The sequence below is a fragment of the Xiphias gladius genome, chromosome 14, assembly GCF_016859285.1.
Source record: "Xiphias gladius isolate SHS-SW01 ecotype Sanya breed wild chromosome 14, ASM1685928v1, whole genome shotgun sequence".
Taxonomy (NCBI): Eukaryota; Metazoa; Chordata; class Actinopteri; order Istiophoriformes; family Xiphiidae; genus Xiphias; species Xiphias gladius.
The window spans coordinates 4,409,911-4,554,089 of NC_053413.1; the positions used below are offsets into that span (position 1 = coordinate 4,409,911).

Consider the following 144,179-nt stretch of genomic DNA (forward strand, 5'->3'; position numbering starts at 1 on the left):
CTGAGCTAACCTTTACTATAAGCTTTATTAAAAAGGAAGGTGTAAGCCTACTCTTAAATGTGGAGAGGGTGTTTTCCTCCCCAACCCAAATTGGAAGATGGTCCCAAAGTAGAGGAGTCTGTTAACTGAAGGCTCTGCCTCCCATTCTACTTTTGGAGATTCTAGGAACCACAAGTAAGCCTGCACTCTGGGAGCACAGTGTTCTAGTGAGGTAACAGGGTACTACGAGCTCTTTCAGATATTATGTTGCCAGACCATTAAAGGCTTTGTAGGTGAGGAAGAGGATTTTAAATTCAATTCTGAATTTTACAGGGAGCCAATGCAGAGAAGCTAACACAGGAGAAATATGATCTTGTTTCATGTCAGTATTAGCGCTGCAGCATTCTGGATAGGCTGGAGAGTCTTTAAAGGTTTGTTGGGACAGCCTGATAACAAGGAATTAAAATAATCCAGCCTAAACATTACAAAACAAAAGCATGGATTAGTTTTTCTGTATCTGTATGAGACAGGATGTGCCTGATCTTTGCAATGTTATGTGGGTGAAAAAAGGCAGTCCTTGATGTTTGTTTTATGCAGGGGTTAAAGGACAAGTCCTGATCAAAGATAACTCCGAAATTCAGTGGTGCTGGAGGCCAGGGCAAAGCCATCTAGAGTAACTATATCATTAGATAATGTGTTTCTGAGGTGTTGGGGGCCAAGTACAATAAATTCAGTTTTGTCCAAGTTTAACAGCAGAAAGTTGCTGCTCATCCAGGTCTTTGTCCTTAAGGCATGATTGCAGTTTAGGTAACTGATTGGTTTCATCGGGCTTCATTGACAAGTAAAATTGGGTATCATCTGCATAGCAATGGAAGTTTATGGAGTGTTTCCTAATAATATTGTCTAAAGGAAGCATAAATAAGGTGAATAGAACTGGCCCAAGCACAGAAACTTGTGGAACTCCGTGACTAACTTTTTAGCATATGGAGGATTTATCGTTAACGTGCACAAACTTAAACTGATCTGATATATAGGCCTTAAACCAGCTTAGAGCCTTTAATGCCAATTAAATGTTCCAGTCTCTGTATAGGATATGATGGTCAATGGTATCAAATGCAGCACTAAGAACTAACAAGACAAGTATAGAGACAAGTCCTTTGTCCGATGCAATTAGAAGGTCATTTGTAACTTTCAGCAGTGCTGTCTCTGGGCTATGATGCACTCTAAATCCTGACTGAAAATCCTCAAATAAACTATTATCATTTAAAAAGTCACACAACTGGTTGGCGACAGCTTTCTCAAGGATCTTAGCGGGAAAGAGAAGGTTAGATAGGGGTCTCTAGTTGGCTAAAACGTCTGGATCAAGAGTAAGTTTTTTAAGAAGAGGTTTAATTACAGCTGTTTTAAAAGACTGTGGTACACATCCTGTTAATACACATACTGATTATATCTAGTAAAGTATTGTTAACTAAGGGTAAAACTTCCCTAAGCAGCCTAGTTGGGATGGGGTCTAAGAGGCAGATGGTTTAGATAAAGACATTGTTGAAGTTAGTTGGCGAAGATCGTAGGGAGAAAAACTCTCTAAGTATATATCAGGATTTACAGCTGTTTCTAAGGTGCCTGTGTTTGAAGATAAATCTGAACCGGTTGAAGAATTTTGTCACTAACAATTAGAATTTTATCATTAATAAATATCATATATCATATGTCATATATCATACCATTATCTTACGATCCCTCTTATTTATATTCTGACCCTTTGGTGAATGCCAAACCCCTAGGATGGGAACTAGTTGCCTAAACTACCTAACTTTATAAAGTAGTTAAAACCAATTGACGCATTTTTTTTTTTTTTTCTTATTTTTTTTTATTATTATACATTAAGCTCATAATACTTCTTTTACATCTTTTACTTAAGTAGAATTTTTATGCAGGACTTGCACTTGTAATGGAGCATTTTTAGATTGTTGTATTGGTACTTTTACTAACAGTAAATGATCTGAATAAGTCATCCACCCCTCAGGCAAGTAATTAATTGTCAAAGTATGCACATTATTGTCTTTGTTCTGGCGTTGGTAATTTGGTAATTTGGGTAACTCTGTACAAGTAAGTGTATAGTTGAAGCTGTGTAGAAAAAAATGGCACTGTGTCACTGCTGTAAAGCCTCCAAAGTCAGGGTCAGACACTAATATCCAATCCAAGAGTCAGAAGTTTCAGACCTGCATTTCCATTGAACCTGTGTCATCATTTACACAGTCCCAAAATACACTTACCACCTAGCAAAAACAGTTAGCATAAAGCTAAAAACTTATACATCAGTCCAGGTGCCACTAAATTTCAAATGCAATCATTTTTAACAAAAAAATAGTCTGTGGGACTATTTAGCATATAGTACCACAGTACCAGAAAAAGGAGTTCCTCAGGCCATCACTATTAGTTATAACATTATACCGCTTACTTCAGATGTGAAGAGTGTATAGCTTGGGTTGACTGCTTTTTATGGTTTACCACTGGTTAAAAAGGTCAATCAATATGTAGAAAAAATAAAGACACTACATTAGTAAACATGTATAACTAATGTAGAGGAAATGACACACCTGTGACACTACCAGATCTTTTGCTCATCTTTTTATTTCATGATTAATATTCACATCACGGGTTAACAATTAATCACAATGAACATCTCTTTCATACGAAATATTGCAGAATTTCAGGGGGAGATGAGCTCTATCTAATAGGACAAATGCCTCTAAAAACCAGCAGTTTGTTTGTTGTCATCTGCATGCTCTTGCTATGGTGTTGTGCCCTACAGTATAATACAGCACACTACAGTGGATCCACTCCACAGTACTGAAAAGTAGATTTCTTTGCTTGGTTCCTCTCAATTTGTAATGGCAGATTTAGACATGTGGCTGAGATCCCAGACCAAAGAAGTAAAGAAAAATGAAATTCAACACAAAGTTCAAATTTTCCACTCCACTGACAATTAAGCAGTTGAAATGTTGGTTTTACTTGTCTATCTGGTAGTTGCAAATAGAAATAATTACTTTTCAGTGCTATGATGCTGACAAGCCTCTGTAGGTGGGAGACACATCTAGGGGCTCCAGGTGCATATCTACCAACACTGTCTTTTATCAACTCCTTTGTAGTTACATTTCAGGCGTTTAGCTGCATCTTTTAAAAAGACAGGTCAAGTTCAAACTTATGTTTGCTCAGTATTAACGGAATTATTCAACGATTTTTTAGGGTGAAAAAAGGTCAAACAAATTTCCATTCATTTTCTCCTTTTTTTATTATTTTCTGAGAAGATAATTTGGCCTAAGACTTCCCTTAATTCAGTCCTGTGTTGGTAGGTATGTCTATAAGGAGCTGTCTAATACAGAACATTACTTTCTACCACATGCCAAAAGACTAAGTCTCATTACTGTTAGTCTTACTGTGGGTGGCAGTAGGTGGAAGAAAGGGCTGACCAGTGTGTGTCAGGTGTCATATGTAGTGCATTTCAAACCAAAGAGGAAACCAACCTGATTGTTTATTTCTGTTTTAATTAAGTTTGCCAACCAGTTCTGAAAACCTGTGATTCCAGGTTTTCTTTCAGTGATGCCTCTGTAAGTCAAATATGCAACCATACCGAACATGACCCACACTGCCTCCCTTCCTGCCTTTCAATTTGAACCCGGTAAATAGCGTTTCACATAGTGTTTCCATATGTGATCTATCTTCTAAAACAGAACATAGACAAACCTCATACATAAATTCATAATCTTGCATCTTTAATACAGTTTGAAAACATTCTTGAAACTTCAGCAGCCCTTTTTTTTGGTGAAAAAAAGGCAAATTCTGAAAAAAGAAAAAGTAAACTTTTCCTTTTTTACTCTTTCAATCTTGTAATAATACCATTATTAACCTTAACAGTAACAGGTTTAAAATGTTAAAGCTCATCTGTCAACATCCACCCTGTTAGGAAGTAAGCTTTTTTTTTTTTTTGCTTGATTTTCATTCGAGTTACTTCTTGAATAATAACAACATGGTTGTAACTACAGTGCATTCAGAAAGTATTCAGACCCCTTCACTTTTTTTACATTTTGTTATGTTGCAGCCTTATACTAAAATCATTTAAATTCAGTTTTTCCCTCATCAGTCCACACTCAATACCCCATAATGACAAAGCAAAATCAGAATTTTTGAATTTTTGCAAATTTAAGCAAAACTGCGCTCCCAGAACGCAGGCTTGCTAGAGTCTCCAAAAGTAGAATGGGAGGCCGAGCCTAAATTTATCAGGCTGCTCTACTGTTGAACCATCTTCCATTTTTGGTCCGGGAGGCAGACACCCTCTCCACATTTAAGAGTAGGCTTAAAACCTTCCTTTTTGATAAAGCTTATAGTTAAGATTGGCTCAGGCTCGGTTTGAACCATCCCCTAGTTATGCTGCTATAGGCCTAGACTGCCGGGGGATTTCCGATGATGCACAGAGCTCCTCTCTCCTCCTCTTCCTCTTCCATCTGCTCGATTCATATAGAATCAATTCTCGTTACTAACTTGACTTCCTCTCTCTCCCGTAGTTTTGTGCTTTCTCATCTCTCTCCTCTCTCTTCCTGTCGCTTTCTGAAGGTATTTCTGCCCCTGGTGCTGCAGAGTCTGGATCTGTGACTGCAAACCACCTATTGCCCCCATGACCCCACACCCACTGCTACAAATATTAAGATTATCATCTATTATTATATTTAGTTTTATTAGTATTATTATTCGCCCTATTATGATAATTATTAGTCTAATGAAATCACGATTGAACTGTTTGGCCTCAATTCTAAGCCTCATGTCTGGAGGAAACCAGTCACAGCTCATCACCTGCCCAATAAAATCCCAACGGTGAAGCATGCTGGTGGCAGCTTCAAGCTGTGGGGGTGTTTTTCAGCAGCAGAGACAGAGAGACTGGTAAGGGTTCAGGAAAAGCTGAATGGAGCAAAGTACAGAGATATCCTTAATGAAAACCTGGTCCAGAGTGCTAAGGACCTCAGACTGGGCCAAAGGTTCACCTTCCACCAGGACAATGAACCCACACTGCCAGAACAATGCAGGATTGGCTTATGGACAACTCTTTGAATAAATGGCCCAGCAAGAGCCCTGACTTGAACACAATCCAACATTTCTGGAGATACCAAAAACATGGTTGTCCACTGACGGTCCCCATCCCCCCTGACAGAGCTGGAGAGGATCTGCAAAGAAGAATGGCAGAAAATCCCCAAATCCAGTTGTGTGTGGAAAGCTTGTCGCGTCATACCCAAGAAGACTCAAGGCTACAATCACTGCCAAAGGTGCTTCAACTAAGTACTGAGTAAAGGGTCTGCATACTTATGTCAATGTGATATTTCTGTTTTGCATTGTCAATAAATTTACAAAAATTTCTAAAACTGTTTACACTTTGTCTTTATTGGGTATTGAGTGTGGACTGATGAGGGAAAAAAAATAATTTAAATGATTTTAGGTTAAGGCTGCAACATAAAATGTTTAAAATGTGAAAACAGTGACCAAGGACCAGTGTGAGATACTAGTGGAAGGGTGGTATTTGGGTGCTACAACTGGGGTATCAAACAGTTGTGAACATATATCAGAATGAATCTGGTTATTTCGTCCAAGCTGCAAAGCTGCAACATTAACTTTATCCTTCACCTACCTACTGCATATTGGTACTTACTGAATCCAAAAGCACAAATCTAGTCTTAAACCCAATCATATCCTGTGAGATTATATTAAACCTTAATTTTAAGGGAAAATATGGAATTAAAGCCATCATTACTTCTATTGGATAGCTCCATCTGCTACTGCTTTGGCATACTGTGTGTAAAGTATAGCCTGACCGATACGAGATTTTTGCGGCGATACCAATATTGATTATTTAATATTTGATAAATATGTAGTGGTTGATATTCATATTTTCAACATAAACACATAAACGTAAAAAATTTTCATACTGAACCCTTAAATTTGGTTAATAAAGAGTTCTGACCAAGATATGCACTAAGCAGGGCAAATTATGTATTTTGTTTCTAAATTAACTGAAACATAGCTTTGTCATGTTAGCACAACAATTTCTCCTTACTTATTGGTCAATTAATACACTGATGTTGACAAGGCTGCTTTAAGCCTATATTGGCCAAAGTCGACTTTTCAGGCATTTATAGGTGTACATAAAGTGTGAAAATTCCACAAGTAGAAATTTTTTAACTTTAGTTTCAATTTATTTGCACATAATTTTGCCAAACATTACTGTTATCTGTTTCTTCTATGACTTGTAGATTCAGAAATGGCAATGTCCATTTCAGAAACGTGCTGTCTGGCTAACATCACTCACTTCCTGTGTAAACAAAACAGGCAATGCTCTTAATCAGTCAGAAAGTGCATCATTTTCATCAAATCTTATGTGTGTTTTATAGATCATGGAATAAACCTCAAATGTTTAGATGCATCTCATTAAAATGAAGTTGCTGCAAGTTTTTATTTTTACTTTTTTAGCGGAATGCTAATTACTTACAATTACTTAAGATACCATATGCTAAAGAACTGAAATTCAATTAAACCTCACAGAAACTTGCCCACGTAGGAGATTTGACTTTGAACCTTGGTCAGAAAGTAAGAACCAGTGAATTCTAACAACAACATGAGGGCAGACTGGAAGTTTCAGTGTTAAGCCATCATAGCCAATAATCCAAAATACCAGCATAATCCATTTAACTGCCCAAGATAAAAGGGGTACCAATGTGTCACCAAGGATATACAATTTCAATGCATCTCACCATATGGCAACATACTCTTCCACTGAGCTTCCAACACACATTAAGACTACTTATTCCTGTTTCTATACACACAAAGTGTGCCTACACCTATCAAAGTGTTTTAATCCCTTTGTTCTTGTATTCCTGATGAGAGATTCATATAATAGTTTTCACATATGATCCACACATGGTGTATGTCATGTGACATGTTTACGATATTAAATTTGAGCAACTTTTATATCACTTGAGTGCATCAATAAATGAACAAGACTGTGTTCAAAGTGCACATGACTTTTTGTGTTTTAAGGGGAACTGTACATAAGTTCATATAGTTTTGATAGCATTTAGGTTACCAGACACAATAATATAGTGTGGCCATCAAAGCTAGTTTACATTAGAACGGCATGTAACTCTACAGCAGCTTCTCTAATGGTGATGTAAGGTTTTCTCAGTCAGCCTTTGTTAAGTCTCAGAGCCAGACTATCAGTGTTCCAGAGGCTAAGCAACACTCTCTACAGGATGGATGCAGTAGTAACACTTCACACGTCTGACAAGTATGGCAACAGGCCACTAACATGTCACTAATCCTTCGTAGTTTCAGCAGAGACCATCCCGGCCTTTAATGTATAATGCATCGTATTACAGTGAGTAGACAGTGCTGTCTCCTTTATGATGGCTGCTTTTAATCATTCTACTGGAGTGACACATAACAATGTTCCTGGTCTGTAAATCAAAGTCACATCACAGTGTTCTTTTAATAGAATCTAATGAATCTATCTATGAATCTAATGATTTCGTAAAATAATACAAACAGACTAAAAAAGAGTCACCTCTTTTCTCCATAGTAGATCATTTAAGACATTTAACAATTGTGGAAACTGTGCAAAATTACATTCCCTACAACTTTAGGCTTATTTCTCATTAACCAGTGATTTTGATTTTCCTTAAAACTGAGTGTGCTATGACCATTTTAAATGATGTTATCACTTAAATATGGATCTCGATTTGCCAAGTACAGACTTGTTCAATAAAAAGACAGCTTCAAAAACCTCTGAATGGTCCAAACTGCAGTATTTGCAGGCTTTTCTTGGTTCTTCCTTGTTGAAATACTGCTGCATTCATGGCATTTTGGAGCTGCATCCAGTGTAGTAGAATCATTTTAATTTTTTTTTAACCTTTCAGAATTTTAGATAGCTTATTTTTAATGTTTTTTGTTTATCCTGTAATATCATATCCAAAAAAACCCCCAGAAAATACTAAACTAAAATGCAAAAAAACATACAAACAAAAAAACCCAGCATTGTAAAAGTTATTTACTTCCATCTATTTACACTAAAGATTTAAGGTAAAACATATGCCAGAGAAACACATAACTAGAATTGTTGTGCAGTAGTAACCTAAAGTGGCTTAAGCTCTTAGTAGGTTCGACTAGACAGTCCCTAGTAAATAAATCAGTAAATAACTTAAAAGTTGCAAAGAAAATTCCAACTTCAGACTTGCCATGAATGTAACAACATTATTTCCTTAAATTGACAGCTCTTCCTGCAAGTGAACTCCCTGCTCTCCTAACCTGTTAACCACTGTGGTCAGTCTCTGTCTGTCTGTCCCTCATGTTTATGCACGGGTAACAGGAGGCGTTCCCAACTATGATCACTGTATTGCTGTCAGAGAGTTGGAGTGGAACACTGAAAGAGGAAATTGACAAGAATGCGGCAGACGAGGTCAGCCTAAAATGCATATGTCCGACAATGACTATGAAAGGAACAACACACCTACACAGCTCATCATTGTTTTAACAATATCAGCATAGACCACCAAAACACAATAAAGAGTTGGTTTCATTCTACAACAGAGAAATGCTTTTATGAGCAGCTTACCAGTTTATTATAGGGTGCTGATTTGTATTTGTGTATTATACTGTATTTGTGTATATGTGCTGATTTCCGTTTGTGTGTGTATGTGTGCATGCACGCCAACAAGCATGTGTGTGCTTTCCTGTATAGATCTGTGCTTATTTGTATGTGTGTTTGTGTGAAGAAAGTCAGCAGGTTTCACAGAGAGGATTCTAAGACGCACCGGCTAGTGGGAGGGCTTAAAAAAGGGTGTGGCTCTGCAGCCCCACCCCTCTCCGCTGGGATGAACCAAATGACCAGGAAGTGTCACATGCGCAAGACGAGGAAGGTGCTGTCAGTCTGTCTGTCAGTCTCTAATAGCCACATTTGGACTGTAAATGCTAGGTACTGCTTAGGGTGACTGCTGGGGTCCCTCACAGCGGAGTTCAGATGTATGAGTAGGACTGAAGGATACATGGGAGATTTGGTATCACTGAAATGCTGTCAGAGAGGTTAGACATTGTGTGGGGAACCAAAGTATTATGGTGTGGGAGAACGGGGTTACTTGTGCTGTGCTCGAAATATAAATACTGAAAAGACACAAAGTTTAAGTGCCCCCAAAGTGTATGGCATATGAGAGTATGAGCTTATTTGGAGATAAAGGTTAGGGGTTTGTAAGTGTAACACTAACATAGGGGTGTTGTATAAGGTGCTTTTTTAATTTTTAATTTTTTTTTCATCAACTTAAACTGAACAGAGCTGCAGTGCTGAAATATCCACAGTAGTTTGTGGATGTGTGCTAAGACCGTCAGACCAGGACTGATCTAAATCAAAGAGTTACAGGTAAACCCTGTTTGAGCAAATATTGTTACTATGAATTAAAGCCCTGTCACACCAGAAATTGGCAAAACAAAATTTATGTGCACATCTTCCGAAAGTACATGGTTCTACAGGCTTGGAGATGTGGAGACTACTCACAGGGCTAGTTCGTAAGGTAATGTAGCTAGCAAGCTAACCACTAAGACCCTAGCAAGCAAAGAAACATGCTAGTGCTAGTCAGTCACAACAGCTCTCTGAGCTTTTTTCTATTTTCTATAATCTGCTCTAAAAGCTGGCGATTAACTGGACAAAGGACGTATTGGTGCTATTGATTCCTCTGTCGCAAGTGTCTGCAAAACCATACCTCTTTTGTAGAGCAGTTTATACTCTGTGAGGGGAGGTTTAAATAAAAATGGACAGAAATGATATAATAGCTTCCACCACAGAAATACTTATTATGGCAATTCTATTGAAAATTAACTGATTTTGCCAGAAAATGTCACCATTTTAAGTGGTCTGTGCCCTGGCCTTTAAACAGCAGCTTGTGACATGGTGGTTAACACTATCTGCAACAAGAAAAGTCCTTCATACAATATACTGTGCATTGATGCTTTTAAATTACTTGACTAAAAGGTGCAGCAGCTCGCAGTTTGACTCCATGATTTAACAATCATAAACTGTTAAATATTCCTGTTTAGAATCGATCCCACAGCTTGAATTTGTATTCAATCCTTCAAGATCAAACACTGTCATCTCACCTTAAAAAATATTTGGCTTCAGTATCAAATACTTGTGTTCAGTGCCTAATCCTTTTTGAGCCAAGGCTACCCAGATAAGCAAATGAAATTGCCTATAACTCTACGCCAACCTTTCTCGATGAGCACTAGTCAGAAACTCATCTGCTTTATTGTAGCATTTAAAGTTCCTCCTAAGTGCTGTCAATGAAGGCATCTTTTCTTGAGCCAAAACACAGGAATTATGTGATGTTCCAAAACCTTCTGCACTGATTTTGCATTTGCCTTTAGATCTATTTGCATTCTTTAGATTTATGTCCAAATCTTTCCAATTGTATCTACTCTGCATAAGCGTTAATAAATGTAATAAATGTAGAGGAGACAAACTGGTGCAATGATACCAAGAGAAGTAATTGGAGATAATATCTGAATGATCTATAATGAGACATCGTGTAATGCTGTAGATACTGTAGATTGGGAAATAATTGCTGGCTGGGTGGGAGGCTGGAATGTGTTGATTTAAAGCAGACTTGACAGTCTTTTTCTGCTGCTGGCTGGTAGCAAGCCCTCAACTGGTCAGTGTAGTCTAGGGCTAAATAGGCATGGACTGGGAATGGAGGTAAAGCAAAAAGTAGCATTAGCATTGGTCTACTAACAAGGTTGAAGGATCAAAGTGGTTTTGAATCGTGAAAGCCGGACCGGAGCCTAAATACTCAGTAGAGAGTTACAAGGGTGTTTGGGCCACAAATACAAGTGTTAAAATAGTTATTAGACTCATAGTTGGAAATATTCGATGACAAACCTGGCTACTGTCAATATAGTCAACACAACCTTGACTATGATAGTGGGTTGTTATTGTTATTGCACTGGTGTTGTCCTCTAAATCAGTGCTTAAAAGGGAATTTTATCAGTCGAGAAGCTGGTGGAATCCCACACAGAGAAACACAGACAAACAGCACGTGCTCTTCTCTGTTATAGGCAAGGCTAAAGGTCAACCCAAGGATGTCAAGAGGTCAAAAGGTCAGGGTTGGTAGCAGGAAGCTGGCAAGCAGACCCCAGAGAAACACTGAGAGGTGATTGTTCAGTTTGGTGCTGTCGTGGGCGAGATGATGGGCGGGGCCGGAGGGAAGTGACTGCGCTGTGGTACGTTGGTTGGTCCTGTTGATTGGCAGGTTGGCAAGCGCCATGCATTTCCCACCGAAATCTACAGGTCACTGGGACTCAATCTGTGGAGGGGGAAAAAACTGGATTAAGAAAAGTGAAAAAAAAAATAAGAAAGGAAAAAAAGAAAAAGAGAAATGAAGGTGATGAAAGGGAGAGAAAGTGATAAAGAGAAGGATGGAAATTTCCAGATTATCTTTAATCGACTGTCACTGTCTGGGAAAGGTTCATATTAATTAAACCAAATTATAAAACATTCCTGTTTTTTAAAGTTTATTCTATTAGAACTACAGCGCATCCATTAACTAGACTGAGTTTGGAAGCCACATTGGGTGAGAGAAGTCTGTTGTCCCTCTAAACTCAGAGAGTCTGGCGGCCAGCTGTAGTGCCAGAGATGACTTTATCCCCTACGACCGGCTAATGTTTACTTTGTAGGTCTCTTCATAATTGAATTAAGAGGCAAAGTGTCTGCTATTTTTAACCACCCCACTCCCTCAGGCATGTTGCAGAGATCGGGTAGACACACAAAAGCATGCATGCACACACATTATCTACGAGCTTATTTTCAATTGTCTCTGTAATCGACCATTTGCCAAACCCCGGAACTGCGATAGTCCTGGCAGGCCTGTCCAGTGTTGCCAACTTAGCAATTTTCTCGCCACATTATGGTGTAGTTTACCACTATAGCAATGTTGCGACAAATCTAGCGATTTTTTTTGGGCAGACTTTAACTCCATTCTCTTGAGGAGAGTTGGTAATATTTCTCGGTGAATGTGCTCTCATATGGTTGTGGCACTCTTGACTGACTTTGATCAGTGAGTGGGGGAGAGCAGCAACACATTCAGTCAGCCAATCAGCAGCCAGACGGAATCATGAATTACCTGTCAGTGTGTACCTCATGACCGATCACTTATCGCCACTGTTTGTGCGAGTCTCTTCTTAACACGAGTATTTAAGTTTTATTTTTTCTCAAACTGCACAGAGTTTATAAGAGTGAGAGAAGTGTCCTCTCTATCCATGACACTTGATGTCCACAGACTATACGGCAGCCTACATATAAAGATTTGAAATTAGAGATACATTTACATGCATATTGCCATGATGATAGCAACTTGAAATATAAACAGTAGCTAACAGTTACCATACGAGAATGGAAAACCTGACAGGCACAGCAACACTAGGTAGAGGTGACCGGGCTTAGCAAATGGTCCGCTGGCTACAATGACAACAGATGAGCCCTTCAATCCTGTTAAAACTGATAGCTGTGTATGCGTGTTTTTATACCCACTTGTCTCAGTGATGTGCTTGTCTATGCTAAGGGGCTCCCTCAGTCCATCACCCCCAAAAGGAGTGGGTGTGGGCTCCTTCACCCCATTCTCCTTAGTAACACCCCCTGGTGCTGTTGCCTTAGCAACACCTGCTGGTCCTGTTGCCGGAGCGCCACTTGGGGGTGAAGATGTCTTCTCCTCTGCTTTCTCCTCCTGTAGCCAAATATAGACATGCACGGGCAGGGACACACACAAACAAAGATGCATACACACACAAAGCACACTATGTTTTTTTTTATAGTGTACTACTCTCGTGCCACGACACCATCTAGTGGTGTCGGTCAGTAAAAGCACAATGAGTCAGCAGAGCCAGAGAAGTTAACTGTCCATTAACTGAGAATATTAATGACTCTGTTTAGGTTTGACCTTGTGTCCGTTGGTCTGTGCATTGCCTGGCCCCACGTTGTCCAGCGATCCAATCTTAGACTTAGCCTTAATGTTTAGCTTGTGGGACTCAATCTTCACATCACCACCACCTGGGGTTAAAAAAAAGAATAGAATAGAATAGAGATTGATGGGATGAAAATAGAGGAGAACAGAAGAGATTTTTAAGTCAAACCTGGCTTGTGTTTGATGTTGTCCTTAGAGCCACATTTGGACGTCACCTTGCTCACATCAACCTTCTTACTCAGGATCTGCACCTGAGGAAAAGGAGAGATCATAATGGAGCCTCTTTATACTAACTCATAAAGACGGAAATTCAGTACAATGCTTATACTGTATACTGTATACTTTGATGTCCACTCAATCCACGTTAGAAAATCACTGTCATCCATTAGCATGCAGACTGGTGCATTTACAGAGAGAACGACATTCTGCATGTTACAACAGAGTATGTGGGAGAATGGCATACAACAAAAAAACCTACCATGCCTACCATACTTGATTCCCTCGTTTGACCCGTCCTATTCTTAGTGTAGCTGCCTTTTTGATTTGTTAGGCTGGTAAATGATGTACCATTTATGCAGATAAATCAGGACAGGCTGTAACTGGAGGATGGGAGCAGGCAGTTGGTAGACCACTGTCACATCAGGAGAGTGTTTGCTCAGCATCACAGGGAGTAATCCTGATTAGTCTGACAGTGGCTGGCACTAATGGATTTTAAAACCTTCCTTCCTGACCTTCCTGACAGTGTGTGATAAGGTCAGTCAGATTTATATATTTGATGACAGACAGGAGGACTTAAAAGCCAACCATGGCCCTCAGTACTATTAAAATTTTATTAGCAAACAAACCATCATTAATTCTGATTGCCTGATTGATATAAGATACTTTAGATGGTGCTTGACAGGTTAAGAAATTAATCGCCTGATTTTATAATATAAACATAAATATTTGAATTCTTAACAGCCAATTTAAATATTATTGATGATATTTCAGACTAAGGAAACACACCAAAAGTGACATAAGAAAATAAAGAAAATTTGAATATTGGTGCAACTTTATAATCGGGTAATCTTAGTACATTCTTATGAGATTTGTGTAGTATCCTATTACTGTACTCTAGTATTAAAACCTTGTATTTGCTTACTTTATGTACAACATGCCTTACAAAACATGGTTTCTCCAAATACGGAGCAAATATATAAACTTATTTGTTTGTGTGTTAATCCACCTTAAGCCGGTTTCTTGAATACTCTTTTCTTTTATATTCTTTGGGACCAATAGTGGAATATGACTTTTTCATTGTAGCATGATCAAACATAATTGCACTATAATTTCCTATTCATTTACACAGTCAAACTTTTCACTCTTGAGGGGAATGAAAATCTTTCTCATTTTGTTTAATTAATCTGAAACATCAAAGTGGTGATTGTGAGAGCAGCCCAGAGATGGAACATGATAGTACAGCAGGTGTTTAGAGCAGATGGGAAAAACATCTGGAAGGGTAGGCAGAAGGATCTGTGGCAAGTTCACTTTAAGTGAAATCAATCTGATATGCAAACAGTGGGAGCCATTCGTGTGCTAATTAGAGTGCACTCATTCTTAGATACTTGGAAAATGATAACCTTTCATGTAAGTGTTTGATTTGTGATGAAAAAGCTTTCTGTATTGTTACAGTTAAACTCCAGTAGCCTCTAGCCCTGACAAATAACACTCAAATTAGATTTTCTAGATTTGTGTGCAGGGGTCCAATTAAGTATAGCATGAGATTTAGGGATGCAGTATTCTGATTCTAAGTCAGAGGGACCTGATTTCTACCAATAAGAATAATTTCTTCTCATGACTGTTTCACAAAAGGATGAAGAATGAAGAAGGATGGTCCCACTTTGCCTTTTATAACAGTCAAGTAAAGGTCATATCTATGTGATGAAGGCTTAAGAACTATATCTGTTTCTGTGTAAACACAGCCCAATCAGGTGTAAGTGATATAGTATGCATCGAATGAACCGAATTCATACACCAAGAACACAAATTCCTCCCTTAGTGACCAGTCTGGTCTTTTTGTGGCTGCTAAATGGGAAAAAAGAGATTCCCTTTTGATCACAATTTTGAGCAAGACAGCCCAAATGAGGCTAAATTTGCATAAAATGTGATAAGCATCAACCCTAACCAGAATCTGCTTCCAGTTCCAGCAGTACTTACATTGCCACCTCCAGGGACATGTTTGATATTGTCCTTGGAGCCACAGCGAGACGTGACATGGCTGAAGTCCAACTTTTTGTGCACTATCTGAACCTAAAGACAGGCAGGCAGACACATAGACGAGCAAAAAGAAAGAAAGAAAGGTGTGACAGGCAAACAGACATGAGCAGCAGAAAAGAGCAAATCAGCTGGCATCTCAAGTTAACAGGAAACAGAGTAGCGTTGTACTGTAAGTATGGAAGAAATTCTGTCATTCAAATCAAATCATTCTTCCCACACAAAAATAATTTATGTAGTGCAGGAAAAATAACAAAATAATTGTGGGTCAATATTAGGGTGCAACTAATAGGACAGATTCTTAAAGGAAAAGTTTGTGAATTAAAAGGTCAGTGTTAATTTACCAAAAGAGGAGGATTCTGACTGAATAGCAACAGAGCGCTTCCATAAGCAGGGATAACTAAAACTAAACAAAGCGTAGAACAAACACTGGAAGAAGAGACAGAGCGCATGCAACAGTCAGTCAGTGATTTTGTGTCAGCACATGCTGTTATAAGCACAGAAGCTACTGCAAGTGACTGATACAGGAGAATGGAAGACAGAAGATGATACTTTGAGGTAGTTCAAGTGGACCACTTTAATCAGCCTGTTGCTCTGCACTGCAGCCAGCCCCACAGTCCTAACAATAATAACTAAAGCACAAAATCGGAGTATATCTCAGTATATGTTGCATGGTTGACTTGGTCCGGATGTTTGCATCTTGTTAAAGCAAAACCCAGAGTTTTGGAGAGGCATTGGTCAAAAATTAAATGTTTGTTGGACACCATCTCTTTGGTGTCTCAACTAGATAGTAAAGATGGTCAATTAGATCTCGGAAAAAAAAGGTCTTTAAGAGGTCTTGAGTTTGATGTGTCTCACTTGAGCAGAAATTTCTGCTATACTGGATTGGACCCAGCCCACCGATTTGATTGCCTCTGTGGTTGTATTGTTAAAACCCCTCCAGCAGATGTAAGACACTTTCCTCCATTTTCTCCATCTCTGTGTTAGTCTCCTTCTCCAGGATGAAATGGCATGATGACGCAGGTAGCACCAGAAAAGGATGACTCACTTAGCAGTTAACACTAATACGCTTGACACATAAGCACGTACACACACACACACACGCATGCGCACACACACACACACACACACACACACACACACACACACACACACACACACACACACACACACACACACACACACACACACACACACACACACAGAGCAGTAGCCAGCTGGAAGTTTTCCCCTCTCTATTTTCCCTTTCTAATAGCACATTGTTAACATCCTAACTGTTTTCAATACACGCTACAATAGTAGCTGCAAGGTTATGGTTCATCATGCCTCCGTAATTTCCATAAGGATTAATTGCAGGATTTTGAAAATGTTTCCCCATCTTACAACAAGAAAAGAAAAATAACTAAGTGAAACCTAAGTGAAGGAAACCTAAGAAACGATAAGTGACTACATTACATGTAGTGCCACAGGACTGATAGTTTCCAACCAAAGACTACACACAGTATCACTGGTTAATTCTTTCCCAGGATGCCATCTGTGTCTGTCCATGCACCTTCTGTTCTGCAGCTGTGTGCCACTGTTTGCAACGACTGATGCGTCACTACTGCAGTAATGTCATCGTATCACTGTACTATTCTGGGCAAAGTGAACAAATTTACAACTAGCAAACAAGAAGTAAGCAAAACCAAGAAAAGCTACTATTGTCTTTGTCAACACTTTCTACGATGGCATTTACATAGAGTATGTGTATTCTTTGTTTCTTGTACTTGCTTGCTTGTTCTTCTTGTGTTTGAAATACGGCATTTTCATTTGTTATTGGTGTACTTTGGAAGGAGTCATGAATAATTGTAAAGGTTTGCAGTGGTGTGTGCAAGAGCACAAAGGCTGGTACAAAAGGCATTCATAGAAAATTTATACAGTAACATCACTGGAAGTATTCTTTAGTTGCACCAAAATCAATGTTCATTGATAGTCAACCCTAGGAGAAAATAAGAACACATAGCTGGCACTTCAATCAATTTTATTTTGTACAAGGTGTAAAATTAAACAAAATGGGTCATCAGTCCCTGCTCGGGTATCCTTTGGAATGTTTGGAGGGATATAGAAGTGTAGTTGATGGTATTTGTGAAATTAGAAAAAGGCTGTAGTTTGGTTGAATGTGTTGAACAGTTTATACAGCTCAGTGCATGTATGTTAAGATGTTATGGAAATGAAAAATCTGGAGTTTAGACTGACTATAATAATATCAAACCTATTTGCAACATACAAAGGCATTTGGCAAGTACAGGAGCAGAGGTAGCGCTAAGCTATAAAAATGCATTAGAGTCTAAGTGTTTGTTTTTTAATTCTGCGTACAATATTTCAGTATTTTTCTGTTTTCTTTCCTATTTTTTCCAGATTGGGTCAGTTTGCAGAACGTCTTTTCTACTCCGCATGACACTGCTGCTATAGTGTTTTTTCTGGGTTGTTTTCACATTCATTTTTGTATTAGTATTAATATCTGGAGTATCCTGAGTTGTTGTATTCCTTCCTTGGTTTGATATGTTTCAATGTTCAAGATAAACACTGACTGCAGCTTGCACAGCAGCTTTCAATGGGCGCATAGTAAAGTACATGTAGTGTATGTTATCATTTAGCTGCCATGGTCTGTTCCCAGTATTTTGATTCAAGCTGGCTTACGTACTGGCTTACATTACTTACTTCATTAAATGAATGAAAGGAGCTAACCGGTGGCTAATGTTAACTATTGTTAGCTAAGTTTTGCTAGATGTTGCTGTGAAACTGACATGAATAGCTAAGTTCAGTTATTTGAACATTTTTTTAACACAAAGAGTAATAATTTACCTTGTTTACAGTTCGAAATATCCTGTCAACAGTTTTACAGACATCTTTTTTATAAAGGCAGTCTATGGGGAAATTGATTTTTATTGCGCTAGCCTACCACAGTTGCCTACTGTGTAATATATTTTCATGAACTGTTAACAGGGAACAGCAAGGGTGTGGTGTGTCCATCGGTGGATGTAGAATGGGCTGAGTGGGTGGTGAATGCAGAGAGAAGGTGGGAGGGTATACCAGTGTGTGAGGTGTGAGGGTGTAGATGGTCGGGACTCACTCTGGCCTTGGCAGCAGGGGCACACGGGTCTGATGTCTTGTTGTTCGGGGTGGAGGAGACCTGGGGAGACAAGCACCCCCTGGTCAATACAACCTCCAACAAACCACATGCCACAACACAATGGGGTGGAAGAGCAGGTGGAGTGGTTACGATATGGGGCTGATCAAATGGAGGGATGGCAATGTGTGGAATAGCAGCTGGACCAAATTTAGATGACTGTATGGGCTATTACAACCAATCAAAAGGGAAGAATACTGTATGATGGCATGAAAAAGTAGAATGGCAATCAGTAGAGCAAATAACTCCGCCAAGGCAAAAAATACCCTATCTTGCAATGTTAAGGAAAGTGATAGGATAGGAAGTGATTTTCAAACCAAAAAACAAAGCAACAAAAAGACACGGGTGAAAACATAACCTCCTAGGCAGAGGTAATAACTGCATGTATCAAAAAGAAGCACACTGAACCAAGCTTTATAATCAAGTCCATTAGCCAAATGTGTGGGTGCATGAATAATTTTAAATAACTGATCACCAATTACATGTAAGATTTAGTTATGGGCCAATCAAATGGGAGGATAAACATATACATATACACGTCAGATATACTGCATGAGATGGATAATGGCAACCATTCAGTTGGCTGTAAACTGGAGCAGATAGGAGACTTTTAAAAAAGTGACAATTTTGTCCTGTGTTTGTGACAAAAGCCACTCAAATATCAGCACAAAAAGAGAGAGAGCATAATTACAAAACCAGAGAACAACAGATCAAATGTCACATTATAGAAATATGTACTATTTTTCAGACAAACAACTCTTGTCCAATTCCTAAATACTAAGGATGAAAATGTTGTTAGATCCAAAAGTTGCTGTTGAATTGAAAATATTAAAATACATAATAGACAAAAGCCACTATTAGTATCATTGGGGACTGAATGAGTCAGTGCCACTTATCATGATACAGGGCGGTGTGTGTGTCAAGTGGCTCCACTCTGACAGACTGATAAAAAGAATACAAGCATGTATCTGAAAGGGAACTGAGGCGACACAGCAGGAACAAACCTGCTACCGCAAAAACACAGTACATGTGCCTGAGAGACTGAAAAGTACCCAAAAATTACAGTTTGATGCTGACAACCAGAGACTCGGTTAATAGGTTATACCAATTTCATGGTACCATCTAATCTAACTTTAATTGGCCATGTGATCAAGTTCAAATGATACAGTTCGAGGAAGCGAGGAGTCACTGTGAATATGAAACAGGATGTTGCTAAAAAAGAGCATGCGTGCTGTTTTGTTGAATAAATGGGGGGAGATGGTGTCTGTGGGAATCTTAAATGGTTTGCGCACCCTGCCTACCCAGCCAGTGAGTCAGTATGTTTGCCTGCTCTACCAGTGTGACCAAGCAGAAAAAGTTTAAGAGAACATGGAGAGATGTGACAGATAGATATATAAGTAAAGGAGAAGAATATGCACTTATTTTAGAGTGCCAAAAGTGAACCTTTACATCAACACAGAAAAGCTGGGATAGATTGAAATGAAGCAGCTTCAGACTTAAAGGCAGATAGTAACGCAAAAAAGCAGAAGTTAATGTATGGTAGGCGACCATTAAAATATGCAAACACATGGAAAGATATGGCAGGAAAAGATGATGTACCCAAGAAAAACAACAAAAGGAATGCAAGACAAAGAGGAAAATAGTGAAATAATAAATTAAGGCCAATATGTTGTGCCAAGATCATATGATGATTAGTTGAATGACAGTCTTTAAAAATAATTCGACATTTAGGAAAATACACTTTTTTTCTTGCCAAGAGTTTAATGTCTGAATGCTATATATGAAGCCAGATATTAAGCTAATTCTTTAAATTAGCTCTGCCTTGACCAACTACAGCAGTAATTAGTTACTTATACATTTATGCATCAATAATAATAATCCAGTAATGTGATCTTTTATTCTATAACTCACAAGGGATGACAGATAATGCAGCAGAGATAGAAAGAGTATGAACTGGACTGACACATAATATTAAATGGCAGGGCTAAAGGAGAACAGGTGATGTTTGTGATTCAAAGCGACAGCAAAAACCTTTCCCCCAATACAGACTGTCCCAAACATGGAAGGGACACAGACAGCATTTCAGATTGAGAAATGTCAATCCATGACATACAGTGTACATTTATCACATTGGAAAAAGATAATGAGCATGCACAGAAACGATTTTTCATTGTTTTCTACTGTCATTTTGTTGGTATTACAGCAGGTGGCAAGGGACTGTGACATACTGTAAGATGTGCCCCTTTTAGGACGGTGGGAAAACAAAGTATACATGGCATGTCTAAGAGATAAAATGGTGGGTTCTGAATAAATGTCAGAATCAACAATGGCCAAACATGGAACCACCTTTCTCAAACCCGAAGAAGCTGATATTTTAACATGATAATAAAATTAACAGCAGAACTAGAAACCACTTTGCAACCTTTTGGGGTCGCACTGGATAAATCTCAGGAAAGGACCAGCAAATGGAATCACACTCATGGAACAGAAACAGAGGCTACATTTCACAAACTGGAAATCAGCTAAATTAAACAATTAAGTCTACCTATCTCTCTCACATCCTGAGAGCCCTTCTTCAGATTAAAAAATGAACAGACTCCTTGTGGATGCATTCCTGAAATGACATGAACTGATATTTTCTCCTTGGTTAAGCACATGTCTTAATTAACATGAATTCACTGTCCAACTATTCAGTGATCCAGTTAATATTACTCAGCAAATATTTTTACGAAAATTAGTTCAACTCCCATGTCCAGGCAATGTGAAATGGCCAAGTTTATTAGTTAGTGACCATGGATAGGTATGCCTTTGTAACCCTTTTGTAACCTCTAATGTATAGCAGGTGTCTGTAATGTATATTTATTAGACTACACTCTACGATGATACTTTATTATATTGCTAATCAAATTCTTTGTTGTTTAGTGCCTGTTTATCGATTAACAGTGTTGAACATCATCTTGACAGTTAACTAGTCTTTTAAACCATTCTGAATGATTCCTTGATGTGCTGCACAGTGATTACTGTCAAACCATATGCTGTTCTTCATATGGTATGTAATACGCTCTTACATAAATTTTATGTTTAGAATCACTGTTTATCAACTTTAGTGATAAGCTAAAGTGTGTGGTCTTTGTGCGTAAAACTTAATTTTTCTCCCAGGAGTAAAGAAATTTAAGGTCCCTCTTCACCACAACAGTCCAGTACAATGCCTGCATTACTTTTGTTTATATTTTTGAAGACACAACTCTAACTTTGGTTATATAAAGGTCAGATGGGTCATAGCAACAGCCCCGGTACCCCATACTCCCACAATACCCCCCCACAAGACTCCATGAGGGACATAGTTGTGAGCCTTTTCCAAGTCCACAAAACACATGTGTACTTGATGGGCAAACTCCCACGACCCCTACAGTAACCCCTTTGCAAGGGTGAAGAGTTGACCCACTGTTGGCCCACTGTTTGGAGCCTCCTTTCCAGCATCCTGGCATAAGCTTTCCCATGGAGGATAAGCAACGTGATGCTCCAATAATTAGAGCACTCTCTCCGGTCCCCTTCGTTAAAGATGAGAACCACCACCCTGGTCTGCCAGTCCACAGGAACTGTCCCTGATCTCCATGCGACATTAAGGCATTGACAAGAGGCATGTCAGCCAAGATTGCCCAACAATGTCCAGAGCCTTCAGCATCTCAGGGCGAATCTCATCCACACCTGGTGCCTTGCCACTGAGGAGCTTCCTAACTACATCAGAGACCTCTGCTATGGATATAGGTGAGGCTCCCTCAAAGTCTTCGAACTCTGCCTCCTTCACAGGGGACAAGTTGGCTGAGTTCAGGAGTTCCTCAAAATACTCCTTCCACTCCCTGACAATATCCCCAGTCAGAATCAGGAGTTCTCTGCTGAAAACAGCCTTGGCCAAGCCCTGCTTCCCCTTCCTGAGTCGTCTAAAAGTTTGTCAGAACTCCCCAGAAAGTCCTCCTCCATGGCCTCCCTGAACTCCTCTCACACCTGGGGTTTTGTGTCTGCAAAAACCATAGCCGCAGCTCCAAGGTCTCTTAAATCTGACAACAAATCTCTCTTGTATTCCCCTTCGTTGTTGTCGTTTTACAGCATTTTAGTCAGCTGAAGCTGTTTTTAAATGTGCTCAGTAAATTTTTGCAAAACTGCAGTCATTCACAAATGTAACTAAATGTACATTCAAAAGTAGCATCCCTCTGACTGGCTATCCCCCAGCAAACTGTTTTAATGTGAAAGGCTGTCTGTCATGGATGTCATCATTCCTTTCAAATTACGATAGGCCTGGCACATGGTTCCACTCCCAAACTGTGATTGGATGGTTGATTGTTCATTTTGGAATCAACAATGTGTCTTCATCTCAAAAAAGAAAAAGCCTCTTCATGAAAACTAATGACAGTGCTTTGCGTTTAATATTGTCTATGTCTATAAAGTCTATGCTGCTCTCTGCTGGACAACACTGATTTTAATGTGACATGGAAAATTTGAGTCAAAGTAAAAAACAATTTGTTCAGTTATTAAGGACAAAAGTTAAATAATTGCCCTTGAAACATGGGTTTTTCATTTAACTGTGACACAGTAAATGCATTCATTAAATGGAGCTTACAGCTGATTGAACATTGATTTGTTTTAATTTAGGGATTTCAAATCTTCCACAGTAAGCCTACTCAGACATAGTTTTGAGTTAGGCCCTCTTTATGTCAGCTCTACTATCTCTGTGATCACTTATTTATACATTTAGGTCCATAAGTATTTGGACAGTGAAACAATTTTAATAATTTTGCCTCTTTACACCCCACAGTAGGGGAGTAAATAGATACGAAGCCATCAAGATTTGTTTGAAATGTAGACTTTCAGCTTTAATTCAAGGGGGTTTAACAAAAATACTGAATAAACCATTTAGGAATTACAGACATTTTGTACATAGTCTCTTGTTTTCAAAGGTTTAAAAGAAATTGGACAAACCAAAATTTATAAATATAAGGATTATTTTTAATAATTGAATGAAAATCCTTTGCCTGAAGTCTGGAATGCATGGAGATGCTTTGCCAGGCCCTTACTGTATTTTCTGCTCGTTTGTGGGTCTTTCTGCTCTCAGTTTTGTCTTCACTAAGTGAAACGCATGCTCAATTGGGTTGAGGTCAGGTGACTGACTTGGCCATTGAAGAATATTCCATTTCCTTGCCTTGAGAAGCTTTTGGGTTGCTTTTGCAGTATGTTTTGGGTCATTATCCATCTGTACTGTGAAGCACCATCCTATCAGTTTTGCAGCATTTGGCCGAATCTGAGCAGATAGTAGAGCCCTATACACTTCAGAACTTCATCCTGCTACTTCTATCAGCAGTCACATCATTAATAAATACCAGTGACCCAGTTCCATTGGCAGCCATACATACACATGCCATAAGACTGCCTTCAGCATGTTTGACAGATGATGTGGTATGTTTTGGATCAAGGTCCTTTCGTGCTCCATACTCTTCTCTTATCTCTTTGTCTTGGTTTCAATTTTCCAAAGAATCTTGTTCCAGACCTGGGCAGGCTTTTATAGATGTTTTCTAGCAAAGTTTAATTTGGCATTTCTGTTCTTGAATTTTACCAGTGTTTTGCACCTAGTGGTGAACGCTCTGTATTTACATTCATGAAAGCTTCTCTTGATTGTAGACTTTGACAGCAATATACTTACCTCCTTGAAAGTTTTCTTGACCTGGCTAGATGTTATAAATTTTTTCATGAAGGAAAAAATTCTGCGATCATCCACTTTAATTGTCTTTTGTGCTCTTCCAGGCCTTTTTGAATTGTTGAGCTCACCAGTGCATTACTTCTTCTTAAGAATGTATCAAATTTCTGATTTGGCCACTCCTAAAGTTTCTGCTATCTATCTGAGAGTTATGTTTTGTATTTTCACCATTATGATTGCCTCCTTCATTTGCATCGACACCTCTTTGGACCGCATATTTATTCTGACAGTCTGGTTCTAGTGTAAGGAAAGTATTCTGAGTAAAACGTATTGATTAGTGTGTACAGCACATAGCAGCTATCTGAATTACAAACCACCTGGCGCCAAATCATTTGATACAAAAAATCATTCTGCAGTATTCAGGTATCCTGACGGGTACATCACTTTTTTGAGTTAATCATAAACCTCTCTTGTACTGTCTGGTTTGTCCTACCTTTCCTCCACCAGGCTGGTACTTGATGTTATCGATGGATCCGATCTTGGAGCGGACGTTCTTCAGGTCCGGTGTTGGGGCGTTGATAGGGCGGGGGGTTCGATTAACGCGGGGCACTGCCGGCTTCTTCTCCATTGGGATCTGCTTGGGCACAGGGGGTTTGGTGATGACCCGGCGACGGTGAGTGGTGCTTGCATCACCGTTAGTAGAGGCAGTTGGAGTAGCAGGAGTGGTGGTGGTGGTTGGGCGATGACGAGCTACAGAAAAAGGAGAAAAAAGTTACAGTTACAATTAAGTTTAGATCATTTTTGCGACATCTGAAATCTGAGCTGTGAATGTCAGTCACAATATCTTCTGTTTGTCTTGGAAAGTCAGTTTTAACAACAATGAGATGTAGACATAATGGTGCAAAGGGGTTAAAAGTGTGACCATGTAACTTCATCATAAACAAGACATATACAAGTAAACTACCTATGTCTAGTAAAGAGGAAAACAATCCTGAAACACGGATAGTACTGTCATTTTTTTCCATATATGTCTTTGCCTTTTCTCTTTGTTTGTTACCTGTAGTCTTGGGTTTCTTGGCCTCTCCTGTCTTGTTCTCAGCCTTGTCACTCTTGTCAACTGTGTAGTAAAGACAGCACTTAACAACACTAATTTGAAACACTGGTAGCCTTGACCTAAAACTGCATCACCTCTGCCACACCGTTGTTTAACTATGAAACAGGAAGCTCGTAGTTCTCTCATAGCTACATTGCTGGTGTGTGGACCAGCAAAGTGCCAGGGTTGACTTTAAGGCTGTAAAATTTGTGTTGGAGACTAAAATACAGTGCTGGCCTACTGTGTTGCCATGTGCTTGAATTGTAAACAAAGTGGTTGATGGGTCACTCTATTCTAACAAATCTGTGTAATACCAGATTTAGATAGAATCTACAGTATTTAGCAGTGGGCAGCATGTATTTTACTGCTCTGGCATTGCTTTTGTAAACTTTGTAAACAGAACATGTTAAAGTCCAACAGAAATCCCATTTATTCATCTCTTTTTGCAGTTAAAAACAATGTCAACGTGTTTTTATAAGTATTTTAAATCAGTTTTTATTTCTAGGACTTTGGAGAAATATCAGAAATACTCCTTTTCCTCTCAGCTGGGAATGAGAGTGAAAGTTAAAAAAAAAAAGAAAACTTAATTTCAGTTGGACTTTAAAGCTCCATTCATCAATGATTTTATTTTAACAATCAAACAACTTTTTGTGGCTTTTTAGAGTCTTTTAGCTCCTAGTTTTGGTTTTACAGCACATTTACTGTGTGGTTCATTCTCACTGCTCTCATCAGCCCTATTCCCTGAAGCAGTAGTTAAGTGTTTTTAGCACTAAGGCTCAGATAAACCCAATGTACACTATTTTCCTAACACTAATAAGCCGACTGACAAAGTTTGTAACTCCTTGGTTAAGAAACAAACACTTAGCAGCTTAAGAGCCAGATACTTTTCTTAGAGACAAAACAGAGCTAAAAGTAGAGTGAATATTGGACTAATGTTTATTGGTGGCCAGACACGACTCCAAAGGAAGGCTTATCTGTGTCTGTTGGATCCTGTAGTTCACATACTGTATTAGCTACATGTTCCTGATTGCTCAACTTTATAGGAGATTCACGGGCTTCCGGTGAGTTGAAAAATTTGTTGCTTGTTGTCTGAGCAAAAGTGAGTCATTTCACCTTTTATGGAGGTGTGACAGCATGTCCATTATGTTGATAAAGCAGTGCTGTGGGGGTGTATGTAATGCTGCCATCATGTGGCAGATGCATTATGGAATCTGACTAAACTGCCATCAGGGCAACAGTTACGAAAATAATAGAGTTCACTCATGCACTAAAATGAAATTTGCACCTTGCAGTACATAACACACATTGCGGTCAACTGGGTGAATGAATCATATTCTCTGAGGGGGCTGAGCTGAAGTGCACAAAAAGCAGAATGCCTGTTTGACTAACACAGCTCAGACTGAGTCACAGCTCCCTCACTTAGGAGGTGAGATACTGTTTGTGATAAAAATATCAGTCTGGTGTCTTCAAAAGCCAGCTCTCAAATCTGATAAAGTCTAACATATGGTAGCAGTTCAGTTAGCCTGTTGCCTGGAGTGGTGGCAGTCTACATTGTGAGTCATTTTTCCAGCAACTGTAGAGAGTTCAGGTCCTGTTGTAGAGGTCATGTTGCACTGGCAATACTATGATACAGACAAAGCAAGGTGGAGATATGGTCTGTGACAACAGTGTTCATATGACACAATCAGGTATAGAGGGAAGAGATGTTACTGCACAAGCTGTGTCAGTGTATGTGTGACACCTGCACGTGGTGTGGTTGTAGCCTTTGGACCAGGTGGGCGTTTCTCAGCCGTACCATTTTCTGGAGTCTGAAAATCAGAACAGTAGAGATAAGCTATGGGTGTGCATATTGACAGTCTATAGGCATGACTATTTGTGCGTACATCTGCATGTACAGTAGGTTTGTGTGTGCTGTTAATGCTAGCTAAAAACGATGTTATGAAAGGCCAACCATGCAATCATGACATAAGCTGAGAATGAAAACAAAGAGAGACAACAAGGTGAAGACAGAGGTATGAAAAACTGGAGGGGAGGAGGGAATGACTAAGATCTTATATTGTAGGCAAAAGATTTATGTAAAAGTACATTAATCTTATGGATCAACCGTATAAATCAGTGGTAACAAAAGGCCTTCCTCAATAAAGAGTATGCCAGGTTCCAACTTGCATTCTTGGGAGTGCAAAATTGGCAGGTTCAATGGGAGGACACAATATGCTCAATTTGCAATTGTGACTACAGCATTCTTGCTGATGTCACTGACTCAGCTAAACTCTGTTGATTACAATTCAACGTAACTGCAAATAATCTCAACTCAATGTCTGCTTACAGTAACCAGCTTTTTCAGAGCAGTCAACTATGTTGACTGCACTGTAACATACTGTATATTTATATTATTCTTTTCTAATATATTATTAATTACATGTATACATTTTTATATATCATTTTTACTGAAGTGTGATATATTTTCATGTAACAAGAAAGAAGTTCATAGAGGTAGAGATATTGTAAAACTTTAACTGTTCAGTAGTAAAATAAATGTTAAATTCTGCTTCAGATGAACTCATTTAGAATTAACAATATTAAATTAAACTCTGTGAACTATGATTCCATGATTATCTCAGCAGCCTTAAACAGGCATACATGAACTTTATATATACGGTGCATTCAGAAAGTATTCAGACCCCTTCACTTTTTTCCAATGTTGTTATGTTACAGCCTTATGCTAAAATTGTTCAAATTCATTTTCTCTCTCATCAATCTATACTCAGTACCGCATAATAACAAAGTGGAAACAGAATTTTAGAAATGTTTGCAAATTTATTAAAAAGGAAAAACTGAAATATCACATTACCATACAATTGCATGAAAAAGTATAGGAAAGGACTATATATTTTCTCTAAAAGAAGAACAAACAACTGCACTTACAGCATTTATGTGTTTGCCCTACTACCGACAGGATTTAGTAAACCCAGTGGTTCCTCCAGTGGTCGCTCTTATGGAGGAACAGATAAGGGAAGCAACCAAATTGGGAGTCACTACCTTGCACTGCCTTCCACGATGAGGCAGAAATATGCAGCGGGCATTGCCAACTTATATTTGGTTGGAGTCCTGGCTGCTGAGCAGCAAGTAGCGAGACGTGTCCACAATTTTCCAAGAAAATCTTATGGGAATTGATATGGCTGAAGTTCCCCTCACGTCTAAATGGTAAGTACTTCCTACAAAATCATGTCATGTAAATTGTCTGTTATGTTGAAATAGGAGCCATATTTATTGAATATTGGGACTACACCATGCACACTGTATTCTGTTTACATTTTTCTGTTTCTCTGCACTATGTCACACGTTTCATTGCTCTGATTGGTTGTAGGTCTATCCAATTGCGTGCAGAGGCATTTTGGTCTGCGATTGTTGATAACACTTTGAACTTGAAAAATGAGCTGAGGGGTAAGAACTTTAGAAACCTTTTGCAAATTTATTAAAACGGAAAAACTGAAATATCACATTAACATAAGTATTCAGACACTTTTCTCACTAGTAAGTTGAAGCACCCTTGACATTGATTAAGGCCTTGAGTCTTCTTGGCTATGATGTGACAAATGTTGCATACCTGGATTTGGGGATTTTCTGCCATTCTTTTTTTCAGATCCTCTCAAGCTGCGTCAGGTTGGATGGGGATCATCAGTGGACAGCCATTCTCAGTTCTCTCCAGAGATGTTGAATTGGGTTCAAGTCAGGGTCCTGCCTGGGCCACTCAAGGACATTCACAGAGTTGTCCATAAGCCACTCCCTTGTTGTCTTGACTGTGTGCCTAGGGTCATTGTCCTGTTGGAAGCTGATCTTTCAACCCAGTCTGAGGTCCTGAGCGCTCTGGACCAAGTTTTCATTAAGGATATCTCTGTACTTTGCTCTAGTCAGCTTTTCCTGAACCCTCACCAATCTCCCCATTTCTGCCGCTGAAAAATACCCCCACAGCTTGATGCTGCCACCAGCATGCTTCACCGCTGGAACAGTATTGGGCAGGTGATGAGTGGTGCCAGGTTTCCTCCAGATGTGATGCTTAGAATTGAAACAAAACAGTTTCATCTTGTTTTCATTAGACCGGAGAATCTTGTTTCTCACAGTCTGAGGGTCCTTTAGGTGCTTTCTTGCAAACTCCAAGTGGGCTTTCATGTGTCTTTCACTGAGAAGAGCCTTCCATCTGGCCATTTTGCCATAAAGCCCAGTGGATTTTTGCAGAGGGCAGTCCTTCTGGAAGTTTCTCCCATCTCCACACAGGATCTCAGGAGCTCAGTCAGAGTGACCATAGAGTTCTCTGTCACCTCTCTTACTAAGGCCCTCCTCCTCTGATTGCTCAGTCTGGCTGGGTGGCCAGCTCAACGAAGAGCCTTAGTTGTTCCACACATCTTCCATTTAAGAATTGATAAGCATTTTCATGCATTTTCAGCTGTGAGCCCTTATAGAGACAGGTGTGTGTCTTTCCAAATCATGTCCAATCAATTGAATTCCCCACAGTTGGACTGAATACTTATGTCAATGTGATTTTTCATTTTTTTCTTTTAATAAATTTGCAAAAAATTCTAAAATTCTTTTTTTGCTTTGTCATTATGGGGTATTGAGCATAGATTGATGAGGGAAAAATTAATTTAAACAATTTTAGCATAAGGCTGCAACATAACAATGTGAAAAAAGTTGAAGGGTCTGAATACTTTTTGAATGCATTGAATATATAGTATATATACATATATACTGTCTATATACATTTATAGAGAGTATGTGTATATTATACTGTGTGGATTATACTCACCTTGGCAGAGCTAGTTGCAGTTGGCGGCCGCTTGGCAGCGATGGGTGTGGTCTCCTTGGGTACAGGGCTCTTTTTATTGGCTGAGGTTGTGGTAGGGGAAGGGTGTTTGGCCGAGGTGGCCTCACCATTGGTGGAGAGGGTGGATGGACGGGGTTTGGTGGAGTTTGGTTTGGATGGACCCATGTCAGGCTGGTGATTGTGATGGAATTAAAAAGAATCACGATAACATTTAAAAAAAGAGAGAAGAGGGAAAGAAAGAAAGAAAAAGGTGGACAGATAGAGATACATGTAGAGAAAGAAAAAGCAGAGATGAAATCACTGATTGCATTGACCGCATGACATGGCAGCCCAGCCAGCAACCATATGACAATCATAAAACAGGCCATAAATTACAACATGATGACAAATGATAACATGAGCAGCAGTCTAGAAGTAGCATGTGATATGGAAATCTGGTCTCAGGTATTGGACATATTCATACACCAACACTGCAAATCAACAAAATAATACAACGCAAATCAACAGAGACTCAGTCTCAGTGAGGGACTTGTGAGATTGGTAGTGCTAGAAGCTTGGTGACGTGAGGAATGCTCACAGGACTAGTTTATGAACTACTCAAACTGGCAAAGGTACTGGCTAACATGCTAACTCTTGTCAGTCACAACAGCTATCTGAGCTTCTGTTAATTTTTGCTGTACTGCAACATTTACTCCTCCCAAGGATTATCATTTCACTGTTTCAGTAAAGTAGGGCAGGACAAACTGGCCAAAAAATAGAAACCCTTTTTACAAGCTTGGAATTAACTCATGATTTTAATAGTTTTTTTTCAAGATGCAAAAAAACTAAAACATGATTAAACATAATTTTTAAAGGATTTTATATGGAGGATAGATGAATATTAATTATATTAAAGCTGCAGAAAATACAAGTTATCCTACACACAGCATGGACTGTCAGTACCAGATGTCTCAGCTAAATGGAGAGCAGACATCCACTTTCAAACACAAACCAAGAGATCAGATCAGCATGCAGTCTTTTTCCAGTCTGTTTCTTTTGTACATGCCACCATTAAATTCACTAAAAGACAGCCAGAGCCAGCTAGCCACCTGGAGTCGAGCAAAGCATCGAACATAAACTGCGGCTGGTGTCCAGATAGTGTAACTAGTCATGCCACAGTTTACTGTTGTGACTTAAGATTGGTTCTACATTACATACATACTTTTTGTGTATGTTTAAAAAGACTTGATTTTCACAATGTATAAATTTTACACATCATGCAAAAATAAAATTCAAATTACTCAGGGAATTTTGATGTATCACCCAGCCCTAAAATTAAGGGTTACTGAAGGGGGGGTGAAAACTCTCTGAGCTGGTTCGGTTGAGAACTATCAGTTAGCAAGGTCATTCAGTCGCTAATGGGACGATATGTTCACATTTTCAGTGATGTATTTATACCATTTACCTCTGCCTCATAATTGTCCAAAAATCATGCTTCTCTTGTGAAGCATTTATACTCCAACAGAGGAGGGTTGAATTAAAGTGGCTGGTGTCAGAAAGCTTACAAGTTACACACCGGCTGTGGCCGAGTTCAACACGGTGACCTTTGGGTGATGGGACTGTTTCTGTAACGACGGGATGTTCTGCCACCACCAGAGTGTGTCGATCTGTATGCAGCAAATATTGGACAGCAATGTGTTTGAGTATTCTATGTGTGTGTGTGTGTGAGAGAGAGACCCACCTTGCCTTTGCTGTCAGGGCTTGGCAGGGTCTTGCTGCCATTGCCTGTTGAAGACTTGGCTGTGCCTTTCCCTCCCTTCTCCTCCTTCTTCTCAGCCAGCTTCTTCTCCTCTTCCTTCTTCTCATCTTTGTTGGTCTTCTCCGGCTTGTCCACCTTTTCCGCCTTTTCGTTGGCCTTGTTGTTTTTCTCCGCATTCATCTTCTCCTCCTTTTCCTCATCTTTGAGAATCTTCTCAGACTTCAGGTTCTTGTCTGGCCCATTATCGTTCTTCTGCTGCTCCTCTTTCTCTTTATCAAACACATGAGGCTTCTCTGTCTTCCCAGACACAATATCTGTCTTCTCCTGCTTGTCCTTGTTGTCAGATTTCACTGAGAGAGAAGAATGTCATTGTCACTGTGAGTCTGTTTTACCTAATCCATAAGTAAATGTGAATGTACACAAAAGATTGTAAGAAAAAAAAAAAGAAAAGTTGTCACCGTAGATCAGTAATTTGGATTTTATAAAATTAACACAGTGCTTCACTGTTCACAAGAACAACTGTAGGAGGATTTTTGGAAGGCACTGCAGGCTGCTGTAGAAATGGTCAATGCAACAGATGCTGAGATACAGTATCTTGACTTTTAGTCTCTAATACGGGTCAAAATCTAAAAACACTGTTTCCTACAATTCCCATACAGCATCTCAATGGCATCTTTCCTTAGACCCTCTGTGCCTGGTTAACTGCAACATCTTTCAAACTCCACATATCCATTTGTAGCGCAGGTTTTCTGTTACGAATTTGTACACTCTATGCCTAAAGGGCAACAAATATAGGCAGTGTACCCTTGTGTTGCATTACGCCTGTAACACACTGGAATTTGTGCAAAGGCAGTGTGGGAACAGGCAGTTAAAACTAGCTCCACCTCCACCAGCCACAGCATCAAATGCTTCTTACATCTTAATACATCTACTGCATAATAAGTACTTTTAATTTTAATACTTTAAGTATATTTTCTTGATAATTCATTATCAATGCATTTTCCTAAAATAGTGTAGTGATAAAATTTGTAGTGATAAAAAGAGTATTAGTCCTAGTCCATTTAAGATTTGTTTTAAAAGTACATTTTAATATTTGGATGCTGTCAGGGGGCTTAATGAGAGGTAACGCTAATAGCCAAGGGGGCCCTCTGAACACCCAAAACTGAATGGATCTTGGATTTCTGCATTCCTGTTCTCACTTTTATCTGTGTACAAGGATTAAGGTACTGGATGGTGAAAGCACCATCCAGAGACACCCATCCTCCGCAGAGGAAACAGTAGGTCAAACTGGGTTGGAGCACCAGTGTTGTTAACAGCTGATTCATGGGATAAGCAGAGAGAAAAAGAAAGCAATAGGAAACAGGAAAAAGTTGAGCAGAGACATAAGGGGCAGCGGAGCCAAGGGGTGGGGGCAGAAAAAGACAGGGGTTCTTTGTTGCCACCGAGACATCTCTTATGTAATAGCAAAACTGGACAGGCCTGGCTGTACTGTGCCCTAATTGCCCCTCATTTCCCTCTGTTCTTAGTTTTGCTGTGCGATAAATGTTCTATCTCCTCTGTAACAATGCAAATTTGCTGCTGTTGTGTTTTTTCCAGCAATGAAGTGGTCAACATGGACCTGGTCCCTTTAGAACTGTAACTGCCATCATACAAGGTACATTTTGTTATGTTACTTTTAACTTTGGCTGCAAACTAGCTCAGCCTGAAGCCCAAATCACAAAACAAGCTATGCTTATGAGCATGGAGACTTCTTATATGAACAGCTCATGTGTGGTCATACAGACAACAGAAAAAGCTACAGTATCTTCAGTGTTCAGAGTCACTGTCGTTTGGATTTTGGTTGTCTTCCAGCATTCCTGTTCTCACTATTCATCTAAAACAGTTGTCATTTCATGCTTTATCAAGCTGTAATGATATCAGTTTAATTTAGAAAAGATCTTACAGATCTGAATCCTGTTCTGTAAGGTCAGAGCTTGGAACAATTCCATGCAGGCTCAGTTGCCTTCCTTGGTGTCCCGGATGTTCAGATCTGAATTTCAGATCTTGAATTTTAGCATCTGAATTTGACCAAGTGTAACCAGAGCAACCAGAGTTTTTGACTTGAACATAGCTTTTGAATACTAAACAGAAGAATTTTTGAAATTGCACGGCTTGAAACTGTCACCCATTCAGGCATTTTAACAAATTGAAATCAGACCACATAAATTAAGAAAGATGGTTTTCAAAGTCAAATCCCAAAGGCGTTCTATTGGATTCAGATCAGGTGACTGGGAAAGGCTATTGAAGTACACTGAACAATGTCATGTTTATGGAACCAGATGACTTTTGCTTTGTGACATGGTGCATTATCATGTTGTGGCATTCAAACCATGAATGATTGGTATTAAGGGGCGCAAAGTGTGCCAGGAAAACACTCCCTACATCATTATACCAGCACCACCAGCCTGGAACGTTGACACAAGGCAGGTTGGGTTCGTGGATTCATGCTGTTGACGACAAATGGTCGTCAGCAGCAAATTAATCGTCCAAGGTTCAACATGTGCATTCTGAGGTGCTTTTCTGCTCACCACAGTTGTAAAGAGTGGATATCTGAGTTACCGTAGCCTTTCTGTCAGCTCCAGCCAGTCTGGCCATTCTCCTCTGACCTCTTTCATCAACAAGGTGTTTCCGTCCAACAGAACTGCCGTTCATTGGATGTTTTTTGTTTTTCCCACCATTCTGAATAAACTCTAGAGACTGTTGTGCGTGAAAATCCCAGTTTAGCAGTTCCAAGTCACTGGGATCACATTTTCATCTCACCACATTTTTTTTTTGATGTCAACATTAACTGAAGCTTCTGGCCTGTTTCTGCATTTTATGCAGAATAATTGCAGAATAATTGCATGAATAAGCAGGTATACGGTTGTTCCTAATAAAGTGCTTGGTAAATGTATGACCGGCCAGGGAAGGAGCAGACTATCCCATCTAATAGCCCAGTCCACAACATTGAAACTGTCTCCCTCCCCCATCACATTGCTCACAAATCATTTTCCCTAAATATGTGAGTCAAAAAAATCTAACTATTGCCCCCACCACTGGTAGTAGTGAAGTGTCCCACAAAGCACCTGATAAAACCCCACAAAACAAAATATTATAGGTAATCACAATCTTATCCCCATACCATCACGTGCACAGGTCACCAAAATTTTCAGCTAAAAATATAAGGTATCTCGTTATAGTTAATTGTTACAGTACATTCATGTCTGATTTACTTAAACTTTATATACCATCCTGTGCTCTCTGCTCTCAGAATATAGGGCTCCTGTCTGTTCCTAGAGTCAATTGGCCATCCTGGGACATCTCTCTCTCCTGGCTGATGGTGCCTCATTACAGATGTTTTGGAATTTGGATTGTTTTTTCCTTTAGGAGATTCAGCCTCTTATTTTATCTCTCTCTCCCCGTCCTCTACTCTGTCCTTTTTCCTTATCTCCATTGTGCAGAGGAGGTCATGTGGCTCTGGTCTTTTTGTCTGCACCTGGAAGTTCTTTGACTTCTTCCAAGATCATGTTCTTCATATACTGTTAGGTACATAAGTATTTGGACAGTGATAATATTTTTGTAATTTTGCGTCTTGTTTTGGTCTTGTCTGATTTTGGTGTCTGACAGAGTGGACATGATCAGTATTGTCTATTTAATTTACGCAGCAGTAATGGAACTACAAGGTAGTTATTTGCTTTTTTCTAAAGAAGAGTAATTTTTCCCTCTAGACAAACAAACACACACACAAAAAATCAGTGATATTGCTTTGTACTCCAATACCCCCAAAGTACAAAGCAAGTACCTGTCTTGTCCATTCACATTTGGTCATTTGTCCCCTATCAAGACATTTAAAAACAGAAATAAACCCTGAGAGTTGAGAAGAATTCTACTTTGATGGTCCTGGCCACCACGGATAATGAAAATCCAGGCATGAAAAGGATTTAAGATTGCACATCTATAGGATTGTCGGACACTTGAGGAAAAATGTTTTTAAAAAATGGATAAAAATCAATGCAACAGATTCAGAGTTATAATCCTTTTTATTCCACACATTCTTTTTCCTTGTCAAAACCTGACGCCTACATTACCCATAATGCAACTCGACTACTGACAGTTGGGTGGAGTGAATGCTTTATACAATCTTTTTTTCATATGCAGTAGTACTTCCCAAGACCTGTAAACAGACTTGCATGTGTTGAATCCGTGGACTTCTTGGTGGTCATCAGATTCACAGAACTGCATGTATATACCCAGCTCAGTGCTCTGGCTTATGTGAAAGGAGCGTGTTTAAGACAAAACTGAAGGACCTGAAAGCAACACATAGACTACATAAGTTTTCCCGGGGTCATGTAGTGTCATTTTCCTACATGAAATAAAACTTATACCATCAGAATTATTTGAAAGATGCTATAATCACACAAAAAAATGATTGCACCTACAGTAGACACCATAATGTCCTGCGATTATACCATCTTAGCCCTAGCACAAATCAATGGGTTTATTGGACATGTTAGACCAGTATGTGACTCATCCAACATGAGACTGCTGGCTGGGAATTCAGAGGATCCATCTAATACCATGCTGCAATACAGCGCTGCTGGCAACCAGCTGTGTGTGTGCTGGTATGTGTGTGTGTGTGTTTGTGACAGAGAGAAATAGAAAGAGTTGACTGCCATGTAAATTAGAGCATGACTAATATACACAGACATGGAACTGGTGCAAGGATAATTTGCTGCAGGCGGCCTTCTTAACACACACACACACACACACACACACACGCACACGCACACTCACACTCACATTCACACTCACACTCACACACAAACACACACGCACACAGTTGTGTTTGTGTTTCCATCACTTTAGAGGACATTGCACTGACGTACATTCATTTCCTGGGGACATACCCTAACCCTAACCCTAACCACTACTCATCTAACCCTGAACCTAACCCTTACCTTAACCTTAACCTAACCTTACCCTATCTTTAAACTGAGTCCTAACCCTAAATTTTAATGATTTACCTTATGGGGACTTGGTTTTTGTCCCCAAAAGGAGGACGAGTCCCCATAGCGTGAGTCCGTGTAAACAGATTTATGTCCCCAGAATGAGTAATATAAGTCCACGTACTTTCTCCCTTTCTGTCTCATGTACACACATGAACCACTATTGACCGCTACAGCTCCTGCTTGCTAGCATGATGGCTATCAAGGTACCACACTGACAGAAAGGACAATCAATAGCGATTAACAGACAGTAATAATCCACAATACTCTGCACACACATTTAGTACACACAAACGGATTTTATGCTCAGTGACATTGTTACAGTGTGAGACAAACTATGTGTAAAATTTGTAAAACCTTTTTAAGTAATACCAGTGGGTTTTATCACTGCATATAAAACTCATTATTCCTTCACTATTTACTAGTTTTGTGCTAACAATGTAAGCACGTTATAAATTATAATAAAGAGAAAGCTTTATTTGAATAGCACGTTCTTTAAAGTTATAATCCCGTTTTTTATGCTATTTATGAACTGCACTTTTTCAGCAATAGCCACTTTGTATATTTTCATTTAGTAATTAAATCTATATGGCAGTTTTATTGTGAGTAGCCAGGTCCGCCATCCAGTGCTGGATTCAAATTGCCTTCACATGTCCAAGGAAATTCACAGGAAATTATATAATATGTAATCCACCGTAGTTTTATCTCAGTGATACTGATATCTTAACACTGTTTACTCTTTACTCTCTTTACACACTACAAAATCTGTTACTTAGATAAAACTAAAAAATTGAGTCTCATCAATTGTCACAGTCAATTTTTAACATTTTCATCAACTCTTCTTTTTGGGTATATTGCATCAAATCTACATTAGATAATTAGTTAGCATTAACACAATTCACATTTTAAGAAATAATATAAAATTAAAAACAAATATTATATATTAACATTCAATCATTTATGTTTACTAACCAAATACATTAAGTAATTGTTGTTAGTATCACTAACTTCCTGTAATGCAACACAGTGAATTTAAACACGGTTTCAACTTAGACATGTAAACATTGTGAACCAAATAAGAGGTAAGTAACTTCTGAGACATTAGAAGAAAAAGACCAGAGGGTCCACCCATCCAAAAGTTTAAAATTTGACCCTATAGTGTGTTTAAAATGAGTTTCCAAAATACTTAACCTCTACAAAATTTCAGTTGAGTCTGTAGTTAGAATATATGAAGCTTAATTAACAAGAAAATAGTGTTGTACAAGCTTTGTCAGGAAAATAGCCATGTTTGATTATCTAAGCCAGGCTAATGTTGGTTAGTTTTACCTTGAATGTTTTAAAAAAGCTGTTTGTTGTGGGTTCAGAGCTATGCTGGCCCTCAAGCAGGAACCTCTGAGGACCTTAAGTTTGTTTGTCATCTACCTATTCAAAAATGTTTTTCAAAGGTAAGATATAATTTAATGTGGGCTTTGCCAAAATCATAACAGAAAATTAATTGTTTTACAGATAAACCTATCAATAACTGAAGCTGGTGGGCAGCTTAAAATGATGAGACACATTTACATTTTTGTCCCAAATTAAACACAGCAGGTGCCAAGAAGATAAACTGGGAACATGGAAGGCCATATAACACTTCACTGCATTTTAAAGATATATTTCAAAATGTTGTACTAAAGGATTGAAATTAATTGAGTTCAGTGGTGTACCAATTTCAGACAAAATGCCTATATTTAGATAATATTTGGATATTTTTAGGGATGTTTTAAATAGTAATGGCCATTTCATTCAATTTTTTGCTACTGTGTGATGGTGGACGTTGTTATCATTGGTCACAGTGACTTTTAATATGAATGAACTGTGAACTATTGAGTTTGTAGTCTTAGACTTGCTCTCAAGGAGCAAGTTAATGCTTTTTTTCCCTCAATTTCTGCAGAAGTAATCATTCCTTAAATTTTAAACATTTGAAAATTTAGTGCTTTATTGCATAGCAGCAGATCCAAGGTGGCTTTTATCATCTTTGTAATTAGTAATATTTAAAACTGCATCATTTTGTCATGTATCCTGCCCTGCAGATATTCAGTTCATTAACACTACCCAAGCAGTTGGAAGATTATACTAAAAAAGGAGCATATGGACTGCGATGGGAGTGGATGAAAGACCAGAATCACTTCATTACCAAGAGTGCTGCCGCCGCCAACTGACCCTGCAGAGGTACTATTGTCAGTGACTCCCACAGGGATGCTCAGTCTCTGGTTCTCCCCTGACTACTCGCTGCCAATCTCTACTCCAGGCAACTCCCCTACAGTTCAGTGTAGAAGCATCTGAACAACTGATTTCAGGCAAAGCTTCCCCTTCCCATGACGCAATGGATATGCCATTCTCAGGTGTGAAAAAACTGAGGTTGATTAAGCGCCCACAGTTTGCACTTGCCCTGTATAAAAAGAATCTGAACACACACATTCATAGAAAACATGAACATGCAAAAGACATTCCAGTCTATTGTATATATATCCGCCTGACTTTCAGCAATGTACAATGTATTTATAGTATATTACCACCATTGTAGAGTGTATATTCAGCACACAGTATATCTATGGGTCTATCTTTAGTCTCTATTTCTTTTTCTATTATTCATATTTTTTTATTTTTTACTTTATTTAGTAAATGTAGTTATTGTACAGGATTTATCATTTAATTGGATTGTTTGTTATTTGCCTACGTCTTTGTTTTTGTGATTCTTGTGAAGTGGCTGCTGCAACACTGCAATTTCCCTTTAGGATTAATAGAGTTCTCTATCTATCTAGCTATCTAGCTCCAGAGTCAGGGTGACATGATAATTAAAGGTGTGAGGCCATCTTGCAATCCTTCTACAAGTATACCACATATATGTACAGCCGCACAAACCTTGAAGGATCAGAATAATCTGATATATAACAGATGTGATACATAATATCATGAATAAATAAAAAGTCCAGGTGAGCAGTCTGTCCTTTACAAGGAAGGACTATTCTGTCAGAGGAGTCCCCTTTCCCAACACAGGGGAGATTCAGTGTACAGAGTGATGGCAGCTGGCAGGAATGACTTCTTGTCAGCGGAGCTGAAGAAGTCTCCTACTGAAAGTGCCCCGCTGTTTGACCAGCAGGTGGTGGAGGGAAAGTGAGATGCACGTGACCCAAGACTTGTTGCTGGGGAGACATCGCCATGTCCTGTTGTGAATGAAATTGCTATTTTTCCTGTGGCCTTCCAAATTGTAGTCAGGTGCATCCTGTTTCCTATAATTATCCTTGAGATGTGTCCACCTGCGACTAACTGAATCGATTGGACAGTGTTCCCAGGAGGACAGTGGCCTTAATAATTGTGAAATGATCAAAAGGTCATTGATCAGAGAGGTGAACAAGAACCCAACAGTCATTCTAAAAGAGCTTCACAAGTCCTCTGGAGAGATTTGAGAACCTGCTGGAAGGACTGCTTCTCAGCAGCAGGGACAGGGAGACTGCTCAGAATTGAGGGAAGAATGAATTTAGCCAAATACAGAGAGTTCCTTGAAAAAATGTGCTCAAGAGTGCACATTTAAGAGGATCTGCCAGGGAGAATGGGCTAAACTGCCCAACTCCAGAGGTTTAAGGCTTGTAGAGCCTTACACAAGAAGCATTGAAGTCATAATTGCTGTTGTAATTTCTTTTGTAAAATGAGAGATTTCAATTTTTGATTTTTAATATACATGCAGAAATGTGTAAAAACATGTTTTCACGTTGTCATTATGGATTATTGAGTGTAGACGGATGGGCAAAAATTTTATCCATTTACAACTAAATGTACAACATAATAAGGTGTGAAAAAAGTGAAAATTTTCTGAAGCCACTGTATTTTAGTTTTAGAAGTACATAAATGTCTTATGTTTAGGAGAATGCGTTCTAAAATTGTATGTTTCTCATTATGTTTAAAACTTCAGATGAATTGGTTCGTGCACAGAATTCTCTACATGAATAAAGAAGGGTGGGTTCAATATGCTGTACTTAGTCTTTGCCATTTTGGTCCCAGAAATATGACATGAAGTGTTACTCTATGAGGTGAATACTGCTTTTATGACTTTGAAACACGTTTCCGCTTAAATAGGTTCACCTAGCTAAAAAGAATTAAAAGAAACTTGTCTTTATTATTCAGCTTTTGTTAAAATTGCCTAAGAGGTATCGATTGAATGTTATGGTCATTTTGGAGGCTTGTTGGTGCTGCTGCTGAATTGTATGGTGTAATACTAAGAGGTCATTTTTTTTCTTCACCATTCAGAGTAATTATACAAAGTTTTTGGCAGTTTTCTAATTGATGCTTTGTGTTTTCCAGGTGACAATCAGTCCACACAGAGCTGACTCTGAAATGAGCTCTACATTGCTATCTTTTTACACAAATCTTTGACGTAGCATCACAGGCTTAATTTGTTGTAAGTCACCAAATAAAGTTTGGCAAAATAACTAACCCAACCTTTCCTACTGCTGCTGATTCACATTAAAAGTGGTTAATTGGTGAAGCACGGAGTGGCTCTTATTGTGAAGAGGCCACAGGAAACACAACGTATTTGTCACCATCTACAAAAGAAGATACAGCAAGACCACGGTTATTTTTTGACAGCCTCTGCAGCTGCACGCCTCTGACTCCTCAGCAAGGTAGCCAACTTTACTGTGCCCTGCTGTTGTGTTGGAAACTAATTGTACCCTGTGTAGCATGACATCACATTGTGGTTGCAATTATTATTGACTGACTACTTTATTAAAACAACCTGAATTTGTTTGGCTGTATTGTAAAGAGATACACCAATGCTCAGTTGCATTTCTGACAAGGCAGCTGCTCAGAGACTCTTTGCTGTAATTTTGAACCACATCTGCAGGCAGGGCCGAAATCTTAAAAATTATAAATTTAGAAGTCAGCTGTAAAACATTGAAATGAAAGTGAAACCTCCCAAGGAGCTGTTGTAAGTTGGCTACCTTAGGGGTAATATGTTCATACTGAACATACTGTATGTCTTGGTGCCATGTAATTCACAAAACAAATGTTCTGCACGAGTTGAAGACTGTGAGTGACTGATACCAGAGTGTGATACAGTTGTCCAGGGAAGCAGGCACAACTTTATGTAACTCAGCAAAAGAGAGAAATATGATCTAATTTTAGTGTTTTTCCTGAGTTGAAATATCAAATTGACCAGGCCACATTCTTTCTTAGTCAATCACCTAGTATACTCGAGTTTGCTTAATATTTTTTAATCAAATATGTTTCAAATTTTTTTTCAATTAATTTCCTTTGTTTGCTTGGAAACGGTGACATTGCAAGTCCCTCCCACAACTGTGTGGACCTCCTGCTTGTCCACATGCACCATGTTGCAACTGTTCACCTTCACTCTCCTGCAAAAACACAATCACGACATGCCAACAGGCTATGAGCTACAAGCTAACAGTTAATTGTATCAATGAGGACTGCAGGTTGGTGAGCCCGTCTGCTTAATGAAGTGATTGTGTATTATCACTGTTTGAGTTTCCTGTTGGCTCAAACTTAAAGACTCCCATTTACCTACCCCTCCCGTTATACCTGTGTACTTCTGTGTACATATATGTGTGTGTGTTTGTGTGTGTGTGTGTGTGTGTTTATTGTTGTGCAGCTGTGATCTATTTCTGTGCTATATGACAAACACCCTAAACTGGAGACACGCTGTCTACTGTCTGTGTGTCAGCGGGGGCGTGTGCCTTTAAAATCTGTAAGATTCACGTCACTTGAAGCTCTTCACCTACACACACATATCCATGTTCGCTCACACATACGATGCTAGAAATAGCTGCTCTATATTTGAATGAGTACAGTCAGAGTCAATGTCCAATCAATGTCCCAGCTTTTCTCTGTCGACTGCAGTCTGAAAAACAGACAACATTGCTGGATGGATGGATGGATAAATCATTACATAGAGAGAGGAACACAGAGTATACTGTGTACTGGATAGAGATGGATACAGGCAATACAACGAGGGGGGAATTGAACAAATATATTTATTGGTGGTTGCTCTTGCATTAACTTTGTTATATGGAGCCATATATTAAGTCTATAATGCAAATCAGAATTCATTCGATCAAGTTCTAAGCCCAGGGCTGGTTCTCCCATATCCTCTACCAGCTCCCTTCACATACTTTCCCCTCTTTCTTTTTCTGTAACATCACTCTCAACCTCAATTTGTGAAATTGTCCTTTGATTTTTTCCTAGAATAAATCAAACTGTCATTTCCGTATACTTTCTCAGAATCAACTAAGCAAAAAGCACTCATTATATCCCATTCTCCAAACTTAAATCGGTGTGATTTTACCATCTGAACTTTTCCAAAACTCACTTATCTCTCATCCCTGCTATAGCAAAGTTCACTCACTCCAATGATCAACAGAAGCCAGAAAAGATATTGTTGTTGGCAGGGGGGCAGTTGATAAAGAAGCCTCATCAGAGAACAACACACCCATATTTACTAATGGTAAGTGTTAATACTGATAATTGGTTAGATTTCTGTGGTTTTAATTATACTTTTTTTTTCTCAGTGATTTAAATATTAACACAAACAAATATTGGTTTCTTGAAATCTGACTATGAATTAAATGAATACAAGAAGACACACATTCAGTGTGCATACTACATCTGCAACATAAATACCAGAAAACAAAACTACATATTCTCAATACTATTCAGACCGAAAATTGTTACATCAAAGCTTGTTTTCAGATGTAACAACCTAGTTTGTGCTGTAAGGACTTTTCATGAATCTGGTGTTGAAGGTAGGTCTTGGACTCACAGACTGTATTTGGTTCATACAGCTTAAGAGCAGCAGCACAAAATGCAAAATGACTGGGTGAGGTGGACTACAGATAGGAGGGTCTGGTGATTAATGTGTCACCCAGTCACAACAATGCTGTCATAGCTCGGAAACAGCTGAGCCAATCAAATTGAAGTATGACAGGTCAACAAATGAAGAATCGGCTCCTCCAGAAAATCCTGCTGTTGTCGTTAAGCTGCAGAGTGGCACGATGTGAACACACAACACCACAATATGTATTAGAGAAATAAATAATGAAAAACATGTTTGGTGAAGTGGTTTACATGACTGCACCAATCCAAAGTTTTTCCAGTCTAAATTTTGCTCTAGGCTCTCTCATGCTGTAGAGTTGTCATATCATATCGCAAAATGTGATTCAGCAATGTAAGGCATTTCAAGAACAAAGAATAAAAAACTGCGAACAACACTGGAAAGAAGGGTCATGACGCACAGGATTAATGAGCTCCACTAGGCAAACGTCTCCTGCATAACAGGCAGACTACTGATTTCTAACCGACCAGTCTGAAGTGTACAGAGGTGTGTGTGCTTATTCTGTAGCAGCCTGTTGTCATTCGTTGGAGAATTAATAAAGGTGGACGGTCGTTTGTAATGGCAATTTGCTTCTCCAATTTGAGACACATTTATCAACATGTGTGTCCTGCTGCATTCAGATGGCTACAGGGATTTATGTGCACTGCTTTATTGTGCTTTAATCATATTACATGTTAATTTTTTTATGTAGATTCAAATGCATCCATTTGTTGGGGAGTGTTTGATTAAAATATTATATTTACATTTTAGGCATTATTTCATTATTTTTGTGCATCTGTTGTAAGAATTGAGTGTCAGCAGAGTAACCCTGCTTCAAACACAGACTTGGTTCTGAGACATTTATTCTCAGCGTAGCAACATCAGCAACTCGCTTTGCACTGCTTCATCTGAGTCATGTGTTGTGGCAACCTCTCTTCAGACATAGCTAATGTTGGAAAAGAAGGCACAGCCAACAACCTAGGTCACACATGAGCTTAGCTGTATAATGATACGCACATGTTCCACAACCCCTTATGAAGATGTGGGCAGGGCAGCATAAAAGCTGGTCCTCATGATCCATTCTGTTGGAGCTGTGACATTGCTTGGCATTAGCTTAGCTTGGTAGCAAACTAGCTTTCGAGCATGATGACATCCCCCTTTTTAATCCTGCCAACTAAACTCTGATTGGTTGACTTTTTTTCAGAGGGCTGGAAAAGGCCATCAATGGGCAAAGCACCAGACCTATAGGAGTCGCTGAACGAATCAGGGACCTGGGTGGTATTTTAGAGTTCTGGAACCAAGCTGGGGAGACTTTGCTGTGTATATGTGATAATTTACTATTTTCATGATTTTCTCATGACCCAACCCACAGACACAAATGCACACAAGAAGAAACTCTTACCCGTTGTGTTCAGTTTACTATCTTGGTTGCTGTTAACAGACGTTCCTGCAGGGGGTGGAACGGGGAGTAAAAAGTTGGTCTCACAGCTCCCATGATGTCTCTTCGGGGGTGGGGATGACGGCAATACAGGTGACGTCATTAACAAGGGTGACATCATTGTCACCATTGCAGCAGCGGCTTCTGCCCCGTCCATGACAGTGAGTGAGCGTCGGACAGCAACGTGTGGGTATGGCACCCTGGGCGGACATGCTGTTCCCATAAGGGCAAAATTTGGTACATTGGGCATCATTACTGGTGAGCCTCCCATACTGGTGGGGTATGTTCCAGCCATTACCATGGGAACAGACAGGTGTGAACAGTCAGACATTGCACGTCTCACTGCTGTCCGCTGTGGCAATTCGCTACACTGGCTAGTTTTTGTTTCCCTGTTTAATGTAGCACATGAACCCATTCTCCCATCTTCATCAAGATTTAAATCCTGTGATAAGCCATGAATTGCAAGCCCTCTCTCTATTTCGCCCCGACTAGGTGGAGCACATGCCCCTATTCTCCTCTTTTCAGTATGGCTTAAATTTTCTCTCTCCATACCACTCTCCCCTACACCACCCACCCCAACACCAACATTAGCCCTGTTAGCTGAGGCTGGTGGTACGCCTGCTATGGGCCCTGCAGTGGCACTAGCTTTATCGCCTTTTATGTCAGCGGCAGGAGGAGCAGTACCAGCAGGTTGTATATCAACACTTTGCTTTCCTAAAGATGGCTTGTGAGTTTGATTTCCCGTTAGACCTTGTATTGAATTTTCTTTCAGACTTCCTAGAAGGCCTCCAGATGTGGAAGAACTAACATATTTCTTCTCATCCTCTTTATTTCCTAGACTTGAACTGGTACTTCCAGAGAAGGAAGGGTTCAGTGTTTTTCTCTCCCCAAGCCCTGAAGCCTGTTTTGGAGGAGGAAGTAAGCACTGGCCTTGGGAAGACACCTGAAATCCCTGGATGTAAAATCCATCTTTGCTGCCTGTATAATTGTGTTGCAGATTATTTTGTCCAAAGTTAGGGTTTGTTGTAGTTTTAGGGTCTAGAGCAGAATTTGGAATCAATCTCCCAGGTGAGATAGGGGGGGAGGGTAACGAAGATGAAGGGGAGGAGTAGGAAGACAGGGGACTGCTGGAGCTCTGTCCTGCACTCCCTAATGAACCTCCCAACCTGTCTCCATCCTCTTCCTGCCTCCCCCTTCTGGACCCCTCGTCCTCTATCTTCACTGCTGGCATCTTGAAGCTTGGCGTTCCTGGTGCCTTTGCCGCCATCCCGGACGACGCCCCCTCAGTCCTGCTTCTCCCTAATTTCACCTCATCTTCTATTAAAGTTATTTTGGACCCCCCTTGAGTGGCAGTGGCAATCCGCCCCCCCGGTGCCATCTGGCCTTGGCAGTGCCAGTCACTGTGCTGGGCAGAGGCTGGGCTGGTCGGTGACAGCGGAGAGGAGGCCAGGACTGCAGGGATGTTGGCACCAGACAGGGTAACGGGAGGTTTGTGTTGCTGTTGTTGATGCTGCTGCTGCCGTTGATGCCCACTGGAAGGTTGTCCGTACCCACTGCTACCACCAATAATGCCAGGCTGCTGCCAGGGCGAGCCAGACAGGAAGGACATTCTCCTTTTACGTTGTCAGGTCCTTTTGTATTGCTCTTTTTATGGCTCTTTCTCTTATCAGTCTCTCCTTTTTTCTCTTATTTACTCCTTTTAAGTCTTTTTTGGAGTTCAGGTTCTTGCTTCTCTCTGTCTTCAATTTTTTCCTGCTGTCCCCTGCTCTTTTCTGTCTCCAGTAAGTGTCGTTTTTATTCTTGTCCAGGAGGCAAAAATGTCCTCAGTATCCAAAGTGTTATGAGCTTGGAAAGTAGAGGAAGCAATGTATCCTTTCTTTTTTTTAAGTAATGGCTCAGAGTTGTGTGCATGTATAAGTGTGCAGATGTGTATGTGTGTATGTGTGTTTACAGCTGAAGCAAAAGAAGTGCGTGTGAGAGTGAGTGTGTGTGTCTGGTCGTCTCGGCTTCTCTGTGAGCACTGCACGGATCAGCTGTGGGGCTAAATTGCACCTTGCTCTCTCTCGCTCTCTCTCTCTCTCTCTCTCTGTATCTCTGTTTTCTTTCTCTCTCTCTCTCTGACATCACATGGTCACATGACAGCCCGGAATATTCCCTCATTTGCAGGAGCAAAATTTCATCATCTAGCCCCTAGCGACAAACGTGCACAAGCATACACACATTAAGGCACAAGATTGCATGCACACACATGTGTACGGCGGCAAACATACGCGCACACACAAACAGATCATTGATTGTCACAGTTACTCAGCTGCCATATGAAGCCACTGCTCACAAGTTGTATAGGGACTGAGATACACAAGGAGAGATTAGTAAGACATCACCAAACACAGTATTCATCCTCACTTTGTCTCTTTCTTATATCAGCCCATGACCAGCCACAAAAAAAACACTTTATATATTTTGAGGCTATAATTTACCACACTGATGTCATGAGATGACACTGTGCCAACAAAGGAAATGTGTGCCCTGAACCATGTGCCCTTGTCTTATTAATGTGTAACTTTATTGTCTGCGTTTCACATTTTCACTGAGTAAATTCAATTAATTAACACAATTAAGTTAATTGATTTAAATGATTAAATTAAATAATTTGTTTAAATAAAGGTGTACTTTGCATGCACAGGCTGGGTAGGGGCAAATCTTTAATTCTTTAGAGTTTAAATTTTGGGCTATCTGCTGGCTCAACTGACAGAAGTAACATTTTGAAAGTTTCAAAATTGCTTTAAGTTTGGCATTTATTTTCAAATGAGGGATCCACAGACATGTTTTCTGCATATATTGGATAAAGAAGGCAGCAAGTGCTTAAGGATTTTAAGTAGAGAATGGAAACATTAAATGCTGACTGCTGACTAAATAAGCTCTTGAACAGACTAAGCATTGTGCAACAGGGATTTGTTCATCGTTTGGTGAAAATCTTGGGATGGGCTGAAGCTTAGCCTGCTGAAATGCTGCAGAGGCTAGCACTGCATGCCATTGATCTGAAATATATGAAAACATTAATGAGAAATAATGGGTTCAATGCTCTCAAATTCAAATTTTAGGAATACCATGGCGCTATATTTTCCCTGATGTGATATAGCACATGGAGAAGTGTTTAACCTTGCAGTAAAAAACATGTAACAGAAAAACAGTTATGGCTCAAAAAGGTAAATTATGTTAGCTTGCCAAGAAGCAGTATGTGTCAGCTATAACAGAAGCCTCATAATTAGCAGTTTGATATGTGGGTTGAAAGCAACATAAGGCAGCTATAGAGGATCAAAGAGGCCACATAGCTGTTACCTTTTTGAGGATGCATTTGTCAAATCATTAAACTCATTGAGCAAAATTTTTATTTTTATTGTTAACTGGGGCACTGACAATCAGCTTGAATAGTTTTGAGCCATTTCAAGAGAGGAGTACTTTATTCTTCTCCAGCTTAAAGGGCTATGTACAAAAGGATACTTACTATTTTCAGCTAAATTTGTTAAAACTTTATCCTTGTAAGACAGTGTAAGCAACTGCAGACTGTTAGCGTATTAGCAAGTGCACTGGTAACACACTTAGCAAGCGACACTACTAAGATAGTCGGCAAAAAGCCAAAGTAAAGATGTGACTGGGGAATAAAGTCATACATCCATCCAAGAGATGTGGATCAAACCAGGAATAAAATTCAAGTGAATATTATATTTAAGGTACATTCTTCAGGAGGCCAAAAAGAGGAATACAAAGAGCTGTCCATGTTTCTGATACATCTATGAATACTATTTGTTTGCTAACATGTTAGCTATTACATCTTGACTAGGTCAAAAATAAAGTACTAAAGCTTTAATGTGTCATTGGAATGGCCATTCCTATGGTGCCCCTACGGTAATAGTTCCCCTACAATATAGTAAGCTGACGTAGGTTTCTACTGCCTCCATTCTAAAAAGAACTGGAGGCACAATATCCCACCACACTCTGCTCAGGATTTGGACAACAGATTTGCAAGGAAGATTAAAACTGTGCTAACAGCTAAGGGTCTCAACCCCCACCCTGCCTCTCCATCTCTATGTTTTTCCTCGCACTTACTTTTTGGACTTAATTGAGAAACTGTGTGTAAAAAGACCTTCTAACTATCAGCACTACATTACATCTACCTAAAATTATGGGCTTAAGCAATAGATGATGAAATTGGTACAGCTACATTCTTTTTTCTGACATTCTGTGAACCATATTGTGAATACCATGCCTGCTGCAGGGAGCATAGATTGACTTCAAGTCAATGTGGAGTGCAACAATCTGGAATTCAGTATTCTGTCTCTACAGACATTCCACTGGAGATTCCTCTGGTTGCTTAAAGCATGGAACAATATTTCCTAAAGACCAAGGACCAAAAGGGGATACCGCCCTCACAATATGTATTACATGTGTGCACTAATGAGCGCTTATCATGAACCAAGATTTGAATATTGGTGCCTTAACGTGAAAGTGACAATACAACAAAAAGTGCTCAGTGCGGAAAAACACGGGCAGAAATCACTTAGTATACTTATAGACAGTGGCTAATATCTCTAACCTGGGAACCACTGGAATCAGCTGTCAGCGAGACAGCTTTAGGTTTATATTTATATTGGTATATCGCGGGAAAGTTCATTGCACATGACAGCTGACCGAATCCCACCAACCCTTCTTCAATCCCAACACATTTAAGGCCTGTGCCAAAATAACAAGAACATCTTGTCAGGCATGACTGAAAATGAATGAGCATTATTACATAATCCTCCATAAACAATTTGTCTACTGTAACGACCCAGGGAGAGGGAGCCAGAGCGAGGAAGAGGAAGACATTAGACAGTTGTTTGGTTTCAATAGACTTGGAAAGGATGGGTGTTATGCAAGAAATCAAGGGGATGCCTCTGTTAAAGTCTGGGTCAGACTCAGAGGTGGCTTGTCCGTGTGCAAATGGGTTCTCAGGTTAAAGCAGGAAAATTTGTAGGTTTGACGGCTGAGGTTCTGGCATTTCAGACAAACGATAAGAGCAAGTCTTAAACTTGGAAGACACAGAGAACTAACCCCCCTGCCGTTAATTCTCTCCTTCACATAAAAAAAAAAAGAAAAAATCCACATGCTGGGGAAGCTAGTAATTTGTAGAATGTTCATTGGATCTTTTTTGAGCTGTAATGTTTGAAAGCCTGTGGCAGTGACCTTTAGCTGATACTCCTGCTGATGTCAGTTTTACTGCAGCTGCGTCGAGAAATGTTATTTTTCTGTCCAATTCATACCACTGTGGAAATGTTTGCTCAGCTAGCACAAGTTTTACTTCATTTCCCTGATAATGTCCCAGAATTTTTAAATTACATTATTGTTAGTGGGTTTAATGCTGTTAAGGGTGTAGTTTAACTGTTTAGGCCTTACTACTGCAAGTGCTTGATAAAATGTATCCTTAAGATTAAGGTGACTAAAGTTAGAAGTCAGACCAGAGCCAACTGTCATTTTGTTTCATTTAATCACCAATTTGCAATGACTGATACATCTGTTCTGTATATGTCATTTTCTGTCGATGTTAATGCAGTACCGCAAATGTACCGCTAATGCTAAATCTAGAGCTAATGATTTCATTTTTGTCTAAGAAATATGCATATTTAAGAGTTGTTACATCTGCAGTCAACTTACAATAGGGGTTAATAAAGTCTGAGACTGTGGACATGCCCTCAGGCAAAACCTAAACCACTGGGCCCCCACCATGACCCCTGTCTCCCTAAGTTGACAGTAGGACGTCAGGCCTGAGTTATGTCATTTATAGTGCAACATGAAAAAAAATTATATTTATGGATTTTTGTCACTCCTACTAAATGTCTTTGTTTTTCTTCTACTACTGGTATATAATCATTCTCTAAGTTCGCTTTGAGATGGATTTGGTGACTTACGCTGTGGGCTGCAACTTGATCTCATATTTCAGCTTATATTGTTTTACATTTCGGCAAACTTGCACCATTAAAGGCATGCAGAATTTGCTATGAGCAGATCCTATTTGCAGTGTATCCATGGATGTACAGACAACTGTCACTGGATTACTGTGATACTGCAGAAAACATAAAAACGTGGCAACTTATGGAGTAAAGAGTGCCCTTTTTCTCTAAGTAAATTTTTGTGGCTTTTTTTCTGTCAATATTTTTCTGTCTCTCGCACAGAGAGATGCTGTCACCACACTAAACCACCTATCTATGAAAACATTCTTAGAAATTCCACAAACCAGTCCTGCAGCATAATCCACTTCTGCACTGGTAGATGTATTATAAACACTCATCATCCAAATACTGTATGGCTAAAAACACTGTTTTAGTTTTAAACCTATTGAAAACTTGTCACTATTAGAATCCACTGTAACTGACGTAATAAAAGATGGCCGCAGCCTCTGTTCTTACTAATAATATATTTAGTTCTTCCTCTTCACTTTTTGTTATTATATCCTGATCTTATTGTTTCCCCTAACTTAACTGCCTATTAGTTATTATAAAACTGCCTTACAAATTTAAAGGCTAAGGTTGTCAACATTCTCTTTGTTTTCACACAGTCAACAAATCCCATAAAAAGTCCAAAACCTACATCAAATCGATCCTAACAAGTATTGTTTGTGTATCCAAAGCTTGCAATATCTTATTTTCCTGTGTGCCATAGACCTCAATTATTATCCAAAACACACACACCAAAAATATATTTGTTCTGGATGACGTGTTCCTAAGTTACCATGAACATGGCCACTTTAGTTTATTTTGAGTCAGTCACACATAAAATATCCTGCTGGTGGAAAATTCACTAGATCGCCAAATGTGTACTAATCTGCAAATGAAAATAGCCCCAAACAAAAGTACTATTTCCTCCTGTCTGACTAATATCTGTTAAAAACTACAGCCTAGCTGTTTTATGATATTATTTAGCCTTTTTACAAAAAATGAAACTATGTATCTGTGACCTCTTGTTAGCCATGCTAGCAGCATGGCTCTAGGGATGGCAACTATGTTCCATCCACCACTTTGGACTGAAATATCTCAGCAGCTTTTGGTGGGTTGAAATTTTGTATAGACATTCATGGTGCGCAGAAAATGAATCCTGCTGTCGTTACTGATCCCATGACTTCTCCTGTAGCACGACCAGGAGGTTGACATTTAAGGCTTTAACTGAAATATCTCAACTACTGGATGGGTTGAAATAAAATTTGATACAGATATCCGCGGTACTCAGGGCATCAATCGTAATACCTTCGACGGCCCTCTGACTTATCGTCTTGTGCTACCAGCATGTCGAAATTTACACCTGTCCTGTCTAATATCTCAGCATCTACTCGATCAATTGGAACAAACTTTTGTATAGATATCGATGATGCCCAGATGATGTGTGATGATGAGGTGTATGTTCATATATGTAGAATTGTTACCATGTGTTTAAATAGAGGCATGGCTCAAAGGTCCTAAGTCAAAGGTCCTCAGAGGGTGCCTCGTAGTTTGCAAAGGAAGTTAATGCTTTGGGATTGAAACCATATGTTAGTGACAGTTTTTAGGAAGACAACTGCCCTATTTAAGAGTCGGTGACCGAGGCTGATTTTCAGAGTGGTTCATTGGCTTCATAACCTCTCACAAGCAGATCTGCAGATGCTTGACTTGACGCTGTACTTCTTTGTAATAAACCTTTATATGCAACCAAGACAGTGTCAGCGGAGTCTCCTTCATCCTCTTCACATCATCAACACCCTTTAACAAACTACAATGACTTTTCATCTCGCACCATTTTCAGGCCAAAATTATAATTTGTCCAGTACTTAGGTTTACGACCAAAGATCTGCAAAAGTAATGACATTACCATCAGCCTCAGCTTTACGTTATCTTTAATGCTAATTAGCAAATGTTCCCATGCTTATACACTGAACATGAGCATTACATCTACTTAACATCAGGTTTAATGTAAACCAGGTGTGACAGTGTCACAGTGACAGCTTGTTAGCACTGTCGCTGTGAGCACGTTAGCATGCTATTGGTAGCATTTGGCACCAAAGCACCACTGTGTCTACAATAAGTACAGCCTCACAGAGCTGCTAGCATGGCTGCAGACTTGTTAAGTTGTACTTGAGTTGTACAGAATGGGCTTGTGGCTGAGTACCAGTGTCTGAGCAGGGAAGTTTTAAGAGACAGATTAATGTTGCTTTTAGTCTTTTCATTGGATTTTTGATAATAAGAAAAATGAAGAGCAACCTCTGCCTTATTCTTAAAATGCATTAATACACTTTCAGTTGATAGTTTATTAGGAACACCTAGCTAAAACAAATGCAGTCTAATACAACAGTCCTGCAATAAATCCTACGTTCATGAAAGCTGTAATGTTCACTTTAACTGTGTCAAAGAGGTGTTGATTCAACTGTATGAACATTTTGGAGTCTGTATTTTGTGGTGCTGTTTCTGTTAGTAAGCCTACCTTCATTGATATAAGTGGGTTGGACAAAATAATAGAAACACCTGATAATATAACACAACAGAATTCAATGGTGCCACAAACTGCAGCCTCCAAAATGACCGTACAGTTGAATCAACACCTTTCAGTTTCAACACAAACTGAACAGTATAACTGTCATGAACATAGGGGGCTGGTATGATTTATGCAGGACTGGTGTATTAGACTGCATTAGTTTTAGCCAGGTGTCCCTAATAAACTGCTAACTTAGTGTATATCCCTTGTTGGTTCTGTCACAAATGATAGTATACTACACTTTTCATCCTCAATCAATGCACTGTCCCGTTTTTCTAAACGGTAAACAAACAACCCACTGCACAAAATGCAGCGAAACAGATGATTTAGTTAAGACGTATTCCTGTATTGTTCACACATTGACACACATACATGTCCTCTTCTCTACACCATTATGACTTTGTAGCTGCCCTTTTTCTTCTGACCTGAGTTCTGTAAACTGTAAAAATTTAAACTGTTAAAAAAAACTTCATTTAAACTGTCTAATCTGTAAAAACAAGTCTTTTTAGAAAAAAACAGCAGAAGCTCAAATTAAATCTGATGCTCCGGTGGCTTTTTATACAGGCAAACGTCACTGTAAGTCACTCCTTTTGAAGGTCACAGATTGTTTAGCTGGAGATGGAGGAAACTGAGAGAGAGAACCCTACAGCTGATTGCCCATGCTGCTGGGCAGAGAGAGTGGGGGAAGGGTAGGAGGTGGGGGGTTGGAGTTGTGGGAAGGGGAGGAAGAGAAGGAGGGAGGAGGATCTTGTCAGTGTTTCTATTTTTACTCTTCAACCTCACTGACTGTCACACCCATTCCTCCTCTTCTCTATCCCTCCATCCCTCACTTGCAGAGTCTCTTTGTTTCCATGGCAACCGCCTTGCATGTCTCCCTGACAACGGCTCACCCACTTCCCCACCAATACCCCCATAACTCCCTTGCCCCCCCACAGTCGCAAGTGCAGTGATTATTATGGTTTCAAAGTGACATGGGGAGTCTGGGCACGAGAGGGGAAGACGTGACGTGGATAGAGGTAACAGAAAGGGTAAAGAGATGGAGGAGGAAGAGAGAGGAATATGAGAAAGGGGAAAGAAAGGGCAAAGAGAGAGAGGAGTAGAAACAGGGAGTTGAGGGAGGGTGGACAGAGGAAATAAGGAAGACAGAGAGAGGGGACAGAGAAATCCAGGAAGAGTTAAAGACGTGAGATGATGAAGGGCAACAGAGGAAGGGAAGATTGATGGAGGTTGGCAGGAAAGGGACGCAAAGGGGAAAAGAGTGAACCAGACAGAAGTAGGAGCAGAGATAAAGAAAGAAATTTGTGTGAAGGGAGGGGGCGGAGGGAAAGGAGGCCAAGTGGGAGAAATAATTTCAAAAAAACTGCACTAGCCCACTTCTTGCTCTAGTGGCTAGTCTGGTCTGCCTCTCTGTCTGTGGTCTGTGGTTTAAAAGACCCACTACAGTGTTTAATTAGTGGAATCAGAGTTGACACTGGATTGGTCCAAATGTTGCTAAAATCAAGAACACATCAACTTTAACAACTCCATAATCACTTTAGACAAAATGAAAGGACTGGCAACTTCTTCAGGCCTCTACATTTCAATTGATTTTACGTGTCAGTGAAGAAAAACTTTCAGACGTTCTGGCAATAGCATATGAGAAGGAGCAAAGGGCAAGAATTCATTATAAACACTACGCTACAGAAGAAAAAAAGGCCTGAAAGGAGTAGTGCAAAAGATGGCAGACATGGATGACAACGTTCAGCCCAATCATGAAGCAGTTTGCAGTGCTCATGTTGGGCTCACTCATGAGCAAAATTCAGCCTTAAAAGAGACTGTATAACAGGACTTCATTAACCCACCATGCATTGGCATCATACAGGGAGAAGCTACCTTGTACATCCATCACAAGCAGGGAAATTAAATGAGCCCTCATGATGAGTGAGAAGTCTTATATGTAATGAGAGAATAATGTGAGGAGTGACTGAACTGAACAACACATGGTGTCTTCCTTTACTCTGCTATGGCTTTGATCATAGAAACATCCTATAGACCTAGTAGAAATTGACCGAATGACAAATAACTCGAAATGAACATTCTGTCATTAATTATTCAACCTGAATCAGTTAGAAGTCAACTCGATTTGACCAACAATAACGACTGTTCCAACAGTTCCATCATTACCGTTGGCCACAAAACAATGCTGTTTTTAGTGCAAAGAGCACAACTAGCAATATCACGTGATCTTTTACATGACATCCTTGTTTGCTGATTGTGAGTCTTCTGTATTAGTGTTTGTCATTAACGTCATTAGCTGTCATCATATGGAGTTCTGGTCTGTTTTTTTCATTGAGGAATTACTTTATAGTGAGTGTATTGTTATGTGTTTTCATTCAGCTGTGCTACTGTTGCACAGCAACTCCAAGGCCTGCCGGCTGACAGGGCAACCAGAACAATGGACATCCCCGCAGAAATCAGGAGGAGGACACACAGAGGATACAGAGGAGGAATGAAGAGACAAAGAAAGAGAGCTGGGTCCAGACAACAGAGACTGATGGAGAAGAGGAGATATGAGCCGTATCTTTCTTCCGTCATCACCGGCAACATGAGATCATGGACAATAAAATGGATGAGCTACCAGCCATGTTGAGGAATCGGAGGGACTTTCTGTGAGTGTAGTGTTATGTCTTTCACAGAGATATGGCTACAGGAAGATACTCTGGATCCCTTTGCTTCCATTGACTGCTTTCAGACAGTTTGGGTGAGCAGGAATAAATCAGAGAGCGGAAAGAAAATAGGCGGCAGGATTGCTGCCTTCATGAACAACAGATGGTGCCACCCTGGTCACATTACTGGAAAAGGAACGTTTCTGCAGCCCAGACATGGAACTATCCATCTATCTTAGTTGTTGTTTACACCCCCTCCACCAAGGAAGCAACCGCTGCAAGACTCCAGACTCTGCGTCCCAGTGCTTTCTTCATGATCTCCAGGGACTTCAATTAAGTGTCACTGGATACATTACTTTTTGCTCATTTGCATTTGTACACTTTTCTATTCACTTCCTGTGTATTTAGTACTATTACTATTTATAGTAGTTATTTCTTTTGTACTTATTTACTTCCTCTTTCCTAACAACTTTCCTAATAACTAAATTTCCCTGCGGGGATCAATACAGTTTTTCTTATTCTGATTCTGCTTCTGATTATAGCTCAGGAATCCAATTCTTTTCAGCAATTGTCCATCAAATGTCAGATTTCCAAAACCTCTCACAGCACATGAACACACCAAAAATAAAATATGCAAGAGAGCCTTTTTAAGGCATTACAACACCATGATAAGGTAGCTGAAAAAAAATAAAACAAGATACATACTGACTGAGCACTTTATTAGGAACACCTGTACACCTGCTTATTCATGCAATTATCCTGTAAGGCAATCAAGTGGTACCAGTGCAGTGCATAAAATCATGCGGATACATGTCAGGAGCTTCAGTTAAAGTTCACATCAAACATCAGAATGGGGAAAAAATGTGATCTCAGTGACTTTGACAGTGGCATGATGATTGGTGCCGATAGGCTAGTCTGAGTATTTCTGAAACTGATGAAATCCTGGGATTTTCACACACAACGGTCTTTAGAATTTTACTCAGAATGGTGCAAAAACCAAAAAAAAAATCCAGTGAGCAGCAGCTCTGTGGATGAAAAAGCCTTGTTGATGAGAGACGTCAGAGGAGAATGGCTAGACTGGTTGGAGATGACAGATTTGATCTCTGCTCACTGATTTCTACTGAGGCAGGTAGAGAGTAGGGTCAGTATTTGGTATCAACAGCATGGATCCATGGACCCAACCTGCTGTGCGTCCACAGTCCAGGCCGGTGGTGGTGGTGTAAAGGTGTGGGAAATGTTTTCTTGGCACATTTTGGCTCCTTAATACCAAATCAATCCTGGTTTAATGCCACAGCCTGTCTGAGTATTGTTGCTGACCATGTGCATCCCTTTATGGCCACTATTTCGAGGTCAAAACCTAGTATATGGCTGGACCACCCTTTATCGGTTTGCTTCTCTCCTCCTGTCTGAGCTCACATATACAGTAATTTAATACAGCTAAATTCCCAATAAAGTTTTTCTCATTTACATGTTTTCTTCTACAGAAAGTAGCTAATGTTTGTCCAGAAAGTCACTAGATTTGTCGCTGGGTACTGTTGTGAAAAAAAGTAACTAAAAGGGTGTGAAAAGTGGGTAAATCCTTTCAACGAAGTCACTATATTGGTAAACAGTTTAGTCCATAAAATACCATAAAATTATGAAAAATGCCTATCACAATTTCCTTGTTTTGTCTAACCAACAGACCAAAATCTAAAGATATTAAATGTACACTTCTATAAAACTATCACATTTGAGAAGCTGGGACTAGAAAATGGTTGGCATTTTGTGTAATAAATGACTTCAATCAATTATCAGAGTTGCTTTTATTTAGTTTTGTTTTGATTACCTAATCAAATACACTGACTAATCATTTCAGCCTTATTCAACAGTTACGCATGTTCAAATTTTGATTGAAGAAAAAGAGAAAAGCTACCAGCTACCTTTTCTCCAGAGGAACAAACAAGAAAAGAAACACAAATATTCATATCAAAAGTGTTACATATCTCTTGCTAAAAATTGGATTCAGATTTTTTAACCTTCCTTTTCCATGAGCCAGTTTCTCCAGTGCTGCTCAATTATCTCTCTTTGCCACTAGTAACCATTTGTCTCAGTAGAGCTCCAGCTGCAGTAGTTTATGGTTAGAGCTACAATTCTCCCAGCAGACACCTGATGGAGCCAACGAGCAGAGCTGAGACTCAACGACCCCCCTCAGTGCTTCACAACAGCCACACTCTACAACTTGATTATCTATCTGCAATATTAGACAGCCAGCCACAACATATGTGGGTAACCAACAACAATATCAATTTGTAGGATTCTATGTGATTCAATCTCACTGGCTCAGACAAAACCAGGTCATTGTGTGCGTGCTTTTGTGTGCGTGTGTACGCGCACGTGTGTGTGTGTGTGAGAGAGATTCCAGTTGTCACTCACTGGAAAAGAGATAGTAACTGCTTTGCTTTGCCTTCGATAATGGAATACAAGAGTGCTTGTCTCTGGCTTCCATAGACATAGACACACCTGCATATTGGTAAAAAGTGAGGATAACCTTGCATTATGTAAGGGTGACATAGTTGCAGCCATCAATGTTGTATTTTAGAGAAGCTAGTGTGATGTACAGGCAGACAGACAAGACAGACAGACCACATAAACACAGAAGAAAGAAATAGATAGAGATAGAATAATAGAGTGATGGAGCAGACCTACAGCCACTCTAACAGAGCTTCAGGACTCCTCTGCTGAGATGGGAGACCCTGATGGAAGGACGACCATCTCAGCAACACTCCATCAATCGGGCCTGTAGAGTAGAGTGGCTAGATGGAAGCCACTATGAGTAAAAGGTATATGACAGCCCACTTGGAGTTTGCAAGATGGCATATAAAGAACTCTGAGAGCATGAGGAAGAAGATTCTCTGGTCTGATGAGACAAAAATTTAAGCCTTTGGGCAGAATTCCAAGCACAATGTCTGGAGAACACCATCCTACGGTGAAGCATGGTGGTGGCAGCATCCTGGTATGGAGGGGCTTCTCAGAGGCAGGGACAGGGAGACTGGTCAGACTTTAGGGAAGAATGAATGCAACCAAATACTGAGAGGTTCTTGAAGACCACCTGCTCCCGAGTGCAGGTGACCTACGAATGGGGCAAGGGTTTACCTCTCAGCACAAGTGGCTTCAGGACAAGTCTCTGACTGTCCTTAAGAGGCCCAGCCCATGCCCAGAATTAAAATCCCACAGAACATCTGTAGAAAGACCTGAAGACGGCAGTACACAGATGCTTTCTATCCAATCTGACAGAACTTGAGTATCTGCCAGGAAGAATGGGATAAACTGCTCAAAACCAAGTGCGCAAAGTTTGCAGAGAGCCAAAGGGACTTTTACAGAGTACTGAATTAATGGTCTAAATACTTTTGTAAATGAGAGATTTCAATTTTGATTTTTGATAAATTTACAAAAATTTCTAAGAGCATATTTTCACTTTGTCATTATGGGTTATTGATTGTAGATTAGTGGGCAAAGTGGTAATTTTATCCATTTAAAATTAAATCTAAAACACATTAAAGTGTGCAAGAAATGTAGTGGTTTACAAATCTTCTGAAGCCTCTGTGTATTCAAATGTATAGCAAGCCTGTAGACACTGAAAACACTTAGGCCATGTCCTGCATTTTTTTCTGGAAATTATGGGGGTTTAGACCTGATCATTTTTAAATTTGATTACATCTAGGTCAACAAATAAACATTCAAGTTAAAATTCTACTTTCTAAAATATGAAAACTCAAAATAACATTACAAATTTTAGATATAATTTGGTACAAAATTGCTAAGGGGAGTAAAGGGTGTTTTTGAGGAAGTTGGAACCATGCATTTCTAAAATCCTAACTACAGAACTGCATATTTGCACAGCAACTATTTTTAGAGGTGTTAATTCAATTATATGTTTTAGCCTTGACGTCATAGTTTGTGACGGTTTTGTATTGGATTGTACAATGCAAGTGGAGTTCAATGGAGTTCTGGAGTTCTGCCTCCCTCATACATGAAGCATTTAATTGCATCAGATTGTATAGGTATACCTAATAAAGTGGCCACTGGGTGTACTTTTCAGGGAGAAAGACTCACTGGAGTTACAGTTTGTGGAAATCAAATTCTACAGTAGAATCTTCAGTCATAGATTCTGATTACTCAACCTTTTCATGCTGGATTTTGCTAATGACTGAAACAAAAATCTTTTCACACCCGTACTGTGTGAGGGCAATAGAGGGCAAAGGTCTCACTTACAGTATATCATGCACCATTTTAGTTTAGGTCCATCATCAAATACCAGTATGAGACAGATACTCGATGAAGGTAATTTAGTAAGCAAGACAGCGGCTTGTGTCATCACATATCAATTTGTTTCAATGTTAAAATGTCTCAAAAAGCAGTGCTACAGCTCTGCTACAGATTCAAACTTTCATAGCAAAGTGGAACGATGTTTGTGGTGTATTTGGGATGAACCATAGCACAAGGTAGCTGTCATTAAAAGTGATAGGTGCCATGGTTGAGCAGACAAAGAAAGGAGTGCCACATATACACACTCTACCTTAATCAACTATTTTCAATCACACACTGTTGAGATTTTTGAGCAGTACAGGGCAGATTTGCTGTAGCAAAGAGCATCAACGTTTAAAGGGTTATCAGTATTAGAAAGAACCACAAAGTTAGTATTTACCACTTTATAGACCGATAGATATTAAAAGCTCAATTTCTGCCAGGCCAATAGCTCTGTCTAAAGAAACAGCACACTGTTCTGTTCGCACTGACATCTTATTATCTTCCATTTTTCAAATTCCCTGATTTTTGTAAGACTATGCTGCAGCAGCACCAGATCTCAGTTTAGTCCAGCACTGAGAGAGAACCAGCTATGGAGCAACATATTCAACCTGAGACAACTTAGTGCTGACTGAATAAGCAGAGTGGCCAGTCTGGCTGGTGCTGTCCTCAGCAGCAGAGACAGCCTTTCAACAAACACAGACACACAGACTTAAAGCAATGAGATGACGGACCACAAAGTTTCTTCAAACTCTTAATATTTGATGACATTTTTGCTTTTTTAGATACAGGATTTAAGAGAGAATCCTGACTGTGGCAGTCAAAGGTGCTTTTGCCATTGGAACACAGTGCTCATTTATTAAATACTGACAACAGTCTCACCCCAATTCCTGTGGTGTGAAATATAACTTAATTATCTTCCAAATAATGCCATCTGGTAGACCCTGGAGGGTACGTCATGCTAAAAACAGCTCAATAACATAATGGCAATGATACAGTTCATTCATAATGTCATTCACTTGCAGGTTTCACTGAGTGGGAGGCGATAGTGATAAAATGGCAACGCCAAAATTGTGACTGACTGATACTGTTGGGAATGTTGACCCCATAACAGGGAACTCACTAAACCATCACTAACCAAACATTCAAATGCTTAATATAAACACATTGCTTACATAGAGCTACATCCAGTGGTATGCGACATTCCCATGTCTATTTGTACAATGTTCTTCAGAATTTCGAGATATGATGTATGTAAAATCCACTTAGGCAAACTGGTGTCTGGTGTTTAAACTTAAATAGAGACAATATTAACCCAGTTGACAAATTACATCAAATTTAGCACACCAACTCCGGGTGTGCTCAGGATATACTAAGACAGATTTAGTGCAACTCCAACAACAGGCGGCACTGTAATATGTTTTTCTTATGATAATGAAGACAACTGAGATAATTCATACATTCGTTCCATAGTAATTATGACAAGAGCAAAGGCAAGACAAATTCTCCTTCTGAATCTGCTATAGAATCCAAATTTCCCAAAAAATCTTTTTAAGTAGTTTGTTTGGTTGGAAATCAAGTATTCTGTTCATTTAGAAAAATATACAGTTTTTATTTTACTCAGCGAGGTAACAAAACAAATTTTATTTCTTAATGTTTAAGAATGTATTTTTCTTCTAATCAAATTGGTAGCACAATTGGTCATTTTAATGATGATTTAGGGACCAATTACCGGACGAGCATGACACTGACATTATGGTAATCAACTATCAAACCTAAACCACGGATATTCTACTGTGGCGAAGGGCTGTAGGCCTTTCACATTTTTATCACTGCTCTTGGATATGCATTAACCCTGTCCTGACTGCTGCCAGGGAAAAGGCATTTGCTCCTCACTGGGTGGCCGTGCTGCATTTGCAGAAGCGATAGAAGCAAGCAAGAAGTAAAAACAACACAGTACAATTAATATTAATTCTTTATCATTGAGCGAATATCAATTAAACAAATTGTTGATGTTTTGCATGCACAATGCACATAATGTTACCTGAAGGTGAGCTTTTTGTTGCGTTGCAATGGGTCACAGAACAGTGCAATACCGGAGGCAGTCTGGGGCCGAGGAGTCTTCCTTGAAAAGTTATTAAATATGGCCCAATTGAAGTGGTTCGCTGACTTTTGAACTTTTATGCTGGTCCGCCATGTTTGTTAACAATACTGTCTATGAGTTATCACGTGTTTGTAGACGGAATTAGTCAATTTTTTTCTTTTAACTAACTAAGTCTTTTTTTTCTTCTTTCAACTAAACAGCAAACATGAATTAAAGATTTGATTATAGATTCATTAGGTGCAGAGCCTAACAAATCTGGGTATTTTGCAAACTTGGAACTGGATCCAAGATGGAACCGGTTAGCGGAACCCATCTTTAAAAACAACTAAAGGGGGTGACACACATTTTAGAATATTCGATGACAATATTTGAGTTCCGGGTCACTAATTCATTTTCAGCATAACACCAACTTTGGAATGGACATTGAGTTTGTCCTCCAGTACTGTCATACTAAATTTCATGATGCTTCTATTTCTTTTAATTTAAAATATAATATTATCTTTCCACATTTACATGCTACCATCTATTGCCCTTTCAGAGTATAATTCTATGGTCTCAAGCGTTAAAAGGCAACATGAGGGTATGGAATTGTTCCAAAACAACAAAAAAATCCTGGTCTCTTGATCATCTTAGGTAGTTGCACCTTCAGTTATAAGTTATGCAAGGACCTCAGTTTCCTTTTACTAGATTTTTTTTTTAATGTAAACAGATGTCACCTGAGATACGTTAGAGATTAAATCAAAACCTGAAGGTCGTCGGTTTGATCCCCTGCTCCTCCAGTCCGCATGTCAAAATGTCGCAAGCTACTGGACCTCAAATTGCCCCCGATGTATCATCGGTGGGTGAGTGTGTGTGTGTGTGTAGAAGCGCAGTATGTATAGAAAAGAGCGCTGCATGAATGTGTGTGTGAATGGCTGAATGTGGCAGTAGTGTAAAGCGCTTTGAGCGCTATATAAGTTCAGTCCATTTACCATTAGACAGTGCCAAAATTCTCTCTTCATTTTTTCTTTAAAAAAACAAAAGCTTAATTCCTGCCTGAATTTAGTCTTTTTTTTTACAACATTCTGTACAATCAAATCCTTCACTCCCAGCATTTAGTAAAACCACCCAGGAATGCGTAAATAAATTAAACTATTCATCACACAATCACAGTAATACCACTGTTGGGTCAGACATGTCAAACATCCACTACAAAGTTCCATATGAGAGTAAAATATGCAAATTGGAAAAAGGGAAACTTGTCTTACCTGTTGTTCAGTGTTACATCATTGGTGGCATCATGAAACAGAAAAAAAAGGGAAGGGAGGGGGATAATGTTCAGTCACTTCAGAATCAGCTTCACTTTATTACATACAGTTCACCAACATAAACCCTAACAATGCCTCAGAGTTTGAACTTCTGTAAATAAATGTAAATCATGAATGTGCTTCAAAACTCCATTTTAGACATTTGTCATCATTACAGCTAGAAGGCCAGTGTAAAAGACAGCAGTCTGTTGGTGAATGCTACTAAGTCAGACTTAAGGTTTTAGAATTTGGAAACTACAGCGAAAGAGTTCAATTAAGTGAGCAAAACAGTTATAGAACATTTAACACAAATGTTACTAACAGTGTCCAGTATTGGTCAGGTTTTAGTAGTGAGAAAGGTTTGAGGAGAGGCATAAAGCGAATCACACTGGAAAATAAAGCTTCATTCAGGAGACTGTGGGATGCAGGCATAGTGCTCAGGACTGAACCCAGCATTACCAAGAGGAAGAAGCATTAGACTGAGCTTCTCTCAGGGTTTTCCCCAGTGAACAAGAGGTCAAGCAGACCAAAAAGGCAGCTAGCCAAGGCACTGGATATTGTACTGTTGGCTACTACATGTTTGTTACAGTAATTGAGGTGGTCAGCTGTATCTGTAAAAATTATGCCTTACTATATAATAATTATTATAGATACAGAGTCTATAATTGTGCCAATCCTTTGCAATGACAACTGGGGGAAATCCCAACATCTGGAGGTAATTTCATATTCCATTTAGGATACCATACTAGACAAACATGACTAGGACTAGGATTTCAACAAGAACAAAAACATCAATTTCTCTACATCTATAAACCTCACTGGCTATTTGCATTGAAGAATCAAGGTCACAAGTGGTTAAAAATCAATTAATCTCATTTTACTGTAACTCTAAGGTTATTCTTGACCTTATAAAAAAATAGTTTGACAAAAAAACATCTTAACTCAAAGTCATTTTTTTCCTTTTCTTCTATAGCTTCAGCCACATCCTTTGGCCTTCATTAGTGGACTGTGTTTGTTCAGTTTTCATGGAAATGGTTCAGTTGTCATCACCTAACCTAAATATGGAACAATGGTCACCCACAGGTGTTGTCACTCACTGATGGGGCTTGTCCCATGATCAACTGATGAAGGCCAAGAGATGTCTAAGATATCTAGTGAGGGAACCTTGAGTTAAGAAATTTTTGCCAAACTATAACTCTGGCCTAACGGATCCAAATACGGTATACTTAAGAATTCATGATAGCGGACTGGTGCATTTTGGAGTTAAACATATCTTATTCTAGTTTAGTCTTTAGCAGACAGCAAAAATCAGATTTGTAACCTACATTTAAATGTTCTACAATCTCTTAATATTAGGATTTTTACTTCTACAGAAAAAAAAGATCTTCGATCAAATACATTATAAACAATTACAACAAAACACAAAATATATACACAATAAAATCAAGAGGCATCAAGAAAATCTAATAATGGTAAGTTGTGCCCTACCATCCTAAACCATGTTTTATATTATTGGCAACTCAATTCTTAACATATTTTCTAATTTTCTTAGTCAAAGCCATGTTGACTTTTAACTTCTCTACTACAACACTAATTTGACTCTGTGCAGTTGATAACTATTGTTGTACATAACCATTATTCAGTTCTTAAAGCTAATAAGCAACTAGCTTTGCCATGTAAGGACCCAGGTTAAGTGTGTGTTCGTACAGACAGAGAAAAGATATTGCGAGGTTAGACAGGGAGCTGGCAATCAGATGAAACAGTAGACGGGGCAAGCACGGACAGTAGAGCTATCAGAAGCTGCAGGTCAAGTAATCAAATTGCTATGACCAAGGTAACAGATACTCTGAGGCAGGCAGAGGAAAATCAAATCAGGCAACTTAACAGTTTACCATTGCAGATTTTTTTTATACAGGGCCTGATCAGCACCGTACATTTGCATCCTGTACTCGTGCCAGCAGTTGGGAAGAGACACATGCTTGGAAACAACTGTTTCTACAATCTACAAATTTTTAGAGATTCCATATTTTTTGAATGGTAGCAAAGAGTAGATTTTGGTCTACATCTGTTTTAGATATGAATATCTTAAGAAGTGATTAAAACATAAGCTGTTCTGCATTTATCTCTCGGGCCTTGGTTATTACAAATACACAGATGAATAGATTAAGCATCAAGTGGGCCTGCTGCTCAATCCACAAACAAAGAGCCATGCATACAGGAAGACAATTAATAGTTACTTCCGGCTATCCTAGCCTACAATCCCTTATGTTCAAATTAGCCCCATGTTATTCATAATCTTCCCTGTAGTTCACCAACCTTCCAGTGGGGGGAGTTGTGGCGATGAGGACTCCTGGTGCTCTGAGTGTGCAGGGAGAGAGTGAGGGGCTGCAGGGGTGATGAAGGGAGGGTGTGTAGCTGAGCTAAGGAGTGTGGCTACACTTGTGGGGGGAGTGTCTGATGATGAAGTAGGAGGGGTTTCACTCTTACAGGAAGAAGCTGAAGTAAGGGGCGTGGCTGAGCTGGCCAAGGGGCCAAAAGGTTTTGCGTCGACACTGAGGGCTGATCTCCCTGCAGGTGGGATGGTGACCAAAGTGGAAGTAGGAGAAAGGTCTGGAGGTCTCTTGGAAACAGAAGCAGGGGTGATGGTTTCTTTTGGGATGGACTTTGTCAGGGGAGCAGAAGTAAGGGAGGGGGTGTTGGTGATAGGGGGGGTGGTCTGTGAGTCGTGGATGGAGCCCTGAGGGGTCTGGAGGACTGAATCAAGGAAAGAGAAGGTCTGGGAAACTGGACTCAGATTGTCCCCTGTCATTAATGCTAAACTACCACTAACATCCCCTGAACTACTCTTGATGGCTGTTGCACTAGCCGCTATGCTAATATTAGCTTCAGGTTTGCTGGTTGAAACTTTCTCTTCATTTGCCTTTTGCCTGTCTTTAGCAGACATAGGGAAATCTTCTACACACATGGGCTCATAAAAGCGTGGAGACGAATCTGTTACAAGGGTAGCATGGGAATGGTTGGTGAAACTTGTGGGTAGTTGTGCAGAGGCAGAGGGCAAAACAGGACAAGGGCTGGAGTTTGGAACTTTGAAGTCAGATGGACCAGAGTCAGCAGCTGTAGCCCAGGTAGGAGTGATTGTAGCCAGTGTGGGAGAGACAGGCTGCTGGGGTGCTCCCCACTCCTCTGGAAGCCTTGCCCGACTCTTTGTCTTTCTGCATTTTACTCTACCCCCTCCTCCACTCTCTCTGATCTCCCACTCCCAGTTCTCCTCTTCATCTTCATTATCTTCTGCCTCCCATCCGCCCTTATCCTGCATCCCATGCTTGTCTGATTGGCTGATGTTATTCTCCTGGCTATCCAGCAAATCGTAGACCTCGTCGTGGCCCTTCCTCCTCTTCTTGCGCCGTCTCTGCTGTTCCTTGCCAGACTCGCCCCCCAGCCCTGCTCTCTCAGGGCTCTCTTCGGAGGTGGAGGATGTGGGACTGATGTCATCTATTGAGCCACTGGGAGAGAGGACAGGAGCTGCCGAGGGGGGAGGGTTTTATAAGAGGAGGAACCGATCACATAGTGTGTCAGAGAATCACCTGCCAAAAAGCCACCAAACTGTGGTTACTATATAGTTCTGGTCAAAATTATTGGCACCCCTGAATTTCAAGTACATAAGTCAGAATATCTTCAGAAATAAATGCAAATGAACCAATTTGGTATAACCAGAGTATTTTAATAAAGGTTACTGAACAAAAGAAAAAAACACTTGCATAATAGTGAAATAATACAAACACAAAATGTAACCCCGACCCAATTTTTGGCCCCTTTTGATGAATTTAAATTAGTTCCTCAAACAAAATAAAAAACAATTAAGACTCACCTTTGCTTAATCTTCAGTGGTCACATGACCCGAATTAACCAATGAATGATGCTTTTTCTGCATTAAAAAGGGCTAATTGTTTCCAGTTTCTTTTTCACAATGGTGAAGATTACAGAGCTGTCTGAGAACACCAGAAATGCTATTATCAAAAAACAATTCCAAAGAATACAAGGCAATTGCCAAAGATCTTGAAATCCCAGTTTCAACAGTCGTAAAACTGCTAAGACGCTTCCAGGATGTGGTGCTAAGAAGAAACTGAATGAGAGAAGTCAGCGAAGGTTGATGCAGATTGTAGAAAAAACACCACTCAAGACATCTAAAGAGCTTCAGGCTGACCTGGAGCAATCTGGAGTGGTGGTTTTAGCCTGTACCATATGCCGCACACTAAACCAAGTAGGGTTCCATGTGCGACGGCCAAGGAGGACACCCCTATTGAAAGAAAGGCACAAAAAGGCAAGACTAATGTCTTCCAAAAAGGCAATGAAAATTATGCCCAAAAGGAAAAGATAACCCTACCTACAGTAAAACATGGTGGAGGTTCAATCATGCTGTGGAGCTGCTTTGCTGCCTCTGGCACTAGAGGCATTGAATGTATCAAAGGAATGATGAAATCAGAAGATTACCAAGGCATTTTAGAGCGAAATGTGTTACCCAGTGCCAAAAAAAGGGGGTTTGAGCTGAAAGTCTTGGGTCTTTCAGCAAGACAATGACCGAAAGCACCCATCCAGTAGCACAAAAGAATGGTTGCAAAGGAAAAGATGGACTGTTTTAAACTGGCCAGCAATGAGTCCTGACCTAATTCCCATTGAACACCTTTGGAGAGAGCTGAAATCTGCCACTGCAAAAAGGGTTCCTGCAAGAGCTTGAACTCATAGCAACGGAAGAGTGGCAGTAACTACCAGCAGACAGGTGCAAGAAGCTTCTAGATGACTACAAGAAATGTTTATAGTCTATCTTTGTTGCCAAAGGTTCTGCAGCCAAATATTAGTGAAGGGTGCCAATCATTGTGTCCAGTGTAGATGTTATTTTTGTATTATCTGACTATTATGCTAGTTTTGTTTTTGTTTTTTTTCCTTTGTTCAGTAACCTCGGACATTTTATAAAAATATTCTGATTATAAAAAAATTGGTTCATTTGCATTTATTTTTGATGAAATTCTCAATTATGGACTTGAAATTCAGGGGTGCCAATGATTTTGACCAGGAGTGTAGGTGGTTTTGTTACTTCATGTTTAAATCTTGTTTAAATAACTTGCTGTTTCATGGCAGTAAATAAGTACAATCAATGGTCTAATAAAAACTGTTATATCCAAGTTTAGGGGAGCTTGTAGAATTACCAATAATTTAAGGTAGATTATTGGTTTGCAACACAGTTTTTGAAGGAATACAGTAAGATGCAGAATTTGTTCTTCCTTCTTACGCAGAGTCAGACAAACTTGTGTATACCATTTTTATGCCTTTGCATGTAGTTTTAAGGTATGTTGAATAAAATAGGGTTACTACAATGGCTGGGACTGGGGTAGTTGGTACTAGGCCACTCCCAGTGAATGTGTCAGGATTTGTAAGGATCCAGGGTGTGCTGAGCGGCTTTATCTAGCCGCTTGAATTGTTTGCACATATAAACATGACGTAGTTGGAAGTCCAAGATTTCCTCATTTTTAAAGGGGAACTCCATCTATTTTAAACATCAAAGTATGTTTACAGGTGTTGGGGAGTACATAAGTGAAAAAAGTTGCTTAAAGCCTTTCATAGTTCTAAACTTGAATTTTTTGTCCCCTTGATTTGGTAGACCTATTTTTCCTGCAAATTACATGAATAATATCTATAAATAAAAATCCATATTTTAAATGAAACAATTTATTTATGCCCAAATCCTACCAAACTGACTCCAGATCAGCACACACGCCAACATGCCACCCACGTACACACACACACACACACACACACACACACACACACACAAAACGTACTGTAGTGATCTACAGCGCTAAGCGCCCGCCTCTCAATCCCAAGGGGGTCCCCAGAAAAATGGGGAATATTTTAATTTCACTATTATTTAATTGACTAGAAGTTAGCCCGAGGAGAGAATGTATAACAATGACTAATGTTTTCATAGGTTTCACACTCTTCACTGTTCTACCAATCTACCAATCAACAGTATGTAAATTGTATGTGTACATGTACTACAGACAGTTATGGAATAACTAAATCTCATCAGACAAGATCTCTGAGACTTGAAAAAGGCTTAGAACCACTCAAGTACATCAATGAGCTATATTTTATTTATGATAATATGCTGTATCTTATTACACAAGGTCATTTTAGGACCTAGGTGAAAGAACTGTTTATACTGCTTTTAATGCTGGTACACTCAACATTTATGGTGTTACTTTGTAAATATCACTATACATTTGACAATAATAGCAATACAGCTGGACTTTAAAAGCAGTGTATATGGTTTGGCAGAGGCATATTTTGAGTTCCGGTATTTGGCTGGTTTTTGGACTGGTTTTGATTGGCTGTTGTGCTAGTTTTGTCACACAGACCTGCCAGCCCTGCCAGAGGGAGCTGTGCAAAGTCTGGGTGTGTGGAGTTGGAAAGAAGTATGTCTACCAGACTTCTGTAGCCTGCTCCTGATCCTTCCTTGAGGCTCGAGGCAGCTAGAGGCTACATTAGGCACTAATATTATGACCTACCCAAATCTCCATCTGATGTCAGTGGTCAAATTGCATTGTGGGTAATGTAGGTGCTAGATTGTGGAAAGAAAGGAATGTGTGGAATAAAAAAAGACCATGTGACTGGTTTATTGTGCATTGCCAATCCCAAAATGTTATAGGAGTTTAATGATAAATGGGTGGGGTACTCTTTTAAGGGGAGCTACTTCTTGATCTCATAGATGACCATTAATTAGGCAAAAGTAGGCTTAACCCTCACTCATGGTACTTTTATTTTGCAGATATAAAAGTCTTACATGAGTTTGTCTGAGTCTGGTCTCTAGGAAAATGTTTTCATTTAAGTCATGAGTTAAAGAATGCAAAGGCAAGCTCTGTGCTTAAAGGGGCTACATGTAAGTTTTTGCTATCGCTACATAGCAACAACGTTAGCATTAACAGCTGTTTACTTACCAGTCTAGAAGAAACGTTGCGAGTTCAGCATCAAACCTCACCAAAAGCTGTCTCCAGCGGTGGAAAGCAACGCAAATGTTAACTTTTGTTTTGCCTCTATTTCTGTCACTTCTTTTCTTCTATTGAAATTACCATGCTAACTAGCTAGCCCTGGCCCGTCCCATCTTGTGATACAACTTTGCGATAGCGAACCACTGTAGCGTCCAGTCTGCAATCAGTCCAACCTCGAGAGGATGAAGAAGTAGCGATGTCCAGAGGGCTCATTCTAACCTCTTGTCTTGTAAACTAAACAATGGCTGAAACTCTTGGCAAGTCACCATTATCCCCACCACGCCCCTTTCCTGGCAAGAAACCACATTTGGCGGCGGAGAAAACTTACATATAGCACCTTTAACACTTACATAATGCATGCCTATTAAAAGATGACCTAGAGCCTTGACTCTTATTCTCAAGGTAGTTGTGTACATGCATTGTTAAATAGGTTGCAAAATCAAAATGGAGGGAGACAATCTCTACGAGTGTCATTGTGGAACTTGGAGAAAGACAGGCATTTCCATTTCTTTCTGGGGTTAGAATCTAGATGACAGCTTTCATAGTAGCGCATGAGACATGATGAGACTGGGTGGGGGCAGCAACCATAAGCAGGTACTATGATAGTAGATCTTATAATAGCAGTACTGCTACTTAAAGTTAAAGTTTGCTTCCCTGAGAGTTTCCAGCTATAGTAACCATAGTCCATTTGCTTTTTGGTTCCTTTTGGCACAACCATATGAACATTTTCATAAAATGTGATGTATGTGATGGTACCTGCTTTTATGAATACATTTAACCAGTTTTACTTGCCTGTTACAGAATGTCAGTGTCTATGGTTCAGTAAAAACTACATTGAACTATATGTGCTTAACCAGTTTACATGAAGACATATACTTACAGGTGCTGCTTCACAGGGCCTCGGGTGATAGGAATTTGCTCTGATTTATCTGGTTGACTGTGCCACAAGTGCAACATGGCTATCTCTGCCAGTGTGAAACTGGTTTGAATTAACTGTTAATTTCCTTTTTATATAAAAGGTTTTATTTGGATTTCCCAAATGGTAATGGTAACTTTGTAGAACCACAGCTGACTATGAATGGAGGTCTATCATATATCTACATTTTAAATCTTTAGAAGAAGCCTAACACTATTTTAAGATCCTTTCTTTTGTTCATTATGAGTACATCCTATGTGAATCCCAATGTACAGAGTAAAATGGGAGCAAATAAAAGTTAAAAGATCCATTGTCCGGTAATAACATATTGTGTAAATTTTCAAAATTTTCTGAAAATTCTGGAAGGAGTCTGAGATTGACTGTGTTTAAGCCAGGGAGACAACGAATATATGGTGTGATCATCATCATCATCAACATCATCATCATCATCCAGTGGGCATAGCTGGTGTTGATTGGAGAGCAGGCACACACAACAGAGCAAATCAAAAAAACTGAGAGCAAAAGAGCTTTCAAGCAACTTAACAAGGTAAACATATCAAGCGCATTTCAAATGAGGTCTAGCATGCATGATTATAAGAGAAAGCCATGCAGGTCTGAAAAATCACGGTGATAACATGGATCATTGTCTTTCATTCAGAAACACTAAAATGACCAAAAATGACACACTGAACACACGAAATGCATTACAGAATCACATAACAAGACAAACTGTGCACATGCAAGCTTTAACAAACAATAAATGTTCAGCTTGCACTGAAATGATCCCTTCATTTGACTGTTCTAACTATCTTCTCTTGTTTGGGGATGAAACCATCCCAGCTTTTTTTCCGCTAAAGCCATGCTCATCAATTATTGTTGACAAGCATTTCGATAGCTCAAAGAGAACGACAGACAAAAAGATGAACAGACAGATTCAAATATACAGGTAAAGGGAGGGGCTGTAAAATAATATTAAATAAAAAATGACCTAATCACCCATCTCAGGCTGCTCATCATGTCCTCTTCCTGTCCAAATTAATTTTCATCTATCTCAGGTTTCATCATCCCATCTCCAGCTTGCCTTTCAGTCTGTCTTACATAACTGAATATTAATGGGACTCTAGAAAAAGGTGCACTCCCTTCTAAATCTGGCACCTTTCTCTGTATTTCTAAAGTGACTAAAGTTGCTATTTTCTCTCTGCAGCCTCCGATGCTTCCCCAGCTATAAACAGCTCAAACAAGAGACAAGGCCAGCGCATTATCATCTATATTTAATGTGATAAGGTATTTAATGGGAGTTCTTCTTAAGCTGGGGTCTGGAAAACTGCCCAGAGAAACATCAATGTTGGAGCGCTGGCTGCTTCAAACACATCGCCTATGAAAAAGTGTAGTGTGTGAGAGGCAATCTGAAATTTGGTCACTGAATCCCACCGGAACCCGCACACACAGAAGAGCAGATGTATGGAGGGCTTTAAGTCTCAAACACAGTAGAAGAGGTAACACAGACAGAGGAGAGGCTGGTTAGTAAATGTATCATCAGTGTCCTGCGGAAGTATTGTCGCTCCTGTAGCTCCAATATTCTGTAAGTCTTACACATCAATTTAAATGCACCAGGGCCACAAAAATGCTGATTTAGAGGGGGAAAATATGAGTCTTTAAGGACAGTTATCCAGACTTATAAAGAAGGTCACTGATGGTATTTGTGTTTCTATACAGTATTCCAGCTGTAGAATGAAAACACTTGAATTGTTCCTGTGACTTAATAAATAATTTAAGACACAGGGTTCCCATCTAACAGAGGAAATCATTCGGCCAAACAGAGCAAAGACAGATCCAACTGGAGTAGAGATGCCTCCCTCTGTGAAAAAGGTAACTTTTTAATAAAAGGTTACACGCCTTTTTTGCTTTATTAGAACCCAGTGATGTGAGACAGGAAGACGTGCCATGACCCCAATTTTAACCTTCTTTTTTTTCTGCCTGCCAACAGAGCTAACTTCTCATTCACAACTACTAAAAGCTTAAATAAGAGCAGTTGAGAGAAAGGCATTAAAATAAAATATGCAGCTATTAAATCAACTTTTGCCAAAGAAAAACATTTAAAAAAATTTTTTTTTAACATACCTTAAGATCGATTAATGCTTAATATAACCATCAGTGGTTTAGATGTATTTACATGAGATCACTCATATGATAAGCACTTCAGTATCAGTGGCTGTACATTACATTTGGAATGATTATAAAAGGCCTCTTTCATGGAAGTCTGGTATTCTGCTTGCTGAGTCACTGTCACACTGGCTTGACTTACTGGGACACTTGAATAGAACAATAGAACAACGTTTAGTTGAGTAACTAACTTAATGTTTAGTAACTGAGTAAGTATTCAGTAACACCTGTGCTTCCCCTGCTAGGACAAATAAAATGTCTGCTGTGAAAAAGGACGTGAAAAATATAAATAAACTTGCAGCAACTTGTAACAAGTTTAGGATGTAATGTCCATAGGGCAGGCTATTTTATAATTTTGCAATTTGAATAACAGTGAAATCAGGTGAAACTGTAACAATAATTTGACAGGCCCACGTGAAAACCAGCAGGATACAAATACATCAATGTTCAACAGGGATTTACTTCGAAATTTCCTGATTTTCAATTTGTTTACATTATTCATATCTTATTTTATCAAGTTATTGCACCTCATACTACCTTTTGTATCTACGGATGGGTTTCCCCATTTTCCCATCCCCAACAATCCAGGATGCACCTGCTGCAGGGGGGGGGGTAGAAACCATTATGTCATCACTGGAGCTAAGAGCTTTTTCGGCAATCATAGGTAAAGCTTGCATTTTACTATCCGTTGTTGTCATCCAAATTATGTAACAGGATTGGCACATTTACGTATCTGCAGGTATTTGTTTTGACGGCTTAACTCAGAAGTTTAAAGTAGCACCATGGGCTTATATCACTACCGTGGCTTCCCTGAAAATTGAATAGGTAATAGGAAGTTATTTTTATGGTTACACAAATATAACTACATATATCCTTCTAAGAAACTGAGCGGAATGTGAGGCAGCCATTACAACAGCATTATGAACCAATTTGTTTGGTGTAGTAATACTGATTTAATGCAGTCACAGGTGTGTGTTTATAGAGTATTTTAACGACGGCTTTGAACGCAGCTCAGCCCATCATAATCAAGGACTGGAGCTATCCGTTTTTCTAAATATGCTAACAACCAGCCTGTACTGCTACCTGCCTTTAGGCTAGCAGAGCTACCTTTAGTACACCAACAGAGTAGAAGGGGGAAGAGCTAGAAATAAAATCCTAGCTAAATCTTTAATAAGTCCTACCTACAGTGGAAAGTTAGACACTAAGAGTCACTTAAAAAGTGTCCTGTTGTTAAAATCATTATTTATTGCCCCTCTTTTCCACTGTGAACCTTAACGCAAGGAGTCAAATTCTGATTATATTCAGATGATGAAATAAGTGCTTGCAGCACTGGATGCATGTCTCCATCACAGAATCTTAAATCTTAAATGCTTTTGGGAACAATTACACAGGAAGACTGCGAAAGACATGTCGTGCTTCTGTCTTTGTTGTTAAAGTAGCAAACACATAAGACCAACAGGAGGCTGTGGGTCTTATATGTTTGCTGCTCAGAAACCAGCAAACTCTGCTGATGTTCTGCTATTACTTACTCAAGCAGATATTGCCATTATAAACATTAACAATTCATGATAAAAGGCTGCTAGAAATTTCATGTGGAGCACCAACTTGCCAATAGGCTGCTGTTTTCTCTTTTCAGATTGCAGTAACTACTGAAGACATAAAAACTGTGGGTTGTCCTCCATGTTTATTATTCTAAAAAGTCCCATTTGTCTGTTGATCCAGTATTTCAGTAGATAGAGAGAAAAACCACAGTGCACAGTGTAGCGTCATGAGGCATCCAGCAACGTGAAAGCAGAGCTTCAACTGTTCCACCTCAAGTGAAAACAACTGGAAAAGGCTGCCCTCTTCTGGTGAAAGCTTGTCCTGTGTGATAGGCTGTCAATCTACTACTGCCCCTGCTGCCCTGCAACAGACACCCAGGCCAAAATTCTACAGTTGGCTAAAAACAATGTTAACATAACATTTTATGTTTTATCAATTTAAATATAAAATATGTAAGATATGACCAGACTTAGACGACTTGTGCCAGGGCTCTAGCTCCACCCTCCACCGTAACTATGTGACAAATCCAAGCAACCCTCCCTAAAACATACAGTACGTGAAAACACCCTTTCGGTATTTTAAAGAGTCTGGATCCCAAGTGTCAGGTAAACTATTTAGCTGAGATTTAGTCTGGAAAAGAGAGATTTAGTCTGAATCCTAAAAGCAACTTTCTCCTCTCTCCTAATTGACTCCACCCTCCCCTGCTAGTCAGCATAATGTATTAAGGCCACATTCAGAAAGACATTTGCCCTGCGTTAAAACAACACAAGGGGCTTCGTTGGTGGGGGGGGCATTGTTTCATGTACTGGTGACACAGTGAAAAACGATCCAGGAAGTCCAGTTGGAGGAAGAGGCTTGCATGCGCACTTGCATGTATGTGACTGGCCGGATGATGTCTTGTTGCATTGCAGCAGAAGCTGAACCGGGCTCAGCTTTTTCGCAGAACAATGCTCCCCTACTCTGCATCAGCCCACTTCCCCCCTTTCAAATGAATGAGGAGTGCTGCATTTTACACGCAGAGCAAAGGTCTGTTGAACGCAGCCTAACACATGCAACCAACCCTCTTTTCGATACCTGTAGAATAATCCCCAGAGTAGATTCCTGGACCACCAGAAGAAAATGGATCACTGGTCTTAAACGGACTGCTTCCACTGGTATTACTGGGGGTTATGTTTTCCACACCAAACAGGCCTGAACTCTTCTGGGTGTCCATACCTGAACCGATCCCAGACTGGCCAAAAGTGGAGCTCATACTAGTCTGGGACGATGGCAGGCTGGCCCCCATGGTCCCTCCCATCCCGGCCTGAGCGAAGCCTGATGAAGAGACAAAACACAGAGTTACATCATCAACAGACAACTGCCTCTATGGAAATTCTACACACTATTGCTATACAGTATTTACCGTGTCTGTAGTTATACATTTTCTTTGCAATAGACAATTTCCTATTTAACACAATCCAGGATGTGCACAGCAGGGGGACAGAAAACACACTGCCACAATGTTACAATGACAAAATGGTGGCTTAATTATGGATTTATGTTATTTTGAAGCACTTTGCAGTTTAGCAGCTCCCTGCAAACCAGTCGCCCCTCTCCGTTATACGCATCTCATTGCTCGGAAACTGTCGATACACACTGGAAATTGTCTATATAACATTAACATATGTCTATATGTTAAAATTGAAATGAGGAATAATAATTTTTTTTTTGTGTGTGAAATGTCACTGCAATTGTTTAAAAGAATGAAGATAACAAACAGAGCTGGGTCTAGTTTAACATTATCACATATCATTTTGTGTTATCGTTATACCAAATCCTGATGTCCAGATTAATGACTCAAAGCAAATTGTTTTTCTTTTTCTTAAATTAGATGTTTAAGTATTTGTTTAACACGTGCAAAAAGTTTTGTCAATCGATAGAAGTTTCACCACAGTTTGCTGCACTGGTTTACTGGTTTTGTATTTATATGTTTACATATACCATGTCTTGATATACGGTATACTGATACCGAAAGAACTAAAACTAAAAGCAGACAGAAAAAAAAAGGTGTATGTGGTATAAAATGATTTAGATACAAATAAGAGATTAATAAAGGACTGATAAGGAAATATAAAGTAGCTAATTCAATGATCCATATACATACTGTATGCAGTATTTGTATATATCAAAGAAGTGGAGTGTAAATATCCAACAGTCTTGAACAACTACAGAGTAGATGCCTTCATCAAGGTTAAGTTTTTATTGTTTACCTCGCCGGTTGTTTATCATACGATATATGTAAATAATAAATAATAATTGCAATGCTATCTAGCAGCGTGACCTATCACTAGATAATGAACTGTTTTTTTTTAATGAGCACATAACCATGGCAACAAAACATATACAAAAACAACAAAAAACATTTAATATAGCCACAGCCAGAACATCCCAATTTTTTAATTTTCAGCCAAATTACTTAATGGTTTTTCACATATTTTCAGATATAAAGAAAGAGGAGGGACGATAGAACCCCTTTCAAAGTTTGCAGTCAGAGGTAAATATGAGATAGGAGGTGATAAATCGGACCTTGAAATAAGTCAGGCTTGCTGCTGTCCTTTGTCTTGTTCAGGCTCCACTGATCTGTGATTCCAGCCATCACAGGACATTAGAGGGCCCTATTTTAAGCGAGCGCAACGACAAGCAGAGCGTGGTGGGTCTTGGGAAGCTTGGACTGTGTGGGTTTCTCCGAGTGCACCTGCTATTTTGGTGTAGGTGCAGCGGCGCAAAGTGCAAAAGGGCTGGCTGAGGTGGAATACAAACAGGAGGGTGTGGTGTTTATAAATTCACTCTCAGCCAGTCACATCACTGGTCTCCGTCGCTCTGACACGGCTGTGCCAATCACAGCGACGCACGGCAACAGCAGCTCAACAAATAGAAAGAGGCTCCTCCAGCAATGTTGTGTGGATGGTGCAGAGCGGCACGACCTGAACACACAGCACCTCAAACCTGCAGCCAGAGGCAGATGGTGTGGCAGTGACACACAGGATTGATGAGCCGCTGTGATCCGACATCTCATACTTAAGCAATAGCAAACCGACTCTTATCAGACCATCAGACCAGATCTGATGTGTGTGGTGTTTTACGGGGTTATTTTTTCAGCAGCTTGGTGGCATTTGCATGTGATTTAATGAATCAGTTCTGTTTTGTTCAAGGTTTTTACCTGTTAAGAGGGAGTTTTTCTTTCCCACTGTGGCCAAGTGCTTGCTCATGTGGGGAATGTTGGGTCTCTGTAAATATAACTATAAAGAGTCCTGGTCTAGACCTGCTCTATATGAAAAGTGCCCTGAGATAACCTCTGTTATGATTTGGCGCTGTATAAATAAAACTGAATTGAATTGAATTTAATGATAATCCTGCTTTAAAGACAATAAATTTAAATTTTTTTTCATGCCAATTTAAACGCCTCCAGCGGCTGGGTAGTGATCAGTTAAAATGGTTTATTTACATTTTAAGCATTATTCTGTCACTGCTTTGCATTTTCTCCGTGTGTTTAGTTTGCTCTTGTTCATAAACCCAGAAAAATAGCAGCAGAATGATGTTGCTCCGGAAGCAGACCGTGTTCAGAGACAGGCAGAAACAAAGAGAGAGGGGGAAAAAAAGAGGTGAGTGAAAAAAGAGGGAGAAAGAAGGGAAAATCAAAGCGGATAGCAGGGGCAGACAGCCAGAGAGAGAGAGTGAAAATTAGTGGGAGGAGTAAAAGAAAGTGGTGAATGATCAGAATGACTTGGAAATATTCAACAGGATTTTAATAGACTAGCCTCCTGTTTACTGTTGCATTTTAAATGTGTGCATGCAGTTATGTAAAGTTAGTAGAAATATCAAAACTGCCTAAATATGACACTGTTTTTGACATTTTTAATTCCATTCGGCTGCTGCAGTTTCAGGGCCCGGCTATTGCTCATGCTGACTCGCTGTCACCCTGTCCAGTCAGCTGGTTTACCTATAGACCCTCTTTTGTATATATCATTTTGTTGTATATATTTATGTAATAAAAGACGAAACAACAACTGATTTTGATTTTACAACATTTAGTGTTCAATATGTGTATATATCTCTTTTGAGAATTAGGTGAAAAAACATTGTTTGTTTTAGTATTTATAGTCTGTCTTTACATTGTGGGCTATATAGTTTTGTGTATCCAAATGTAAAGGGAGACCACCTTACCAGTGTCAGACGGGTTTGATTTGCCAGGTCCTGAAGAACATTTTAAGCTTTTACTTGTGCATTTACATGTGCACATGGAAAGCTGTGCCTAAGTGTGGGAACTAGAAAGCGTTATTTTGAAGACTGACCTACAGGGGGCACTTTTATTTTCAATTATTCAATCTTCTGTGCAAACACCTTCTATACTAAAGTGGGGAAACCATGCGAAAAATAACCTCCACCCTTACCAGGCAGGCTGTCAGAGCTGAAGGTAGGCTGTCCAGCTGGGCCTGATGACATCACTGATGACGCCATCCCAGGACCTAAAGAAGATAAAGGGCATTACCACCATCATCACCAATCAAATAAAGAGAAACATCATGAGACCAGATTTCATTTTCATTCCGCCATAACTGTTTCACTTTGCCAACAGGCATCAGATCCATTTTTCAAGAATTTATTAATGCTCCTACAAGGAAAATTAACTGATTCCTGTCGTTATTTTTTAATCTTCGGATCAAATGTACCATACACCATGTTGCCCTCTCTACAAACACAAGATCCCTCCTTTAATGATACACGTTGTGCACCAAGCTTTTCATTGCCCGGATTACCTGCGTAATACATTTTCAGGTATAACGCATCTGACAAAAGAAAAAAAAAGACCCAGACCTAAGATACATGACCTACAAGTTTCTGTCAGACACAGCCAGCGTCCTGCAGGCTTTGAATCTGTCTGTCTGCCACTCTGCTCTGTCAACTGTTAAACCATCAAACAGGTCCCGCTTCTGAAACCCAGCCTCTCCAGCCTGTGTTTGTGTGTGTGTGTGTCTTTTGATAGTGAGGCAAGCAGACACAATCCATCGCTGAAGGGACTATCACCATGGTTACAAGAGAAGAGGACGGCCGCATTTGCAGTTCCCTAGACAACGCTTGCTGATGGTGGCTGTGTCTTAGAGGATCGATTCATGTGCCCTACCCGCTGAGGCACACATACCAGGACACACATGCACACGGACATACAATTAATAAATAACATACATGCTTCATATTACTATTGCTACCATTACTTTGCTGTATAGGACTGGAGATGGAGATGGAGATATCAGAATAGAAAATAAGAAATGTAGAAGGAAAAAAAAGTCATTTTACTTCTGAAAAAAAAAATAAACAAAGCTGGAAACAATGTTTTTATGATTTAGATTCTTTTTTTAAAAAATTTGATTAAACATGAATAATGTTAGAGCCGCTGCTGGTGCTGCCCTTCCTGTCTCTACTGGTAGGCTATTCTGCCAACAAATCACACATTGTTATTAATATTATAGTAAAGCTGTTTCTACCACAGCCCGGCCATTCTTTTTACTGTCTTTTCGGAGCAGCTGACCAAACAAACAAACAGATTCCGATCAAGGAGGTTTTTGCTGTTCAGTGAAAAAAACTTCCACATAGGATACACCCTTGCATCCTCGCTCTGAGCTCCTCTGGGAGCCTCCCCTCTCCTCTTTCATCATCTACTCTGAGACACATTCAAGGGATCGGAACATCCTTGATGATGGCGGTGGGAGATTGGTTTCTGGGTCATGGAGGCGTGAGGACAGGAGGAAGAATAAGTGAGCAGAATGGAAAGCACCCAGAGACACATCTTGCCCTCAGTATCTCTCTCTCACCCCCTCAATCTAACCCATTTTGTTTTCGATATTACTTTTGTTTTTCCTCCCCAGTCTTCCATCCTTCCCCGTGCAGGAGCCCCTCGGACTCAGGCTACCAGTTTTCACCACAGCTTTTATTTAGCTCCTCTACTTAAGTCCAATTTCCTCCTCCTACCATTAGCTGATTTGGACATCTAGTTTCATGCAAATGTTGTTTTTGTTTAATCCTAGCTCTAAGCTCTTCAGCTGAGGCTCAGCTGTTGCTTTCTTTATCTACAGTTTTATACTGTATAGAATGGCAAGCAAACACCTGTGTCATCAGTGTCCGGTGAAACTGTTCAGTTACTAAAAGTTAATCCGCACCTTCCAAACCAAAGAGAATCTAGAATTTTCAATGGCCATGGTATATATTATTATATTACATTATTATATATACTACAATGTATGGAAAACATTTTGGTAACATAGTAATATTGCAGTAAAATGTCTATGTCAACTGAGCAAACTTCATCCACTCATGAATACTGTGAGATGTGGTTGAAGGCTCTGGAAAAAGCTAGTAATTGGACTTTGAATAATGATTTTTTATTTTCACATTTAAGTCTTGCAGTTGGTTAAGGTGGAGCTAATTTTAACTGCTGCTTGAAGTACTTATGTTTGAAGATTGAATCTATAATGCATTAAATAAATATATAAGCACAGGTTTTCTATGTAAAATATGGATCTTCAAAGAAGCCAATAACCATAGCTGTGAGATAAATATGGTGGAGGAATAGGTACAATATTTCCCTGTAAACTATAGTGGGGCTGAATTATCAAGTCGCATAAAATGGAAATAGAAATAGCTACCTCAAGTTGTAGTTCAATATAGTACTTGAATAAACACACCTAGTAACAAGCATTAACCTCCCCTTTCCCCGTGCTCTAAATGTTCATTGATAACTTTCAGATATTTCCTGTTGGAATACTATCTTGATCTATGTAATACACTTTGATAAAGTACACTTGGATCAAGTGCAATGTGATCATTCTTTCATTCCCAGCATGTATCTGTCCATGGTCCTGAAATACCAGGTAGGAAGTCTACAAGACAAATATGTCTTGAGTTCGTACACTGACATGTTATGTATTACTAACTCATACGGAAACACATGCAACATGATTCTTCTTTGTATACCTGAAAAGATGTTCTGAAGAGATGCTATGGTTTAGACTCAAGCTGAAAAACTGTTTTCTATTAAATATACTCAGGGGAAATAAGAAAATATTTGGGACAGGGCCAGCGCCAGTGTAATGGTGGATATCATGAATGATTAACAAGTCTGAATTAACAGTGAGTTTAGGGTGCACTGGATCTAGTGTGAGTGTCTCTGCAAGTGCTTTGTTCTGGCTGTATCCGTCTGGGTACGACATCGGTGAATCACAAATACACGCGCACACACAAACAAGCAGTCGACGCATTAACTGCTGAGTCATTCTTAACTGAACACCATTCATTTCTTTCTACAGTCACAACTGTAGCAAGTGTTGTTGGCTATAACTAGTTAAAGCAACACTGGGACTTTTGCTGAACAGCGGCCTCTGTGGCTACAAGAACAAAATATGGGATAATACTACATGCGAAACCATAGTGCAACAGCAGTACAAGTACAGTCATACTGTCAGTGAACTAACACAGTATTGCCAGTCATGACGTTAGCTAACACTAGCGACCAGAAGTTGCTGGTCATATCAGAACACATGGGGCTGTAGCAGTAAAACAACTGAGTGGATTGAATTTAGACAGACAGTGATTTATTGTACTAAAGTATTCCAAGATGAAAACTATCTCTTGATATGTGGTAACATTCCATACTTGTTCAAAATTAATCATTTCTTTCTAGAAATCTAGCCAAGTTTATCTGCAAGTTGTCTTACAGATAAGAAAATAAGTAAATGCACGCATCTAAGTACACGCATTTAAGTAAACTGTTTTGCTAATACTTCTATTGCAATACTTACGGCAATGGTAATTTTGTAATTTTGAATGCAGGACTTTTACTTGTAATGGACTAATTTTATAGTGAGACATTTCTACTTTTACTTAAGTAAATGATTAATAGTTGTGGTTGGTACAAACATATTTTGTTTTATACTATGTAAACAACCGATACATTTTGGTGGGAAATGTAGTCTTAGGGATAGGGATACTGCAGGGATACTGAATAAAACACCACTAGCACTAATGTGTCATAGAAGCTACTGTAGATGTATACATGAATGGGCATGGGTGTGTCAGTGTAAATGAGTGAATAAATAAGGCATAATCTGGAGCAGGAGGTGGTTTCCATGCGAAAAGTTTGCTCTTTTCCCCTTTAATTTTTTTCTCTTGTTCTTTTTATGTCTCTCAGACATCCCCATACACACACACACACACACACACACACACACACACACACACACACACACACACACAAACACACCGCTCACAGACACACTCAGTATGTGCTTGCATGCATGCACAGTCAGAACCCAGACAGTCCTCTGAGGACAGCAGACAGTACAAAGCCTCAAGGTCAAACACCTTCTTTTTTTCAAACATCATTTTATGGCATTTCTGCATCACTGGGCTGGAAGCTCTTTCAAACTTTCTGCAAGGAAAAACAAGTCAAAATATATAAGTGGGGAACCACCATAAAAATATCTTTCACTGCGTCGTCTGAAGAAATACAGTTTGATGGCTCTACCCTGAGCCAGATACGGACTGGTTGTACTTTATATCATTACTCTGCATACTGCACTGCAGTGGCTGGTAAAATGCAAAAATGACCTTCCCTTTTCGTTTGTTTTGTCATGTTCAGCTGGTATAGATGGGAAGTACATTGGATTAAAAAATTCAAGCCTGGAGACATGGGATGTGTATGTGCTTTTCAGAGGGCGAGTGGTTAAGACGGAAGATTCAATGATGTCTGAAAAGGTTTTCTTCACAGGTACAAAGCATGTCAGTATGTGCACCACTAATTGTACTTTTAAAATCAATGATATGGTATTTTCTACTTGGCTTGTAACACCATACTGTATTTGACAAAAAAAGCAGGTGCTCTGAGAGACTTAGCTCCTGAAGCATCCCATGAGACTGTGAATGTCTCTACTGTCCCATGCATATTCATTTTTGTAATGTGAAGTTTAAAAGTGGTCCTGTGAGTCATTAAGCACAGGTTGAAGGTGATGATTCATTTCCGCTTCACTCTGCTCTAATTGCTCAGGTCATTTGGGTTTAAGGCTTTTCCATTGAAACCCAAAGAGTCGCCCTAGTTGTCAGCTGCCAGTGGGACCTTTCCCGTACACACTATCACATTAATACATTGCCTGTGTCTAAAAGGAAAAAGGATGGTGATATTCTACATTCTACATTCTACATTCTTCAAAAATCTCATCAAAAGACCGAAACCAATGAATTGACCTTACTAAGAACTATCAACACCTCTGTGCCATAGAGCTCGATCGTTGTCCAAGAACTACTAAAATTCATCCAACAGACGTCGCAGTGGGTGACATGTTCCATTATTACAGTATGATGAACATGGGTACTGTAGTTGCTTTGGAGTCAATCCCACATAAACCATCCTGCTGCTGGAAATACTAGAGCGCCAAATGTGTATTAATCTGTGGCTTAAAATAGCCCAAATGCACTCTCCTGTTTGAGTCACGTTTTATAAAAATGGATGTGCTCAGCTGTTTTAGGAAATTACTGAGCATTTAAAAAATGAATCTATATATATGTAAACCCTGAAAAAATAACTCTAATGAGGGATTATTGTAGCTTGGGTTTGGACGCTACACATTTTTAACAGAAAGCCTACGTAACAAGCTTTGAGGTGTAGAGTTTGAAAAAAGTGGGAATTTACCTAGCTTTGTGGGTGTAATGAAACATCCTATGTCTTTCACAAGTCTTCCAACTTTATGAAAGTGCAATACTAGATTATTTGAGTGCCCCTTTGAGGTTGCTGATATAGTAACGTATACATTCCTTCTTATACAAGTCCTCCATCCTTAACGTTAATAAGTCATTTGTCCCTACCTTCGGATATGACCCATAGGAGCGTACCAGTGGCTGGTGTTCGGGACCTTTGTTGTCATGGCAACAATAATACAACCCGTAGGACTGTACCAGCAGCAGGCTGTACCGGACCTTCGTCATCATGGCATAACAGTAGACACGTGGTAAAGCCTATGGAGAGGTCGCGGTTTGGTTAGGTTTAGGCACAAAAACTAAGTGGTTAGGTTTGGGAAGAGATATTGGGGTTGAAATAAATGGTTAAAGGACCTTCATTGTCAGGGTTAAAATAATAAACAATACTGCGTGTAAAAAATGAAGGATGCGGAATGGTCTTGGGTATAAGAAACAACACTGTTCGTTGGTTTCCCAAGGGAAACAAACAGCGGTCTCCTGTATGAAAGTTCTGTCATTGCCTACCATTAAATCGTAGTTATGGGTCGCAATAAGGTGCTTGCAAAGACCACCTATGGGGTTGTTTTTTTTTTACAGGAGAGTCGTCTAATTTCTTCACAAAGGTCAGAATGCAGGACTGTCTGCTGTGCGGTGCCTCTGGACTGGTTTGGGGCTTGGTTAAGTGCACTTTGCGATGATGGAGTGCACCATTCTGGGGTACTAAGACTGAGCCAAGTTGCACTTCAGCTCACAGAAGTGTTCCAGATGATGGCAGTCAGCCCCTGGGCAAACCTGCTGCCTCTATATTTAGACAAACATCTTTTGGGTCAGTTACAGTTGAGCATAAAAGTCGGTATTAAACAGCTTTCTTTACATTCATTTAAATGTAAAAAAAGCTTTTTGATAAAGCATCAATGTTACGCTTGTATCTTTAGTATTGTGTTTACATATTTTGTGTTTTATTTTAGTTTCAATTTTAGTCCTCACTTCACATCGTTTTTCTTGTTCTCTTGTGTTTATACACTGTCCCCCCAAAATATACTTAAAAAAGACTTGAAAAATCAAGGTGAAATCCCATCTTTTCCCATCATAATCTCCCGATTGTCCTGCTCTGTGCCGCCAGTTTCATGCAGCTGATATTGGTGCGCACATGTTGTCAACTCTCAAGTCTTTCTCTCGCTCTTGCTCTCCAAGTCGAGGACAGGAGAGGTTAGTGTCAAACAGCAGCATTCTATCCTCAGTCACAGCTGTCAGTATCTCTGAAGAGAGACAAGCACTTAAAGCGAGGGAGAGAAGGGAAGGGTGAGGACAGAAAAGTAAAGGGGGGTCGGGGAAGGCAGCAGAGAGCAGAGGGATGAACAAGAGAGAGAAAAGGGAATGGAGAAGGAAGAGGAACAGACAGAGCAGAGAAAGACAGGTAGTGAAAGCCCTGAGCTATTAGTCATAGGGAACTGGGTAAAATCGATTTTTAATTGAAAGACCTCCTGTATTTGATATAGAGTGTGGTCCAGTTACATTATATTGATAGGAGTTGCTATTACTTTGTCCACCCCATTCAAATCCATGTGGGTAGGCTAGATAACAGACACATCTCTTTGTGTAACAGCACCACAAACTACAGCCTCCAAAATGATCATGAAGTTGAACTAACACCTGTTTAACGTAGTTTTAATAAAAACCGAACATTATAACCCTCATGAAGGGCGGATTCATTGCAGGACTGTTGTTATAAGACTGCTTTAGTTTTAGCTGGCTGTTCCTAATAAACTGCCAACTGAGCTTTTATATACTGTATACATATGCACCCTTCAGCCTCAACACTAACACCAGTTACCGGTCGGTGTAGTTCACCAACTATTCCTGCAAGTTATCCGTACGTTAACAAGCTTTGAGCATTGGCCATTTTGTGTGGGCTGGGATAAAGTTTGTGGCGTCACTTTCGGGTGAGACCAGGCCTGTAACCTTTAAAGTGTAAATCCATTTCCAAACCCACATATTTATGCCAACGTGAGTGGGCAACAAACCTGGTTACGGGAAATTATGTGAGAGGAATGAAACTGTTCGGTAGAAATCTATAAGTTCTGATGTCTCCTAAGCCAGTGTTACCATATAATGTTTTACCATCTATATCATGCCAATGCTACCCTTACAGTGAAAAAGCAGTGTTGTATAAGATAGAAGGGGACAAGGGATGATGTGAAGTGGATAGAAACAAAGGAAGGGAGTGTAGAAGAGGATGGAAGATAAGTTGAATTTATTATTGTTAGGATGATGTATGGTGGGATAAATGGAAAGTGAGCACCCTTTACTAGAAATAAAACAAACAACACAAAACAAATGATTGATCTGATATAGCAAGATAAAGTAAGAGAGAAACAGAGATGTATGGCATCAGAGGGTGAAAACTGAAGGGGAAATAAACAAACAGAAACAGAAAGAGGCCTGAGGAAAGCTGTTTAGATAAATTGTTATTTCCTCTGGATGTGTAGTGCTGTGGTCCTGACAGCCATTAACAGCATAACAACAAACTGCAGATGCTCTGTAATAATGATGCAGTCCCATGGCCACTGAGTAGTACACGATGCAGTCCTGTTACTGTAACTGACGGACTGAAAAAGTGGTTGTGCCTCTGGAATACTGCTTTTCTACGCTATCAAACATAGGCTCTTCTCATGGTTCTATTTTGTCGTTTTACCTCACCACAAGGCCTCTAGTGCACAGTAGTTCCAAATAATCAAGAGGGCTGATAGAAGAATCAGCAGCAGAAAAGCAAAATGAGTTTTTATACTCTTACAACCGATTACGGTGTCTCATTACATGCTATGTTGTGGTTTGACATGTTTTTGTTTTATGGCTCTGTGTTGTGCATTTGTGGTCTGAATTGTGCCCAGTTGGCTGGAAGTCTCACATTACTGTCAAAGAGTAACTCATAGCGCCTCATGTCAGAAAACCTGAACTGTCCTTTTAAAATGATACCCCACCCTTATTTTCCAAAAGGACTATACTGTTCTGATTGTCACACAGCGTGTTTTACTTTCAAACCAACCCCTTGGAGCTTTTCATAGATGTTAACAATTTATTTTAGTAAAATAGGGTTCAAAATATGCTTTGCTGCCTACAAATATTTTATCAAATCTTTCATTCAGCATCTCTCTTAGATTGTCTCTTTGGCCCTTTTCTGAAACCCCAGGCATCTGCAAAGACAAAAAAAAAAAAGTGGTGACATATACAAACATGTGCTAACTCAGCAACACAGTTGTTAACAAGACTGACTGACTGAATCACTGCTCCAAAGACTGTGACAATGTATTTTCATGTCTGTGAAATGTACTCACAACAAAGGGGGACACAATAAGTCCCTGCATACATGCAGTATTTATCTACCATCCATCATGTTGAGGTAAGAACTTGTTATTTTTGATTAACTGGAGAAGGACAAGTGTTCGGCCTCATTCTGCCGCTGGTTTTACGCCGTATTCTGTGACTTGTAGCAGTGCAATAACCATTTCACCTCCAGGTAACATCAAGTCCCTGCATAAAAATCTGCAACTTCTTTGGTTGATATCTGCTGAATAATAATGTAGAATTAACATTATCTTTACTGGGTTGTTTTTACATCTGCAGCTGCAGTACAGCCCCCAGACCTGCCAACCTTGAGGAAAGTCTTGGAGAACTACCTCCATGCCAAAAAAAAAAAAAAAATCAGCTCATGTATGTGTATATGTATGCAGCTATACCACATAACACATAGTATATTTCGGATAGCCAACTAATTTATTAATGTGAGAGATCTAAATGAGTGTGTGTGACTGTGTGTGTACCTAAGAATAAAAACGAAACCATTTACATTAGCTCAATATAAGAAAGGAAAAGGTTTAATGAATTACAGTGTGACTGTAAGCATGAAAAAAGTCATTTCTGACTGAACATTCACCTGAAAATAAAGTGACCCATTTACAGTACCTCAGTATTAGGTTTGGCAGTAAAAGGTTTAAGGAATAAACAAATCAAACAATTAAATCATTAGGAAAACAAATAGCAGCACAATCCACACAGGAATGAGGATTTTCTCAGTTTGAAAAAATACTAACATTGTGTTGCACCATTTTGTCAATCTCCAGTCCACACCTGCCACATGGGTTTCAGTTTGTCACTTTTACTTATTTCACACTAACTGAGTTCAGGTGTTAGTTGCGCTTGCATTCTGCAGCTTGACCCCATAAGTGGCAGACTTGGCTTTTCTGAGCAAGGTGTCATTAAAACTCACCATGTGACACACACAGTCTGGCATCCATCATGGATTTTCTGGTCACAAGAGAACTTGTAGTAGCTCAGTATAAACTCTGCCAGCCTTGTCGCACTAAGGCTGGCACGACACTGGCTTTTGTTTTGGGTCACCAAGCTGAAGACTCTTTCACAGTCTGCATTACTGTGAAAAATGACAATGATACCCAGCATGAGAGTGGAAAGGTCTGCAAAAAGCGTTCGTCCTCCTGCCCAAGCTTCATCATGTCTCTTGGAAAGGATAACAACATCCAGGCTTGTTGATTGAAAAAGCTGGAACTCCCCTTCATCATCATCCACTGTCACCTCCTTGGGCAAGAGACAAGGGAACATGCCCATGAAATACCGCAGAGAACAGACTGTGGCAGTTTGGTGTCTATTCATATCTGCCACTGCGGCATGTTGCAGCAGTTCGTCCCCAAAGGGGAACCTGGAGACTATGTAATCTGCTGCTGTCGTGAAGTAGTTCACCACATCACTGAAGAATCCTCCTAGCTGAAGGTTACCCTGGCTCACAGTGAATACATGTGTCTCGTAGCCAATGGATAAATCCAACTCAAAGGCAAGCTGGTATTCTCTGTTTTTGAAAGAGCAGGCTTGCATCCTCTCTTAACCTCATCCATCATTTTGACAACGTGTTCAGCTTTGTAAAGGGCAAACAGAATAATTTGAAGCTGCAGCTCTAATGCCAGAAGTAAGGTTTGGATGCAAGGTTCCTTCTTCTGAAGAGTTTGGACGGCAGTTTCAAACAGGGAAATGGCCTGTTTCAAAAAGAGAGCATAAAGCTTTGATTGTGGATCAATCAAAAACTTGCAAACCTTCTCTGGTTTTGTCATCTCTTTCTCTTCTTCCTTTTTATTCTCTGCCTTCCCTTGAGAGAATTTCTTTTGTTTTTTTACCCACCTCTGTTGGCTCAAAGACAAATGCAGTCAGGTCAAACACCTTTGGGTTGTCAAAACATTTGAAATAACTTCACACATCTCTCCCTCATAACATCTTACAGCCACATGAGCTCTTCTGGGGATATACCTGATTGCAGCATATAGCTAGTATTGCCATGTTTGTGCTGTAATCTTATCCCTATTAATTCCTCTTGCCAATACATAAATATTGCTCTGCAAACGCATATCATTTGATGTTCAATTATTACCTGCCAATCCGTGATGAAGTATTGCGGACTGTGCAGAATGCATGGTGGGGAAAACTATGAAAAGTCACATTGAACCATCTGCGACACACGGACAGTATAACTTACTTTGGCAACTTAAATTACTGATGAACAAGCAATCTAGCTTTGCAAATGCACATGTAAAGTTAGGCTAACATGAACTCAATTCACAATCTCAACTTTCCAACTAAGTGAAATAAAAACAGAACATATGTATAACTAAGAGATGTCTTAATTCCCCACTAAATTTCCTAGAAGGATTCAGTAAGGGATTTAAAAGGATTTGGGTTAGATAAGTGAATTCAGAACTAGATAAAATGCTGATGAACCAAATCCCTACTTGCTTACAACCTGTCTGATTATCTGGCTGTTTGTAAAACGTCATAAAATACAAGTTGTCATAACCAAATTGTCCTTTAACTTCGTAATCTCCAGCTATCACATTATAACCGATACTACAAGTCACATATTAGAAGCCATCTAAACTTTAACTCTACACAGTTCAGATCCTCTGTATGTCTGTGCCAGTCTATCAGGATGTCAAATGGGCTCAAGCAAGGAAAAAGCAATCCTGATGAGTGTAACTGTTTGTTATTTGCTAGAGGCAGAAGCACTCCCGATCACACATACACATGCAACTGCAGAGTGACTGTGCCTGTTGGTCACGCATGCACACACACCCACACATTTCTCCCCTGGGCCTCAAGCAGACATACTGTACGTACACACACTGCAGGGATGTGTTATCATGCCTCAGTAAAGACAGCAGCAGAACGCAGTACAACTTTACCTTTAATTTTGCCCTGAGTGGTCTGTACATATTCCTTTCAGGCTGTATATAGCCCCAAAAACCTTCATCAACATGGCAGCCTTCATGTCGCCTGCGAAGCAAACTCAGGGCAAAAAAAAAAATCTACATTCAGGTTAGTTTTCTGGGGCTATGTATAAACTAAAGTAAGCCCAACTCCAGTCCAGAGGATGGTGGTAATGCACCTGCAGCTGTTTGGTAACAGCCAAAAACAACAGGGGAAGAATCTTTATGTCTTATCTTACTGATGCAGAGGACAGATGAGGTTTTCGTTTCCTTTTCAATTCATATTGCAGGAGTCACATTTATTACAGTCCTTCATCTCAGCTGCAGCCTCAAATTACTATACAGCTTCCACATCAATGAAAGAGAAATGGTCCCACTACAGAATATAAAAAAAACAGTGGGACCAACAAAAGACATGAGTATAAGAAACACAAGAGGAAGAGAGAAAGGATGAAAAAAAGCAAAGGGATAGATAATGAAAGAAAGAGAGAGACAGAGATGGGGAGACACTCACTTGTCTCAAACTATAGATCTCATTGATTGGTAGTGATTCTGACATGGACCCTGACTGTCCAACTAGATATCGCAATATGTCAGTCTGGCGAGCCAATATGTCAGAAACATTTTGTATTACTATAGAATATACTTCACCTGTGGTGAAACTGTCCTGTAAAAAACGAGCCCATAGATCATCTGTGCAAGGAGCTTATTATGATCCATAATTGTGTTTTACTGTTAAGTGACCTATAGCTACTGTTGTAATTCTGAAGGGAGGAAAGGGGGAAATCAGGTAACATAGTACATAGAGCGAAAACATCCACGACAGGAGGGTCGAGGTGGCTGGATGGGTCTGAAAAATGTGAAACTGATTTAACGTTGTCTCTGTTAGCCATGACTGTTCCACGGCCTCAACTGTGTATTTACTACTGTAACCACGACAACGAAGGTCCTCTAAATAATACCTTATTTTAGCCCAAACCACGATCATTACATCAACCTAACCAGTGTTTTTGTGCCTATACCTAACAGAACCGTGACCATTTAACTAACTTAACTTATGATGTTACCATGGCGACGAAGGTCCAGTACACCCGGTCAGCAATTGGCTGAACAGAATTTTACTTCTCCAAACTAAGTAGGGTTGCAACTAACAATTATTTTTGATCTTTAATTGCTTGTTTCTGTAAAATGTCACAGAACATCGTACAATGCCAGTCATAAGGTCTCAGAGCCTAAGATGATGTTTTCAAATTGCTTGCTTTTTGTTTGAGTCTAAAACTCAAATTTAAATATTTTATTTAATTTTCAGAAGAGATGCTGGAAACAGAGAATATTTGACATTTTTGCTTAATAGATGACTAATGATTAATGAATGAACTAAATTCCTAATCGGTTAATCAACTAAAGCACACACACACACACACACACACACACACACACACACACACACACACACACACACACACACACACACACACACACACACACACACAAACACACACACACATACTGAAAACCAACAAACACCAACAAACTAGTTCTACTTTTACTAACCATTACAAAGACAATCATATTACTTAAATGGAAAGATCTTTAAAAACCAGTCTGCTGAGCTGGACATCTTCAATGTTTGACAAATGTTTGACAAATATGCAGAAGAGCTTGATGCTGATGAGATGATAAGTTGCAACATACAACAGCCTTCACTTACAATGTCCAACAGCTATTTTCACAAACCAGGTATCAAATCAACAAAAAAGGAACATTTAGTTTACCTTAGAACTTGTTTTGTTGAAAAAGGAAAGTGGGCTGAGAATGGATCCTTCAAGGGTCCAACCTTTGGCCCCTTGGTTAAAATCTCATCACATGTGAGTCAGTGGTGTAATGTGTGTTTGACTGAGGGGCAGTGATGTGAAAACCTCTGAGAAACCCTGTGGTAAATCATCTGCTGTCAACACACAGTCTGTTCCACAGTAACATACAGGAACACTCATGCCACACACAGAATGCAGCCTACAGGCCTGTATACTGTGGTCACCAGGGTTTTAAAGAGTCAGGCTGTAGCTCTGACACTCAAACCCACACACACACACACACACACACACACACACACACACACACACACACACACACACACAGAGTATGTGTGCCTGCTTTTGGTTATCATCATCATCATCATACCAGCTGCACATTGGCATGTCAACAACTATGTGAAATGATATGACAGGCTGATGGTTCATCATCAAGGATTGAAAAAAAAAAAGAATGCCCGCAACTGAGTCTGGTATGCTATCTGTGTTTAGCATCATATATATTAAACCAATCAACAAGGTGTCATCTATCTCTGGATCTATGCTGCTGTCCGTTCTCCTTCCATAACCTTTACCATCTCAATAGCATGATTAATCTGAAATAAGTTATGAGGCTGTATTATGTAATGTATATAAACATAATACATCAAAGGTTTGATTAGCTGTGGAAGTGTTTCTTTTTTTTGTCACGTGGTTGTCATGTGAGGTGATCAAGAGCTTTGTGACATAAATTGATATTTAAATGTCATGTTAATGAGGCACATTAATCATCTCTACAGAAACTTATAATGGGCTCAACTTGATCATTACAGTAAGGCATAACACACTGTACTCTGCATCAACCTTATTCATTATTTTTGAGAGTATTTAATTGAGCAACAGTATGTTTTATTTCTTAAGAATTCATATTTTCATTTGAAAGAGTAATGTGAATAAAATAGTAGAGATGGACATGATGTGGATACTGTTCCATCAGGTAGTGCTGTGTAAATCAGCTTCTTTAGGCCTTTACTCCAACCATTTTGTCATTTGTGAGGTGAAGTAAATTGGCTTTACACTGGCATTAAACCAAAACTGTGAGTGTGGCATTCCTGACACTGGCTGACGTTTGTCTAATGCATTACCAGCTTTGATACAAATACAACAGTCACTAAACAAGAAAACCTATTTTAATTTCAACAAAATCACTACAGTATACTTTCCATACAGAGTGACACAAACAGTGAGTCCCGAAAGAAATATAATATGTGATATTGAAAATATGGTATAACATATAGCATTATATATTAATGTTACTATATAGAATAATAGAATAATATAAATATAAATATAATATAAATATAGAATAATGCAGCTTCTCTGCATGACTACTGAGCCAGTGTGATCCACTGATGAAGACCCTGAGATTCAGTTACAAAATGCTATTAAGTGAACCTTGAGTTAAAGGTGGATGCCACCAATCTGAAGTGAAGTTTACTCATCATAAGGAGTACTACTCATCCCCTGAAAAAAGGTGTATAATGTCTCAATAAACTGAGTCTGGTTCTGTTGGAGGCTTCTTCCTCTTAAAAGGGAGTTTTTCTTCTCCATTGTCACCAAGCGCTTGCTTATGGTGGATTTCTCTCTAAAATATTGTAAGGTCTTAACCTTACTCTGTAGTGCCTTGAGATAATGTATGTTACTATTTGGTGCTTTATAAACTAGAATTTACGCTTTGTGGTTGTATGCCTCTGCAGACATCTATGTCTGTCCCAACTCGTATAATCTATGTAGTGAAGACTTTGAAGGAAATGTCATAAAAGGTGCTAAGTGTATTTTTATTCTTGAGTTATGGCTAAAAAAAGCGTTTTTTAAGGTCACAGTGACCTTGACCTTTGACCTTTCACCACCAAATTCTAATCAGTTCATACTTAAGTCCAAGTGAATGTTTGTGCCAAATTTGAAGAAATTTCCTCAAGGTGTTCATGAGATAACGCATTCATGAGAGTGGGACGTAGACCAACACACAGACTGATGGATGTACATATCGACCTATGTATGGACGGATGGAGAGAAAGACAACCACAAAACGGTTGTTGCAGACACAATTGCACAATAAAATGGAACTGCATTATGTGGCTTTTCAGGTTGCTTTTGAAGTCTGTAAAAATATCCCAAATTATGTTATATTGTCTAAATAAAATACCATCGAGATGCATTATGGGAAATGTTAAGTGCCAGCATTTTTGGAGGGACTAGGGACTAAAAGTCCCTATGTCTAAACACAGAATTACCATATACCAGCGTGATGGATTAGAGTTGTCGCCAGAACTATGGCTCCCTACAGCTCTGGACAGTTGCATGTCAAACACTGACAGCGAGACAGGTTAATTTTGAACTTATTGGACCTGAGTGGGCCACTGGCTGGGTACCAGTCGTGTGTCGCTGCATGTATGTCGTGATGGTAAGGATGGAAGAAGAAGATATATACAGTATAGACCACTGCTTATTGCAGATGAACAACAGGTGAGGTGGGTGTAGGAGTCAGGACTGGCTGATTGACAGAGTGAGAACAGGTCTGCAAATGCGTGGGGAAGGTCAGGTGACTGTACTTGAGGGAAACAAGGCAGGAGAGAATGGCAGGTCTGGAGGAGGGAACAACCAGAAGGACAATATATAGGTTGCTTGTCCCTACCCCCTGAGACAACCCCTAGGAGTGTCTCATTAAATAGTGCCCCTATACCGGATCTTCATTGTCATGGTTACGATAATAAACATGCAGTTAAGCTTATGGAATGATCATGGTTTGGTAAGGTTTAGAGAAAAGACCATGGTTTGAGTTAAAATAAGTACTTCATTAATGTTAGAGGACCTTCGTTGCCATGGTTACGATAATAAACAGGCAGTTCAGGTTGTGGAACAGTCATAGTCATTAAGAAACAATGATGACTATTGGTTTCAAATGGGAAAACAGTGGTCTCTCAAGTCAACAAGACAAAGTCCTGTGTTTTGATGAGCCATCAAACCCCCCCGATCTCCTCCTTATACGTCACTCGACTTCCTCTGCTCCCGCAATAATTACATCCACTGCACGAGGTTGACTAAAAATAACACCATGGGTCATAATAAGCCGCTTGCCCTGATGACCTACATTAAAAATGCAGGGAAATAAGACAACAAGCCTCAGAGATCAATGCAAAACACATTCCAGTAGGCCATACCCTGCACTATCGAAAACAACATTAATTATTAACACATTATATCTCCATAACAATCAGGAGGAATAGCAAATTAAAGCAGCGTGTGTTCAATTTAAACTCATTTAACATAATCACTTATCACTGCATTACAATTATTGTTAATATAAAAGATTATCAGTCTGGGCTATATGTCTGTGTACTATACATGTAACCATCCTCCTGAAACGTTTGGCCGAACAAGGTCGTAGAGCATTACTCGCCAAGCTGAAGTTTTGTCAGTCAAAACCATTGGTGCTAGCACTGCTAACACTAGCCATACTAGGCTAATGGCTAATATGACATGCAGTGTTTCCCGTTAATCACCTAGGTCCACCAGTCTAATTTGTCCGGCCACATTTTCATAACAAAACGAAAATATTATTGCACTTCTAATACAACATGAAAGATATCTAACGTAATGTTTAGGTATAAGAACAATAAGGAACAACTTTAGGGACACCAGAATGTATGTTTTGGTTCCTAAAGTTAATTTTACCAAAAGATATAATTATAATCAACTTATTGTATTTGGGTATGGGATTGTGAGTGTTATTCTGCTACAAATATTGTAAAGTGTTAAGCTTTTCTTTCATTTTTGCTTTAAACTCAGATAATTCGTGATTAATGGAGTGTTTGCTAATTGAAAAGATCTTGTTTTAATAATGCTTTGTCATTGTATTCACTCATTTGATTTGATATTGATTTATATTTATGTCACTTGGACAGAGGGTGCATTTAGGGGTTTTTCCTCTTTACGTCATCCTGACGTTTTTCCCTTCTTGCACTAGAGATATGGAAGCTAGACACATGGGTCTTTTACCCATTCTCTGGAGTGGGATGCTTGGCTTGATGTGTGGCTAGTTTATGGCCTAGGAACTATATCAGAGATCTTTATTACTTGCTAGTACTCCTCTGAACATGTTAGGATATGCTAGATGGAACTCACAGGCCATCTGTAGGATAGAGAGTTTTTTCACCACAGACACACAGCAAAAAAAAAAAAGAAAAAAAAGTCAGGACTCCAGGACTGAGACAGCATCTTCTATCACTCTACAGTTTAAATAAGAAAGCCATGCTTCCAAAATAAGTTCAGGGGCAGGATCATTTGATTACTGACCAATCTGCATGTGTACGCAGATTTACAGTAACCAGGTTACTACAGTGCATGTAAATGCATTCTCCAATCACCCACATAACCTGGATTCTCTGAGTTATCTGGTTAGTGTTTAGTATCTGTGTAGTATCTAGTATATTAAGAAGTTGACCCATACAAGGGACTAAAAGTAAGGATGTCTTGGCATGTGCTGCTTCTATTTTGAAAGTTCTTTTAAAAATATGTCTTTTGTAAGCCCCGACTTAGAAGTGCAATACTATATCACTGGCATACCCCTTTATAGTGGATTCAGAAAGTTTTCAGACCCCTTCCCTTTTTGAAAACTATTGTTTTGTTGATTTAGTTTTATATTGATAAAATTGCCATTTGTACCCATCAGTCTACACTCGTTTATCCATAATGATGAAGTCAAAACATCTTTTTAGAATTTTTTGCAGATTTATTAAAAACCAAAAACTAAAATCTTACATTTACGAAAGTATTGAGTCCCTTTGTTGTGGCACTCCAACTTGTTTTCAGTCGCATCCTGTTTGCTTTGTGGCAAATGGAATTGACTGGACAAAGTTTAGAATGCCAGACACACATGTATATAAGGCCCCATAATTCATTTTGCACGTCGGAACAAAAGCCAAGTCATGTAGTCCAAGGAACTCTGTGGTTAGGCATTGATCAAGGCAAGGGTATGAAACTATTTCTAAAGTTTTTAGTGTTCCCAGGAGCACAGGGGCCTCAATAATTGTAAAATGAAATAAGCTTGGAACCACCATGACTCTTCCTACAGTTGGCCATCCGGCCAAACAGAGTAACTGGGCAAGAAGGGTCTTGGTCAGGGAAGTGACGAAGAACACAACAGTCACTCTAACAGAGCTTCAGAAGTCCTCTGCAGAGATGGGAGAACATGTCAGAAGGATGACCGTTTTAGCAGCATACAATCACTTAGGCCTTTATGATAGATTGGTTTAGACAGAAGCCACTTTGTAAAAGTAAAACGCATATGACAGACTGCATGGAGTTTGCCATAAAGCATTTAAAGGACTCCGAGAGTATGAGGAAAAAAGAACTGAGGAAAGGATGAATGCAGCCAAATACAGAAATGTCCTTGATGAAAACCTGTACAAAGCTTGTAGAGACTTACCCAAGAAGACTCAAAGCTGTAACTGCTGCCAAAGGTGCTTAAGTACTGAAGTAAGCGTCTGAATACTTGATTGTGCATATTATATTCCTCATGAAAGTTTAGGCGATGTGTTATATTATTCAGCAGGTTTGAATGAAAAATGTAAGCATTATACAAGTGGGACATTCTATTCCACTGAAAAAGTATAATATTCTATAATATAATCCGGGCTCTGTGAATCATTCCTGGTGATGCATTCATGTGCTGAAGTCAATGGTGGTTTGATGAACGTTTTGTCATTTAGGTATCACATAGCATTGCATTCATACAGTAAACTGTGATGTTTGGAAACTCAACAGGGAATACAAATAATTACCAGACACGAATGTTGCAAAAACTTCTATGTCAAACTCGAGTTCACTGGGTGAGGAGGGCTGCACGACCCGCTTACTAGTCAGGAAATAAAAAGTAGTTAGCAAAGACGTAACTCTGCCACTCCAGTTGTAACAATTGCCAAACTATACAATCTGCAAAACGCTATATATGTTGCCGTGAATGTTTTGGAAGTGCTGTTGGGTGACTTAGAGCAAGGTGGTGACGCAGTGTATGAACATATGTGTGACAAGACATGCCGATTTCAGCAATCCCTGGCAGGTACACAGTAAATTTGGCAAAGTTGTTCATCCCTCCTAGTTAACAATGTTTTTGTCAGAAACGTGGTGTGCTTCACAGAGCAGACTGTCAGAACTGATTGGGACATCTGTCCTGTCCCCATGGAAATTATTCAGAGGATAAAAGATTGTTTTACAAGCGAAATCATAATTAGCATGAGTTAGAAATGTGGATTGGTGTTTTTGCAGGCAAAGCACTGAATCTTAGGTGGTTATATCACCTGACCATTTCATTTTTAGAATTTAAACAATTCAGCAAATATTACAAATCCAAAATATGGCTGCATGCTTTGGGAAATGACACTAACACTAACAATAATGGAAGGAGTAAGCAGATAGTAGTTATTACCTTAAACATGCAGAACCACTTGTGTGTTTTCCTTTAAGACTGCAGTCTTTAAGGACAACAAACATACTGCATCGTATTCATCTGTTTCAGCCAGTTTACCACCATGAAACTTGAGGCCACTGTCAGCTAGACGACTCAAATTCAAACCCAGTGATGCCAAAATATCCAAATGGCTGATTTTTCTAAATGTCTACAAGCCAGCTCAACCCTGACCTCCTGCAGAGAAGAGAACTTCCCTACAGGGATCAACATCACATTAAAGAAAGCATCACTCCCTATTCACATCTTTGCGTAGATGCTCACGGGGACATACCGCTCTTGGTGTCCTTTCCATCCAGTAAGGGTCGGTAGTCGCTCTTGGAGACTGTCTCGCCCACTTTGTCATCATAGCTCTCTTTCTCCAACGAGGCCATAAAGTCTCTCTTCAGCAGGGCCTCAGCAGGAGCCCCACCTGGGACCCCTCTCCCAGCCCCAGCCAGAGCGTCTCGCAGGCTCAGGTCCATAGTCCTGAAAAAACAGAGAGAAAGGTGTGATTACTTTTAGAATTCTTTGCCTATTGCTTTTTTTTTATCTCTTCACAGACTATCTGACATTTTGTCTATGTGTCATACAGAAAACTGTAACTTCTTCTTTCCAGTGAACACAACACTTATTTGTGTGTTCCCACAATCCTCTGCCTACCAGCCTGTCAACTCAGGTGAGCAGTTGTGTCACTTCATAGTTCAGACAATTTGCAGACGGCTTGCAGATGCAGCCTGATAATAACTGGAATTACCGCTTTGTGGTTGTATGCCTCTGCCAGGTAGGTATAAAGTGTATTTGCAGAACATAATGATGTCCCAGGGAAGTTGACCTTTGACATTTTGGATATTAAATGTCATTTTATCCTGTTAGACATTTGTGTGAAATTTTGTCATGATTAGTTTATGAATTCTTAAGGTTATGCCCAAACATTTTTTTTTTGAGGTAACAGTAACCTTGAGCTTTGACCTTTGACCACCAAAATCTAATCAGTTCATCCTTGAGTCCAAGTAAATCTTGTAAGTAAAGCTCCAAATTTGAAGAAATTCCCTCGAGGCGTTCCTGAGATATTGCATTCATGAGAATTGGGACAGACGGATGGACGGATGGACAACCCGAAAACATAATGCCTCTGGCCACGGCTGTCGCCAGCATGGAGGATAAAAGTCACCCGAGAACAGATAAAGGAACTGGCATGTTACACTGTGTAATGTGTTTTCTTTCCTCTCTATCTCTGTTTTTCAGGGTTTCACTCTCTCTCCGCTGTTTTCAGTTCGGTAAGATTAATTAATACTTTTGTTATGAGAGTTTAAGCAATAATACTAATTTAAACGCAGCATTTGTGAATGTGGGCAAAACCCTGTAGGACAAATAAATTGTGGATGAAATTTTAAAACGTAAAAAGAGCTCACCTGGGCTGATGTAGTATTGTATTTTCCGTAGTTTATAACATTATATAATTATTGGGTTTTCGAATGAATGTTATTTAAATATTGTGAGATCAGAAGTTGTTAGATGAGAAGACTGACATCAGTCCTGTGTCTGTGTGTAGTACAGAGCGGGAATGAGGAGGCAGTTAGCTTAGCATAAAGACTGAAATAATTAACTTATTTGATCTCATTCCCTGTACTCTAACAGAAATGTAAAAACAACAGTTTGTGGTTTCAGGGGCGTCCTTGGAAATGACTGGACTTTACTTAGTCAGCTAGTAGCCAGTCAGCTGATAAATGAGCCACTGGTGGTGAAGCATGAGCAAAGCAGCTGATGCCAGTTAGCTAAAGCAGAGCAGTGCTCTGCCTGAACTAACAAACTCTTTGTCAACAAGACAAGTTCTTTTTGTTTTATGTGTGTGTGTGTGTGTGTGTGTGTGTGTGTGTGTGTGTGTGTGTGTGTGTGTGTGTGTGTGTGTTCTGTTTTCCTTTATCTGTTGTCTACACCCCCCCCCCCCTAAAAAATCAAACTAGAGAATCTTAAATCTTAATTATTGAATGCAAATGCAATGGTAAATACAAAGGTGACTGTAGTCTGTGTTCAGCAGAGCACATACCTCAGCCAAGGCATTTCTGTCTAGCTCTTATCATAGAAAAATCAAAGGAAAAAGGAAGTAGTCTGATAACACAAATGATTTATTTGATTGGATAGTAAATACAAGTCTGTGTGTAATGCAGATTCAGCATTTCCTTCCACCAGATATGTGGACCTGCACCTAAGATCCCTTATATGTATCCATACAGTATTTCCTAAGACAAAAATGTTGAAAACAGCCTTGCAATGTAGAGGAAAGTGATAAAAACATTTCTGGAACCACCCCCTCTCAATGTAATGGGTTCTTCCCTGGCCCAGGCCCCATCCTTCCACCAACTTTGGTGCAAATCGGTTTAGTAGTTTTTGCTTAATCCTTCTGAAAAAAATTAAAAAACCACCAAAAAGAAAAAAAAAAAAGGAACAGACATGGGTGAAAACATAACCTCCTTGGTGGAGGTAATTAACACACTACGGATTAGTATTAAAGACAGACGTCACGCTAAGACATTTAAAGATGCATCCATCTAGTGTGGTGGTGGTGGTGTTAACTACAGGTAAAATGCTCAATGCTCAACTATAAGTTAAAACACACACACTTATCATGGGACTGCCGTTTAGCCCTTGTGTCAAGTATAAAACTTATTTTACTACAGAAAAAAAATAGTCTCTTTCAAGTGCTGCGCAAGGACCTGCAGAATTTAAAATGTCGAATGTCCGCTTTGTCCATTATGATTGTGAATCTACCTACACCCACTTATGCCAGTATAGCTGGTCTGATACCGAATGGATATTAGAGATTTAAAAAAACAATCAAATATCAATCAAAACAATGTATCAGTCTGTGGTGAGTTGTTTTTTTTTTTAAACATAAAACAATCTTGATCTGGATCCCTTAGATTTGTTGTTTTTTGAGTTTTTTTTTTAGCTTTTGTTGATGTTGTTGTTGTTTTATTAATTCGGTGACGAAGACCAGGACATTTTACAATGTAAAAATCAACATGTCAGTGCTCTTTGGTGGACACACTATGTAACAGTGACACTGTTTTTAAATTACCTTGAACCTAGTTTGGCATTTCTGTCCTGCTATTTCATGTTATTGATTGGCCGACACATACACCGAGGCAGATACTGTATACTTGCAGTAATCTACTGTCGGCCAGTATATCTACCTGGCAAAACTGAGCATCCATAAAAATGACTGGCTTTGTCACAGAAATCAAATGCAAAGACATCAGCTTATCAGCCGCAACAGTTGTGATACTAGAGTGATTTCTCCAAAGAGCGACACCAAAGAAAAACCGAGACAAAATGAAACACTAAATCAGCTTCATCTTGACAGAATTTTAAGCATTTGTGTGGGACTTGAGAACTGAGTTTGGGTTGGAGATACATTTCATTATTCCTGCTAAATGCCTAAAAAAAAAAATACAACATAAATGGTGTCACAACGCTTAGACAGCATGACCCCGGAACAAACTTTTCTTTCTTTCTGTCCTCGGTTTCTGTTTACCCCTCCATCCACCCTCCCAGCAAACAAGCTGTCATTGTCTTGCAACTGTACCAAAGACACACACACACACAAACACACACGCACACACAGTGCACGCCACTATTTAATCTTTTCAATAAATAAAATGAACCAATCCTAAATAGGAGCTTCCTAACCTCCATTACCCTCTTACCCTATTATTCTGCGATATTTATCGCTCCACTGGAGAGGTTTCATAAGCTAGAATATTCAGTAGGCTGGACCTGGCGCTCTTTGCCTCTCTCATCCAGTCTGCTTGCAATTAACAAATATTTTTTGGTTTAATTTTCAGCGTATATTTTTTTTACACATCCTTGCCAAGTTGCGCATGATAACTGTTGCTGAAACTTTGTATGACCCTGAATTTATTTATTTTTTTCGCTGAATCATCCAGTCCTTCCAGAAAGCTTTTGACAGCCCCAGTCCTACAGGAAGGGAATGAAGCGCATTGCAAGCATATGGGGAATGTACCTCAGCAAAGTCCTCATTACACTGGTTAAAGTAAGAAACACAGGACCAGGGAGAGCTTTGTACCGCAGGAGATACTTCAGACTGAGGATCATTCACCTCCTTTAGGAAACTGGAATCGTAACCCATATTTCCATTACCCATATCTTAAAGCCACACTAATAAATAGTTTTTATAAAAAGTCATAGCAACTCAAAGAGCTGATCATATGTCTGTTGCCTCCAAGAAGCAAATAAATAAATAAATAGATAAATAAATAAATAAATAAATCAGTTATTCCCACCTTAAAACGGATATGACTAAGGCTTCAAATATGTGAAACTTTACGTATGAAATTCCATCATAAATGCATAATACTCACACCCTCACATTGTTTGCCGAAACTGTAAGAATCATGATCTGATTTCATATGTGCATCAAAATTGTAGGGGCTTCACATGCCTTGACATTGGACTCCATTTCCCACAATCGTCTGCTCATGAACTTCCTGCCTGAACTCCGACCCTGGACTCAGCATTTACAGTGTACCTTGGAAACCCGGTGACCCGGGACATAGTCTTATGGATGGAACCCGTGGTCACGCTAAATTCTCTCTCCCTCTGCTGTGTCATCTGCGGCAGTCAGGGAGGTAGATCTGTCCCGCAGGACCAGGGACCAGTTTTATTGTAAGAGAACGCAGTGTTGCTCATCTACTTACATAGAACCCGCATGCTTGCGCTCTCTTTCTCCACTAAGGTGCCGCACACACCAACACTTGTGTGGAAAGATTTGCTGAGAGGCCAAGTTGGAAACCGAAGTATCCTGCTTTGTGATCATGATCCATGTCGTCACTCGACACGCACGCTCTCATTCCCTCCTGCTTCTCTCTCCCTCTGTATCTTTCTCTCTCACACACACACACACACATACACACACCTACACACACATCTGTTTATAGTCTCACCAACCTAGCCAAGATCAACCATTCGTTTGTTATGCTTGAATTGTATTGGCTTTATGGCCGGTGCTTTTAGTGTGTAATAAACCTGTTATATTCTAACAAACGGTTGCGATTGTTTTTCTTCCTGTAATATTATCCGAAGGCATCGACTGCCAAAAAAAAGTGCTCCACATTCCTCACACTGTTATTTCACTGGTGTTGTAAATCCGGTTGTAAAAATTATTAATACATTTAAAACCTTATCATTTCACTAGAATTTGAATTTATTTTGATCATTTTAAGTATTAATTCATTAACATATAAATTTCATCAAAATTTGTGGTTAATCATTTATGGAACTGACTTTATGACACTGATTTTAATAAATGATCTGAATACCCCAGTTGCAACTAGAGAATGACACTGTAAAAAAATAAATTTGCAAAAAAAAACTTGTTATGGGAATGACTGCATTTACTGATTAATTGATAAGTAAACTGACAGAAAAATAATCAGCTGTTTTGATTATCAAATAATCTTTTCAAGTGGCAGTCTGGAAGATTTCAGTCCTGGCGGATTTTGGTGAAACTTGTAGTTACTGGCGGTAACCGCAGATGGGGTTCGGTACTACAGGTCACAGAGTCCTGGGGGCAGCAAAACAAATTCTTGTTGTTTTAATGAAGAAGTCAGGCGATATTTGGCCTCTTGCCATCTTTCTGTGAGCAAACGTGATCTGATTTTATGCTGCACACGGCATGAGTCTGTGAACAGCAGGGCAGAGTGAAAGGAGTCGGTCACCTGGCTGAGAAGTTGTCGCCTGCAGCTCTTCATCTCACAGCTCACCGTGGCTGCTCCTTCTTTTCCCATTACTCCCTGCAATCTTTCAAACTGAGCCGTTGTCCAGAAATGCCCAAATGAATCGTTGTCTTGTTTTGTAGATACATTTTTGATTAACAATAGCCGTAAGTGCTAAGCTAACTGATAAATAATAATGCAATTCCTGCGACTACTTCGTAATAAAAATCATCTGGTGTTTTGCCAGTTAAATGCTTTTAATGTGAAGCTGCAGCGGTAGGAAATGTTGAGTTTGCATTAGCAGTAACTTAATTCAGCATTTTTTCTGGGAATGCCGCCACAGACACCAAGTTCATAACAAAGCAAATATATAAATATTACAATACTTTCATCAGTGGTCGAAAGGCTCAATCACCATTGTGTTACCTCATCTGGTGATAGATAGTGACTTAACAAACATAACAAACAAACCTAACAAACTAATCTACGAGCTTGCCACTTTTAAGTCCATTTTAAAGCCAAAATTGTGATCTATCTCAAGTTCCTGCTACTCAAATGTGAAGACTTGCTTTTTGTCGTCTTATGCAATAATAAACTCAATGCGTTTAGGTTTGGACTTCCAGTTGGAGAAAACAAGTACCTTAGTGATATCCTCTCAGGCTTCAGTAAACTGTGAGGGGTCTTTGATTTCCATCCGTTTTCCGACCTTTTTGTTGACCAGTCAATTAATCCAGAAAAATAATCAGCAGACTAATCAATAATGAAAATAATCGTTAGTTACTACTACTTACTGCTATAATACTACTAAGGCTTCAACCGCAACATCAAGGACTGAGTCAATGTCAGCACTCGGGTCAAACAGCATTTACAAGCAAATGTTTAGACTAAAATGAACCGGTTTTGGAAGAATTGCTGCAATGAATGGATTTTCTCACAGAGGCAAAGTAAACTGGTGCAGTACTTTCACACAGAGCACAACTTTGATATAATGAGTGTATAATATAGATGGTACACAGAAACATTACTATGTAACTGGTGGTAAGTAAAAGGCGTGTGTGTGTGTGTGTTTGAGTGGGAGAGAGAGAGAGAGAGAGAGATGGTGCATTATGATGATGACGATGATGATGATGATGATGAAGGGTTGATGGGCAAGACAGCTGTTGCACTCTGAGGGATTAAAAACTCTGCACCCACAATCCCTTGCTCCAACATCCACCACCTCTCCCTCTCTGAGCCCAACCATCTGCTATGTAATCATCTCATCTTCCTAAACGCTGAGAGTTCTCACGCAAGCAAGCACACACACACACACACACACACACACACACACACACACACACAAATGATGATGCTGCAGCATTTTTTGTAAACAATTTTAATTTGTGTGTGTTTTTGTGGTAGCTTACAGTAATGTTTTAACATTGCAAGGAAAACAGCGTTACAGATAACCATAACATGTAACAAGTTCCAGTAAGACAATAAGGGCTGCAATATTCTCAGAAATGTGGCTCAGGAAAACAAACATGTAAAGCTGGTTTAATCTCAGGGTGAATTCAGCACCAAAGAAATCAAATAGGTTAATGGAAGAACATTAACATCTGAGCACACTTTCTGGCCAGTTGCTGTACCCTCAAGGTCTGTAAAAAATAATGCTTGTAATGAAATTGAACTGATATTTAGAGCAATCAATTTTCAATTTGTACCTGTATGAAATGAACAGAAAATGTGGGAAACACAAAAATCAAAATGTATAGAGCGCAACAACGTCCGCACTTGGAAGAGGTCAGGGTGGATTGATGGGCCAACAAAACACAAGACTGTGACACAGGAGACTGCTGTTTGATTCCCCACTTAAAACCAACAGTTGTTTCTTTTAACCATGACCCTTCAACAACTTTAATTGCATGTTAATTTTTGAAACCATGACAACAAAGATCCTTTAACCTTAAGTAAGTTCTTATTTTTTCCCAACCCCAGTTTTTTCCTAGAACTAACCAAGTAGTTTTTGTGCCGAAACCTAACCAAACCGCGAGTGTCCCATAAGTTTATCCACGTGTTTATTACTGTAACCATGATGACAAAGGTCCGGTACACCTGCCTCCACAGGGGCACTGTTCTGGGAGACGTTCCAAGGGGTCATATCAGATGGAAGAGACAAATATGACATATGGTCATTGAGGTCAGAGGACTTGTTTGCAAATCATGGTGCATGATTGCATGGAGCATAGTGTCCATGGCATGACTGAATTGTGCTGCTCTCCCAAAAATACATCAGTGCACGCCTGAAGTTTTGCATGTTTTATGGACTGATGAAACTACAGTTGAATTGTTTGTGAAGAACACTGCAGACCAACATAAAAACATCATCCCAACGGTGAAGTATGGTGGAGGGAGCATCATGATTTCAAACAAAGAAAATCAACTTTTTGGAGTGGCTCAGTCAGAGCTCAGAAATTTAACCCAATACAGATGCTGTGGAAGGATCTCAAGAGAGCCGTTCACACCAGACATCCTAAGAATATGGCTGAGCTGAAGCAGTACTGTGAGGAAGAATGGTCCAACATTCCTCTTGAACGTTGTGCTGGTCTGATCCACAGCTATGAGAAGCACTTGTGTGAGCTTATTGCTGCCGACTGAGGTTCAACCACTTATTAAATCCAAGGGCTCATTTACTTTTTCCAACAACACTGTGAATGTTTAATGAGTATGCTCCATAAAGACATGAACAATTATAATTGTTTGTGTGCTATTACCTTAGGCACATTGTCTTTGTCTATACCTTTGGCTTAGATGAAGATCAGATCACATCTTATGACCAATTAATGTAGAAAAACAGGTCATTCCTCACAGTTTGCATACTTTTTGCTGCCACTGTAACGAGCTTTCCAGTAAATAAGTAGTAAAGACGTATAAGATGTGGTCGGTTACTTGAGGAAGTTAGTTAGGCTTTAGTCATGAGACAATGGGTGTCATGCAAGAACATATTGTCATTTTATATTGTTATTCTAAACCTTTTCCGTTCTTTAACACGAAGTTAAATGCTAAAGAACGTTTTAAAAGAGCAAAGTGGTCCATCACTCCATGAGCAGCAAGAGACAATAAATCATATCGCCTACAGTAGGTAATGTTACACCGTTACTATAGAGGATGATACTGGACAGAATCCTGCTGAAATAAGTCAATAAAAATCATAAAAACTACTTCTCAGTAAATTGGACAACCATGATGATGATTTAAGGAGCAAAATATAAATTTTGCATTAAGTTTGCCTTCGTTGTGTATTTTACTTTTGTTACTTTCGATATCATATATATTTGTTACTTGTTTTTTGCTCAATTCTATGAGGACTGTATGATGTGAAGTGGCTGTGACTTTTTTTCACCTCAGTGTAATCATGATAAGTAAAAGCGCAACCAGCTTTGTGGCCTGGCAAACAGAGAAGCACATCACTGCTCTGGCAGTTCCTCAACAGTTCTGACTTAACTCAAGGACAGCACGTTGCTAACACGGCAGCTTTGAGTCCGCTGAAGGGTTCACACGTAGTTCCAGAGACAGACAGACACCAAGACAGGAGAGAGAAAACTCAGAGAAACTCTTTTTTCAAGAAGATGACCTACAATAAAGGGGAAGATCACTGTGAATTTCATGTGGTAGTAAATTTGGCTTCAATAACCAATCATATTGTGATAAATAAAAGATGGTAAACATGCAGCCAATGGTAATTGTTTGGCACTAAATCAGCTGTCTTTTGACAAGAATTCACAAGCACTGTTTTTCTCTCTTTTGGGAAGGCTCTGTCGTTCACACAACTGTACATCAGATCAACATCTGAGCAGCACACTGATTGTCTGCCTGAAAATGCAGATCTATTTGGCCAATAAAGAGCTGTTTAAAGTGAGTTCACATAGGCAAGTTGTGCTCGACAACGTTGTGAAAAAACAGGAAAGAGTAAGTCCAAACTCTGTGACCAAATGGCCTATCGAGGTTCATCAGTCTGACTGGCTATTAAACACAAGTAGTGAGACAGTGATATAGCTTGTAAACAAACCATGTCTACATGCATGTTGGAGATAGTTCCCTTATTTTTCTTCTTTTCTTGCCTGTTTTCATTGTTAATAAAAACAACAAAGATATGATTCTGATGGCAGAGATACAGTGTGATAAGAGGACGTGAACAGTTTATATAACGGCGGTGACACAATAAAACAATAAGGATTACAGCCAAGGCTGTAACTATGCGTTCCATCTTTCAGATGTATTGCAGCTAACGTGTGAAAAAAATCCTGTCATGGCTGCCCAGCCAGTTGTCATGGTGACTCAGCAGTTCCTCGCCCTGGCACACAAGCACTCACAGACCCAGGCGCACACACATGCACAGTGTGCTCTGATGAGCAGCAGTTTAGATTAACGCTGACACAGCACACACATATGTGCACATACACACTTACACGGAGCATCAAGCTGGCGACGCACCAGTCTCATCTTGTCTCTCCTGGTACAGATCGCGAGACAGACACTGTATGGATTAAGTAAAATGGTTTGCGTTGACTAATTTTAGTATCGAGCTGAACTTCTGCCAGATTAGTTGTCATTTGACGAGCTGTTTAACGAGCTGGGTTGTGGCACTGCATTAACAGTTTCTGATTGATTGCCTGAATGATCAAAGGTCTGGCTGTCTGACGATCAGATGGATTTCTGGTGGCATGTCAGAAGTTCTAGAGTTCTGGCGTTAGCTAGTCGTTGCATGGGCGGGATGCGCCTGAATTGTTAGCACCTAATAAAACTCTTGTCAGGTGCAGCTGCTGGTACCAGTATAAAGAAACAACCCTAACAAAATCCAGATAATTGAAATTATCTTACCACTCTAACATTGATTGGCCTCCATCAAAGCCACCGATGGCTGTCAGCGTCTAATTAAATTTTTTGGCATAAAAACTCCAGCAGCTCATGTATGATCTTAGCTGCCCAAATCCATATTTCTCTTCTCCCCTACGTCTCTCCTGTGTTGCTCCTTGCAAGTCTATGTGTTTTGGTCATCCTGCTCCCTGGCTGTGCAGCTGTCCCCTGCAGATCCTCTTATGTGAGCTCAGGGCATCCTCTCAACACTCCTCTGCAACCAACACCCAGCATCACAACTGTCTATATAAACATGTTTCAGTAAAGGTTTGCCCATCCTCAAGCTCGTCTCTCTGTGTTTGAGAAGTGACAAAAAGTGAGTCATTTTGGTAGAGACTTAAAAGAAACTTACATCACTGTATTGTAGTTACACATAGTTACGAAGATGACCCGTCTCTGGTCCCTTTATTAGGCTTTTGAAACGAGGCAGTTATTGAAAACAACTGCCACAACATCTGTAGGACTACTTTGATCAGTTAAGATTTTCGTAGAGTGCATGAAATAAAAGTACAGGATTCTGCAAAAATGCATCTTTTTCTTCAGCACAGACTGAAATTATGCTTCCAGTCTCTCTCCTTTGCCTTTTTCATTCATCCTGACAGAAGTTCTGAAACCTATTGGATAAGCTGCTGACTTTTATACATAATGCATAACACACAACAAATAAAGCATTCAGATTTTTTACTTGAGTAGATGTAGCAATACCAGACAGAAAAAAACTCTGTTAGAAGTAAAAGTTCTGCATGTAAATCCTTACTTAATGGTCAGTGGTCCCTGTCAGTGTTTGACATTAGCTTATCTTCACAGTAACATGGTGGTGCAGCACCTGGGTGTCAGGTATAAAAGCAGTATTTTCTTTGATATTGGAGGGGTTTTGAAGAAAGCACCACTGCAACTTTAGATGCACCTGAGGCTCATGATGACTAGGATTTAAGTTTTATGCCATTCATGAGTCCGATCGTTGAAAAGCAGAATGGAACCATGAGAATGACATAGCCATTCAGAGTGCATATCAGACAATCGCTCTGAATGGCTCAATGGTAAACATAAGTCGAGGTAGTGATCCCAAGAGAAGTTACGACTGAGGAGGGAACCTCATATAGTTAACTCAGCTGCCTTAAACCTGCTGCTATATACGAGCAAGTACTATTCCAGGTCAAAATTCTCAATTGGGAGGCCAGAAGATTTCAAAAATGCGCACCCTCCTGGAAATTATTTGCTTTCAACTGCTGTGGCCCTGGCTGGAGAAAAAGAAAGAGGTGCTGCAACTTCCAAAAGCTGATGGATGCTGTAAAAGACTTTGGTCCAGAAACTGAACTAATTTAGCTGAAAAACTCCCACAGCAACACTGGAGATGTCACATCTGTCCACCCTTGCTCAACCGCAAAACAGTGGAGCTTTGCACACTATCCTCATTGTAACAACCACAAGCAAGTGACTGTGTGGTGATTACTGTGCTGACTAACATGGGTTTGGTAGGTATCAGTCTATGAAAAGCTACAGTGGCCTATGTGTAAGATAGTACAGTATACACATGAAATATAACAATTTACACTTCGATATATTGATGAATATTTCTTATCTATGATATCTATGATATCTATATATCATTGTATAAATTTCATAAACCAGAAAATGCGCTCAGTGGAGTGCAGACCTCTGCCAAGGCCAATTTCAAACAACATACACCAGACTTCGGAGAGAAAAAAAAATAATAATAGGAAATGATCTGGATCTGCCCCAAAATTTGATGGGTTCTTCCCTGGCCCATGTCCCATCCCTCCACCAAGTTTAGTGCAAATTGGTTCAGTAGTTTTTGCGTAATCCTGTTGACAAATAAACAAACCAACAAACAGACACGGGTGAAAACAGAACCTCCGTGGCAGAGGTAAAGACAAATACAAGCACTTTGACTTTAATATGTGGCTTAATTTGAAAAAACACCCATGCATTCAAGGGTTTATGGCTATGCTGTTGCGTAGCTTAAACCAATGCATAATGTTCTATCTGATCATCATGCTTTTTGTAGCGTCGCTGTTCTGTCAGAACCACAGATCAACTTATCATGAGCTAAGAAAACAAGCTGTTTTCAATATATTTTCCAGCTAATCCAAAGGGTTTATCATTCGTTTATATAGCTTAAGAAGTAGGAGAGTTTTCTTGGCTCAGAGACCAGGGGGTTGTTCAATCTGAAAACGGTGTGCAACGTTTTGCTGCAGTTTCCGTGTTGAATGACAAGTTTCCTCAAAATGGTGTGAAACTGGCTGCAACGGGCTTTGATCTACATTTTCATATCGTTTGGTGGGTGTGTCAGATGAGTTACCCAATCAGCAGCGACGTATATAAACCCTGCCACATATAAAAGGCAGTGCGCATGCATAACACAACAAGGTGTTCACCACCGTTTCCATTTAAATAAACATTTTGCTACGTTTTGTCGTAGCTGAACGTGCCCCAGATGTAGTCCTTGAAAGGGTGGGTGAGATGGGCTGTCCCACTGGCCAATCAGACAAAGTGGCCAGGGTGATAGGATCCCGCCCTCTCAAGTAACCCAAGGCATGAATAGAAATAAACGTACTCAGATTTTCAAATCTTTTATTTTTGGTTTTTCATATCCAAAAAGAGAGCAAAATATTAATTATACATTGATCTGATAAATGAAAAAATAACATCTTAGAGAACTGAATTAAATTTTCTACTTTTCTATTTTTGGTTTTTTATATGGAAATTATGAGCTGATAACTGTGTATCTGTGCAGTGTGAGCATAAAAGTCGCAGATTCTGGCCGCACAGAAAGGCTGATTAAAAATGGAGTGGGAGTTAACACAACACAACATCATACTTTAAGATCAAGGTATTTGCTCATAGATTATCAACGCAGTTGTCACATATTTAAAATCCGTACACTTCACCGTGTGGAACTTGACTGGGATGATTCTTAAGTAAGATAGCATGAGGCTGTAACTTCACATCAATTCTTACGATGTTATAATACATCAACGTGAGTAACATTTTTGCTATATCTTGACCTGAGGATAGTTTCACTATCATGTTTAACTCAATCAACCCACAGTTCCTGCATAGCATTACGGGTGTTGTGTACGGATACAAACCTGCTGAGCTGCCCTGAGCAAAGAGGATTTCCACTGGGTGTACATACCACAGCTGAAAAAAAGGCCCCTGCTTGGTTTTAGCAGATGCTTCTAATGCTTTTTTTTTTTAAAATCCCCACAAACCAAATTTGACCTGCTCACTTAGATAGATCCATAATGGTTTTTTTCTTCATGAGTAAAACTCCAACCATTTAGCATTGTACTCCAGCTACATCACTGTCGCACTCATACTTGACTGTTTCAAAATGGGATTGAAATGGGTGCAGCAGTAGTAGTTGAGAAGTGAATTTTTTTTTTCTTCAGCTAACTGTGAATGGGACTGTCAGCACCTCCAGTTTCACAGTAAAGGTCTAGCACTGCCTTCACATTACAATACATTTATTGTGAGGCACATGTAGGAAGTGGCGGCACAGGAAAGGAATGGAGCACAACGTTTAACAATGAGGATCCTGTTGTGAACAGAATGACTGCTGTCAATACCCGGCGCAGTGGGTGGGATGGCTGCATCCAAAACCAGAATTCATTTGTCTTTTTGTTGTCAAAACTCCAGTGTTTCCATTTACCTGGAGACTGTTGGGAGCCACTTAATCAGGCAGTGGACAGACAGTAAATCTCACACATCCAGTGATTCACAAAACGCATTCCTTTTAATAGAAAAAAGCAAACAAACAAAAAAAGTGATGTAATCACCTGCGTGTTTTTCTTCTGTTTCAGAAAACCCCTCACTGAACTGCATTTTGCAAACCAACATCCAGAGCACCCCCACTTTGATCTTTTCTGCAACGTCCTGGATGGATGGATCAGAGGCAGAGTTTTTACTTAGCATGGTGGAGTTTGTTTAGAGCCACTAATATTTTGCATTCGTCTTGAGTATGACAGCTTTGGCTACAGAATCTGTCCTAGGGCTGAAACAATTCTTAAACTAGTCAATTTTTGGAGAACGACAACTATTTTGATAATGGATTAACTGTTTCAGTCATTTTCCAAGTAAAATGATAGACGTTTGCTTGTTCCAGCCTCTCCAGTGTAAGGATTTACTGCTTTCCTTTGTTTTATACAACTGGAATTGAATATTTTTGGGTTTTGAACTGTTGGTCAGACAAAACAAGACACTTGCAGCAGTCACCTTAGGCTCTGCGACGCTGTGATGGGCATTTTACATTATTTTCTGACACTGTATTGACAAAATAAGCAATGAATTAAATTAATTAATAATAATTAATAATTAATCTCTTATTTATTTAGAAAGAAAATGTGAGAGCAATCGGTACTGAAATTTGCTGTTAGTTGCAGCCCTAATTTGTTCATGTACATGCAAATACATATACAGTGCTGTGCAAAAGTCTTAGGCACTTTAGACATTTAAATTCTTAGCCATCAAAGAATACCATCAGTCAACGCTTTGAAAACCACTGCAACTCTCTGACCCTCTGTTTTTTTATTCCCTCAAGCACATGAGCGTCCATGCTGTGCAACTATCTCTCTCTCCCTCTCTTTCTCTCTTTTCACCTCTATGCAGGACCATTGGCCATCCTGGGACCTCTCTCTCCTGGGTGTCAGTCCCTCATTACCGATGTTTTGGGTCTGGACCTTTGTCCTCCAGGAGTCCCAGCTTCCTCCTTGTCTTTCTCCTGAGTTTGTTTCCTTCTCCTAGATGCGTGAATGATCGTGTTAGCTGGTCGTGTGGCTCAGGTCCTATCTGTTGGCGGCATCCCAAAGCTTCTCAACGAAGTAATTATAAAAATGTGCAAATACTTTTCGTTTTTTGGCTATTTAAGAAAATAACCCTTCTTATTACAGAGGTAGTGACTGAAATATCAGAAGTCTATGCTTCTGTAAAATATTAAAGCCACTGTGTGTACATTTTCAAAATGTATGATTTTGGTGCCCCCCAGTGGTAGTATCAAAAAAGACAACGTAGCAGACAGCAATGCTAAAAGCTGAAGAAGTTTTTCCATCACAATGATTTGAATAATGCCATAATAGAAGCAGTCTTTGCTAACACTGCTGCTGGCAACAAATATTTGCAGTTATTTACTAAATCTGTCGTCTGTAATAGAGATCTTGCTCAAATCTGCAGTGGCTGTAGCTGTTTGAAACTTTTGAGGACTTCAGTTCCCAGAAGTCTGTCGCGTAGTGTCGGTAAATTACCCACAACACGTTTGTGTTGACCCATCTGGCTGCTCTGTGATGCTTTATTCCAAAAAGCTATAGGACAGTCACAAGATCTTTAACACCACCTAAAGTTCCAATCTGTCACTTCCTGTGAGCAGAGAAACATCCATACTAAGTACAGAATTTAAATTTGGACAAACATGGTGAACTCACATCGTCTTAACAGAGTAAAAGTAAAATGTACTCAGGAATAGTAACAAGATGAACTTTGGTTTATTACTGCTATTCTGGACTCCGAGCTTAAATTATAACATTCTTGCTGCCTCCTGTACACATGGTACATGTTTTAATGCATCAAAGAAAGTTGAGGGAAGGGGACATTTTGTACGTAGCCTTCCCTCACACTACTGTACTGTCTGATGTCAGGTCTGATCTGAATCTCAGCCCCTGCGAGCAGCAGGACAGAAATGACCTTTGCTTGTCTCATATCACAAACACTCACTGATGGAGGCTCTCAGGAAGAGGACGATGAAGATGAGAAAGACACGTGGTCATCCCATTTTCCCGCACTTGCACCATATGATGTCAGATTTGATCTGAATCTTCGCCTCCTCCTTCAGCGGGAGAGAATGACTTTTGTTGTTTCCTCTGAACTATGTGTTTGATCCGTTCACTGCTTATTTACTATACAGCCAGGTCGACCAAAAGGTTACTTTTAAAGTCACTGTTTGGTTTTTATTGGTTAAACTGCTTCATATAAGAGGACGTTAGTAATAGACGCTACTGTTAATCTGCAAAGTTGCATGTTTTTCCTTCCAGTCACGCGAGGAACATATAGTGCTGAAATGAAACCAGAACAGTTTTTTTTTTTTTTTAGAATTGCTTTTACATTTGTAACAGTTACTGAACATCCACCCATGCAACGCCAAGACTTTCACTGGTTATGTGACACCAGCTTGACTGAAAAGGCCTGACGAGTGGCCAATGGCTAGTCCAGATATGGCTTTAACAATAGAAGGAACAGAAGGCATTTTTACATTTTTACACAGCAGAGATTACAGCTAAAAAGTTGGAAAGATGACCTTATAACAAAATGTCAGTTGATATCATGGATAATTAAGATCGGTTCTAATGAATTTCATGGGATTTTTTTTTTTCAGTTCTAACAAATTATTTGTTTTGACAAAACTATAGTAACTCAAAGGTTCGCTTTTTCAGTGCTCTTTCTGAACTTTAAACCACCTCTTGGAGCCTTGATCAGCGAATGATTTGCTGATGAAAATTGTGAGTAGGGGTAAAAGTAGGGAAGCGTATTGATGACAAAGGATCTGGGCGAGCACAAAACTAATTTCGTAAAGTTGTGCTACTCCGTCTGCAAGCCAACATTTGCGAGCGCACAGACACATTCGTAAGAGCAGAATTAGATTTGAGTGCGCAATCCTGGTCGAAAAAAGGAAACAACAAAAATCTGTTTCATGAGGCTACCTGAGTTGTAATCTATAGCTGGTAACTACTTCTAAATGAATTTGACTCTCAAAATTACTCCATCAAATGGCTCAAAAATTTGATGATTTGCCAACAAATTGAATGTGATTTTAATCATTTATTGCCAATGCGTTTAGATTTTTAAGATAACTAAGTCATAAATACTGTCTCCATCGGGTGGTTAAAGATGCCACTGTCCCGGCTTTTATTTTCATAGCAGAAATTAAGGGCCTAACAGGATAAACCTTCTCTTATAGGTCAAATTAAAAAGCTGAGGCTCTGCTCTGAGTTTGTGCTCAGGACGCTCAGACTGCCAAAATGAGCGCAAGCAGCTTTTATTATTATCAGCATGAGAATCCCTGTCGCTGGCTCAAATATAGTTATACAATTCCTCCTGCGTGCTCAAATCATCTCTCCCGATTCTGTCCCCCTTTCCGCACAAATATAATTCTGCTCTTACAAATCCGTGTCTGTGTGCTCACAGATGTTGACCCACAGACTGAGTAAATCATTTTGTGCTCTCAAATCTTTTGTCATCAATATACTGTACTTCCATACAAAAAGGAACTAAAAAGTCTACTAAGGGATTGTTTGAATTATGACTATTTTTGTTTCAGTCAGGAATGAACTTCCAACTGCTCAAATGAATACACTTGCCTGTATGATTATCTTTTGCTTGACTTGTAACAAAAACAACAATATAAAAGCTAAAAAAAGAAAACATTTTCAAAAAGACATTCCAAGAAGTTCCCATATTTAAAACCATTTTCTAACACATTTTTTGCCAGTTGTCATGGTGACATGGATTAATTGCCGTTTACTTACAATTAAGCAGCTGGTAACACCAACCACCCAGGTCCCAAATGGTTCGTATGCAGTGTATTTCTGTGTAATGTGCCTATTTTAAGCCCAATTGTTGAACCCCGAATCAGTAGAAATTTGACAGCCCCCATGGAAACACTGCTGTCTTACTAACAGCACTGTTTATGTTTGAATTCAGTCAATGAAGAGGTTCCTGTCAATGTCAGGGTCTTTCTCACAAAGCAGCATTAGTGTCTTAGTGGTGGTTCTCTTTTAAGCGGGTGAGATCACCATGGTAAAGCTTGTAAAACAGCTAAAGGAGGAATAGGTTCAAGCTCAAGTGGTATAGATCATATCTCTACTGCAGGTCTGCTAGACCTGCTGATTTACTGAATGACTGGACAGCCTACACATTTCCTGTAGAAGTAGCTGATTATCACTGACATTGCTGTGCTGTACAAATGACTTATAAGGAGAATGTTGGGCCAGATAACTGCCCCTGAATGGCTCACTGCCTGGCAAATGGACTGAAAACGTTAACTATATCTGGTTGGATGACTGCTAGCCTGACTTCCTGCCTGCTTGGCTGGTAATCTGGTAGGGATTGCATATAATCCCACCAATCCCTAAAGAAGAAATTGTGGCATCATAATCACAACATTAGAACATCTCTGGTAATCCATGTATTTCCCTACTCGTGGTCTTTGGCATCATCAGCCTGTCTTTTTTTTTCTATTTTATCATTCTATCTTTGGTTTAAACATTCAAGGATACCATAGAAGGTGCATTGCAAATCCCGCGGGCTGTGATCCACTCATACGCTCGAGATCTGAGATGTTCGGACGCCTGGATTTTGCTCATTCTCCTGATTTTCTACCCCCTCAGTTCCTCCCTTTGTATTTCACTGCACTCAGAGCTGCAGAAATTGCAACAAATTTCCCACACCCCTTTAGCTAAACAGGCACGATTAGCCTCTGGTAGGATTGGTAAATACCTTGGGATAAGGATATTCCAGTGTAGCTGCTCCCACTGTCCAGTACATTGGCCATTTTAGTTCATTTCACACTCAGTTTGCCGAGTGCAGCTCTACAATATCAGCCTTTGCTCATCAGTTTAAATGCCGTCACACTTCAGTCAAAGTCTGTCAGCCTCAGCTGTACTAGGTCATCTTAAACTGCAATATACAACTCTCTCAGCTGTAGAATACATTGGCATGCCTACTTTTTAAAATGTTAGCATGCAAATGTTTACAGTTAGTGTACTAATGTGTATGCGAAGTGTTAACATGTTAATACTTGCATATGGTTCTGATGATTCCAGTCTAATGCGGTTGAGGCTTATCGCTTAGTGTACATTATAATATTCACACAAAAACCTGAAATTCTTTGTCTCTAGCTGAAGATCATGTGTAGCTAGCATCAAAGAAGAAAGTGCTCAGGTGTGTTGCCGGGAGTTTTTGCCAGGTGTCATTTGCGCAAATTTGACCATTTGGATTATTGTAGTCATAGTCACCCGTACCAAATGTACAGATGTTAGCAAATGTACAGATGTCAACACAATGACTGTGATCGTGCACTGAGCCTGTGGGCGTCAACGGTTCAGCCTTAGCTTCTGAGGTGATCTCAACACTTGGGAGAAACTGGACTTTGTATGCATCATGTTGCCTCTAACATTTGCTTCACATTCACTGTGTTCACACCTTCGTGAGCTCGACCCAGCACTGGATGTCGCCACAAATATTAATCCACGTCTAGCATGGTTATGATGAACACAATTTCCCAAGCCTCTCTTTTTAATTCTTTCCTAGTTATTCTAATACCATTATCAAATAATTTTTGCCACAACAATTCTTGTCCCCATGTTATGCTGGTTGGGAAATTAAGTCGATTCCACTTTTGAATGCATTTTTACTCCCTCTGCATGTGAAAACCTGCCATATTTATGTTAATTCTTTGTTCCCAAGTGCTTCTCCATCCATTTATTACTGCATCAGCCTCTCTTTTTTTATTTCTTTCTTTCTGTCTTTCATTCTTTCTCTGTGTTATATATTTTATTATTGGCTGCCCGTCTTTCTGACAAGCCTGTCCATCACTGATCTTTCACTACACAAAAATATTTCATTTGAAGTAAATGAGTTTTGAGAGGGAAAGCTACTAAAATCTGTGCAATGAAGGAGATTAAACCTATAGCTATGTAGTCTACAACTAACACAACAGGTTATTAGAAATTGGGAACTGTTCATTATAGGGTAATTATTATATGGTTTCACAAATCCTTCAAAAAATAAAATAAATCAGGCATTTTTATACAAAAAAGCATTAACCAAGCATTTTTCTATATAATCTGAAGATATCCGAAGTAGTGTGTTTATTTCGGTAACAAAATATATTCCTCAATGACCTTTTTTCCTGTGACGAAGACAAGATGAGACGAAACTGACGTCATTAAATACCCGTGGCTAAATCTCCGTACAATACCATCAATGAGAAGAAAGGTGACTAAAATTAAGTTTAAAAATAAAAAACTATAACAAAATCATTCTATATTTTCATTGCTAGGTCCAGGTTTAACCTTGCGGTATGCACTTAATGCTACGACTGTAGGAGCTTGGACAACATACAGTGACGGGAAAAGTGCATAATGGCAACAAAATGGGTCGACATTTGGACCCGCTTCAAATATAACGCTACCTAGAGAAAAAGCGAGTGTGTAGTATTGTCAGGAGAGAAACCCTGCAGCTACAAAATCACTGGGAAGAAAACCACAAACCTGAAGAGACACCTCAAGGCACAACACACAAAACCTGAGATAACCTAACGTAAAGATGTTAAGTAGCATTACTTTCCTTTTAAAGCCAAATTAAGCCAGCTACTACAGGCAGTGGTGTAACGTTTTGTATTAGCATCTCACAACAATGGGAAATTGCTATATTGCTCACAGATTGGAGTTTAACCTCACTGAAAATCAGTAGCCCAGTCAGCTATGTTTACCAACCTTTTGCTGTTTTTGTGTATTAAACATGCTATCCATGCTAAAGCATGAACAATTTAATTGTCAGACACATTTAAGGTTTTGTCGATTTTGAATTGGTCCATGCAGCTAAATGTAGTCTATTTGAGACCTCTACTGGTTATTAAAGTGTAACAGCATATTATGTAGAAAATTGGTTTGGGGCTTGAATAAATTTTGTTGGGCAGTAATTAGCTGTCTAGTACTTAGCTTAGTGTTTTATGTAAAGAGGTTCTAAATATTTTCTTTGCAGATGTATTTAAATGGTATTGTACAACCTGTTATAAACCCTTATTGTATGAGTATAACACACTCTAGAACAACACTACTGCTAAGGCCCACAAAATTAGAGAATAAAATCAACACTTTTCTGTCCTGACAAAAGTGAACATTATAAAGGCAGCATTTATTACAGGGCTGATGTGCAGGTTTTTTACAATTGTGTATGGTTTTTTTTTTTCTAATGTTAATGCATCTTTCCAGACTTCATTCTTTTATTGTTTTTAAAATCTGGATGTATTGCTTAAATTGACCAGACATCTTCTCCACATGCATTTATCCTAGAACCCACAATTTTGTTTCATTTTATAATTCTATAATTTCCTTATAGGCTAAAATCAGCTGGATGAAATATTATTGTACAGCAGTTTGACTAAAGTTTGACTAAAATGCTGATTCATCTCTTCTTGACTAAAATCAGAATAAAAATATTCCCAGTTTTTTGGTCAACTAATCCTCTGATGACAAAAAAAAAGAAGAAATGTCAAGTGTTTTTGTTGACGAAGCCTAGAAAAATACGGTTCTTTTACTCTGGCATGACTAAAATGTCCAGTTTTAGTCGACTAAAAACTGATTAAAAACAAAATAGAAATGGTTGACTAAATATGACTAAATCTAAAAAATAGTAATATTAGACAGAAGCGGTAACTGACACTTCATGGATTAGGCCACTAGAGCACAAAATGCATCCTTATAAAAACTGCATGGCAGGGTTGGGTGATGAAAAAAAGATGAAAACATATACTATATTTGACCAAATAACTCATAACCTCACTGTATTTGGAGGATGACATTATCAGTGCTTTCCCGAGTGTCTGCCCAAAACAGATAGAGGCACTGTTTATTTCACTCCCTCAGTAGTTCAAACAGAAACTTAGCCTCTAAAACAAGTGTTACGATAAAGTACAGGACTACAATCACCAAATCTAAAAACAATATCCTCTGTAGTCTCATATTCTGTTTAAATGCCAAATGAACATTTTACATATAATACATATATCATTTAAAGAATTATTAGCTTTTGAGAGAATTTTTAAAATAATAAAATCATATTTTGATCCATCACTAGATGTCATGTGTTATCAGATATTTTCATTTCCAACCATCTTATACTGACAGCACCTAGTTTATGCCTTGTTTTTGTGTCAAAAGAGGAATAGTTAAATCTCGAGAGGATCTTTTGATGAAATACAATGTGACATATGACTGACAGTACACAGGCAACAGGTAGGCAGCGCCGAAAAAGGCAGAAAATATCTAACAACCACAAAAAGACACACAAACAAGACCAGTGCAACAGTGCAACAGTGCAACAGTGCCCACCAACGCAAAACATCAGAACATTATTTGAAATTAATCTCTAGACCCCCGAACTTTCCCAAGAACGGAGCGTGTCAGGTTCAATTTTTAAAAAAAAATGTATCAGATGAAGCATGAAACTCCAGAGCATGTCCATTTTATGTAAAGGTGCAGCCATGCGCCTTGGCTGAAAACACCTCTGCGTTGCATCATGTAGCGTCGCTGAAGTGCTGGGACAAGCAGATACGGAGCCGGCACTACAATGTCTACTCAAACTTTGGCGCCAGTTCAACTTCAAGGGAAATTTAAGGGGAGAACCGAAATGTTCCTACTCCGATAGTATTCCTACAGCATGTCTGTGCTGTGGTAGTGTGTTTATTCATGAATCCTCGGCGCATTTATCATCCCCAAGCACGGCACATCCAATTTCACATGTGAAACAGGCTGAAGGCTGAAGACAAGAGACCGCCAGAGAGAGAGACATGAGCATTGACAGAACAATGTGTACTAATCCACACCGAGACGAGAGGATGCAGTGTGTGTGTGTCAGTGGCTGTGTGTATGTGTGTGTAGCGTGGGCTGGTGGGGGGGGGGGGTATTATTTTATAATGGCAGATTAAGTCCTTATAGAACATAACAGACTCTTCCTAAAACTGGTATAGCCTGTAGGATCTCTTATATCAGAAAAAGAAAAAAGAAAAAACCTTTATATAACAAGGCCTCGTGGCTCTGGAACTGCACCTGCCTGCCTTTGACCAGAATATGCTCCCATAGTTAATACTACAGAGACAAGCAGATCACTAAAAATCAGAGTCATGGGCCACTGTGCGCTCATAGAGGAATATTCAGCTGAAAGATGCCATGAGACCACATACAGTCAGCAACGAGCTCATGGTAGGGATGTCAGCAGAATATTTCAGGGCTACTGCAGCCTGGCGACTCCTCAGTGGGAGAGGTGTACCATCCCGACTGCGGCACCACCATAACAAAGGGACGTGAATCCACAGATCTCTGCATGAGACCGAGGTGTCTCCCCCCCCACACACACACACGCACACACACACACGCCCACTGTCCTCTATCCTCTATCCTCTATCACGGTGATGGGGAGCACCGTGCACAACGCTGTCGAAGCGCCCGTCCGCCATGTGATGAGCCAAACACAGGCCCTTGTCCCCGCTGCGGCGGACACCCGCGACGCGCTGAATGGCACCGGAATTTCATCACTCATTGATAGAGGCAGGGGTTGATGGCGCAGCGCGAGGACACAGTAAACAACATCATCAATAGGTTATTTAGTGTAAAAGGAGCGACTCTACTCACCGTTTCGACGTGTCCCGTTCCTCTCGCCGAGTGTATATCTCTATGTGCGTGCGTGTGTGTGTGTGTGTGTGTATGTGTATTTGTGTGAGAGTGAGAGAGACAGTCAGAGTGTGTGATGGAGAAAAAATTCACCTTTTCCTCGCTTGCAGAGCAGACTGGTGCCAACGCTCAGACACGGGTCCCGCCCCCTCAGCAACCGACTCAGCCAATCAGAAGCCGGGGAGAGGAAGGAAAAAAAAGAGAGCCCTTTCCCTCTGAAAGTGCAGGCAGCTGGGCTGCTGATGGCTTCATCTGCGGCCGTAAACACGACACTTTTACTTGCAAAAGTGCTCTTAGTTCTTTTAATTATTTCCGGATTTGTTAAAGCCATTGCGGCAAATCCAAGGCATAAGACGCTAAAACCAGGGCGTGCAATCCCAACGTGGACCCGAGACTTTACGAGAACAAGACAGACAAAAAACACAAAAGAATAAATGACAACATTTGAAACCCAAATTGCTTGATTGCGAAACGATTAAATACAACAATAACAAATATCCAACTGATGTTATAATTAAACATCCATCGATAAGCTGGCCCTCCGCACCACAGATAGGCCATCACCTGACTAAAACCTCTTGTTTCTGATCAACTTGGTATTTAACGGAATATTGTTATAGTAGGGCCCCAGTTTCAAAAGAACTTTTTTTTTTACATTATTTAGTGGCAATTTACATGAATGGAACATGGTTACCTGTGAGCGTAAGTATTCAGAGTGTGGTTAAAATGGTGGACAGCGTTGCTCCACGTCTCCCATTTTATATATTGTTCTCAGTGCACATCTCATTTATAAATCAGATAAGATTCAAGAAAGATTCACGCAGTATAAGATCCAGTGCACGCAATTGCAATGTATATTCATGTGAATTGTACATTGTACATAATAAATTCTAAGTATATTATGAATTAAGTAATCTGAATGTTTGTGTCACATGATCTGCAATTGACCAGAGGCTGGAGAGCTACAAGAATCTTTAAAATTATACACCTGATATTGATCATGTAATGACCAAAATGTCAACATGCTGACGTTCCAACCCACGAGTACTCAGTAGTCATTACTGCATCATTACATGAGTACTCAGTAGTCATTACTACATCATTACACGAGTACTCAGGAGTCATTGCTACATCGTTACACGAGTACTCTGTAGTCATTACTACATCATTACACAAGTACTCTGTAGTCATTACTACATTATTACATGAGTACTCAATAGTCATTACTACATTATTACATGAGTACTCAGTAGTCATTACTACATTATTACATGAGTACTCAGTAGTCATTACTACATCATTATATGAGTACTCAGGAGTCATTACTACATCATTACATGATTAATCAGTAATCCATACTTCATTACTGACAGGCGTCGCAGCTGGTGTGATCCCATCACTCTGGTTTTACCTCATGTCTTAGAGTGGACGGGAATTATTGAAACTGGTGAAATACAGTGATCTGCAAGTTAAAACGAATGTTGGGCTGGGGTGTAAGGTTTGGGGGCCAATGGCCCCTTCCCTACTTCTATCGCCCTTGGTCGGACCACACCCATCTTCAACCTCAGCCTCCATTTTGATCTCAACTACACACCAGTAAAGTTTTGTGACTGTATTTTGATGAGTTGTGACGTTATCGCAGTGACAAAATCTGTCCAGAGATACAGACAGACATATGAACACCTGCCAAAGTACTTAAACCTGCTTCTGTGGTGGTTCCCGCTACAGTAGGTGTCTCCAGGACCACATTTTCCCATGATGACACACACACACACACACACACACACACACACACACACACACACACACACACACACACACACACACACACACACACACACACACACACAGACTCATTAGGTTAAAACATTACCAGTAATACTGTATGTATGACTATTAATGGTAAATGGTTGAATGAACTGCACTTATAAAGCACTTTCCTAGTCTTATCGACCAGTCAAATCACTTAACACTACATGCCACATTCGCCCATTCACACACACACTCACACATACTGATGGCGCAGCCATCAGGAGCAATTTGGGATTCAGTATCTTGCCCAAGGATGACCCATTCTACCTGCTGAGTCACAGCCGCCTTTATTAATAAATGAAAAAGATCCAGACATCCCTTGTGTATGCTGGCATTTCTACTGTGTGGATCTTTCTGCAATTTTCCAGCTCCAGCTCAGCACCCTGGCAGATGAACAAACATACAGCTATGCATAGGATTATCGTCAGCTGATTAACTAGATTCAGCTTTATTGTCATTGCATGCAATAAGAATCAGTGAAATGAAATGCAGTTTAGCATTTAACCATTCAGTAGTTTTATATACAGATGAATGAATGTACAGAATGAACAATAAACCAGTAGCATAGTATTGTAAGAAGGGATGTAACTGTGATATGTTCAAAATGAAGGAGCCTGATTTCACTGTTTAAAATCCCCGTTGTTTTAAATTTCCCTATTACAGATGTGTTCCAAACCCAAAATATAACAAAATATATAAAAGTGAGCCTAATGCAGGTCTGTCATCATTCTGTGATGCCCACTGCATTCCATGACATTGGAATGCATTAATTTTCTAATATCTAATATCAGAATTAAACCAACATAAAATTTAATTATAATAAGTGTTCATAGCCTAAGCTGATTTGCAGTGCCCCTAAATGGGCCCTTAAAATACATCAAACTCAACAATAGAATCCAAAAAAAACAGCAAATACAAAGCTCACACACATACATATACAACAACACAAACAGCATTATTATAAAAATATCCTTTTTTTAATTTCTTGTTGACCAGCCAGATCCTGTTCTACGGGAAGATGCATCTTAATATTGGACATTCTGTTGGATACGTTTTCTCATTTAATAAACTCATGGTTGTAGAATGTTGTACCCCTTCCAGTGGTCAATTTGTTGTTTGTTGCTTCATAGTGTGATGAAGCGCTCAAATGAATGACAGACCGGCTGGTTAGCTGACTGACTAACTGACTGACTGACTGTCTAAGATGCTGTCTGATGAAGTTAGCTGGCCAGATGACTGACAGGCAGAGGTTTCTATAGGATTATCTGGGATTATGGCTCCCATTTGATTTGGTGGGGTTTGTTTGTAATCTCTCAAATATCACATAGAGTGTACAGCAGACAAGCACAAAAACACAGTAAACAGAACATGCATCTTCTCCATGCAGCAGCTGGTTTTTTATCATTTAAATAAATTCATACAGTAACAATTTACTCCAATCTAATCTGATCAGTGGTTATTTCAACATTCACCTTAACAACTCTTCTGGTCCTCTAAATGAGGATTTGTCATCACCTGTTGATGCTTCCGATCTTCATGAACCTATGAACCAGAGTGGTAACACCCTCAGTCTGACATCTCTCATCGCAGTCTGATCTGTAGTCCCAGCCGACGTTCCAGAGTATGACTTTATAAAATTTCTAACTGAACTGACTTGTCCTCAATACTTAGTCCTGCTAAATTTCAGGGACAATAGCACAACTCCAAGGCAAGCGGGTTGACTTAAAGCAACGTTTACAGTGTCCAAAGAGCAAAATAAAGTTTTTACCGGCTGGCCAGTCCAAACAGGCAATCTAAACAAAAGAGAGACGCAGGCAAGCAACAAAAACCAGAAAGTCACTCAAATGGCCGTAACAGGCAGAAATGTGTAGAACAAGATGGCCGGACACTAAGGCAATAACACAGTAGAAAATCTGCCAAGAAACTGAGGGAAAGTGATTATTAAAAATACTGGTGCTGATAATACTGATAATACTGATAATGAACTATTAAAACCATATTTCGATGTCGGACATCCAATAAGGATATAGTCGGTGAACCAACAAAGCAAACCAATCCAGTAACATTTTTGACGATGGCTTTTGAAAAACTCTATGCTTGCATGGACTCCGGTGAAGTACAGTTTGCATCCTTGATTTTCTCAGCCTCAGCCATCTGTCGGAATTACTTATTAAAGCAAAAATGAACTCTTCACCCCCAGTTTGTTTGACAGGTCATTGAGTGCACATTAAATAATCATCTATGTATCTATGTATCTATGTATCTATGTATCTATCTATCTATCTATCTATCTATCTATCTATCTATCTATCTATCTTTTATTTAATTTGGTCCCCACATTGCTGTGTATTAAGGAATTTTTTCTAATACACTGACAGACACCAATCACTGAGGACATTGTGAGGAAGTTCACTCGTGAAACGTGACGTCATCAGCAGGGTCGAACCCCGCCCCTTCTCTTAGCTGAAGAGTTCTGTTTGTTGCTCACGTAAAGTTGGTCTTAGCAGCATTGTGAATAGCTCTGAAGAGGAAACTCTTAGGTAGGAACTTTTAGTGCCATTTAGTGCGATAAGATCCTTTGTGGATACGGCCCCAGGTGACTAGTGAAGAAACTGCTGGACGATGAGGGAATGGTGGGGTCTGTGGTGAGGTTATGTCAGAAGCAAGTCAGTTAAAAGCAGCGCAGCTCCAGCACAAGCCTATGGATTACATCACACCTTGCCACGTCCATCTTTATATACAGTGAATGGCTCCACTGCGTTCGCCAGCTACTCGCTAACGTTGTCTGTCTGCTGTTTGGTGCTGAGCAGGCAGTGGACAATGGGTTTACTAGAACTTCTTCTGCTGAGAACTGCTGCAGTGAGAGCGACACTAAACAGTATAGTCGTGAGACTTAAAACAGTGAGCTGAAAGAGACTAGAATGCTCCATAGAGCTGCAGGAAACTGCAGAGTTGGTGATAATCCTCTGTAGGTTTATCCCCACCCCTTTACATTAGTATTTGATGTATTGTTATTATAAAAATATTGGCTAATACATACATTTATATAGAGCTTTGGTCAGCTCGATTTAAAATCTTGTGTTCAAAAATATTGAAGAATATTTCTTGTTATAAAGTACTGATTGTTATTTAATTTTAGTAAAGAATTACAACTCTTCTTCACTTGGAGACTGTAGCAGGTCTCCCTTGAAGAAGTATCTAAGGTGACTTTCAGTGCAAATCAAAGTTTAATCGAAATTCAAATCAAGCCACTGAAGTGATGAAATGAAAGTGGACATAAGCCTGTTGTAAGCTGCATTTTCATTCATCTCAGCTGTTCTGTAAACTGAGTTGTGTCTCTCCTGTCTCTGGAGGTCTACAGCAGTGGATCTCGATGACTCAATCCAGAGGGCGTGGCTGTAAATCTGTTATCTTCATCAGTTTCATGCAGAGGAGGAGTCCGGGGTGGTTTCTTTTCATTTACAGACTGCTTCACTGCTTGTCCTGTCCTCCATTTATCCTCCCATCACCCTTCCTCTGTTCTCTCCTTCCCTCCCTTCTTCTTCTGACACTGTTATGTAATGTTGTGCTTGCCTGCATCGTCTCCCTCCCTGTCTGTCTCGCTCTGTCATCACAATCTCTGTCCCTCAGTCTGTCATACCGTCTACCCTCTCTCCTCTTGCTCTTTTGATGCATCATTCATCCCTCTCACTCTTTTCCATCCTTCTCATCATTGTATCCCTCTCTAGAAATCTTCGATCTGTCCCCTCATTAAAAAAAGGTGAAAGAGATGGCAGAGAATTCAAATTTAGTTAGTCTTCCTAATTCCAGTTTAGTTTAATTTTTTTTTCACTTTTTCCAGCGTAACTTTGGTTTTGAGATGGGAAAAAAACATCAGATGCTTATGACTACATTAAAAAAAGCTATTACCATAATTATTATAGAAATGAAGTATGTCATACAACATATACAAGATGTATCCATTTCTCACATATATACAGTATCTAATGCTTTACTTGTCATTAAACCAAGCTTTCCAAACACAAATTGCCCATCACTGCATTGACCTCTGACCTCCCTGACATCTAGCACACATAAACACTGACTGGTGTGTTACACAGGTTGACACCCAAAATCCCTATACACACAAAAAGACAAACACACATACAAAAAAATAAATAGCAGCTCTGTGAGGCTACTAAGGTACAGTGGGGCTTACAGCTAAATGCTAACAATAGCATGCTAACATGCTCACAATGACAATGCTTAAATGTTGATGTTTCGTGACTATATTTACTATGTTTACCACGATTTAGTTTTATAAATAGCAAACGTGCCTATCAAAAAAAAACACAACATATTTCTAATGCATCATGCTTCAGAAACAAATACAGCATGTCTTACAAGCACAAAATATATCCTACAAAGACATAAACATCATGTACTTTGGCACAATCTTCGTGCCATAATTGTGCTGAGGGTTTTCTCCCAAAACAGCAGGTGGCGCTTCAAGTCAATTTAAATGCGCTGGGAGGTTGAGCAGATCAGGGCAGAGCAGGCTGAATAGCCACTGTCAGTGGACAAGAGGATGACGGCTGATTTAGCTTAGTCTCAGATAGCTAGACAGAGCACCGTCATCCTCTTGTCTGATTTGCTCTGGTTTTATCTTTCGGTATGAAGATTTCAGACGTGGAGTGCATGCTTGTAACTCCGACCACAAGTGTCTTATTTTTAACATGGTGTTGCCTTCCTTTTCTTGTAATCCAAGACCCAAAATTCAATCCAGATCTTTAACTCCCCCTCCGCTACTAAATTCAAAATACTGGTTTTACCATTTCCGCCGGGCTCGGCCCTTACTGCAAGTGCGCTGTTGAATTTTCATCTCAATAATACTTGTCCCTCCATCCTAGATGAAATTGCTCCTTTTAAGTATAAAAGACCTAGTCGTCTCCCAATTCCCTGGATATATGAAAATATCCAGTTACTAAAGCAAAAAATGTCACAGTGGAGCATTTGTGGAAATCTTTCAATAGCAGATGTCACTTGGAAATTATTAGGATGCTACAAAAGACTTTTATTCAGAGGTGAAACATTTCAGGTCAATTTACATTATTACTTTATAGAAAACAACCATTCTAATCCGAGGGTGTTGTCCAACACTGTGAGCCGTGTCATTGATCTCGTTGACCCCCTGGTCCTGTTTTACACGCCACTTCTGAAAAGTGCAATTAGTTTTTGAGTTTTACTAACAAGATTTGAACTATTACACATTGCATTACTCCATTGGATTCCCCAATCTCAGTAGAGAAGCCTTGCACAGTACTGCTCAGCCAATTTGATCCAGTGTCTCTCTACATTAACAGACATAGTAAAAAAACACGAAACCTTTCACACGTGACTTAGATAGTCTTCCTTTTAGATTTTTCAAGGAAGTTTTTACTACAGTTAGTCGCACTATTCTTCAAATTATAAACTGCTATTAGTTAAAGGGTTGAATTTTTTTAAAACTGCTCTTGTTCAACCACTTTTTAAAAAAGCCCTTGCTTGATTCCTTTGATTTGAATACTTTTAGGCCAATTTCTAAACTCCCATATTTAGCTAAGGTTTTATAAAAATGGGGTGGCAGAAGAATTGCAAAAAGTTACACATGAAAACAATATTTTTGAGATATTTCAGTCTAGTGTTAGGAAAAAAAATCATAGTACAGAAACTCCACTCTTGTTCTCATTGCAGCCTTTGATACTATTGACGATGAGATCCTTTTGGACCATCTTGAGACCTGGGTGGGTATAATGGCACTGCTCTACAATGGTTCTGGTCCTTCATAAAAGACACGTGTTTCCATGTAGGTACTGCTGACTCCGTGTCAGCGTCAACAGGTATGCACTGTGGGGTATCCCAAGGCTCACTAATCGGTCCAGTACTTTTTGCCATCTGCATGCTACCTTTAGGCCAACTTATATGAAGACATAATATCAGTTTTATAATTTTACGCTGACGATACTCAGATCTAAGCTGTGACTATGCAAACAACTATCAAAAATACTGACAACCTTCATAACTGCCTTCAATTCACAAAATTTCCTTCAGGTAAATGCTGACAAAACTGAAATACTGATCACTGGTCAAGATGAAAATAGTAAAATCTCTAACAGCCTTGGTTCATGTCACTTTTGATTGCAGCATTTGCTTAGATAAAATGTCCTGTTTTCTACATCTAAGAAGCATTTCAAAGATTAGACCATTTCTGTTAGCCAAAAAGCTGGAAACTCATCCACGCCCTCATTACCAGGCGACTGGGCTACTGTAATTCCCTGCGCTCTGGCATCGGTTAAAAATCCCTCTCCTGCTGACAGCTCATCGAAAACTCAGCTGCTAGAACTGGTGCACTGAAACATTATCACATATCAACGATCCTGGTTCCCTACACTGGTTTCCTGTTGCTCTTCAAATCAATTACAAAATTCCGCTGCTCGCTTTTAAAGTCCAGAGAAGTCTTGCTGGAAGATATATTTCTGACCTTTGCTTGCGTCGTTCCCTCTCTTCTTGTTTTCCGTTGGTCTAAACTTAGACACAAAGGTGATAGATGTTCTTATTTGTGCCCTGTTTTTATTGCTTTAATTGAAAAGCACTTTGTAACTTTATTAAGTGCTACATAAAGACATTTTATCATCATAATTATTATTATTACATCCTATTCTGTATTTATTTATTAGGCATGTGGAAGGAAACTAAAGCCCACAGTAGAAAGTGACACAAAATGAGAGGAAGAGAATATGCAAACTCTGCATAGAAAGGATCATCAATCAGACATTCTTGTAGTGATGCAACAGTATTGCTCAGGTTGAAATCAAGTTTTTGATCATGGTTTTCTGCATAAACAAACATAAAAGTGTAGAAAATATTGATTGACAAGACATGACAAGATTTTACTTCTATTTTACTTGTATTTGATTACTTGGGTTCAGGTTATATGCTTCATATAACTAGTTCAATCGAAGAATATGACAGTATAAATATACAATATATAATTAAACAATTGGAGGCCAATATAAACCTAAAATAATAGTAAAAGTGATTGTAAAAGCACAAAAATAGATGGAAGACAATTAAAAATAAAATTGAAAACAAGAAAATAATAGAGTATATTTATATAAAATATTTAAAATAAAATATTCTAATCAAATGCCAGGCTTGCCTTTGTTTAGCATCCAATATTATTCTGAATTGGCAATTCTGACATAAATAGCAATTACTGCATCCCAGCCTGATGACTTCATTGCACCACACACAAAAGCTAATGTACATAGTCACTTATTTTTCACTCTAATAACTGAAATGGTTTTCCTCTTGATGAAATATATATATGTTGTGAACATCAGACATATCTACTTGTATCTTTTATTCACTGTAGAAATTCAAAGTGTTATATTTAATGATTTGCTGATACCTAGCGATACAAACCAACATGTGAATAAGGGGAGTAGTGGCACTTACTGTTTTTTCCACTTCAAACGCTGTCAGACTGAACCAAAACACAAAGTTGAAACTGGACAGCTAAAGAATGAACTGAAACTCACTATGAATCTCTATAAAGGCGAGGGGAGATGCAGATTCAGCTGATAATTCTCTGTAGGTTCCTCAATGCCCTTTTCATTGTTGCATTGTTTTCCCATTGCCATTTGATACATTGTTACAAAAATGTACATAATAGCCGCTTTAAAATCGGATGAGGGGCTTTGAATGGCCTATAGTCCATCTGTCTGTCATTCTGTCCAGCATGCATAATACCTGGAACATTATAAAAGTTTGAGTAATATATGGCATTGCTTTGTTATTATTTCCCGCAAAATCTAAAAATTAACCAATGCAGCAGCACAGCTTTTGTTTGTTTGTTTTGTTTGTATCAATCACAAACAATATCTTGCTTATGGGGCCAATGAGATTTTCATAAAACTGAGGACAATAATGTGTCTCCCTGTGCTATTCTGACATATTTTAAAATGCGCTGATAGGTGTTGATTGACTTATGTTTTCACCCCTTGACAGCCTAGAACAATGTGTGAACTGCTTACTTCTCCACATAGAGCATCTGCTCCCGCCATACCAAATAAATGAGTTTTTGAATATGACCTGTGACTCAGGTCAGATCAAGTACTTGACCCCGTTGAAATGTAGTGATTATGGATATGATGGTTATGATGAATACCACCTCTGTATGTGTGTTGCACGAGATTTAGGCCACACAGATCAATTGTTGAAAGTGAAATGAATACACTCTTTTTAACTCCAGAGGACCCGACCAGAGGAGCTTAACTACACCCTCAAAATTTTTTTAACCGCATAGATTTTTGTTGGCATATGATGTTGATTCTTCCAATTTTTCCAACAAAATTCGTATTTCTTATAAAAATTGTTTTTTTAGTCTAATGTAGCTAGTTTCTGTCCGCTTGTACTTGAAAATTGGTTTCAGCCGAATCCCCTTGCCCCTCCCTAACTGTGACATAATAGATAAGACTCCAAGGTCTCCTCCGACCATTGACAGATAGCAGCTGCTATGCCAAGTATAAGAAACAGACCACAGGATAGCCGTAGCCTCAGCTTGTGTCTCTCACACATAACTGCTGATGATGTTAGCATTACCAAGCCAGATAAGAGTGAGATTTATTCCTCTGCAATGGCAGTAAACACAACAAATGGGCCCACCATGGACTGTGCTGTATTCAGAGTTTAGCAAGATATTAAGGGCTGTCAAACAGTAACGTAATATTAACCATGAGAAACAACAGCACTAACGCTAAACAGTACGGGCTACAGCTAGATACTGATACTACCCTATCGACAAACACCGGAGAGCTTCTTGTAGTAGAGCTGCTAGCTCAGCTAAAACACAGGTATCCACACAGTGACTTTTTCAAAGGGCCAAAAATGTGCTTCTAGTGCCTGTCAAAACTCCACCAGACTCGCTGTATTTCCATCAATAGCTCTGAGCTTTGATTTTGTCCATGCTACATTAGTGTTGGCCCAAAATGATCATAAGCTTTCGCCTTCTCCCGCCAACTTGGCTTTTATAAGTTACCAACCCAGCAAACAACCCCATTTGGGTCCTGAGTGGAGCCACCGAGGGCTGAAAATTGGGTCCCATGCGCGTTGTCCACATAGGACCCGCTTCCGTAGTAAAATGGGGGTCAGATTGTGGGCCCCATATTTTGGGGCCCTCGTAGGCAGCCCTTAACAAGCCCAAAAGGATGGACATATATGGGTTGCCTACAGATAATCCACACGGGGCACTAGAGGAAATAAGCTATCGGCCCTCTAAGGGCTTAACTGCAAAGGGCCCACTGAAAATCCACATTGGGGCCCAATGGTGAATATGTGTGGGCTGCTCCTGCCAACACTGCCCACACTAAAGCCATAGAGGGCCCACCTTGACTTGTTTGCTGGGAAACTAACTATTAGTCATATAAATGAAAGCACTACAACCCTAAATTGTGTTACAGACTAAATTGAGTACTGCACGACAAAGTTTAGTCGCTTAAAGAATCCGTTAGGTGACTGACTGACACATGTTTTCCCCATCAGGAATTACCGTAGCTGTATGCACGCGCTGCTGAGACCGTTCAGTACTACAAACCCATCTCCTCCACTCAACAACAGCTGCTGCTGATACCCGGGCTGTATTAGAAAAGTAAAAAAAAAAAAACTCATTTCCTAACCACCTTTCCTTTACCTCAATGGAAAACATCATAAGGAAAGATGTGAAGGAGAATTCATAAGGACTTAGGAAAAGACGACTGCGGTGCTAAGAGAATCCGTCTGCACTAACACTAGACTACGTAATTATGCAATGGCAGATGTTATTGATGTGGCTTACTTTAAATATTGCTGCCGCAAGGACTTGTGGGACAGCATTATCTCTTTTCCTTTTGTGAACGGTGGCTCAGTGTACCCCATGCTAAATGAGATGAGAACAGAAGTACTGAAGCACCTTTCATTAGCATTCAGAGAATTCGACCATTTCTTATCATGGCTGCCACTTCTGGGTCATTCACTCAGTTAGGAACCTTCTTAAGCAAAAAAGACTTTTTGACTGCAGCCCAGCTCTCGTACATACACGCTGCCCTTTACACCTCCAACACATGTTGAATTGCAGCCTGTACGCTGAAGAATTTCAAAGAGACTGCTTGGGAGCTTCGGGGCTTGCCAGACTGGTTCAGGTACCAGAGTCAAACACTAGACTGCTTGTTAGCCTGTTAGCCTATTAGCCTGTAAGCCTGTGTTGTGATTCTGGTGCCTGTGGACTTTGGAGAGATTTGCTGCTACAGTTTGGTTAAATTACACAACTTTTATTGGCTGTTAGTGTTATTAATTGTTTTAGATTTTGATTTAAATACTTTTATCACTTCCAGGTTATTTCTTATATGTCATAATACAACATATATAAGAGTTGGTAGATTTTAATTTATTTACCGTGAAAATAAAATATAAGTAGCATCAACCCATTAATTCATAGTAAGTTAAGTAAAAATACCTCTTGATTTCACAATTTATCAGCTTACTGTAGCGGACAGCTTAATATTTTGAGAGGATAGTGAAGCATTCTGTTTAATTTCCACTCAATACCAGCATATCATGTTAGTGTGCCATTGACTTGTGTGGCCTGGACAGTGAGCAACACCCTGTATTCAAAATACTCAATATACTCAATAAATGTATAGGTCCACATCTGGTACATACCGAGGGAAAATAGAACCCCGTTTCCATTGATCCTCCACGTCACACACTAGGTAGTCAAGAGGCCACACCTCCTAAAGTCATTGCTCCCTCAGTCCTCTGTTGCATTGTTAAAAATGTTGGGAGAGAAGCTGATGACCTAAATAAGGAGCAAACCCCTGCAGAGCTGAGGTTTAGCTTGGGGACTGACACACTAATACACTGGATATATCATGTTATACCACTGGTTCAACACTCAAACATCAAAGCTCCTGTCATGCAGGCAGCAGCAAACACACACAATTCCACATCCCCATATCTGTCGTTCACTAAATTCAATCACAAGAGAAAGTTATTCATGCTGTTTTTCTGAGCCAGTGCCAACAGCTATCATCTAAAATCTAAAAGTTACCAGTGGATGACTGGCAGAATTGAAGGGGCTGGGAGCAAGGATGGAAAGGGCTGGGAGAAGGGGGAGATTTGGAAGAGTTTTAAGGTTGTAGGAGGATTTGGGGCAAGGCTGCACAGGGGGTGTCTGGGTTTGAAGGATAGGAAGATGGGGGGGTGTGGGAAATGAGGATGGCAAGGCATGGGTGAAGAAGGGTGAGGCAGGTAATACTTTACTTTACCCTTGATATTTATCCTCTAGTGTCTGACATATTTGCCTTCACTGACTACTCACTGCAGCATCTAAAAAATTCATGAAACAAAAGCACAACATAATCCCTGTGTTGGTCATGTCTTTGTCTATCTTTAAAAGTACTAAAGGTCGTATCTATTTTTGATGTTGATTTTTGATGCTAGAGGCTGATGGGTTGTTTATGATTACTCCCTATAAAGAAGAGAGAAAATATTTCATATACAGCTAATATAATTTATTCTGTATTTGATTCACTTGAACTCCATATCCTTCTCAATGATTTTACAACACTGTCACATCTTTGTGGTGCTCCTAATGTTCACACTGCTTTTTATGAGAAAATGGATGTGAATGATAATCATACAGCACTGACTGATTTTTTCTTTATAATGTGAATTAGATTAACAGATTTTATCAATAAAAGGAAAAAGGAATGGATAAAATTTAAAACTTGCCCTTCACATCATCGAGATAAGCATCAGCAGTTAGCAGTTAGCTGATCTCGAATCATCTCACTTTCCATCTGTCAAAAAAAAACATTCTACCACATTAACTTTTGGAATCAAGTGTTTTTCAAGCGCAGCCATGACCTCTACAAAGGTCGTACCTTGTTTTGGTAAGGTGTAGAACAGCCGGTGGCCCTCCATACCCAGGTAATGTAGTAAAAAATTCACATTGCCTTACGTCTGGCCATATGTCTCCTCTGGTATGTATCGTTAGCATGCAGTTGTGAACATTTTTGTCATATTTCAAACTATATCGATGGCTCAGCAACATGAGGAACAAAGGGCAATGACTCGCCCTCGTCACCAATTTGTTATTTTGGTGAGTGAGGAACAGGAGATGAGTAAACTTACTATACTTTTAGCAACAGCTAATGGTTACAGCATACATGGCTTGGCTTACTGGAATCACTCTACCATGCTATATGTTACACACCCCTTCTTCCTAATTTCTGCAGTCTGTATCCACTATTCACAGTCCCATAGATACTCCTACATGCGAAGGAGCGTAGCGTCAGTGGCAGTCATATCAAGGGCCTATGTGTCTGTAAACACGACATCTCCCCCTTCACCCGAGGCAATTCTTTCTAGCTCAGTGTAAACTAAACATAGCACAAATGGTAGTAAACACTTCCTTAAGGTAACATAATATTAACAAGTACCTTGTGTTTCGAAGCTCAGGAACTTCATCTTCACAGTATGTTGGCGCCTTATCGCAACAGTAAACAGTATTAATGAAACTGGAACCATTATACCCTTTAAGGAACCACACTTAGAAAGTGGCAAATACTGTATTTCACATTAAGTCATATAAGTAGTGCTTCCACTAAATACTCTCTTATGCAGAGAAATAAACAATAATATATAAAATTACAGTAATATACAATAATCTGGTAAAATGTAAAGTGCCTATTCCTGTGACCAACTTAAATTACCCAAAGTAAAGTTAGCCTTACCAGATGAGTGCATTAAAAACTGCAACCGATCAAGATCTATTTCCAAACACAAATACCTTAAGGAATACTGTATCAACTCAAATTCACATTTTTGTTGCCATCTCTTACTTCACTGTATATTAATTTTGGTTCGATTAGGCAGTACTTTGCCTAAACACTTTCCATGTCTTCCTACCTGACTCAGACCTACTTCACTACATAGTCTTTAGTCAAGCTCTCTTTCAAGCACAGTTGATCTTGTTTCAGTTGGGCTGATGTTTTACTCTTTTGTGTCAGCCTGTCATGCTTCCTTAGATCTCTCTGGGCAGAGAGAAAGGCATGTTGCATTCCACCTTTTCACGCCACTGAGGATGGCGGGATGAGGCCAGTCTGCTGCTGCACAGCAAAGGGGTCACTGAACAGTGTCTATCCCTCATGGAAAGGCTTGCGCACTCTGACTGTATCACCAACAGAGACTCTGGGCGGCCTGGCACCTCTCGAGGTGTCCATGTATTGTTTACTCTTGGCCTGCTGTAAGGCCTTGACATGTTCATACTTTCCTCTGTCCTTAGACAGCGGTGGGAGATTCAGCTTTGTTCGCATCGGACTTCCTCTCAGAAGCTGGAAAAAGGGGTCAGCATTTCATTGACCGCTGACTTCCAGGATTGTTGAGCCGCTTGTGCAGCTGTTTTTCATCACTGTCAAACCATTCAACATACCCTTTAGCTTATGGGTGGTGATTCAACAGCAAGCTCAAGTTTCACTAGAAAGTAAGGCTGTACCTCGGCCGGAAGAGACTTTTTCACCATAGGTCACTGAACAAATGATCCGGTGTAGTTGTAAAATTTCAGAGTAGTCCTCACATTCAGCTTTGAAATCTGCAAGTGGCAGTGCGGTCTGGAGAAGAGATATCTCAGCTATCTCTGTAGCCAAGTCCTACACAAGGTATTTGATACGGTATACAATATGGGGGTTGCTGGAAACCATTTAAGAGGCAGTCTACCATGATGTTCTGACTATCTGGACGGTACGACTGCATGTTGTACTGAAACCACATTAGCCTAGCTGACCCTTGTGTTTTTTTCTTTCCAGCTCTGTTCATCCCTAGCATAGTTTGGCAGGAACTTGCTGATCCTGGAGGTGTAGCCCAAGAAGGAGCATAGTGTTGCCATATCTCTTGGAGCAGGAGATTCAGCAATGGCAGTCAAGTGATCTGGGCTAGGGTTGATCTGGAGGCTGGCATCCTTAAGGCGCTGAAGGATGGCTTACAGGAGCTTGTCATGCAAGATGCCATCCAAGTAGGTCTGTACTCCAGACAAATCCTTCGGGATTGTCTGCATCTGCTTTCTGGAAAGCAGACGCTGCTGATGCCAGGCCCACAAGAACTTGTGTGAATCAAAAGAGTCCATCATGGATTATGAAGGCTGTTAGATTTCAGCTCTCAGGATGTAGAAGCAGTTGATGGTAAGATGAGCTAAAATCAATCTAGCTGTAGTTAGTAGCACCAGCTAGTTCTGCAAACGATACATCCATATGAGGGAGATGACAGTCACATCACCTCTGCATTTTTGTGCTACCACTCACCCATTCAGATGCATCCACTTGTTCTATGATGCCTGCTGGGAGTAAGCATTTAACACCTCCATGTATGCTCAGTGGTATCCATCTCAACTCGTGGCACACAAGTCGCACTGTGCTGTTTACCTGTACCTTTGAGCTGAAGCAGAATCAGTGTTGTACACAGTGCATTTTTGGCGGAAGGTAAAAGGTGGGTTTGCATGATCCTCCTTGGTTTAGCTTGCTTTTCATCAGTGGTGTTGATACTGAGTGCTTTAATCAGATCAGAAGTGATCCAGCTTTAACTATGTAGAGGGAGGCTGGAACTTTTTGTTGGCATGATCTGCTATAGCAGCCGCTGTTGGTGGACAGCAAGTCACCTTTTTCATAAGTGACTAGTTTCAGCGTAGGCGCTGTGACTTTGGCAATTAGCAAACTACCTCCTGGAAAATGTCTCTGGTAGGACAGATACAAAAGCTCCAGTATCCACAATTAGCATGAGGACCTGAGAATTTCCTCGTGGCACTTCAATGTTGACATTACGGGTTTTCTTATCATAAGCTTCAGCCACCATCTTAACATCATCTGCCCAGAGCTGATTTGCATACTTTAATGAAATGTCACAGAACACAAGAAAACTGTTGACAACTTTACTTAACTTTTAGCAAGTTACTAGTTACATCATACATAGCTTGGCTTACTGGACTCACCGTGGGTGTATTATATGAACTGGATACCGAACTCAAAGATGGCAGCCACTCACTTGAATGAAAATTGCTTGTCTGACGCATGAGCCAAAAAGGTTTTCTGGCTCTCTGGCTATGCTTCCACGTTCTGCGGCCCACTGCACATGCACATTAGTGTATCCCCCACCGACCCCTCCTACGCGTTCCTGCTCAGCCCATAGACTTCACACTGGAATGATGTCACAAAAATGAAACTCAATTTTCAAGGCTCTAGTAAGGTTTCACAAATATAACGCCCCCATGAATTCAAAATTCATAACAGAACGAGCAATAACCCACCTTATTTGAAGCTGGAGGTGTCCTGTCAACAGTTTAATGTAAGTCTGTTTTATAATGGTGGTCCACAGGGAAAATGCTTTGTGGGTCGCAGGGGATTTTAGTTGTTGTAATACTACAAGTGGCTACTGGGGGAATTGGCAGCAAGGCGGAGTGACACTGCCATATCCAGCTCTCTTAATACATCCATGGGACTCACTTGACCACACAAGCTCTTACACACTCTTCAGTAATTCATTACTCCAGTCTTTACTGACTATTTACAGTATAGTATTACAGAGACATCTACTGGCGAGGGAGCGTAACCTCAGTGGCAAGCCATTGAATCAAAGGCCATATCAGGTAGTGCTAATGTGTCTCTACATTGCATTTATACCAACAATAGGTGTTTTGGTTCAAATACTTAAGTCTACTTTGGTATTTTAAGGTTTTTTTCATACAGTTTTTAGTTATAAAACTGTTCTTATTGAATCATTTATAAAGAAGTGATGCAGTAGCAAATGTATTGGCAGTTTAACTACAGTATAATGTCCATTTCTTGATCACTATGAAGATCACAACGGATAGTAATAATAATTTTTTAGATGATCCAAATTGCTAATTTTTATGCATAAGTTATGCTTCAACCTGTCAAGTAATGGATTATTTTTGGAAGAAGATTTTTAAGGTACTGTAATGGTTTGAGTTAGTGTCCCTCTAGTTCTCGTGGTCTCAGACAGAACAGTGGAATCTGATTCATGCTGCTACCTTAAAAACAGAACAACACAAACTGTCAACAAGACAACAACATGGACTCTTAAAGCCAGGGCAGACATACAGCACCATCTAGTGGAAAAAAGGGTTTATTGCAACTTTAACATTCTTTCAATCTTTTGAGCTCCTCTGCTTTTTAAATGACCTGGTAACACTTGACTGAGTCCCCCTATTCAGCTTTTATAAGCAGTATACCCATTTAATAAATGGTTTTTAACTCACTATAATGTAGTTGTACACAGATATGAAGACATTTATAAGTGCCTATTCATTTACAATATCATATTCATTGACAAATACATTAATAGACACGTACGTAAAACTACATTATAGTATGTTATAAAACCATGTATTAAGTGTTTATATACTGCTTATAAATGCTAAAAAAAAAAAAGGGAAATTAAAGTAAAGTGTTACCAATGGTTTGTATATCAGGCTGAAATTGCATTACAGTCAATGTTGCATTTAGTGTTGTTGCACAATCACACTGCATAATGTAATATACTTACATTAAATGCTTATTACTGGTGCCGAGGTGGAATAGAAGACATATCACTATGAGGCAAAAAACACACGTCAAAGTCCTCACTGCTTTACAAAGTAACGACCCTAGTTATTTGTACCAGCACCATATGTACAACTGTAATTACATGGAAAGGACAAACACAATTGAACGAAAGTGTTTTTTAAAAACACTTTAAAAAACATTTTTCTTCAAGTCCCCAATAAAAGATCAACGTAGATTAACGAAAGTTTCAGTTTACGAAGGTGATCAATCTAATAATGACTAGCCATTCAAGAAACTGCAGTCCTATGGTCTTTGGCAGTTTAAGCCCCTACAGTGACAGATGGGATAGTACAGTAACACTGTGATGTACTTTCATTTTCCCGAGCTGGAGCTGCCAGTTCGTACCAAAGTGTCCGTCAGATTTTGTCTGAAATCAAGTGAAAAGGCTCATTCCATTAGTGGTGAAAGCGATCTGGGTTATGCTCAGCTCTGCAGTAGACTGACGGTAGGAGGATTTACAGTAGCTCTTCTCTTGCAGTCCTCAGCCCCTGACCTACCTCCCAGGCTGATACACAGTGAGAGGGCTGTACGTGTGAGAAGAGTTCATGCTCATCAGCTGCAAAACTTTTTTGGGTAGATTTTATAGACGGCCAAACGTAACTTAAAAATGAAACAAATACGTGAATAGATGCAAAGCTCAAAAACAAGCAAGCAAACAAAACGACATTTTGTTTTATTACCAACCAACTAACCTAGGTACTTTAACCCATTAATGTCCACTGAACATTTTTAAATCGGTCAAAGTATGAGGATACAGCGCAATATTTTCTTAACATCCTTTTTTTAGACATTAGTCATGAAGGGTTGCGCTTAACCAACTCTAACCACACACACACACACACACACACATCTTTCTATGGTTGTGTGGACATAATTTGATTTGAAACCACAGTTATGAGGACATTCTGGCCGGTCCTCACACCTTTAAATGGCTGTTTGAGGGTAAAGACTTGGTTTTAGGGTTCAGGTTAGAATCAGGTTTCGGTTAGGGTTAAGATTGGGGTTAGGAATTTAGTTTTGATGGTTAGGGTTTATAGTAAGGGGCTAGGGAACGCATTATGTGTCCTCACAACTAACATAAGACAAGTGTGTGTGTGTGTGTGTGTGTGTGTGTGTGTGTGTGTGTGTGTGTGTGTGTGTGTGTGTGTGTGTGTGTGTGTGTGTGTGTGCGTGTGTGTGTGTGTGTGTTTGTTAGTGGTTAAGACACTTCATAAAGGAACAGAGGTCATTAGTTGATCAGACTACAGCCACACCCTTAAACCCCATAGCTATGCATGGAGACTCTTGGTCTTGGAGCTACATTTCTTGTCATTTCTACCTAAAAGCGAAATGGAAAATCTTTTTTATAATTAATTCTTACTTGAGTCAATCTGGCATCATTCTTTTGAACGTGTGATCGTAGGAATCCGTATTTGCAATTCGTATGAATGTTTTTGTGAAAAATAATAATAAAATTAGTAACCCCTTGTGACAAATGACTAAATATAATAAGATACAGAAATGGCTGCATCTCAAACACTACAAGCACTTATATCAAAAGCTTGGTACCACTGGATTCAGAGCAACTTCAATTTCAATTCGATCCAGTGTCAATCTGATGTTTAGCATGTCAAATTAATGTTAAACTTGTTTTTGTGGTTCCTTTGTAT

The 144,179-nt window shown here is 39.6% G+C and overlaps 1 protein-coding gene across 1 annotated transcript; it reads right to left on the reverse strand.

Moving 5' to 3' along the window:
* Window positions 1–11,150: 11,150 nt before the first annotated feature.
* On the reverse strand, window positions 11,151–100,436 carry LOC120798917 (microtubule-associated protein 4-like). Its single transcript, XM_040143708.1, has 16 exons — window positions 100,247–100,436; window positions 80,059–80,133; window positions 78,194–78,271; window positions 76,703–76,942; window positions 66,281–67,486; window positions 31,763–32,130; window positions 30,025–30,213; window positions 26,931–27,028; window positions 25,185–25,273; window positions 24,621–24,877; window positions 18,382–18,441; window positions 15,213–15,305; window positions 13,186–13,267; window positions 12,993–13,102; window positions 12,587–12,779; window positions 11,151–11,341 (listed from the first exon to the last, which is right to left on the reverse strand). Exons 1-16 carry the CDS (start codon window positions 100,434–100,436, stop codon window positions 11,151–11,153), a joined length of 3,519 nt encoding a protein of 1,172 aa, XP_039999642.1.
* Between the last annotated feature and the right edge of the window lie 43,743 nt (window positions 100,437–144,179).

Excerpts from the sequence above, each read along its gene's own strand:
- LOC120798917 (XM_040143708.1), bottom strand. The coding sequence starts at position 100,436 with ATGGACCTGAGCCTGCGAGACGCTCTGGCTGGGGCTGGGAGAGGGGTC. Across the intron at positions 78,272-80,058 it reads CAGCTCTGACAGCCTGCCTG|GTCCTGTGATGGCTGGAATC; the intron begins GTAAGGGTGGAG and ends GGGCCCTCTAAT. Across the intron at positions 30,214-31,762 it reads GCCCTGACAGCAAAGGCAAG|CCTGACATGGGTCCATCCAA; the intron begins GTGGGTCTCTCT and ends CACAATCACCAG.